This window comes from Callospermophilus lateralis, unplaced genomic scaffold (genome assembly GCF_048772815.1).
Source record: "Callospermophilus lateralis isolate mCalLat2 unplaced genomic scaffold, mCalLat2.hap1 Scaffold_83, whole genome shotgun sequence".
Lineage (NCBI taxonomy): Eukaryota > Metazoa > Chordata > Mammalia > Rodentia > Sciuridae > Callospermophilus > Callospermophilus lateralis.
In genome coordinates, this window is record NW_027516368.1 from 1080712 (window position 1) to 1224890 (window position 144179).

Sequence of the window (144179 nt, forward strand, 5' to 3'; positions counted from 1 at the left end):
TGTGACCACTTCTTTTTTTATGGGCTCTTGTTCTGTTTCCTGGAAATGTTGACCTTACCTGTAAACTCCACTTGTCAACTTTCCTTGCTCTTGGTTTTGAGCTTGACTTAAATGGATTATCCTTCAAACAGTCATGGTTATAAACTGATTATTAAACTTTAATCTCAAAGTACAGTATAACACAGTTCCCTCTTTCAACAATTTCTTGATTGAGATTTGAAAAATAGATAATTTTCCCAAGAAATATTGGAATTCCCACACTACGAGTTCTCTTTTTAACCTAGTTACAAGTTTTACAACTAGTGTGATGGCTATATTGTTGATTTAATTAAGCTTTTGTTTAAAGGCCTTCTCCTTTTACTGGTTAGGGATAAGAATTTATTGCTTCTTCTAACTCTGTAAGTATCTGAATTTCTAAACCTTTTGATCCTCTTTTGTTCCCACTTACAATCCTACCATTTCCCATCTGTCTCTTTACCTTAAATTATCTTACCAAAAGCTGTTAATATAGTAATCAAAATACACTATTAATGTTGTTATCAAAAGTGTCCTAACAGAAAGATTACCTCTAGATAGGGAATAGGGGTGGAAGGGAAAGGGAGGGAAAAGAGGAATAGCATGGATGGTGAAAGGACACCCTCATCATTATACAAAATAAATGTATGAAGATGTGAATTTGGTGTCAACATATCTTATATACAATCAGAGATATGATAAATTATGGTATAAAGGTGTATTAAGAATTGTAATGCAAAAATAAAAATAAATACCTCTAACTATAAAAAAAGAAAGTATCCCAACAGAAATAGATGTTCATGAAGTACATTGTCTTTCAAATATTAGAGGCAACAGTATATCAAATCTTCCTTCACCACAGAATGTGGATTTCCTCATGTAGTCTCACCATCTGTCACCAAAGCCTCAGTAATAGTTTAGATTTAATTTAGGCCAGTACTCCACTTTCTGGATTAAGTCCTATATTGGTCAAAATAGGCTAGGTTATACTTCAAGAACAAAAATTCCTTAACTCTAGTAGATCATAACAAAATGTTTTTCTCTTTCACCTTCCCTTCTGAATACACAGAAAGGCTCTGTTCAGAGTAGTTCCTCAGAAATTCAGCCTGATGGAGCAATCACTGTCTTGAATATGACTGGTCACACTGCCATGGGGAAAAGTGAGTTCTAAAACCTCTAATATCAATAATTAAATGCTCTAAACCAGAAGTCTGGATCACTCACAACTCATCTAGCCAGGAATTAGTCACATGGTCACACAAAAGAATTACTTGTTGAAATAGCAGGGATGACTGTATGCATAAGAGCTGAAATTCTGACTGGAGTGAGATGAAATCTTAAGAGTAGTTTTGATTTGCATTTCTCTAATTGCTAGAGATGATGAACATTTTTCATATATGTGTTGATTGATTGTATATCCTCTTCTGAGAAGTACCTGTTCAGGTCCTTGGCCCATTTGTTGATTGGGTTATTTGTTTTTTTGGTGCTTAGCTTTTTGAGTTCTTTATATACCCTAGTGACTAGTGCTCCCAAGATGTAGGCTCTCTATTCACCTCACAGATTGTTTCTTTTGCTGAGAAGAAACTTTTTAGTTTGATTCCATCCCATTTATTGATTTTTTATTTTAATTCCTGTGTCAAAGGAGTCTTATTAAGGAAGTTGGGACCTAATCCCACATGATAGAGACTAGGACCTACTTTTTCTTCTATTAGATGCAGGGTCTCTGGTTGTATTCCTAAGTCCTTGATCCATTTTAAGTTAAGTTTTGGGCTGGGGTTGTGGCTCAGCGGTAGAGCGCTCGCCTCGCACGTGCGAGACCCTGGGTTCGATCCTCAGCACCACATACAAAAATAAACAAATGAAATAAAGGTGTTGTGTCCAACTACAACTAAAAAATAAATATTAAAAAAGGGGGGCCAAGTTGAGTTTTGTGCATGGTGAGAGCTAAGGGATTAAAACAACAATAAGTGTTGGAGAGGATGTGGGGAAAAAGGTACATTCATACACTGCTGGTGGGACTGCAAACTGGTGCAGCCAATGGAAAGCAGTATGGAGATATCTTGGAAAATTGGGAATGGAACCACCATTTGACCCAGCTATCCCTCTCCTCAGTCTATATCCAAAGGATTTAATAACAGCATACTACAGGTACACAGCCACATCAATGTTTATAGCAGCACAATTCACAATAGCTAAACTGTGGAACCAGCCTAGATGCCCTCCAAAAGATGAATGGATAAAAAAAGTGGCATTTATACACAATGGAATATTATTGAGCAATAAAAAGAATAAAATCAAGGCATTTGCAGGTAAATGGATGGAGTTAGAGAAGATAACGTTAAGTGAAGTTAGCCAATCCCAAAAAAACAAATGCCAAATATTTTCTTTGATATAAGGAGGCTGATTCATAGTGGGATAGGGAGAGGGAGTATGGGAGGAATAGACAAACTCTAAATAGGGCAGAGGGGTGAAGAGGGGAAGGAGGGGGCAGGGGTAATTAATGATAGTGGAACGTGATGATCATTATTATCCAAAGTACATGTACGAAGATACAAATTGGTGTGAGTATACTATCTATACACCCAGAGATATGAAAAATTGTGCTCTATATATGTAATAAGAATTGTAATGCATTTGGCTGTTATGCACAAATAAAAATAAATAAATAAATAAAGAAATAGCAGGGATAAAAAAATCACATTAGGTTTAAAAAAGAAAAAGGAAATTGACTTAGAAGAATGGAAAAAAAATTCTAAATGAATAAATTCTCAGCTCTTAAGAGTCTATGCTGAGACACGAAGCTTTCCAGAAGTATTGTGGTAGGAGAATTTTCACTTTTCATCTTACAGACTTATGTAGTGCTTTCATATTTTCGTCTAAAGATTATTTTAATTTAACAAAACAAGTCTGGATGATTTCTAATTTAAAAGTAAAATATTCGTCAATCTAATAAACTACACACTTAGAAATCTAGTACAGTAAATAAAAAATGTAGACCAAAATTTATGAACTAAGAGTTTCACAATATTATTTATAATAGTGAAAATAAAAGACTGGTTATAAAAGTATAATCTGCCTATACAAAAATATATAGCAGAGATTGGCAAACTTTTGTTAAAAGAACCAGATTGTGACCCTGTAGGCTTGTGGGCTATATGGTCTCTGTCACATATAACTGCACTGTATATAGTCGGACATATAAGACGCTATGTAAGCTAAATACCAAAGAAAATATATAAACAAAATGGCATGGCAGTTCCAATAAAATTTTGTTTATAAAAATAAGAGGCCATGAGCTGGGGTTGTGGCTCAGTGGTAGAGCGTTTGCATACCACATGTGAGGCACTGGGTTCGATCCTCAGCACCACATAAAAATAAATAAACAAACAAACAAATAAAGGTCACCTGTTGGCCATAGTACAGTAATTAAAACATCTGTAAGGCAGTGGTGAAAACCAAGATATTTTAAAACTACACTATAATGTATAGTTCTCAAATTCTCCATAAATGGTATGCTTTACTTTAAAAATATTTAGGGAGGAAAAAATCATTTTAAAAAGTGGTTGGAGTGGACAAATAATACAGGCAATATTTCTGTTCTGCTTTTTGAAAAGCCAAATGATTCCAGAATTACCGGGGATATTTTCCAGAAATCAATATCTGAGGGAATGTGTATTATCAGCCATCATTTAGGCCATTAATATCTGCAGCTAGATCTTCATTTATAGCTTTCTCCATTAATCTTCATTATAATGACAGTATATCATCAATAAAGTTTAACTATGCTTAGTATATATATTTAAAAATAAAAATAATTTTATAGTATTTTTAACAAGCAATTAAAAATCAGCTTTCATTAACTATAAAAGTAATTTGACTCAGGATATCTCCTTCATTAATCATATCATGGGTTTTGTTACAGATGTGTTTAAGTTCACACAAAATGATGTGTTAAAAGTATCTTTTAGTCTAAGGCTTTTGGGTTGAAAATGAATATTTTCACAACTTTCAAAAATCTATGTCTGTATTGATCTGCAGATGCTGCTGAATAAAAAAAATACTAAAAAAATAACTGCTTCTTTTTAACAATCAGAAACATGTAAATTATTTAATTTCATAGCTGAATAAAGGTCTTAGTGCTGTAATAATCCAGTAAAAATTAAGCATTTATAATGGTCTTTTAGTTCCTGTATACATAAGAAGTCCTATTTCATTAAAGTCAATATAAATGAAAAGTCATGGAGTAATTTTGTTGAAACAAAAATAATGTCAATCATAAAGTCAAATAATGACATAACAAAAGCCTAAAAAAATGTAATAATGTTGGGGCTGTGGCTGTGGCTCAATGGTAGTGTACTTGCCTAGTGTGAGTGAGGCACTGGGTTCAATTCTCAGCACTGCATATAAATAATTAAAGGTCTATCAACAATTAAAAATATATAAAAATGTGATGATGTTAAAATTTCAATAATTATTATATAAAGTACATGCTTTTCTTTGCTAATAAGAGATTTATTAATCCTGTTGAGGTTTAAGTCTTTGATTTCTATTAATAAAAGGGATGATTAGACCTTTTTATTTAAGATAAGTCTTTTATTTCATATGCAAATAGTCACCTATAGGAATAATATGTGAAAGTACATTAGTCATCAATGAGTTGTTTGCAAAAAATGTTTTTTGTTTCTTTTTTAATAGTGAGGATTAGGCAAGTGCTCTATCACTAAGCTCATCCTCAGCCCCCAAAATGAATTATTTTAAAAGAGAATATTCAAGATAAATGCTAGGAATTATAGGTGTGGTGGGAAAACAATAATTTCAGAATCAGATCAAATTGGGCAAATCTTGGCTTTGTAACCTTAGCCAAATAATTTCCCAGATATTTGGTTTCCTTATCTGTTTACTTAGAGCCCAAACAAAGCAACTCTTTCTTTGTCAGGTCCTCTTAACAAATGTCTATAATAGCTCTTTACAAATTCATGGGGTAAAAGACAAAACAAACAAACCAAAAAAACTTATAATTTCTTCCCTAAAACATTTGAGAGGCAAAGGAGAAGAAATAACACAAATAAAAAAGGTACTCAGATTTTCAATATTAATTAAATATTTAGTTCCATAAAATGAATATTACGTGTCTTAATATCATGAAACTGCACTTATGTTCAATCATAATTCTATTATTAGGTAACAGAGAACTATGAGCCATCTTGGATAATCTTAGGCAAACTCACTAGTGTGCCTAATCTCACTGGCCTTCATATCCACATTGAAGGTGTCTAAGTACTTTATGCAAAACATGGTCCATGGGTCAAATCCAGCAACATCCTGTTTTACAAATAAAGTTTTACTGGAATATAAACAGGCTTTTTATTTACATATTATTCATAGGCTGATTTCAGGCCACATGGCAGAGTTGTACAACTATCACCACATGACCCACAATTATTTATTATCTGGTCTTGAGGAGAAAAAGTTTGCCAACCACTACTCACTGATCACTACTCAAAGATTTAGTTTGTTTATTTTATGTGTTAGTTTCTGATTGGGGATTAGACAAAGAGATTGTGTAAGAATGTAAACCAATTATGCTACCAAGTTCAATGCTTATTTCAACTTTATTTTTTATTGCCAGACTTTCTCAATAAAAGACAGTCAGATACAGATTCCTTTTCTCAGTTGTAGGTAAAAATCATTTCATTGACCAGCTACTTTGAATATCACTACTCTAAAGGTATATGGTGGAAGGGGATAGAAATTACCCAAATCTCAAAAGGGATTTTGGTGTTACTTACAGACATAATTTGGCACAAATTTCTATAGAGTTTTGTGGCATAAGGTGATAGGCTTGGCAACAAATTAAATAAAACTGAGAAAGTGGTTCTTACAAAGACATTTTTCTACTCCCTGCTCCTCTATCGTTTATATTATTCCCCAAATTTTCCCTGCTACAGATTTCTGTTTCAACAAGGTAAAAGATGACAGTTAATGGGTTTCCCTGTCTTTTCTTGTGAGCAGGAAAGATGAAATATTAGTTCTTCATCAAATATTCAAGAAAAGAATACAATCATATATTTTTCCTATTTAGTCTGAGCATATTTAAAAATGTACAATATTAAATTGTATTTCTGTTTAAGTAAAATGATTTATAAAGCAATTATTCTCTGTAAATATTGGCAATATTATCCCTTGTATTTTAATTTCTGATTTAAAATAAATCATGCCAGGTGAAGACTACAGAATGGAATTCTAATAACAAATTTCTTTGAATGAGTATACAATTTCTAACAGCACCAAAAGTAATCTGAATCAAGCATTGATCTGAAAAGTAAAATGATTTAGGGACAGATTTTTATTGCAAATATTTACTCAAAATCTACTATACAACAGAATTTTAATAGCCACTTAAAACATTTAACATTCAGTGAAAGAAAATTTAAGAATTCAAAGCACATTTTAAGAAGTAAAAATGTAGCATTTAAATAAAGTTTATTAGTACTTAAAGCAAACTATTATTCTTCATATTATTCTATATCTATTATGTTCTAGATGATAAAAAACTGAAAAATCAATTTAGCAGTCAACTTATGGGTAAATTAGGCTACTTTCCCCAAACCAGTCTTCTATATCACTCTTTTAGGTCCCGTTTGAAGTTTCTATTTTACAATTAAGAAAAAGTCACTTAAACATGACTGAATACATGTTAGCACATGTTTTCAGTTTACTGCTTTACATTATCTACATTATACCATACTTTGGTTTGGCTTCCAGATCATTTTTATGGGTCTATTTCTAAGGAAGATATTAAAACAATATTAAAAGGATAGTAGCTACAGGAGTTTCAACAATGAATTTCTACTTTATACAACTAATACATCAAGGGATTTTTGCGCAGCTTACATACTGACCAAAAGCACAAATATAAATTTATGTTTTATAATTCCACTTTCACTTAAAATTTAATTAAAGGTAAGCTTACAGCCTGGCCGGCTAACACTTGTTATGGAGGTACACAGATTCAAAAATTCTGTTTACATGCTTCTGACAGACTGGAATGTTATACTGAATTCAAAATTAAGTTTGTGTTCATCCAAATTCTCATTAGATCAATTTAGCACTCTAAGCATGCTCCACTTGCCAGCATTATACTTAAAGCCTTTATTAACAATGCCAATCAGCCATTATTTAAAATCTATTACTCTGAAAAGTACATGATTTCCAAATCTCTCTCTTTAAAAGTAACTTAAAAGGTTATACAGATAATAAGGATTTTAAGCTTAGGACTGAAAGTTTGAAAAATTTTAATAATATAACTAATCTCATAAATCCATTCATATCTACAACCAAGTCCTATTTCTCCAAAAACATAGTCTTTGATCTCACACTTAGCTTTCATTAAAATCCTGTTCGTGTTTTTAAAAACTTGGAAATCCATACCATGCATGCTGTAGTTGGTGAACTGATTTAATAACTTAGATTGAACATACATGTGAAGCGTATGAATTACCTCCCTCACATTTTCTTATTTCTGAACTCTACCACAGCACTACTGAGCTCACCTGATTGCACTGTTCCAAATGCTCTTTCTGTTGGTGTGCTACAACTTAGAATGACTAAATTATTTCAACTTTGTTCTTTTTCATCTGCCAAGTCTACTGTTGTCTCTCCTGTGCTTGGACTATCTTCTCCAGGAATGTCATTTGTTTGATCAGATACTACTTCATCAGTGTTGGCAGAAGAATCACCATTTTTCTGAAGAATCTCTGTACTTTCATACTCAAGTACCTCTGATGGTGTCAAAGGTTCCAAATGAATACTGCCTTGCTCGATAACATCAGAACTAACAGATTCTGATTCATCTCTTTTTCTCAAAAACTGATCAATGCTAACATCACCTGATGGTAACCACAAATCCTTAATATTCTTCGAAGAAAACCTAGCTTCACTGGACTTGTGATCTTTAATCTGATCACTTGAAATTATGTTTTCTGAACTTTGGCGCATTTTCAACTCCATTTCCTGACAAATGTGCTGTCTTTGTTTTTCTTTCTCCATTTTATCTGCCTCAATATTTGAATCATAACTGAAGATTTTCTTTGAGCCAGTTTCCTTGCCTGCAAGACAGTTATTATTTTCTTTATCTGAAACTGTTGTGATTTCTTCACTTTTTGTTGCTAATGAATCTTCAAATAAATTTGTATCACATCCATTTTTTTCTTCTGGCGAAGAAGCTTTATGTTGCTTACTGAAAAAGAGAAAGTCATTTATTATCTTTTTCTTCATAAAACAATATATTTGAGCACCATCAAAATAAAGACATTTGCTAAGAGAAAAAAAATCAAGGCATCTTTGCTAACTGAAAAGGAAAACATATGCAGATTCCCTATCTTTGATGGGAGGTTACAATTTAGGAGGAGGCCACTTTTTTTAAGCAAGACTGAGAGAAACTTTGGAGACATGTTAAAAAGACACTCAGGTAGTCTATCAGCTGATTTTAGTCTCAGCTGTCATTATTTCATCTGTTTAAGACCCTGGCCTGTTTTTAGTTAAAATTTAAGTGTTGTTATTAATTTGTCAGAGCACCTAACATGAGGAATATATTTGAAAAAAAATATCTTTTTCTATACTGGTTTTTGTATTCTCTTATGCTTAAAATGTCTTTTCCTATGCAAAATCAGATATGCATTGACAAACACGTCCCTAATTTTTCACTAGCTCGATTATAAAAAACTGCCTGAAAAAACATATACATATATACAACATAGGCCTATCTTTGTGTGTACAGATTAAAACTACCTGCAACTCAGACTTTTTCCCAATGAATTGTTGCCAATATCCTAGCAACAATTTCAAATAGTCATTTATGATTTATTGAATTAATATATCCATAAAGCTATTTTTCTAAAATTTATGCCATTCCATTGATCTGTTTTTAGATTATTTTGGGGCCAATACCACACAGTCTTAACAAAAGATTAACAATGTACATTATTAGGTAGAGCAAATCACCTATATTCTGTTACTATTCATAAATTTTATAATTTAAAAACATAAAGGACATTTATTTGCACAAAAATGATCATTAAAATTGTGCTTAAAATAGTAAACACAGAAATTAGTATCTAACATGGAGAAATAATAAAATACATTATGGTATTAATAAATGGAAATATATAAATCCTATTTTAGTTTTCCAGTTTCCAAACCAAGTCTCACTGAAATATTCAACTTAATACTGATTAAATCTACAAATTAATTTGGCAAATCATCCATCATGCAAGTTATCTCAGTAAACTTTTTCTTTGTTTTATACACATTTCTCATTTTTGTTACTATTGTGAATGAGCTTTTTGTTCAGTATGTTTTATAATCACTGATCTATCAGAAAGATTTTGTTTTTTTAATTTTTTTACATTAAACCACCTTATTAATTTCAATCATTATTAGTTAATTTTCTTAGATTTTTACTGGTCAGTTATATCACATGCTCCACCTACCTACTCCAGAACTCAAGGAAATTTGATAGATGAAGATAAGGCTAGATAACTTTACTACTAAAGTCCAATATATACTTTCATAAGGCCTTATTTAGTGATTTACTTTTTGGGGGACAAGAAATTAATTAATCTCAACAGACTAACAATTAATCCATTGTATAACACAGAATAAATAAAGAAAAGGGTAAAATACTTAATCTAGAACCCTGAATAAAGTTCTAATTAGAATGCTTAAAAGGACTATGAAACATGTTGTGTTTCATAGAGATCTACCTAAGCACTGAAATTTTAAAAACCTCAACCTCTGAATTTTCAAATTTTTAGCTTTATAGCTTTTTGAAAACATTTTAAGATTTCTTATTTGCAATAATTGTCCAGTGTTATAACCTGTAGGATCTTATAAATGTTTTCATTTAATAGGGATAGCTAAAATTTATCAACATTTAGTTACTTAGTAATATAAGTATTATTAAGTACTTTTAAAAAATATTTTACAACTTATTTAATGTACTGTACATGTTAATAAGATTTAAAAACCAAGAATCTGGAATATTTTTGTTGAAATAAAAATTTCAACAAAATAATTATTGAAACCAATAATATATACAAAAGGCTATAGAGCCCTTTGTCAGTTAACTATGAAATAATGTGGTTTACATGTTATTTTATATGCTTAAATTAAAAGAGATTCAGTTTTTCCTTATATTTACCTTTCAGAATTTAATGATTCTGTTTTTTTTCAGTCACATTAGATCTTGCAATTTTCTGACATGATTCACAATACTTTACTTTTACATTCATGGCTATTTTTATAAGACTAAACATTCTGGATAGAAGGAACTTAAGTATCCAACAAAGAAATTCTGAATACAACAAAGAAATAGGAAAACAATTTTTTAATCTCAACTAGATTAATTCTCACATTAGAAATTAGAATACTTATTATTATTAGAAAAAGTATTAGAATAATTCTCATAATAAAACTAGAATTTGTAAAAATATCAACCCATAAGGATTTCAGTGAATCAAAAATTTCTGGATCAAATTCAAGAAGTAGTTATCTAGTGATATCAATACCTCTTTTCCTTATATCTCTTTCAAATATCAGCTATAATTATAGTGGAACAAAAAAACTAGTAAAATAAAATGGAATTTTAATAACAAGATGCATCCACAGGGGGTGGGAGGAGGAAAAGAAATAACTGACAGTATTTGCTACTAACAAAAGTAAAAAATTAATACTTTGGAAAAATTCACACCCACCACTGATGGTTAATTATTTCACTAATAATGGTTATTTAATATCACTAATATTAATGAATGTGATTTCTTGATATTCTATAACATAACATGTCACATTTGGGATATCCAAATAATTCAATGAACCAATATTTTTCAAATGACCAATGCATAATGTTACAAAATTACACATGGTAAAAAAAAATCCATTCAAAGTTTAAAACAGACCAATAGATTTTGATGTACAAAGTATAAAGAAATTCAATGATGCAGAGTCAGATTGTACACTGCAACAAACAAAAAGATTTCACTTGTCTAGTGCTGGTGTAGTATCAGAGGAAAATAATCACAATTATCTGAAAAGATTTAAAATACTGGGTGAAGCTGGATATTTTTCAGATATTTCTACCAAAACAACATATCACATTATACCAAATTCAGAAATATAAGAATCTAGTTTTCTTCTACTAAGACAGACATTAAAAAGATATTCATGAATGAGTATAAAACAATACCATTCTTCTAAATTTCTTTTGTTTGGGAGAAATAGTTATTTTTCAGAAATAAAAAATGTTATTTGTTAACATACACTGGGTTTATTGCTATTATATTAAATCAATCAATAGCCATTTTAAAAATTTCTAACATGGTAAATACAGATTATTTTTTATAGTTCAAATGGGTATATGTAAAAAGTACCTTCGGAAGTTCTGCAGTACACACCTATATGGCTATGCAAGTCATCCCTGTCTCCATCTAAACGCAACATTTTCAATGGACTTTTGAGCCTCACTCTTTAATCATATGTGGACAGTAATCAATACACTACAAGACATCTGCTAACATGAGAAAGACCAAAATAAACAAAAAAGGAACAAAGAAAGAGGTCTGAATACATGAGAGATGTTGCTGGGGACAAAAGAAAAAAAATGTACCTATATACTTACTATTATCAGAGAGGTATGTTATTGTACCTATTAAACAATAAGAAAACCTCCAAAAACAGAACAAACTGAGAATAAATGACTAAAGAGCTCTTCAAAATTATAAATATTGCAATAAAAAGAGATAAGCAAGCAAAAAAGAAAATACCATACACTGAAAGGAGTTAATGCAGGTGATCCAATGCAGTAAAACTGACACAGAGCTCATGAGTGAGCAAGCACATGACAGTAACAAAGAAATAACAAAAGGAAACTTTCTAAAAACAGAAGTCTTCAAATGCAGGTTTGTCAAATATACCTACCATAATGAATGAAAAAAGGACAATGAGCAAACATCACGAAATTTCCAAACACTGGTATAAATATAATCATTACGGTTTCTAGAAAGAGCAAAGTAACCTAAACACCAAGAAAAAGAACAAAAATTGCTATAAGACTTATCAAAAATACTGGGTGAAAGACAGTGGAATACCACTTTAAAACTGCATAGAAAAATAGTTATCTATCCACATTAGCCGAAATACCATTTAAGTAAATATATTTTTAGAAGTGCAAAGACTGTAAAAGAAGATGCTCTGCTTCTGGGAAAGCTGGTAGAACACACAATCCAACAAACAACAAGGAAACCAAGAAAAGAAGAATTTATGCTTTAGGAAACAGAATATCCAACGCCACAGAGTGACAAAGGAAAATGCATCAGGCTTAAAGAGCAACTAGTTTAAACTGGAGCAAGGATTGGAGAACTCCAGACCTCTTCAAAATTTCTCGGTGTGTAAAAACTTTGAAAAAAATATTTTCAAATATTAGAAAAATTGTACTTTTAAAAAAGCATTATATAAACGAAAATTTTTTAAATGAGCAAAAAAAAAGTTTTTTTTTTTTAAATTAGCTTTTAAATAGTTGGACACAATACTTTTATTTATTTTTATGTGGTGCTAAGGATGGAACACAGCACCTTGCATGTGCTAGGCAAGCGCTCTACTGCTGAGCCACAACCCCAGTTCTGCAAAAACGGATATTTTTTAAAAATTCATTTATTTATTCTAATTAAGTATATATGATAGCAGAATGCACTTTAATTCACTGTGCACAAATGGAGCACTTTTCATTTCTCTGGTTGTACACGATGTAGCATTGTACCCTATGTGCAGCCACACATCTACCTAAGGTAATGATGTCCGCCTCATTCCACCATCTTTCCTGCCACCATGTTCCCTCTCACCCCTCCCCACCTTTGTCCAATCACATTTCCTCCATTTACCCATGCCCTCCTGCCCATTATGGATCAGCATCCACTCATCAGAGAGAACATTCAGCCTGTGTTTTGGGGGGATTGGCTTACTACGCTTAGCATGATGTTCTCCAACTCCACCCATTTACCTGCAAATGCCATGATTTTATTCTCTTTGAATGTTAAGTAATACTCCATTGTGTATATATACCACAATTTCTTTACCCATTCATTTACTGAAGGGCATCTAGGTTGGTTCCACAGTTTAGATATTGTGAGTTAAACTGCTATAAACATTGATGTAGCTGCATCACTATAGTATGCTGATTCTAACACCTTTGGGTATAGACCAGAAGTTGGACAGCTGGGTCAAATGGTGGTTCCATTCCAAGGTTTCTGAGGAATCCTATACTGCTTTCCATAGTGGTTGTACCAATTTGCAGTCCCACCAGCAATGTATGAGTATACCTTTTTCCCTACATCCTAGCCAACACTTATACTGCTTGTATTCTTGATAATTGCCACTCTGACTGGAAGTGAGATTAAATTTGAGAGTGGTTTTGATTTGTATTTCTCTAATTAAAATATATGTTGAACATTTTTCATATATTTGTTAATCTTTTCAGAAGAGTCTGTTCCGTTCCTTAGCCCATTTATTATTATTATTATTATTATTATTATTATTATTATTAGTGTTTTTTGAGTTCTCTATGTGTCTTGGAAATTAGTGCTCTAACTGATGTGCATGTAGTAAACATGTTCTCCCACTCTGTGGGATCTCTTCACATTATTATTTCCTTTGCTGAAAAGAAGCTTCTTAGTTTGAATCTATCCCATTTATTAATTCTTGATTTCATTTCTTGTGCTTTAGGAGTCAAGTTAAGAAAGTCAGGACCTAATTGGACATGATGAATATTTGGGCCTAGGTTTCCTTCTATTAGGCACAGTGTCTCTAGTCTAATTCCTAGGTCCTCAATTCACTTTTGACTTTTGTAGATGATGAAAGAGAGTGGTTTAATTTCATTTAACTGCGTATGGATTTCCAGTTTCCCCAGCACCATTTGTTGAAGAGGCTATCTTTTTGCCAATGTGTTTTCAGCACCTTTGTCTAGTATGAGATAACTGTATTTATGTAGTTTGTCTCTGTGTCTCTTATTCTGTACCATTGGTCTATATATCTACTTTGATGCCAATACCATGCTGTTTTTGTTACAATATCTCTGTAGTATAGTTTAAGGTCTGGTATTAGAATGCTTCCTATTTCACTCTTCTTACTAAGGCTAGCTTTGGTATTCTGGGTCTCTTATTTTTCCAAATAAATTTTATGATTGCATTTTCCATTTCCATGAGGAATGTTCCTGGGATTTCAATTGGAAATGCATTAAATCTGTACAATGCTTTTGGTAATATGGTCATTTTGACAATATTAATTCTTCCTGTCCAAGAACATGGGAGATCCTTCCATCATCTAAGGTCTTCTTCAATTTCTTTCTTTAGTGTTCTGATGTTTTCATTGTATAGATCTTTCACCTCTTCTGTAAAATTGACTCTCAAGGTTTTTTTTTTTTTTGAGGCTATTGTGAATGGGGTAGTTTTCCTAATTTCTCTCTCAGCGGGTTTATCACTTATATATAAAAATGCATTTGATTTATTGGTATTGCTTTGTATTCTTCTATTTTAATGAATTCATTTATTAATTCTAGAAGTTTTCTGGTGGAGTTTTTTGAATCCTCTATGTATAGAATCATGATGTCAACAAATAGTTATAAGTTTGAGTTCTTCTTTTCCTATTTGTATTCCTTTAATTTCTTCTGTCTAACTGTTCTGGCTTGAGTTTCAAGAACTATGTTGATTAGAAGTGGTGAAAGAGGGAATCCCTCTCTTGTTCCAGTTCTTAGAGGGAATGTTTCCAATTTTTCTGTTTAGAATGATGCTGACATTGGGCTCATCATAAGTAGCTTTTACAATATTGAGGTATGTTCCTAATACCCCTAGTTGTTCTAGTGTTTTAAACATGAAAGGATGTTGTATTTTGTCAAATGCATTTTCTGCATCTGTTGAAATGATCATATGATTTTTATCTTTAAGTCTATTGATGTGATAAATCATGTTTATTGAGTTCCATATGTTGAACCCAGCTTGCATACCTGGGATGAATCCCACTTGATTATGGTTCACTATCTTTTTAATATATTTTTGAATGTGATTTGCCAGAATTTTATTAATTTTTATATCTATGTTCCAGGGACATTGGTCTGAAGTTTTCTTTCCTTGATGGGTCTTTGTTTGCCTTAGGTATCAGGGTGATACTAGCCTCATAGAATGAGTTTGGAAGGAGTTTTCTATTTCATGGAATAATTTGAGGTGGATTGGTATTAATTCTTCTTTGTAGGTCTTGTAAAACTCGGATGAGAATCATCTGGTTCTGGGCTTTTCTTTGTTGGTAGATTTTGATGGCATCTACTATTTAATTTTCAAAATTGATCTATTTGTGTATGTCCTCATAATTTAGTTTGGAAATATCATATGTCTCTATATATTTGTTGATGTCTTCAAGATTTTCTATTTTCTTGAAGTATAAATTTTCAAAATAGTTTTCAATTACCTTCTGTATTTCAAAAGCATCTTGTGATATTTTCCACTTTATCAAGAATTTTAGTAATTTTGAGTGTTCTCCTTTTTTGTTACGGTGGCTAAGGTTTATCAATTTTAGTTTTTCAAAGAACCAGTTTTTTGTTGTCATTTTTGTCAATTTCATTGATTTCAGCTCTGACTTTATTTCCTGTCTTCTACTTTTGCTGTTGATTTGTTCTTCTTTTTCTAGAGCTTTGCATATTAACTTCTTATTGATTTTATGAATGAGCTCAATGCAATGAACTTTCCTCTTTGTAGTGTCCCAGAAATTTTGGCATATTGTATCAGAGTTCTCATTTACCTCTAAATTTTTTTTGAGGATGTCTTCTGCTATCCATGCATCATTCAGTAGTGTATTATTTAGTCTCCAGGTATTGAAGTAGTTTCTATATTTCACTTTATCATTGATTTCTAATTTCATTTCATTATGGTCTGGTAGAATGCAGGGTAGTATTTCTTTTTCTTTCTTTCTTTCTTTCTTTCTTTTTTTTTGTATTTGCTAAGAGTTGCTTTGTAGCATACCATATGGTCTATTTTAGAGAAGGATTCATGTGCTGCTAAGAAAAAACTATGTTCACTCATTGATTGATGAAATACTCTATATATGTCTGTTAAATCTAAATTATTGATTATATTATTGAGTTCTATAGTTTCATTTAGTTCTATAGTTTCTTTGTTTAGTTTTGTTTGGAAGATCTATCTAGTGATGAGAAAGGTGTGTTAAAAGTCACTCAGTAATATTGTGCTGGGTTCTATTTGATTCTTGTAATTTAGAAGGGTTTGTTTGATATATGTAGATGCTCCATTGTTTGGGGCATAAATATGATTGTTATGTCTTGTTGATATATGATTCCTTTAAGCAGTATGAAATTTCCTTCTTTATCCCTTCTGACTAACTTTGGTTTAAAGGCCACTTTATCTGATATGAGGATATATACCCCTGCCTGTTTCCACAGTTCATATGAGGAGTATGTTTTTTTCCATCCTTTCACATTTGATCTGTGGATATCTTTTTGAAATAAAATGAGTCTGTTAAAGGCAGCATATTGTTGGGTCTTATTTTTTTCCAATCTACTAGTCTATGTGTTTTAGTTGATGAGTTTTTGCTACTAACATTCAAAGTCATTATTGAAATATGGTTTGTATTCCCAGTCATTATGGTTTGTTTTTGGTTTTGTATTTGACTTGGTTTCTCCTTTGATTGTTTTTTCCTTCAGTGTAGTTACTTCCTTTGCTGATTTTCATTTCCTTATTATGGAATATTTTGCTGAGAATATCCTGTAGTGCAGGTTTTCTCATTGTAAATTCTTTTAACTTTTGTTTATCACGGAAGGTTTTTATTTCATCATCAAATCTAGAGCTGAATTTTGCTGGATATAACATTCTTGATTGGCACCCATTTTCTTTCAGAGGTTGGTATATGTTGTTCCAGGATCTCCTAGCTTTGTGGGTCTAGGTTGAGAAACCTGCTGAGACACAAATTGGTTTTCTCCTTTACATAATCTGGAACTTTTCTCTTGTGGCTTTCAAAATTCTATCTTTATTCTGTATGCTAGGCATTTTCATTATAATATGTCTTTGTGTGGATCTGTTGCAATGTTGTAGATTTGGTATCCTATAAGCCTTTTGTATTTGATTTCCCAATTCATTCTTCATCTTTGGAAAATTTTCTGATACGATTTCATTGAGAGCATACATTCCTTTGGTTTGTATCTCTGTACCTTCTTCTAATCCAATAAATCTTATATTTGGTCTTTTGATGCTATCCCATAATTCCTGGAGGTTCTGTTTATGGTTTCTTACCATCTTCACTGTGTGGTCAACTTTATTTTCAAGATTATATATTTTGTCTTCATTGTCTGAGGTTCTGTCTTTTAAGTGATATAGTCTACTGGTGATGTTTTCTATTGAATTTTATTTGGTTTATTTTTTCCTTCATTCCAAGGTCCCCCGCCTCCTGCAAATATATCTTTTGCTACTTGTATTTGCTCTTTGATGGAGTGATGGATTGTCACCTGTATTTGCTCTTATTTCATTGTTTGATATGTAGATCATTTTAATTATATACATTCTGACATATTTCTAACATTTCATCTACTCTACTGAAAACGGATTCTATTATTGTGTCATCTTGGCTTGTTTGGGGCACCCTTTTCCTTTGTCTTTTCATTTTTTCATGTGTCTTCTCCTCTAGTAGTGCAAATCTGAGGTGTTATAGTTTCTATCCTATAATCTTACAGTGTCCCTGCAAGTTTCTGGTGTCTTGCCTTTAATGGGGAGATGGATATTAACAGCACCCAATGCAAATGATATACAGCTTTAAACCAAATAGTTTCTGTTTAGATGATTACAGTTTTATCACAATAAAATAAATGATGTGTTCAATTAATATCTGCAATATAGACAGGTTTGCAAAATAATCTACAGTTTCTATTGGTGGACAGAGACAGAAATGGGGGTGGGGGGTGTAGGGTGTGTAAGGTAAGAGGTGAGAATATAAAAGTATTAGATCATAGGAGTGAACATGAATCAAAAGAAGTTGGCTTTTAATAGGAGAAAAGAAAGAGGCAACCCTGCTCAAGGCTCTCTCCTGTCTGCAACAAGATGGTAGCTATTAGCACACCTAACAGGGATACTTCTGGCATAACCAAGCTTGATGAACTTGATGATAAGTCTTCCAGGTCCTGACTGTTGTCCCTAGATGGCAGTCACCACATTGTAGTTGGCAGCAGTGATAGCATCAAACCTGTAAGTACCTTGGTGTTGAGCTTTCAGTCAATGGTTGGTGTCCCAAGACAGATACTACTACAACTAAAGATAGTATCAGTAGTAACAGAGGTAACTCAGAATGGCAGTGGGGGTGTCCCAAGATGGAGGCAACCACTTTCAGAGGTGGGCTGAAAGGGTGGGACTTACAATGACTTCGGGCTGCCTGGTAAGAGATACAGTGCTGTGGCATGCAGTGCTGTGATGGGAAGCTGCTGCCAGTCCCTTTCTGTTGTTCCAAGGTGGAGGCTAGTATGTGAGGAGAGCTTTGGTGATAGCTGCAGTGTCCCAAGATTGAGGTGGGCCTAGGGAGCTATTCATTGGATAAATGGGGCGCAACAGCCTGGTTGTCTGCTCCATGCAGGGGTGGTCCTGGGCCTGAGCCCCTGTGCAGGTCATTGGGTCAGGGAGTGTGGTCCTGGGCCTGGGTCCCTGCGTGGTTCACTGGGGAAAGTCCTGGGCCTGGACTCTTGCATGGGTCTGAGGGGCAGTCCTAGGCCTGGACTTGGACTTTTCCACAGGTCACTGGGGGCCAGCCTGGACTAATGGGGGCCAGGATACATATTTTTAACACCAGAAAAATAATAAATATAGGGAAGGAAAGGATCATAGTACACTTACTGATCCAGCATATGTAACAGTATTAAAAACTGTGATGTAACTGCGCTGGGATCAGTGCTGTGTCAAGCCACACATGGGTCTGAGGAGGAAGAAAAAAATGCATATCTCTATATACAAGTTTTTGTGTATTTAATATTATTTCTCAGAACATTAGTCTACGAATACTGAAAAACTGAAAAGTTCCTGAATTGAAACCCAAAACTGCCGCAGTCTCTGGCTGGGCACAAATCACGAGTCACCACACAGCTTGTAGATTCAAACAGCAATTCTTTATTCCTGAACTCACACCGGCCGTCTACAAACACGTTCTGGGGGAATCCACGTTCCCTGCCCAAATCCACCACTCTCTGCCCAAATCCACTCTCTGCCCAAATCCACTACTCCTGGGCTTCTGTCTCCCAAAATATACTGTCTGACCCTAAGAACTCAAGAGGAACTCAGCAGCAGGATACGCCCTATTCTAAAGGGGGAACACCCTAATCTCCTATTATGCTAAACCGCCCTATTCTAAAGGGGGAACACCCTAATCTCCTATTATGCTAAACCGCCCTATTCTAAAGGGGGAACACCCTAATATCCTATTATGCTAAACCAGGAACACCCTAAACATGGATCCGCCCTGGTCCTTGAGCAAGGTCACCTTACATGCAATGTCCTGCAAAATGTCCTATTTCCATGAGTCCTTCCACTAAAGAAACATGGGGGTACGCTGGCAAGGAAATTGTCATACCTACTTGGCTGATGGCTCCCAGCACAAAACATTAGCTTAAGTTAAATATTCTAATCAAATCAGGATTTATTATCATTTAACTTTCTTGGCCTCATCGAAAGTAAACATATCAATAAATATTTTCAAAATCTAAGTTTTCTCTTGTTGCAAATGAGCAAACTTCCATGTTTGACAATTTCTCTTGACCAATGGACAATTTTGAAAATTTTTAACATTGTTAATTTACTGACATTTCTTTTGCAAGATGCAACTATGGATACAACTGTTAAAATCTCAGAATACCATTTGAAAATCTGTATTAGACTGCACTAAGCCCAATGTTGTTTTAAAACATTATGTCAGTTGTATATTACAAATCATTGATATGGTATATTGCTTTAAACTATTTCAGATCAAACCTCAACAGAGATTAAATTATCAAAAAATTTAAGTGCCAAATCAGTGGTTCTTTTATGTAAATTGTATATAGTTACAGCAAACAACTATTCTCTAATTTAAAAATTTGAAAGCGGGGCTGGGGATGTGGCTCAAGTAGTAGTGCACTCATCTGGCATGTGTGAGGCACTAGGTTCAATCCTCAGCATCACATAAAAATAAAATAAAGACATTGTGTCTACCTAAAAGCTAAAAAGCAAATATTAAAAAAAATAAAAATTTGAAATCTAAAGAACACTTCATTTTTCATGTCTATTTCAAATATAAAATCAGGCATGTGACTATATAGTTGTCTTCTTCCTCCCTTACCACTCCACGAGTGTCCTACCAGAAGCTGCGGGTTTGGTCAAGGGTATACACATAGCAGTGCTAAAATCTTTCAAACAAGTTCTCAAAACATTGGTAATCATAATTTCTATTTAATAAATACTTTCCTCATAACTACTGATATTCTCATGCAGTGATTCATGTATTTCAACTTCTTAACTTTTTCATTTATTTTCAAAGTTGTAAAGAATGTTCATCTGTGGCTAATGTTTTGCATTTATTGACTATACTTTCAAAATTGCTTTCTGTCATTTGTTGTAAGCAGAGAGAGACAACCTTTCATGAAATGTGCAGTTTTATGTACACTCATTGTATTTTCACTAGAGAGCTTCAAATTATTCCATTTGATTCAAATTTCATACTGTAAAGATAGTTTGCATGGTATTTTATAATCAAGATGCTTTTGGGCTGGGGCTTGGGCTCAGTAGTTGAACTCAGGAGCACTCAACCACTGAGCCACACCCCCAGCCCTATTTTATATTTTATTTAGAGACAGGGAATCTCTGAATTGCCCTAGCCTTGTTAAGTTGCTGAGGCTGGCTTTGAACTTGGGATCCTCCTGCCTCAGCCTCCCAAGCCACTGGGATTATAGGTGTGAGGCACCATGCCAGGCAAACATCATCTCGTTCTAATTAATTAATAATTTCATAAACCAGATAATATCTAGATTTTTTTAAGTTTTATTGGGATAAAATTTTCTAATTATTTCTTTTGTGTCAATCAAATCAACAAAACTTTATTTTTTGTCATGACATTATTCTTAATGTAAACATAGCTAATAATCAGATGCATTTATTTATGATTGATTACATAAATAAAGTATTTTCCTTTTATTCTCAATAGTATTTCAGATTTAACATAATTTTCTAATAGCATTGTAAATGTTTTGAATTTTCTTAGACAAATAAAACATATTCCTTTGTATGATTATGCATATCATTACAATATGTCTTATAAAAGTTCAAAGAAATTAGAAATAATCTTACATCAGACTTTCAATAATTTCTTGTGTACTCTTAAGAGGCAAACTGTTTTTGCATAAAATATATATCTAGAACCACTCACAAATATTTTATCATATTCTATAAGGCATCATCTATTATCAGTTTAAATATATTTTTTAAAAATCTTCAATTTAGTGACTTGGGAGGCTTACGCAAGAGGATTGTGAGTTCAAAGCCAGCCTCATCAACTTAGCAAGGCTCTATGCAACTCAAGGAGACCCTGTCTCTAATAAAATACAAAAAGGGGCTAGGCATGTGGCTCAGTATTAAGTGCTCCTGGGTTGAATTCCTGGGACCAATGGAGGGGGGAAAAAAAGTATGAATGAAAACGCAATAAAGCAAGAAGTTTTAAGTATACATGAGGAGATCATGATAATGAATTCACTAATGGAACACTTTAAAAGATTAATCTTCTGCAAATCTTTGCCCATTTTAAACAGATTTTCAAAATCTAAATCATGAGCTTAGCTAGATCCACACTCTTTTAAAATCACTTTTATTTTGGTCACAATGAAGGATTAAAATTTACTTCAAAATTATCTTTTTTTTTTTTTGGTACTGGGAATTGAACCCTCAGGTGTTTCCACTGAGCTACATCCCCATCCCTTTTTATTTTTTAGTTTTAGAAAGAGTCTGACTACTTTGCTTGAGAGTCCAGTTAAGGTTGTTGAGACTGTCCTTAAATTTGTAATCCTCCTGCTTCAACCTCCTGAGTTGCTGCTATTACAGGTGTGTACCACAACATTCAGTCAGTGTTTTCTTTTCCTTGTGCAACTAGTATGTTCTCAAGCTTTTGAAATTTCTAACATATCATTTTCTTTCTTTTTTATAATTCAAAGAAAATTCTTAATTGTAACTCTGAATTTCATAGTAATTTTGTCTAAGGGTTTTAATGTTAAGAACTTCATCATTTTTAGTAGATAAACACTGTTTTTCTAGACAGACCTGTTACTGTCCTTGTAGTTTTGATCAATTTCTTCACACATTTTCTTCTGAACATTGTACCACTTGGCTTTTTAGATACAATATTTGTTTGAGGAAAAAAAATTAATGTGCATTGAAAATGTTTATTTTTAACTAACTCATTTAGCTAAGTATATTTAATTTATATAATGAGAGTCAGTTTATGAGTGAGACAAATCATAAAAGAGAACATTACCCTACTCCCTACCACCTTATATTGGCTAGCAAACACTAAGTAACAAGCACCAGCAGTACTGTTGGAAGAAATGCAAGAGTGTAGATAACGACACTCCTTGGAGGCTCAGTCTCAAGCGAAAGTCAAAAGCTGAGTATGGAGCAAGAACACTGAGAAAAAAATCCCCATCCTCAACATAAGGAATTACTACAGGAATTGAACCTGTAGTTGTCTTGAGGTAATCATAGCAATGAGAAAACCAAAATTCAGGTGAACGCCTTCCTAGACAGCCGCAAACTCTACACTAAAGGCCTAACATAAGAAAAGGTATGCACATTTCCACATACACATACTCTTTACCCCAGTCTCACACATAGTGTCTGGCTTTCCACCAAACATGATACAACATACAGAAAAGCAAGGTGAAAAAAACCTCTAAGAACACAAAGGTAGACATGATCCAGATTCTAGAATTATCAGACATAAAATTTTAAATTACTACAGTTAATATGTTAAATGCTTTAGTAGAAGAAGGGTCAATATGCATAATCAGGATAGGATTTTCAATAAAGGGTCAGAAATTCTAAGAATCAAATCAAGTCCTAGAAATAATAACAAACAAATTTGTCATTATAGAGGTTAAAAATGCCTTTGATGGACTCATCTGTATACCTGGCACAAATAAAAAAATGAATCAGTAAATCTGAAGATTAAAAAAAAAGAGTCAGTTGGGGAGTGGAAATTAAAACCAGGCACTTAAGAACAGTGCTAACATTAAATGGTTTAACATTTGTGAAATTGAAACTCCAGAAGTAGTAGATAAGAGTTGGTTCAGAAAATACCAATTAGGATAAATGCCAAAAACAGTTAAAGACACAAATAGATAAACATATAAAAAAGCAAACAAACAAAACAGACTTAAGACATGTCATGTTCATACTGGTTGATAAAACTTAATCTTGAGAGTATGCAAAGAAAAATCACATATTACAAAAAGATACAGACAATAATTATAGAAAGACATCACATCAGAAAATATGCAAGCTAGAAGACAATAACATTATTTAAACCAACTGTTTGAAAGAAAAAACAAAGACAAAATTGGAAATTCTGTACCTACCATAAAATATCTTTCCAAATGAAAAAAGATTTGATTAAACAAAAAGCCTTGGAAGAATTAACTGCCAGCAGGCCCGCAACATAAGATATAGCAAGTAAAGGGAATATGACAGAAATGGAGAGCAACATCAAGAAATGAAAAGATCTGGAAATGTCCCAGAATATAAAATCATTTGAAACTACTAATTTTCCAGTGTGCCAAGTGATTGACGTTTTAATTATTTCAGGATTTTTACTTCATAAATTTATATCTATTACACAATAGTAAACTAACATTATGCAAGTGAAATACATGTTTGTCAAAATGAAAAAACCTTAACATTTTACTTAAAATTAGGTATTTTTATGAGATGAAAATTTTTAAATCTATTTTTCCTATTACATGCCAATATTGTTGCTAACATATGCATTTTGAAATTTAATTTTTTTAAAAAATCACACCAACAATATTTTCAAAAGTCTAAACCATTAAGGAAAAAAAACGAAACAAACTTTACCTTAGACACAGATTCTTGTTCCTTAATGGGCACTTCATTTTTTAATCTTGAAAACAAAATAAATACTCATTATTTTATACTTAAAATGATGAAATATGAAAGATTTTGCATGATTATAATAATTAAAATGTAAATCTAAACCAATGTATATTTTATGACATAATAGTAAATTGGACCTCATATCAAGGTAAAAGTAAAATGCAGGCTATTAAACAAAAGATTTATTAAATGGTTAAAAATCAATAAAGACATGTATTTCTCTATCAAAAAGCAAGAGCATTTAAGGAATATACTCTTTGCTAAATACAATTTAAAAGACATAAAGAATTACTCCTTAAAAAGAAAAAGCAGGATATATATACATATATGTATACATATACACACACATATAAAATATACATTAATATTTTTATAATAGGACTTAGAAGTGAAAAGAAACTTTTTCTATAATGAAATTCCATAATAATGTCACTTCAACATGTATTACAATTAAGTTACTCTAGAAGCAGTAAAATCTCAGAAATAATCTAGAATTTTGAAGACTATATTCTTAAAAACCTCCATAAACACTACTCAACAATTAACTATACTTTATAAACCTCCTGACTCCTAAACAATGCTTATTATAACTTATTAACAATATTAACAAAGGTATATACCATCTAGAAAAATCTTGTAAAATAATCAACAATGTAACAGATAGCTTTTCTAAATGACCTTTGTTTCAGAAACTGATGACTAAAAATATTATTTGGAGAATTTAGGCATCAAAAAATATTGATATTATATACTAAATTCAATTTTAATGCACATAAGTATGTCAGCCAACCTGACCTGAAATGTCATTAATCAAGAGTTAATTGATGAAGGCTCAGTAACTATAAGAGATAGTATATTTAATACAAGCAATAACTACACTGACTTTTAAATTTCATGGACAAAAATGAAGATATCTAATAGGACAAAAATGTCATCTCTTAAAATGTTCTCTCATGGCTAGTCAATGACAAAGAGTATTCCTCTTTATGAAGTGCCTATGCATTTTTAAAATTAGGAATATAGGGGCCGGGTTGTATCTCAGTTGTAGAGCACTTGCTTAGCAAGCATGAGGCACTGGGTTCGATCCTCAGCACCACATAAAAGTAGAAATGAAATCAAGGTATCTTGTCCATCTATAACTAAAATTTTTTTTTAAAAAAAGTTAGGGCTATAAAAGGAAAGAATGTATAGTTCAGTGGTAGAGAATGTGCTCAGTATGCACAAAGCACTGGGTTCAATATGTAGCACCACTAAAATAACAATGATGGTGCTGATGACAAAGTGGCTATGGCCTTTTTTTGCATACTATTATAATTGGTAGTACATTACAATAAGTTAAAATTAATTTGTTAAACAAGTTGAACTGAATAAAACTTGAACAAAAGATTGATCAGATACGTTTGAGGTTAAAGACTGTGTGATTATCTCTATTATCTAAACAATATAAATAAAGATGAGTCTGTATAAAGTATATATATATCTTCATTGTTTTAATGGAGCATATGGATAAATAATTGTTTTAAGAATAACATGTTTAATGAAAAAACATTGTTAGTCTAAACATAGATATTATATTAATGAAGCACTGAAATAAATTTATCCATTACAACTGATTTTTATTTCTAAGCATTTGATCATTTTAAATTCAATTTGAAAACACTAAAACAAATGGGCCAGAAAACACCTAAAAATATAAAATATTTTGGGGGCTGGGTAGAGTGCTTGCCTAGCATGTATGAGGCCCTCAGTTTGATCCCCAGCAAAACACACAGTTATTTTCTTTTCAGCTTACCATTGAAATGTTATCAAAGATCTTATACTCTTAAAAAATTACCATGCTAATAATTTTTGATATGGGTATTATAATAAGTTAGTTTTATGTAGCAATTAAAAATAAAAGCCATTAAGCATGTTTAACTGGTATTGCTTGCATTTCCACTGGGGAAACTGAGTCCTCTGAGTATTACTGCAATGGAGGTTAGTGATGTAAATTGTTATAATTCTCCATTTTACTAAGAAACTGGTAGATGAGATCATGTTAAGTTATTGGAATAATTAATATTAAGATGTCTATGATGGGCTGGGGTTGAGGCTCAGAGGTAGAGTGCTTGCCTAGCATGCGTGAGGCACTGGGTTTGATCCTCAGCACTACATAAAAATAAAATAAAGGTGTCCACCTACAACTATAAATAAATAAATAAATAAATAAATAAATAAATAAATAAATATTTTAAAAAAGATGTCTATGACCCCAAATATTGTTTTGTGCCTTTTACTATAAAATAATTCTCTTCTTAAGGGACAGGCTTATAACAACCAGTAAAAGCATTTAGAAAAATAACTCTAATATCAATTAGAAATGTACTTTATAAATTTCATCATAAATTTATAACTAAAATTTTATAACTAGAGATGCATACTCGAAGGTTAATAAGTTCTAACATAACTACTGATATATTATTAACATTTCAGGAAAGAAAAATATGTTCATACCTGTAATTCTTATTCATTGAAGATACTTGCTGAAATAATCATCATTTGAGATTCAACTGCTTTAGAGAAGACAGTCAAATTTGCTAAGCTCAAAGTTCTGAGCTAATGACCTGCCTTTAAGTAATTACACTTTTCACCTGTAAATGTAGTTTTTTAATAGAAAAATGTAGTGTAGTATTTAGGACATCTGAGTTCAATGCAAAGAGAACAGAAAGACTGGTGATCAATTTCAACATCATTAGCAAATAAAATTGAAAGTATGTAAGTTTTCTTCTCTATAGAAACCTGTTTAAATATATTTGTTTTTAAATAATAATCCCTTTTCTGTAAAGTCCTAAATGAAGTAAATGGTTTCCTGTATTTTTCTGCAGGTCACACGAACAACATAAGGCTACATATAAAAGGAATATTCGGAATCAATGACACTAGTTTTGTTCTTTTGAGGCTTCATTCACACTATAAACATACCACAGGATGGGGAGATGAGCTGTAAGGAGGGAAATATTCATTCATTCATAAACTCAGGCCAATAATAGCATTTATCTCAGAAATTGGCGTGAATTAAATGAGTAAATGAACATCAAATACTTGGAAGACTATAGGGCACATTGTATGTGATCAATAAATGTTACCTATTATTATTTCCAATCTTCCTGCTCAAGACTTGCTTGAGAGTGCACAACACAGGCCACTTTTACCCCCTAAATTATCTCCACTGTTTTGATTCTTCTACCAAGCTTCCACACTACTCTTAAACACAATATATTCGATACTTCTTTTGATTTTTTGTCTGGGATCAGACTTATTTGTCTATGTGGCCCTGTGAAGATATGAACTTCATGTCTACACAACTTGTATCTCTAGGATTCTCCTATTGTATAATTACCATAGTGAATGACATCAATCATGTCTTTTATTCATGTGTTCATTTCCAACAACTGACACAGAGTCTTGCACATTGAAGGCAGGACATCAATGTCCAGTGTAATGACTTGTGAAAAGATTTATCTATATTATACTATGAAAAGAGCAATGTGCTAAGGATGAAACCCAATATTTCTCTTGCAATTCTTTAGCTTTAAGGAAAGTCAGAATTCTGTTTCTATTTCTTCTTAGTACATTTAAATTAGAGGGAATTTAACAAAGTGTATACATAGATTTAATCTTTAAAGCACACTGTGCATCTCTTAAATCTTTAAAGATTACTATCAACTTCATTTCACAGATGAAGTGAGGGCAACTTGACCACAAAGTTGGTCAGAAAGTGCTAGGGCTGATATTTTACCTTTAGTCAATACACTGCATTTTGCTTAGACAAACCTGGAAGTCACTTGAAGAACTAAATTAATTTTTAAAACCACTTCCAAGTGTGCTTTTTAGGATATCTGATTCAGTCAATAAGAAAGATAACTCATTAAGTAGCCTAATTTTCCAAATTTCAGTTATTGTGCATTTACCACAGGCTCTTACACTCTAAAAATGTTCTAGAGGGGAATTACCCTTTTATTCTCACTTTTTGTCAAGAAAAAGTATCTTACAAAACTTTACTTCTATTCTGTGTTACAACTGATCTACACAGGTAGGTACACTGGAAAAGAGGAAAAATAGAGATTCGGGAAACAGAAAAGAGCAATTTCATGACTAAGTTCAATAATATCTCTAACATTTAAGAGAGGCATTGTTGAAAAATCATTTCAAAGTTCTGCAAAAGAAATAGCTATGTGACTACTGCTAACTAGAAGAACTATACACTCTTACAAAATTAACAGCCAAGATTTATGGACATAAATACTTGGTAATAATAAAATTTTCTTCAAAAAAATGATTCTGTAAGTTAAAAAAGCATGATTTTCTTCTAAACAGGATTCTGTACCAGTTTTCAAAAAGGCAGTGTTTTTTCCCAGTCTTTAGACAGAAAAAGCCAGAGTTACTCTCAATTCTACATTAGAAAATTTGTACACAAGATTTGATTAAAGCACTGTGATGAGATGTCATCCACCAAGCAGTCTGGAGGAAAGTACTGCTTGAGTCAAAATTACAGATAACCACAATGCCAATGTACTGCCACTGAAACTCAGTGATGATAAGATTCTATCGATTCTAGGATTTCCTGCCATCAGGAAGTGGCAGTACTCACAATAGTAACAGGATTAAGAGCAGGAAAGCTGGAGTAGGAGCAGTGACAACAGTGAGTGTGGGCTTTCTTCCAGGTCAGTACCAAGTAATTTAGAATCAATAGTTAACTGAATTACTTAAACTGGTAATTTAACTATTTAATTTCCATGCATTATTTCTTAAAGCCAACCTAAAAAGAATTATTGCTTATCTTTCAGTGATGAGGAATCTGACTTGAAGGTTAATAATTTACTCAAAGTTATAGAGCTAGTTAGATGTAAAACTAGGATTTAAACCTCAGTCTATCTTATTTCAAGGCTACATTCCTTTCACAATACCAGACTTCACAGTGAGTTGTATGGACAGTTTCAGTGTGGACAATTAAAAACATTAAGATCCCTTATTTTAATAAAAAATACAGAAAAGAGATGCACAGGAGACCCTCTAATGAGGTAGATAATAGTAAACTTTTGTATGTGGTCAAATACAAGCTGAAAAGAGTGAGACTGCAGAAACATCTCAAAATCAGAAGTGAATTATGTCATAAGTACAAGATGTCCATACTATAGTCAAGTTAAGGTATTACAACTTAGGGGAAAATACTGATTCGATTTATAAAAGACACTTATGACTAAAATAAACCCAGAAGTGTTCATAGAGATTCCTTAAAAATATAAGTTTAATGAGCTTTAGAGACCAAAAATCAAATGGTATGATTTATACATGATGCAGCAATTACCTCTAAAGAAATTTAACAGAAATAATTTGTGTAAATGGTTTGGGAGGCCTAGAAAGAAAAATTGAAGGCTGAAGATCAGGGCAATTCCACCTGAATAAAATGTAGGCAGAAATAAAATCATGGAGTATAGAAATATAAAAACAATAGAATCATTGATAACTTCTATAGTGTTTCCTATGTGCTAATCTTTTACTTTTCTTTTTTTTTGGGGGGGGGGGAGTACTGGGAATTGAACCCAAGGTTGCTTAACCACTGAGCTTTTTACTTTTTACTTTTTTAATTTTATATAAGGTTTCCCTAAGTTGCTCAGGGCCTTGATAAATTGCTGAGGCTGACTTTGAACTTGCAATCCTGCTGCCTCAGCCACCAGAACTAGCTAATCACTTTTGAAGTACTTTATCTGAAAACTAACTCCTTTAATTCCCTCAAGACTTTCAGAGTAGGTACTTTTGTAATCTTTGTTTTATAAATAAGAAACTGAGGTACAGAGATTAGATAGCCTTTGCATAAGTCACTTACATCTAGAAAACAACAGGGTAGAAGCACCTAATTGGGCAATCAATTACAGAGCCTAGACTTGTACCACATCACTCTGTCACTTTAAAGTTCTGAGAGGGCTGAACGTATCAAATCTGGGTATCAAATGTTCAAATCTTATCATCAAGAAAGACCTCTTGATCTCATTAAGAAAGGCAATTAAATTTAACAAAATGAGAAAAAAATTCAAGAATCTTAATAGATATTACAAATGCTGGTAAAATTAACAGTCTCTATTAAAGCTAGGTACAAGAAGTTACAGAGAGAAACTAGACATAATTATGAGAAACTCTTAAGCTTCTCAGTGAAGCCATGTTAGGCAACCATACTCTTCATCAGAAATATCCCTTGCTGCTATAATCAGAAGAGGCTCTGCACTGTTATATATTTCTTAGACGTTATAAATGTAATAATGAGGAAACCATTTTTTCCAGAAAAAATTTCTGAAAATGTGAAAATGTACTTGCTTGCATCTAATTATGCACTCTACCTTATAAATGATTAAGAAACATGAATGAAATTTTTAGAAGTCCTTCTTATTCAACACCACATTTATATTTTCCAATAGAAAAATCAGAATGATAAATCTAATCATTATTCTATAGCCCATTCTATGGAGATTGTCATGAAATTAGTAATGATAGAAGGGAAAAAATTCAAAGGCTGAATAAATATTTTTTGTATAGTCACAGGCCAAATATAACATGGTAAATCCCACATTAAATTTAATTTAAAGAATTTTAATTTTAACCTGAATTTTGACCACAGAAACAGTTTTCCCAAAACTATGTATAAATTATGGGCATTAATTTTACAGTACAGAACAGGAGAAATAATGACAAAATTACCTTCTTTTATAAAAATGCAAGAGGGTTATTTTTATAAGAGTACACATACAGAGTTGAATGTGCCTAAGAGTAAGATGGATATTAAATTTTCTCAAGATCAAGAATTCCTGTTTCTGTTACTGGTGTAGATATGTGAATTCATAAGAATAAACCATGAAACTTAGTCATAACCAGTATTGAAAAACAGATCCCTAGACCTCTAAAACTTAGTAACTGCATTTACAAATAGGGCATCACCATACTCATGATTGTCTTCCCACATCTCTGTCCATACCTCCTTTAATTTCCTTTGTAAATTCCTTCTCATCTCTCTAACCTTTTATTGTCAGAGTCCTCAGAGCTCACATGTGGACCTTGCCCTTTCTCTATTTCCACTGTTATCCCTTGATGAGCTCATATACTTCCAAGAATTTTTTAAAATTGAACTTTTTCATGCTGGAACAACTGTAGATTCACACATGGTCGTAAGGTTATAAGAAACAATACAGAGAAATCTCAAGTACATTTTGCTCAGTTTCCCTCAATGATAGCTTCTTGTAAACTATAGTTCAATATCACAACCAGGATATTGACAATGATTAACAACACACTGATCTTTTTAGAATCCCCCAGTCTCACATACATCCATTCTTATGACATTTAAAAATATTAAATGATACTTATAGCCCAAAACTTACCCTTAAATTCATAAAGGATAATGACATCTCCACTTAGCTATCAAATAAGTATCTCAAAACTAAAACATGTCTCAAACTAAAATCCTCTTCTTCACTCCCAAACCTATTCCTCTTGAGTCTTCTGCATCTCAGTTGACAACAATGCTATCTTTTCAGCTGATCAGAATATTAACTATGAATCATCCTTACATGTTAGCTCACACTTCATCTATAAATTACCAAAAAATTCAAAACACATCCAAAAAGGAGTCACTTATCACCTACCCAAGTGACCACCAGCTCCAACTTGTTTTATTAAAATAACCCCTTAACTAATCTCCCTGATTTTGCCCTTGGTATCTTAGGACTATTCTCAAGAAAGCACACAATGGGATACAGTATTCTTACATTTAGATATTTATTTATTTGGAGTTTTACTGAGGTATCCTCTATTCAAAATTCACTAATGCCTTCTCATTTGAAAGTAAAACCCAAAGTTTTTACGATGGTCTTTAAGTTCATATACCACATGGTCCACATTATCTCACAGGCCTATCTCCTACTAGTCTCCTTCTTCTTCCCCCCACTGCAGCCAAACTGGTCTCCTAACAGTTCCTTAACTCAGAATTATCCCATGTTGGAAGTTTTTTCCTCCAAGAAATGCTCTTTTGATATCCAAGTAATATCCATATAACCTCCTTCACACCTCTACTCAAAATGTCATGTGTCCGAGAAGTTTTCCCTGATACCAGATTTAAAATGGTGGTCTCCTAATTTCTACCCCATATTCCTGTATTTCTCTTCCCTACTTCATTCTTCTTCAAAGTATTGACCATCATCTAAAATATAGGCAAGATGTTTTGCCAAAATGTGACAATAAGGCAAGAATCCAAGTTTCTATAGCTTAAGAGTCATTTTCTAAGAATGACAATAGACTCAAACTAAAAATTAGACCTATTCAACAGTAACCAAAAAGCATAAACATGTGACATGGCAATAGCTGATGAGGCAAATCAACTATTTAGAATAAATTACTTGATGGTAAAGAAAGATCAGGCTTAAGCTAAAATCTATTAGTATCACATAAATTCAACTAATTACCTATAATAATTAGCAAGCTTTGTCCTGCTTTAGTCAAACCAATTTTTAAAAAATGAAGTTACAGGTGATAATATAGTTTATACTTCAAGGAAATGAACTTGATACTACAAAAAATTAAGTCTCAGAAAAATTATAAAATAGTACTCATATATTGGTATATCATATTTTTAATTACAATCAAGAAAAAGCAGATTTTCTATTCTATAACATATAAAGAACTAATGTTAAAAATGGAAATAAATTGTTGTTTCTGGGCAAAATTTTTAAAAATTGGGTAGAAAGAAGGAAGATAAACTTCAGGGAGCCAGATAAGGAAATAAAGAATAATATATTACTAAGTCCAATACTAAGAAACAAGTAACCTTTGGACATTTTGAAATATCCTTCATTTACATTATAAATTTGTCCAGATAATTAAAGCTAACAGGATTTAATTTTTTGATTAATACTCATAAGATAAACATTACAAAATAAGCACTCATCTAAACTGGCTTTATCTCTGATTTTAGAATAAAAGAAACCACACCTGAGTTATTATTTCAGAGTCTGATGATCCTTATGGCTATTAAGACATAAAAGGCACTTTGCTAGTCTTTAAAATTCAAGAAATTAGTATAGTATAATGAAATTTAATTATGCTAGAGGAAAAAATGCAAGATGCACTAGCTCTTAGGTTTGCATGCCACATAACAACACTTCCATATAACAATTAAAGCAATAGGATAAAATAGTTTTTATAGAAAATTGTTTACTAGCAAAGAATGAGACCTTTAAACAAAAAAATTTTTATTAAATTACAGAATAGATATACAAATATGTTACTTTAAAACTTGTTTTTAAGATCTGCAAGCTTTACCAATTTTAACACCTTCAAAGCCAAAATTATTGAGGTAATATAAATAATAATCCTGAAACAAGACAGAAGATATCATAACTGTCTGAGAACAGTCATACTATAAAGATATCAACAGGTAGATAAGTGAAATCTGAAGAGAATTCTTAAGAAATCTCCTGGTGTTCTTAAAAACATAAACACTGAATAAGTTTTAAAGAACAGAATAGAAAAATACACATCATAAAGTAGATATCACTAAATTTAGAGAACATAAAATCAAGCTATTAAAATTAAACTAAATTTTTTAAAAATAAAAAAATCTGAGAATAGGTATTGTTGAGAAAATTTTAGAGTTAATACTGGGTTATAATCTTAAATAACAGTAAAAATAACTATGATTTTGAATCATAATTATAGAGACCTATTGTTCCAAGGACATGAAAAATAGTCATGATTTCCCAACGACTAGATTTTTTTATATTTCTTGGATTTCATTCAGGATAGAGGAAGATTTATGGGTAGCAGCCAAAATGAATAAACTTTAATTTGTATGCTGAACCATTGATTTGATAGGTTTTTCTTATTTATAATTGGCCCATGAGCTTATTAAGATGGAGAGCCAAAGCTGCCAGTGGGAAGTATGCTCAATTTGGTGGGCCCCGAGGCCATCTCTGGCCAAATCAACATCAGCCTTACAAGAGGCCAGTCATGCAGGAAGGGAGTTTCCCCAAGATATGATTTCTTGAGGCCAAAACCTAGAGCAGGTCCCACAGTCAAATTATTCACATTCCTTGGAAAGAGAGAACAGTCATCAGTTGTGTCCATCGAAGGGGGACACTGTCCAGGTGTACCCTGGATATTTTTTGAAATCTCTGGGCTGCTTCTGCACCTGAAAAAAAAAAGATAGCACAATGACAGACAACAAATTAGAAAAAGGACAATCATCTGGTCCAAAAACTTAAGACATGAAATTAAGAAGCAGACAAAACAGAAGACAAACAACCATATCACTTGGAATGTATTACTCTGAAGGCAAGTGCAGTAGAGAGAAACACAAATCATTTTAAGCAAAGTAAGAAAAGACCATAGCAATAAGTTATTTTTAGAGAAAACCAACTGGAGAAAAAAAAATGTATGTTAAGATATGTCAACTTGACACAAAGATAAAGTAGAACAGGAATCTGAACCCATTTACAAGCTGGACAGAGGTGAATAATAAAAGCTAGTGTCATAAACTTGGTTGCTTGACTGGCTTTGTGTCAGAAAATATCTCAGAACTTTGAACTTAGGAAATTCCAACTTGTCTTGCACCAGGTCACGAGCTCCACAGAGCAGGAACCTATTTCAACAAGAAGGTTTAAAAAACATTTATAAAAATATTTTTCATTGCTATTAATGGTACACTTAAAAATGCAGTAAGTGCTAAAATCCATCAAAGTAAAATGCACTGAAAAAAATTAAACTTACTCAGAAAGATGTTCAGAAGTTGGGATACAGACAGAAACTGAAATTAGAAGAAAAGTTTTATATTAATTAGAAGAAAAGTTTTATATTTACAACAGCATATGAACTATGATGAGAGTAACGATTTAGTAAAGACTTCATATTGTGGTTGACCAAAAATAATGGAACAAATATCAAAATCCACAAGAGCACAGTTATATATACGTACCTTTCTCTACTACAACTTGGCAAGTATGGGTTTCATGTTGACTTAAGTGTGCAGCCATATTATCTAAGCCAGAATAATCAGTTAGGAAATCACAATTAAGGCACACTAGAGTAATGCCCCTATTAAAAAAATAGCATAAAAGAAAAGTTTTATCTGTTGTTTAATCTATATACAAGTTCAATGATTATTTTTCCACAAATTATCTTTTTGTGTAATAAATGTAACTTGTTATTTGTTATATAAATTTGATGTAACTGAAATGATTCTCTATAAAATGGTACAGCTATGTCCAAATTTTGCTACTACTTATTTACATAGAGTATTTATGTTTTATAAATATTTATCTTTTGTACCAGACAAAAGACCTACAACCAGTCTAGGTTCCATTAACAATTTGCAATAATATAAGCAAGTCACATTCTATTTGTTCCTATGCCCATCTGCAAAGTGAGAATAGCATTCATTCACTCAATATATATTTACTGAGGTTGTCTATACAACTTTATCACTGTTATTATGAACAACAACAACAAAAAAAAAGCCAGTCAGTACTTGAATGAAATTTATAATCTAGCGTTTTATTTAGTTGAGGACAAAATTAGAAGAAAATTATAAAGTATTTAGAAGTATAGTATGATACCTGCCACTACATGCCAAAGTTTTAGCATGATCTTCCAAGGGTGGTTATTATTTAACATGGAATTAACTGACGTAGTTAATAAAAATGTTGGAGTCCACAAATTTGGAATCCTCATCATCCCAGCACTGTGAATGCTATTGCCTACCTGATGGGGCCTATACTACTCATTCTCTTTAACAAAACTTGTGAGTGCTGTACAGAGAAAGGAGAAAGAAACTCAAGTCCAGAGAAAATAAAGACAGCATCATGCTGCCTTAGCAGGTCAAAGCAGGGAGAACTCCAGTATGTTCTTGATTCTTAAATAACACATGAAATGATTAAGGACTTTCAAAGGAAGTTAGGAAACAAGTCCCAAAATCATGAAAAACTTTTGCTGAGTCTAGAATAGTTCTTATACTCACTGAATTAAACTGAATAACATTTGCTATCTGAAATATTTAAACATAATTGGCATATTAAAGTTATGTGACAATGGCCTTAAGATTCATATTTAAAATGTGTTTGATCTCGTGACTTTTAGTTGAAAAGTATCTTAAATATTATTAAGACTGTAAAAGTATTGAGATGGTTCAGAGAACTTAGAAAGCCACTATATAATTGAACTTATTAGATTTATTAAAATGTTAAGCAATTGGGAGCTAGTTGGGTCAAGCATTTGAAGTGCCGTTTAAAAGAAAATCAAGTATATTTAATGGATAAATGACACTAAATTGTTTAAAGTAATTTGAACTTAAATGTCACTGTTGAAAAAAATTCAGTCTGTTCAATTTAAATGAACTTCATTTTACATTAAATTAAAGTTCCTCTAGAAAGTGATTACTAAAAAGTACTCAAATTCTAAATGGAGTATTTCTAAAATTCTAAATGGTGTATGGAGGCTTAAAAGCTTAAAGAAAGTTAAAATGTAAAATACTTAGCTTAAATAACTAACTACAATTTTTTCTATGAACAAACTGCCCTCATAGATACTAAAAAGAGTTTCACTGGTAAAGAACAGGCTATTGCCTATTCCACTGGATATAGATAATTTAAAAAGGGATGGCATGACTAACTCAATATATTTTTAAACAGGGATTTGTAATTGGAATTTTTAATCAAATTTCTTGATTTGGGAAAATATGTGAGTCTGGGAATATTATAGTTGGGTCATTAGTAGAGAAAAGATGGTCTGTACAGAGAAAGCAGAAAGAAACCCAAGTCCAGAGAAAAGAAGACAGCATGGTGCTGCCTTAGCAGGTCAAAGCAGAGAGAACTAAAGTAAGTTCTTGATGACTTTTTGTTTTCCTTATTTGCTCTGGCTGTTGCTCCTCTACTTAGGGGTCTATAAGAGTCTTTGAAATCTCTCTAATAAATCAAAGTTTCACCTAAATTTTGTTTAGGTGAAAAAAATTGATCATTTAACTGATCACTTTTATTATCAGTTTAATACAAAGTATATACATTCAACGTTCATATATTTGATGTTCATTACAAAATATATATGTTTTACCAGTATATGAATACAAACAAACAGGATACTTCAGACTGATTTCTCCTCCTTAAGTTCTATTCTAATAGCATGCTATATATGTGCACTGAAAGAATTCACTGGTACATCAAATCTAAAGTCATCTGCTTTCTCCCCAAATCATCTCCTCCTGACTTTCTTATGGTCCCATTTCACTTGACACTAAAGCTCAAACCATAGTTACCTATGACTTTCTCCTTTCTTAAAACATTTAATATGTCAAACATTTTATAATATAAACAACTTATTGAGTACTTATCTGTGCCAGGCTGCTTTTAAACATATCATGTCATCTAAATCTTACAACAACCTGAAGAGTTAAGTGTTATAATTATTACCCTTTTATACAGTACAGAGTTAGCTTAGTAGGCTACCAAGGACATAGAGCTGGTAAAGGTCAAAATCAGGTGTAAAATTATGCACTTTGATTCCAGAGCCCATATTACATCATAAACACAATGTAATACCACCTCACCACCTTAATTCAGATCCCTAATCTAAATGATTTATGCACCTACAACTCACCTTGTATGTCCCTGAATTCAACTTTCCTTCAGTATCACTTGAATCTACACAAAACACTAATGGTTCTCCAGTGCCCTCTGAATTAAGTCCAAATTTCCTAAGTTTAATTTTCAATGCATTCCAATATGATTGTAAGCTCAAAATTGTTGCTACAGACTTTAATCCATTACTATCACACAAACATCATGTTCCATCCATTTATTACTAGCCATACTTTCCGTATGCCTTCTCTTTTTCATTTCTGCACTTTTGTGCTATTTTCTCCAACTAGAAGATCCCTCTGCTTCTTCTGCCAGTAAAAAAAAAACTCATCCTTAAAAACAAAGTAAACCTAATTCCTATCCAGATTATTTCAAGTAATCTCTCACTTCTCTGAAATAACTTATTGCACATATTAAAATCCATAGTTACTTCTGTTCATACTTTATTTGCCACCTAATAAACAATATTCCCTGAAGGCTAGTTCCAAGATTGCTTTATCCCTATCATCTACACAGAACCTGCTACAATACATACATGATAAATGCATAATACACATAATACACACAATAAAAAATATTCCATTTCAATAAGTAATTACAAAGATTGGGGGATATGGAATTTTATAAATATGCTAAGTTCCACTCACAGAAATTGACCAATTTCAATGTGAGACATAATGGGAGTTGAGAGAAAAACACTCCAGACCTTTAAAAAATCAGATAATTCATTTAAAAAACTAACACACAACTGAGCTAGACAACAATGAGGTAAAAATCAAATAAAAATCTGATTTTTAAAATGCAATAAATTCTATTCATTCTTTTAAAAGTCTTTATTAAGGCAGTACCTCAAGTAACAATCAATTTCTCTGAATACAATAAACACTCTAATGAGACTAAAAGTTTTAATATTGAACCATTATTTTTTATCTTCCTGTGAACTACTGGATCAGCATCATAAATGGGACCTTTTGTCCAAATACATAATTTTTTCCATATACATTAATTTATTCAAAAATATTTACTGACTGCCTACTATATGCTAGGCTTAAGAAAACAAAAACAAATGAACAACAAAAACAACAAAAACCCCACAAGCCACATAGAATGTAGTAAGACTACACAGACCACAGACAAACAAAAAGTAAAATATACAGTATTGTAAATGCACTATGAAAAAAATTAAAAGGAGGTAAAAGTGCTAGAGTGAAGAATGGGGGAGTGGATACAATTTCAAATGCAGTAATTAAGGAAAGGATCACTGTAAGAGTGGAGATAAAGGAATGACCATATAATATCTGGGAAAGAGTAAACTACGCATAGGAGATAATAAACACAAAGATCCTAAGACATAATGCCATTCCCTCTTCCTCCTTTTCCATGAACCCAAAGCATCAAACAAGTCTTTGGCTAAACTTATCAATAAATTAGTTTGGTGGAACAAAGATATTGTTATTTCAAGGAGAATAGCAACATAAGCAGAAAATAAAGAAAAAGAAACTAAGGAAATCAGAATTTTAAAAAATGGTGCTCAATGGATTTTGAATTCAGTGTGTGGTATAACCAATGCTAATTATTAACATTCATCCACAGTTTCTTTACAGAAGCTAAGATGTATACTTCTATTTGAAAAAGAAACAAACAAAAAAGAATTATGAAGACTACTGATTTCAAGAATTTCAGTGGTTTCACATATGTGCTTCAAAAATTAACAGCATCACTTTAATAGGTATCTTAAGTAACTTTTTGATATTCAAATATTGTTGGTGGGCCTGATTTTTTCTTTCATTTTACAATGCAAATGCATGAGAATTTCATCTTGACACCATTTGTCACCAAAGAAATAAATTTACCAAGAGATCAATGGCGTATCTCAGGTCTTATAAGGAATAATATAATATCCTTAGGAACCACTCAGATTTCCCAACTGGCACTCCCAGACAGTTTAATTTAAAAGTGCAAACCACAATGATACAGCACTTCCTAGCAACTAGGATGACTATGACAAAAAAGATATAATACCGAATGTTACAAAAGATTGTAAAGAAACTAGAACCCTCATACACTGCTGGTGGAAATGTAAATAATGAGGCTACTTTGAAAAGCAATTTAGCAGTTCCTCAAAAGGATCAATGTACTATAAAATCCAGCAAATTCAATGTTAAGTATATACTAAAGAAAAATAAAAAGACATGTCCTAATAAAAACTAATATGTAAATGTTCACAGTATCATTATAACAACCTAAAGTGAAAATGAACTGAATGAATGGCTAAACTATGGCATATTCATAATATGGAATATCATTCAGCACTTTGAAAAATAAAGCATTCATACATGCATGCTACAATATACATAAACCTTTATAGGCAGTTGGAAAAGACTACATACACAGTCTATTATTCCATTTGTAGAAAATATCTAGAATGAACTAATCTACATAGGCACAAAGTAGATTCATGATTGCTTAGTAATGGGGAGAGTTGAAAAGAAATGGGGATAAACACTAATGAATGGGGAAAGGGTTTCTGTTTGGAATGACCAATATGTACTAAAATTAACTGTGGTCATTGCTGTACAGCAGCAGTACAGTATAATACTATAACCTATTATAGGTTTGGATGCTATACTATACTGTATAGTATAATATAGCACAATACCATAACCTATTAATTTTATTGTTAAATGCATATTGTAAAGCATGTGAATTATATTTCAATAAATTTGTTATGCAAGAAAGAATGTAAATTATAACCATTGTTTAGTAGAAAGAATTAAAATAAAATCAACTAGTTACCTGAGATCTTCAGAATGCTCCTTAAATATACAAAACCTTTTACTTGGACGACTACTGTGAATGCTGGAGAGACAGAAGACATTTTAATAATTTTAGTAAAGAATTCTATTATTTTATAATAATAATTATATTAATTTATAAACATATTTCAAGTCTGTACTTAAGTTTCTAGTTTTTAAAAGACTACAGAATAAATACTGAACCATTAACTCTGTTTAATTTAACATTTGATCTGATATTCCATTTTGCTTTTAATTCCTAATGACACATACTTTTTTCCCTAAGCATATACTTAGATGATCAATACCTCACCATTATGTAAAAAGGAAATGCTCAAAGAGTTAAAAAACAAACTAAATTTTTTATTTATTATACATTTAAAACAATTCTAAATTTTTATTAACAAACTAATTTTGCTTCAATCTGAATTATCATTAAAAATCAACTTTTTGAAAATAACTTTTTAATAATCTTAGCATGCTGGTATAGAGGGAGGGGAACAGAATTCAATTGATCTAGAAAGTACACACTATTTCAGCTAAATATTACTGTTTACCATCTGTAAATTCAAACATCTAGACAGTTCTTTGTAATTGTTAGTAGAGGTTTAAGAAAAAAAGCAGAACTCATAACTTAATGCTTCCTCTAATCACAGAACAAAAAAACCACTAACCAAACATTGTAGCCAATAAGGAAAGCTTTCTGTACTAGAAAACCAGAAGTAGTTTAGCACACTATATCTGAAAGTCACAGACAACCGTATCACCATCACCTGAGAGTTTATTTAGAAATGCAAAATCTTAGGCTCTTCACAAACCTACTGAATTAATCTCTGGCAGTGGGATCCAGGAAACTGCCTTAACAAGTTTTTCAGTGGTTCTTACATAAGTTAAAGTTTGAAAAGCAGTAGCCAACAAACTAGGTAAATGGCTACTCACATCAGTGAAGCCTGTATGTAAAGGAACAGAAATATTCTGGCTAAATATAATCCCTAGAAAACAGCCTCAGAAGATTTCAAATATCATTTCTTCAAGCTAGGGTAACTATTATTTGGAGATTTATGAATTTAAGATATTATCACAAAAATACAGTTTTTAGAGAGATCAGGGGGTTGGGAAGACCTGAAATTGTGTGCAAAAAATTATATAAATAATTGTTTCCTTAGAGGAATGAGTCCAAGACCGGGAAGCAGGTTTACTGGGGATTGAACCCAGGTGTGCTCTACCAGTGAAATATACCTCCAGCCCTTTTTATTTTTAGACTAGGTCTCTCATAAATTGATGACTTGGCCTCCAACTTGGAATCCTCTAGCCTCAACCTCCCAAGTCACTGGGATTACAAGTATGTACCACCAGGTTCAGTTCAAAATAAGTTATTTTTTAATGACATTTTAAAGTTTTTTCTCTTCAAGTAAGTATACTGTTTTTATTTATTCTTTGATAAAGAGAGAGAAAAATTATATATTAGGGTCTTTTTGATGGCTTCCACATCTATCTATAACTTGAACCAAATATCTACAAGTGTTCCTAATTAAATTTTTAGTTGTCTGAATCCAGTTATGATTTAGAGTTCCCTATCTTTGGAAAAAGAAGCATTTATACTGCCTCTTCGACTCATCTGTATTTACTACATAACTTCTACAACTGCAATTTTGTGTAATGTAAGAATGGAAAAGTGAATCACACTCACAAATAAAAAGGAGGAAAAAGCTACCTTTCTTCCCTATTTCCACAAAGTTGATAGAAATACAGAAACACACCTAAGAAAACAGAAAAGGCTAAGACTTTTATTCAATACAGTAAAAATACAGTGTTAAGACATAGGTCTAAAAAACCTGCTACCCAACTGCATGACTATAGTTACCAAAAGCTCATTGAATTGTTCTTCACAAATAGGTAAATTTTATTAGGTATAAATTATACCTCAAGGAAATTGAGGACAAAATCCCTCTTTGACCATATTTTTCTTAATAATCTTGATTCCATGTAAGAAACAACTTAACTTTCTGAGAAACACAAAAGGAATGACTTCCTTAACATCCAACAATATTGATGGTATACCTACTATTTAAGACACTAAACTGTAGAATGATGATATAATAACTGGAGTGGTAAGTTGCCTGCCCTATAATTCATGGTTGAGTGAAAGAGAAGAAGATGGTTTGACACAGAATAAATGCTAATAAATAAATGTGCAATGAATATATATTCTTAAATTAATGCAAGAAAAAAACAACAGTGACACAGAACTCTGTGTACAGGAACAAATCATTACAACAGCTTTCTTTTTACTTGGAAATGTTTAACATCTTTCTTCAAAGCCTAAGAGAAATGTCATTTATAGAAAGTCTTCTCTACTTCTTATTTAAAGAATTTATTCTTACCTTCTCTGTGCTCTCATAGTCATCTGCTTATCACATTAACCTAGGTAAACATATTTCTCCTACTAATTAGCAAAATTAACAGCAAGGACTTGACCCCCAATACTACCTGCCTATCACACTTTCTAGAAAACTGTATGGTTTCATATGCCTCCCAAAGTTCATGTGTGAGCAATGCAAGAAAGTTTAGAGATGACCCAATTAGGTTATGAGAGCTTTGACATAATCAGTGTATTGATCCCAGATAGGGATTAACTGGGTGGTAACTGTAGGCAGGTAGGGTGTGACTGGAGGCTCGTCTTTGGATATATATTTTGTGATCATGAGAGTGCTCTGCCTCTCCTTCCTGATGCCATGTTCCCAGTTGCTTTCCTTCACCATTTGCTTCCACCATGATATTCTGCCTCATCTCAGGCCCAGGCCCATGGAGTCAACCATCTACAGATGGAGACCTCTAAAACTATGAGCTCCAAAATAAACTTTTCCTTCTCTAATTGTTCTTGTCAGGTCTTTTGACTAAAACACAAACTGTACCTTCCTAGTATGTAATAATCAGTATTTGTGAAAATGAATCTGGGTGATATAAATACTATTAAAAATAGACATTAGTAATGTCCATTAACTTAATTCTCTTACATGTAGAAGAAAAAGTTGTCTCATATATCTTTTTGTGGAATAACAGTAATATTATATAGTAGTTAATTGTCACTTTCTCAGGTGATTTCGATTACCACTTACAAGCTATTAGCAAAGTACAATAATTTAAATAACTGACCCCAATAATACTATCTTTAAAAAATAATTTATAATTATGAAGTTAATGATCTGTTTCCTTCAAAGAGTCTGACTTTAAAGATGTTTCAACAGCTTCAAGATTTTTTAATCTATTCTTTGAGATTACGTTTGGGGTCTCTTCTAATTATAAATAATGATTATCATTTATAGTTTATAAAGTAGTAAGTGATATGATAAATACAAAGACCACTTCTCAAGGAGATTCTACATACACAAACAAAATGAAAGGCAGATCAGATGAATGGTACACAATTCAAAAGAATTGACCAGACATTTGAAAGATGAACTGGGAGGGAAGGACAGGGTGTCATGAGGACTAATAAAGAATAAGAAAAAACTACTATATAAAATAAGTATGGGAAGAAAAATACTTTAGAAAAGATTAGCCAACTTATGAGGATCAGTGTCTCTTTATAGAAGACTGGGCAGGTATGACACCAGAAGAAAAAGACTACTTGAAAGGCTACAGAGTTGGTATGGTATAGGGTAAGAACTGAATGTACACATCTTTTGGAGAAATGAAGCTTCCCTTCATAAAAACTTCAAACCTAGGTCAAGTATCTGCAGTAAGTAGAAATAAGGGTGTGCTACTCAGTGAGAAGGCAAAGTAAACAACAGTATCAATGAAGGAAAAACAAAACAAAAAAAAGGAGAAAGGAGCTAACAATGAATAAGGAGTATATGTGATGACAATAAAATGCAGGTTTGGGTGGTTTGGAAAAGGGTAAGAAGAATGTCTTGAGCCAACTGCAAATGGTTGGAGATATAATGGATTTGGAAGTTCTTCAGGACAGGAAGGAAACCTATGATAAATGGGAAAAGGAAGGCCAGATGAACCTTAGTTTAAGAAACACAAAATACTTTCCAATTTGATCCTTTAGAAATTAAGGGCAAAATAAAAGACATCCTTAGGTAGCTTTGTGTTTTGAACAGAATAAGAGATTAGCATTCTACCCAGAAGTATACTAGGGGAAAATATAATGGGGCCTGGTTTAGAGCAATAGGAGTATCAGATACTGCAGTGGTTGGGAGGCAGTCTCAGGAAGCCATGATGCACAGGGAATCCAAAGAACTTCTTGAGTTTCAGAAACTTGGAACAGTAAATTATTTCTAGCTGGAGCTAAACATTCACACAAAATGGTGCCCTGAAAGAGATGGAACTTAAAAAGTTGGGATGGTAGTAATGTGAATCTGAGACAGATAATAATATTTGGCTTTTGTTGTTGTTGTTGTTGTTGTTGTTGTTCTATTGAGATGTCAGTGGGTCTAGGGTAAAAGCATCTACAAAATAATTAGAAACACAGATTTGGATCTTAGAAAAACAAAAGATTGAAATTCTAAGATTTCAAGTTGAAAGCTGAAAGTGCAAGTGCTAAAATTACTAAGAAAGGTACTATAAACAGTTGGAGACAGGCAATGAAAGAGAGGTGTTACCTAAAAAGAAGAAAAATGGTATTAACCTCTTAATAGAGACTAAAGAGAAACGTTTCAAAAGTGAGTGGCAACAACGTTAAAAATAAAGTAAAGGAGTAAAGAATGAAAAAAGAGGAAAAGTGTGGTGATAAGTACATGATACAATAATCTTTAAAGGGTCAGTGTTAGTTGATAGGTAGGGATGATACTCAAAATGGTAAAGAAATGAGTCACAATTAAGCTGGCAACAAACATTTTGAAAAATGTTGATGGAAAAAGGCAGACAAGAAATAAAGAAAATATGCAGGAAGGACACAGCTCCCTCATCCTAAAATTAAAGAAACAAAACCTTGAAAGTGTTTATAAGCAGAAGACCAATAGTGAGATAGGGATGAAGATACAAGTTAACTGAATTAGTTTATGATGAATTGAAGGAGATAAAAGATAGAACTGGCTATGGAGAAATGGGACAAGCTTAATTTCTGAGATTAATATCTGGATGAAGAAAAATATTTGGAGTTGAAAAGAGCTAGCTTTTAGGAAAAATGAAAAAGATGACCTTCAATTGAGCAATTAATAAGTTGGGTTAACAACTGAAAGATGAAAATAAAATCTTTAGGGTACTGAAAAAGGATTAAACAAACACTGTAGGTAAAAATAAGGAGGTCTTTAAAAAGAAAAATAAAGAGATAGGTCTTAATCAAAGTTAAAGATTATAAAGTCAGAATGAATAAATAAACTCTTGTATTCTAGAATTGAGCATACATAAAGATAGAAAGGGGAAGAGGCTGAAATCTTTAACTGGCTTTTATGCTAGGTGAGCATGAATAAAAATGTAGAAGACAAAGAAAAGAACAGGATTCGAAACAGAGGGCCACGATGACTATAAAGTTAGATGAATGCTGCTAGACTGGCAAAAAGAGTCAAAACTCTGAACATCATGGAGTAATAAGAATTCAGAAGGAATGAAGAGTATATAGGATGAGACTAAAAATGAAGAGGACCCAAAACTTAAAAGCTGATGTGAAGTGCTGGCACTAAAGAAGCCAAAACACCAGGAGGTAGGCCAATCATCAAGGCAGAAAAACTGAGAGAGAAGGGCTAAAGTTGCCATGAAAGGTAGGAGAATTCTTGAAAAGCAGTATCTCATAATGATAAGAAAGTAAAACAGAGGTTATGTCATGATCTCCAAGAAACTCAGTTATACATTAATTCTAATGTTTATTTAAATGGAACAAACTCACTATGAATAAGCAGTATATCACATTTATAATGGAATAACTATTTTTAAAGATAAAAATCCACCCTGATAGAATAAAATATTCTCCTATTAAAGAAATACAAATGAAAATAATGTGGGTTCTGAAGGGGTTTCTTAGCATAGTGTAATGATAGGTACTTAAACAACATAAATTAAATGAATTAATGAAAAAGAATTCCAACGGTGGCATCATAACCAGAATAGTCTCTCCTTTTCACTGAACAAATGTATGTATAGATGGCCTGACAGATGAAGGACCATAGAAAGAAAACCAGATTCAATGAAGTTCCTAACATCACTGAAAATCCTCCAATAATGTTAGCTATTAATTAAAAAGCTACAGCTACTAGTTGAATAAAAGGTTAATAGTTTCAACTATCAATAAATTTAGGTACAGCTATTCCTCTATGAGCAGAAGCAGTAATCACTGGATTTCATCACAAAACGACAGCTTCTCTCAAAGTGACTAATTTGAAGAGGATATTCCTAATGAGGACATCTATTTGTATGCTAAATAAGCTTAAAACACTTAAAGTTTTATTTGAAAATCACCATTTTTAAATACCTATAGGGAAAAATAAAAAACAGAATAATTATTTTTCCAACAAACCTATCCTAATTTTATTAGTTTAATTAACCGTTCTTACAATTTAAGACCAGTAATTACTTGAGTTACTATGTTGGAAAATAACATCAGATAGTATCTTAGAAGTTCCTTACTGCTAGGTCCTTTTGGCTCTTTGAGGAGAAAAACTAGTTTCTAATAGGGATAACTTTGCTTCAAAACAAAACTTCCTGTACTATAATTTTAGTTGTCAATTTACAGGTTTAACTCTTCTTACCTCATCATATGATTTACATAGGCTTTACTACAGCTAGTATTGTATCTGCAAAAGCTACAGTGGACATATGTAGGAAAATGGTTTGCAAAATCTTTTATTTCAGAACAGCACTCAATGCACTTGTGAATGCCCCGACAACACCTTGTGGAGACATAAAGAAAATGGTATAAATATATTTTAAAACAAAAGTAATCAGTAAGAGCCATATTACTATTCTAATTAACTAAAGTATGATGCTTTTATACTTAAATTTAAATTGGTATTGTATATTAGGAATAAAACATCACCTTAAGTTCCTCAATGCAGTATTAACTTTGATTTTTTTATTGCTATTAGCCAATGTACTTTGTTTCTTTTGCATATTAGAGATTTTTGATTTGTATTTAGATTTACTTCCATTAGGCTTATTTCCATTAGGTTTATTTGCATTGGATTTGGTTGTATTAGGTTTACTTGTATTCGATTTTGTGGGATTTTTAGCAGTTATATTTTTAGTCCTTGGATGTGAGAGCTGAAGGGTAGAGTGCTTGCATTAATGGAAGGTGTAGGTGAAGATCCTGACTGAAGAGGTTCAACTGAAGCTCGAATAGTAACCTACAAGAATGCAGAATATATTTACTTCAAAAAAATCACTATATTACTATTAAAATATCACTGTACAAAAACCATTTAAACATCAAGTATTTTGAAAGAGTACACATAAACTGCAATTGTATTTAGTCTTATTTACTCCAAATGTTCAAAACAAATAAATAAAGTTAAATTTGATATTTATTCACTTAATGTAAAATCAGTTATGTGTAAACACAGTTATTAATGAGTAATTAGGAGTTAATAAAATTGTATGACTATCAAAAGAGCACATTCCATAGCTATTTTTATGCTGTGACATAATTTTTAAAAAATTCATATATATGTCTAAGTTTCACAAAGCTTGAAAAATAACTCTATAAAGGCCGACTGATATCACCCTTTCATAACTACAAAACAAATAGATCTATAGTAAATGTGACCTCTCCTTTATGGGCTCATTATCCTGGATTTATACTTATAAAATGTTATAAGAAAGAGTTAAGTCAACTTTTTGCACTGTGTGAAGAATTTAATATTGAGACTTCTCTTAAAGGGAACTAACACAAAATTTATCATTTAGTGTTCAAAATAGAAAATATTCAATTATATCTCTTAGTTGACAATAGAAAGGTCAATTGCCTACCAACATTCTCATTGATCACTTGACTATACTCTCCTCATGCATGTGAGGAACAGACTATGATGAAGTCCTATGAAACATGTGCTTAGGTATTATACAAAAGCACTAGGTCAGGAATCAAAAGAACTGAGGTTGAATCTCACATTATGCCTTCCAAGCCATGTAATCTTGAGTAAATAAGATATCCTCTTTAAACTTCTTCATACCTAAAATACAGGGCACTATTTGCCTTTTCTACTCACTGAATGATTGTATGGATTAAATAATACAATGTATGAAAAGTACACTGAAAGCCTCATTCTAAGATGTCGTAACAACATTTAGTATCATTATCATTAATATTATTATTATTATTAAGGGGAAAAATGAGAGAGGACTGCACTGCTTACATTAGTGTTCTGCATGTCTAGTTCCAGCATGAAATGAATGGTTTGCAGGGAAGAATGCTGGATAGCTTCTCTTGCTCTAAGTCTTCAGAGCATGGCTTTATATTATTTTATTTAATTCAAGTACCAGACATACCCACATTCAAAGGTAAGTACCCAAAGCCAAATATAAATATTTTGGGGGTTATTTCACTTTGGATTATCCATGCCTCTGTTTCCCTCCACTGGAGCAAATATTTAAGAGCTGACTGTACATAAAGAAGTTAGAGAAAACAGATGTATATAAGGCAAAAAGGGAAAAGCAAATTACAATCATCAGTATGCAGTCAGACATGTGTTTGCTCACTTAAAATACAATGCTGTCCAGCAGCAGTACTTGCTTCTCTGAGAGTAGACTAAATGATAACAATTTCAACAAACATCTGAGAACCTTTGGCATTCAAGGCACTATGCCACACACTGGGAATACAAAGATAAATAAAATAAGATTCCTGATATCAAGTCTCTTAGAGTTTAGCTGCTAAAACTGACATAGTTCAAAAATAGCCTATATCATATTGAAACAACCCCCTGACCCAAGGAACAGTTAAACTACGCACACTTTTAATGAAGAAATGCCATTTCAACATAGTACCCGCCACTGAAGTCAATGGTTAAAGCTTTCCTTTCTAAGCATAAAAACAATGAAAACTAAAATTAGTCAATAAAAATCTGAAGTCATTTTTAAAAAGTCATATTTAAAAGATAAAACCAGGTTAGAGCGAATTTTTATTATACAAAATGTTAAAATATAACATATTTGAACTCACTTTTGTTCCAGGAGGCAATCTTTCTAGTTGTTTAGGTTTTATAAATGTTCAATGATGCTGTATCTTATGATCCATTTTCTCCTTGCATGTCAAAAATTGCAGTCTACATTTTGTACAATGATGTATTCCTTTTTTCCATTGAGAAACAGAAAAAAGGAAAAATAACTTTTATAACCACAAAATTCTGTGTCCTGGAACTACTCTAACTTAATTTTAATGAAAGTTTATAATTTGTATCATAGATAGTATTTTTTAAAACTTATATTACTATCAAATGTATTTGTTACTATATAGAGTCAAACATAAAAGTTCTATTAACAGGTTCAAATAAAAGTTATACCAAATGTATGAAAGGTTTTAATTATAAACTTAAATTATTTAAAAACATGATACTATAAAAATGAGCTAAACATGTTTTAATTTTAGAAAATGTCAAAATCATTTTAAAATTTTGCTATTTTCAATCATTTGACAAGTTGGTAAAGTAAATTACACCCTCTAAACTCAAGTAAATCTAACTAGATATTTCAAAGGTTAAGTTACAAAAATGGTTAGACAAAGCAGTGTTGTCCAATAAAATTTCCTGCAATAACGAAATGCTCTAGAGCTTTGCTGTTCAACATGGTAATTACTAGCCATATAATGGTTACTGAGCACTTGAAACGTGGCAAATGAAAGTGAGGAGCTAAATATTTTAAATTTTATTTAATTAATTTACACAGGTAATTGTGACCAGTGGCTACTACACTGGACAACATAGATACGGAGGCATAAAATATAACTGATCATAACCTATGTTTCAGTTGAAAACCCCCTGAGTTCCTCCTAATATCCTGGTCCTATCACATTCTACAGATGGGAAATAGAACCCAAGAGAAATCTAAGTCCCTCTCCCATAGCTAGATAATAACAATGCTAGACTCCCTGATCCAGTGTTCTTCCTACTGTATAATATCAACTGAAACCTTTACACATTTATTCTCAATAATATAAAAAATATATTTCATATACATATGCTTATAGTATATAGAAATTTAGAATAACACATGCAAAATATCTTCTTCAAAGCTGTATCTCTGCCAGATACACCACTATTTCCCCTTAAATACAACCAACTCTTCATAAAATTTAAGGTAATACTTCTCTGAGGTAATATACAGAGAAGTATCTAGCAAAGTTACTAGCACACAGCAAATATTTCATTAAAAAAAAAGCCAGACATAGAAATACAATATCACATATTCAGCTGGGTGTAATGCTCATTCCTGTATTCCCAGAATTTGGAAGGCTAAGGCAAGAGGATTTCAAGTTTGAGACCAGCTTCAGCTACTTAGCAAGACCCTGTCTCAAAAAATGAAAAGGGCTGGGGATATAGCTCAGTGGTGAAGTATACTTGGGTTCAATTCCCAGTACCCTCCCCCCACAAAAATCATATGTTCTCACTCATACATTCAAGATAAAAAAGTTGATCTCATGGGAAGTATATAAAGTGGTCACTAGAGGCTAGGAAGGGTGCAGGGATAGGGATGAGGGAGATCAGACACTGGAAAACAAAACACTTTGATAGGAAGAATAAGTTCTAGTGTCCAACAGCATGCCAGGGTGACTATGTTTATAATAATTTATATATTATTATAAAGAGCTAGAATAGAGTTATGTGAATTTTCCCAACACAAATGATAAAAATGTTTGAGGGAAATGCTAATTACCTTAATTTGAACTTATACATTGTAAACATGTATTGAATTATAACTCTATTTCCAATAAATATGTACAATTGTTATATGTCAATTAAAATTTAAAAAAATAGAAAATAGTTCTTCACAATGTCCAAAGCAATATGTAAGAACAACATGTTAGAATAATTTTAGCTGTATCTTAAGACTAGCAGTGTAGTGCACTATCTTATATCATAGATATAAGCAACTTAACACAAATTCACTTATAAAGTATTCAAAGAGAGGAGAAAAAAAGAGAGAAAAACTTGGCCAAGAAACAGATACCAGAACAACAGGACAGAACAAAAGTTCACTAGAATTCATTTCCCAGAACTCTTTACTAGAATCACTTACTAGGTTACCTCATCCAGCTTCATGATTTGAAATACCACCTACCCAAATGCTTATTTGGCAATATTACTTGACATCTTATATGCTTCTCAAGTCAACATGGATAAAACTAAACTCTACGTTTCCTATATCTCTCTCCTACCATCCTAAATCTGTTTCTTGCTCAGTTTTCTCCATAGCTTAGAATATTAAAACTCCATTCTTATAAATGCTTAAGACAAAAAACTCAGTGTCCCCTCCTGGCCCCCCTCTCTTTAACACATTAATAAAACTGCCAACTTAACTTTCAAGACTACTGATAACATTCATATTTGTCATTACCTCCAACCACTGCTACCATACTGGGGCAAGTTACCCAGACTATGGTTTCAAAAAAAAAAAAAAAAAAAAAATTCTATCTTTCTTTCATGTCTTTTTCTGCCCTGTGATCTATTCTCTCCATGGTTGTTGGTAATTCTTGAAATATGCTAGGTCTCTCACTTAAAACCTTCCAGGAGCTTTCCAAAGTCCTGACTCTGGGTCCACACAAATTGGCCTGCATTCTATTGCTACAACCTTATCTCCTACAATTCATCCTTCTATTAGTTAACTCTGCTCCAGCTTCAATGGCCTCCTTGCCAATCTTATTAGTAACTCCGGTTTATACTCACTTCATTGCCTACATAATGTTACCTCTCCCACATGGCTTACTCCTTAATTTCCTTTGAAGAGGCCCTTTAATGCCCATGCTGTATATAAAAGAGCAAACCCTCCTCCCCAGTGCTTGGCACTCCTTATTTTCCACATTTATTTCCTACCCACAATACTTATCACCAGCATATACAAACACACATTCACACAAATTTATTGTCTTTCTGCATTACAGTACCAATTCCTAAATCACAGTGCTATATAATACCTAAAACAGTTCCTGACATACAGTAAGGCATCCTAAATAAATATATGTTGGATGACTAAATAGTGAAGCAGAAAGCAAGAGACTAATGCAGAAAAATACATGAGCGGCAGGTACAATTTAACTAGTTCAAATGACTGCTACTTCATTAAATGCACATTTATCCAAAATCCTGAGACAGGAAACATCAATCTATAATTCCCTGAGGTGGACTCAAGTCTTATACATCTCTGATGTTATGTACATATGCATTTTAATGTGCTAAGGGTGATGAAGATACAGTATCACAGTTTTTAATAACAACAATGTTCAATCAAAGATATAATGATCTATTCAGAGTACAGAAAAATAACTGTACTGAATTTTTTGAGAGTCTTGAGGGATTTAAGGGTAATTCTTACTATATGTAATTTCTACCTTTAGATCTAATGCCAATGTAAAATCAACTCTGTGACAGCAGTAAAAACTAGTGCTCTAAAGTCATGTTCTGTCTTTGCCTTTTATGAGACCATGCAACATTAGGCAAGTTACTTTCACTAAAACCCTGTTTCCTCATTTATAAAACATATATAGGTTGTGAGGATTAAGTACCCTGATACCATATGGTGATTACTATATGTTAACTGCTTATTGTTTTATCTAATAAGCTTTTTTAATATATCAGAAATTCTTAAATTATTTTATAAAAGTCATATAAACTGGGTTGTTTGCTCTAAAATTACTCAAGACATAACAATATAATCTTTTAAAGAAACAATTGCAAGTGAGGTCTTCAACATAATAAAATGAGACACAGAATCAACAATTTTTATTACCTGATATTGTACTGTCATCTGTTAAAAGTTTATAATTCTACTCAGTGAAGGTTTCCCAGTCTTTCATAAATAAGTATACATATTATAAATACATTGGAGGATGCCTGATGATCCTTCTTTCTTACTAATAGATTGCCCTATCTTTACTGCTGGCTATCTACTTCCCAGGCACACCCAAACAAAAAAAAATTAAAAGTTAGGAACCCATGGCAAGTCAAGATGGCTCCAGGCATGAAGGTTTGATTTTAAATAACATAGCCTAGGCTGGTGACACAACTTAGTAGCACATGCTCAGCATGTGCAAAGTCCTGCATTCAATGCCCTACACCACAAAAAATAAATAGAATACATTGTACACTCCACACACTGGATCCACACATCTTATCATTATTTTCATGTCTATAACTCAATGTAGAGCTTAGTAAACCATCTGGGGAAAGTTACATTAAAAAGCCTCAAAATAAAATAGTTTATACCTTATTCTCCCTTTTAAAATTAAAGGCCAAAGATGAAATACAGAATATGAAGGACAATGTTTCTCAAACTCTTTATCAAGAAATGTTAATAGGTACGTTCAAATAAAGTGTTCAGTGGTCAAATAAGTTTGGGAAATGATACATACTATATCTTTTGCTTGGAGATTTACAATGTCCATTAGCATATTAAAAGCTCTGAGAAGTCCTGTTTTAATAAACAGACAAACAAAACTGTTTAATTTTTTAAATCCAGGCATTTACCAAATTGATTTACCAGTGACAATACTGGGAGAACCCCTATTAACACCTGTTGGAATACTGTTGGGGGACCATCAAATAAAAGATCTTTCCAGAACTTCTCAAGGATGAGTGGTATCCCAGTCACAACACCAGCGATCCCAAATTCATTTGGAAACGCTACTTTTATCATCTTTCCCAATTAAAAATTACTACCTGATTTCATGATTATCTAACAACTGCATCTCATAGCAAGGTGAGTACCAATGGTGAATAAATTGGTGTGCCAGTTTAATTCATAATACGGAAATGCTTAATGAGTTGGAAAAACCTGATTATATGATCAGGTGCAATAAATCCATTAGGTTCTGATTTTGACAAAAACACTGGTGTATCAACATTTTTAGCATAAACAGGGATAATTTAAGTGCTTCAGGAAAAAAAAAAAACAACACAATAAGCATAACATCAGAATTCCAAGCACTAATGCTGAGTTCCAAAAATTACACAGCAGAACTGGCAGAAGTAATCCAGGAAAGAAGTTAGGATCTAAACACAGTTCTCTGGCAGAATTCATACATCAATCCATCAACAGCTTCCTTTGCCTTGTAGCTGTGAAGGATGAACCTAGGTCAATGAAAACACATTTTCTCATAATAACAGAGCTTTAGAAAGTGGAAATAAAGTTTGAAAAGGAATAGGAAAACAAGGTTATGTATCCATAATCTTTTTTTTTTCCTCAGTTCAAAGTAATATTCCCCCCATCCTGCTTCTTGAAAACTCCTTCAAAATCATTCCCAGATCTACTCTTAGGACCTTACTATCTGCCACTTGCTTATTTCACTCACCTTCTCTCTTGTTTTTTTCCCCCTCAATCCTTGGTTGCCTATTTCTAATCATTTTTCACAATTTTATTTATGGTCTTTATTTATGGTCTACACCATCACTGGAAAGGAGGTAAGGAAAGAACTGGAAGTTTCACAAATAATTCAACATAAATTATAAATTTAATTGGGTTATTTGGAACAACTCTGCTTCATTTGCAGAATAAAACTAATCAGTGTTTCAAGACTTAACCTGTTTTTTCACTAAGATAATGTGAACAAACAGGAATTAGAAAATCTCACCTGATGTTTCATATAATGATGCATATAGGGTGTTGCGATTTTAATAAGTTTGAGGCAGAAAGGACACAGCAAGTTCTTAGTGTTTTCATGGGATGTTCTAAAGTGAGTTTCCACATCAGAAAATGATGATGATCTATAATTGCAAACCTAGAAATAGAAAGAAGGTTTTGTTTGATTCAAAAATTTATAACTGGTGTGCAATTACAAAGCAAATTATGGATCATTTGTTTAGAAGAACACTGTGTACTACTACTCTTGCTGATGCCTATACACCCAAAAATTCCACTAACAGAAGCACCAAAAAAAAAAACAACCCAGAAATTATCTTTCAAAATTAAAGAATTCTTCTCAAAACATAACTAGGTTGTGTGCTTTTTAGCAGATCGTTCATCTATCACTGCCTTGACTGAAATTTTCAAATTTTGGCACCTCCTGTCCTATAAAGTGCTTTTTCTGCTACAAAAACAGCACTCTTCTTTAGATTGTAAATGGACCCCACACTATGGTGGTGGCAATCAATCTTGTATTTTTTTGTCTTCCTATTCCTTCAAATTCTGGAAAAATACTGGTCACAAAACATTAGCCAGGGTTCTTTATAACTAACAGCATTTCAAATTTCCCTTGTATACACCTACATTCTTCCCTATATGGTAAGACATGTCCATCTGTATGTCTAGCTGGGCTCTTCTTTGACTACCACAGATGTAAGCAAGCAACAGTCTGTGGGCCAAATGCAGCTCACTGCCTACCCCTCATATAATGAATGAGTTATGCCTTCCACTAATAAATTATTTATAAGAGGGACTATAATTTTGGTAACCAATTTACCTAAATGATTAAAGAATAAAACACTGATATATTTTATGACACATGAAAGTTCTATGGAATCAAATTTCAATGTCTATATATAAAATTTTACTGGAACATGCCCTTGTACTACTATGGCAGAGTTGCTTATTTCCAACAATGACAGTAAACCTCAAAACCTGAAATATTTCCTGAAAAAAATGTATTGACCTCTGGGTTAATGGGCTTAAATCTTGTAGTTAAAACACAAACACACCACTTAAAAGAACACAATAAAAATGTGTATGTACCTGGCAGATATATGGCATTTCACCGGGTTTATGATTATCCTTCATATGTTGTAAAAGAACATGTTCTGTTTCAAATGATAATTCACAGATTTTACAAATGGCTAAAAGTGAGAGGGGGGAAATGGTATTACATTTTAAGATATAAAAAATTATTTTACAAATTTATATAATTAGTGGTAGTAACAGCAGCAGCAGCAGAAGTGATCAATCATATCGTTTGTTAACTGGTTGCCAAGCACATTCCTAAACACTTCACCTAAATTAACTCACTTGATTCCTATAACAGCATATGAGGAAGGCATTTCTATTATCCTCATTTTTCAAGAGTTCATGTCTCAATTCTTATAGCTATAACAAAAGGAGGATCTGGTATTTAAACTCAAGCTACTTAGCTTCAAAATCTGATATTAACTACAACAGTAGTTACTTAAAGTTTAAATGAAGAACACTGATTTTGCATTTGATATATATGATTTGAGGCTTCTGAATCCCCAATATGTAATGCCCAGATTATGCCAAGGCAATTACTATAATGAATTACTTGCCAGAGTGACTTTAATTTTAGTAAAGAATTTTATTTCAAAATTTCTAAAAGTTAAAAGTTAATTTTTCCATTTTGCCCCCAAATTCCAGAGTCTATTTCTTATTTTTCTTACAGAGTTACTCAGGTTTTCTCAGAGTTTCTATCTTCAAATTCAATAATATTCAACATTTAAATGAAACTGCAACTTACTAGAAAATTCATGGGGCGTATGTGTACTTTCAATGTGACACTGCAGCTGAAATGGTGTGGGAAACTGACGGTAGTAGTGCTGGCAGGTGGTGTGGTTTTCCCAGCTTTCACTGCTCTGCTTCTCAAGTTCCAAATGATGTTTCATGTGGTTCATAAACCTATAAATGATTGTCAACAGGTGCAAAAATTCAGATTTAAAAACAAAATCTCACCAATAAGTCTCTGAGTCTTAATCTCAAAAATACCAAGTATTACTCAAAATCCAAAATGTCTTAAAAGTCCTCTAGAAAAGAGTATATTTTAAATATTGCCTTTTCAGTGAATTTTTTCAAATTTATTTCAAAATAATCAAAATATCACTCATTTTCTAACTCAATCATTACTTCAGATTATTTTTAAAAATTTAAGGTAAAAGAGCAGGCTTGTTTTTTATACCTTAAATACTATTTTTAGTTTAAAATAAAACACTGAAAGAAAGGAAACCCTAGCACCAAAAGCAGCTAGAGTCATGAGAGAAATCTTTTAAGACTGTGAAGACATATAATAAATTCCAGCTGCTTAAAAGACAAATTACTGGTATTTTTACTTGTGTCTTGGTTTCTAAATGCATGTAATAGCAATTTTAATGCTTACAATTACAAGAACTTTTTTTTTAATGATACTGGCTTACTGTTAGCACATACTGTTTATTTTAACTTGCAGACTGTGCCCTTTATAAAAAAGGTCCATTTTTCAGTTTTACATTCTGCTATTTCAGCTTCCCTAAAAGGCTCCTTATGAAAAGAAACTATGACCTTCAACAGCAGAGAGTGTAGTATAAATGAGAATACTTATTTAGAAGAGCTTACTGAAGCTTTTTGCTGAATTTGAAAATAAAAGTTATTCAATCAAAACAACAATTTTTGGACTGGTCAGCTATTTACAATTACTCATTTTGAAGCCCTATAAGAAATAATCTTGCAACTATTAACATTGATGATAATGTCATCAATCTGGATAACTATCATCAAGAAGGTTATAACATATATCTCTTTTTTTACACCTCTACCACACTACTCTTTACAGCAAGTTATAATACACCTTAAAATATCTTTCTTCTTTGGTTTTAACACAAGCTCTACAACACCTACCAGAAAAGTCCTAGTCTTGGTTAAGTATTTACATATGCAAAGCCAATATCTTTTAGCTCAAAATCATAAGCACTTAAGTATATTTATATAAAGGATCCTTTAATCAGCTAGTTATTTTTCTCAATTATTAAATAAGCCCAATCTGGAGTTCATATTTTTCAAATGAACAGATGGAAATGGGAGAAACTAAAAGGGCAAATTTTTTGGAATCATGTTCACAGAATGAAATATACCTATTTTCATTGATAAGTAAGGGGTAAAATACTAATATCACAGTATGATAATAACAGAACAGAGTAGAAATCTTGAGCTGTTTGTTTCTTACCATCCTTGAAAAATAATTTGCCTTCCCAGCTTTACTGGAAAAATTAAAAGCAATGTTATATAATACACTTAATTTTGGTTATGAGGTACTTTACTTTAAGGTTACATTTATCAGATAACCAATATATTTTAAATGCTTAATCACTGGATGTTATCAAACGGAGCATGCTGAAAATTTCTAAATATTCTGATAACATAGACCTATGTCTCCTGAAATAATTCCTGAAAAAAGGAATTTCCCATTTTCATGTTTGATATGAAATGGAAATGGCTAATCTTAAAAGCAAAAAAAAAAACTTGTTGCTCAAATAATTTGTAATATGATATGTGTCATATTTAATTTGAACAAGGAGCTTAAATCAGTTAATCACACTTCCATGCTTATCATTGCATCTATTTTTTAAATATATATATTTTTAGTTGTAGTTGGACACAATACATTTTATTTATTTATTTATTTTTATGTGGTGCTGAGGACGGAACCCAGGGCCTCACAGGTGCTAGGCAAGCGCTCTACCACTGAGCCACAACCCCAGCCCTCATTGCATCTATTAACATAATTTCTGACATATTTTACTATTAAAATGGTAAAAATATGTAAATAGGTGGTAGAGTTCTATTATAGTACTGTTTCAGTGTTATATGTCAAAGCACAACTTCCCCTTTGTTAAAGAATGGGGACGTGTAAGTACATGCTTAAAAATACTACAGGTGAGAGTTATAAAGAGTAAATGGAATATACACATATATATGTATGTTTGTATACACAAACACACACATATCTTGTCTAAGTACACTGATATCTGCAACTCACTTTGAAATTAATTTAAAAGTCAGATAGTCCAAAGGAAGAAAAATATGATAAAGCAAGTACAGTAAAATATTAAGAATAAAATAAAAGTTGTAAGTGTAGAAGTGTCCAATAAGACTTAAATTTTTGATGAGTATTTGAAAATTTTTATAATGAAATTGTAGAAAGTAACCTTATATACTATAAATGTCATGCCATATAATCAATGAAAAATACCATTCAATATATCTTGTTATTTTGTTCTTGTTACTCACTTACATAAGATATCTTTATAGTATATCATGTAATGCAAAAATTCCAAAGTAAGTTTCTAAAATTTAAAACATTTGTGTACATCTCTTCAAAATTTCATTGTGAATGAAATCTCTAATTGTTAAAGGTGTCAAATTATAAAATCAAAGCAGACACATCTCCTAGAAATGGTATATCTTTAAAACACATTGCTTTTGGCTGGGCTTGGTGGCACATGCCTATCATCCCAGAGGCTTGGGAGGCTGAAGCAGGAGGATCTCGAGTTCAGAGCCAGGCTCAGCAAAAGCGAGGTGTTAAGCAACTCAGTGAGACACTATCTCTAAATAAAATACAAAATAGGGCTGGGGATGTGGCTCAGTGGTTGAGTGTCCCTGAATTCAATCCCTAGTAACCCCATCCCCCAAAATAGATCACTTTTCCCACTAGGTAAATGTTCTTAATATGAATTGAAAGCTTTGAGCATTAAGATTAGCATAAAGAAGTTCAAAACTGGACACTTTTGAAGTGCTTTCTCCTATAACTGAAGAAAAATAAAATGTAAACTACCTAAAAGATTCACTGCTAAAACAAAATGAACTTATTTTTTTTTCTTTTAAGTTAAAATAAACTTTGTACATCTTAAGAAATGTGAAAGAAATACAAATAAGTAGATCCTGGTGTCAAATTCTAAAATACAAGAAATGACAAAAGCTTTTCAACAACGAACAAACAAACAAAAAGTCTGCCTTTGTCTATAGTAGAAAGTATTAGAATTGTTTATCTAGAATAGCATAGGAAAATGTAACCTAAAATACAACATTTATATTTGTAGCATTTCAATTTTCAAATAGAAATAAAAATAAATATTTACATACCTAATATTATTTTTTAGAATTTTCAAGCAACTGAAGCGTTTAAAGGTTGTGTGAGTCTTCTGTTCTTCCTGGGCATCTTCTTCATGTTTTCCATAATAAAAGTCATTAACTAACATGATCAATTTTCCTTTCTCTGAATCAATAGTCTTATTTGTATTTGCTGTATTTGAAAATTCTGTTTTAGCTAGTCCCAAAAAGTTATTTATCATTTCTGGACAACAATACTGAGAAAGAAAAAAATTAGAAGCCTTGTTTAAAAAAAAAAAAAAGCAAAAATTATTCTGTGGTTACAAGTAAGGTCAGGCTATGTAAAACTCTGCTTGGTAATACATCTGGAAAAATAGTCACCAAAAATTTGTGGTGCATATACATATTCTAAAAATCTCAAATGACAAACACTTATTTTCTTAATAAACAAAAAATTTTTTTTCAAAAAGAAATGAAAACCCTTAAACAGGACTTGGCTATAGATATAATAACCATTCCTTTGCAATTTATCTATTCAGGTGTAACTATTTAATAATAATTTGTTGCTTGGTCCAAAATTATTCATTTCACATCTATTTCGAGAGTACATAAAGAAATATTTCATATGCCTTGATGTATATTTTTAATTATCAAGTAACACAAAAAAATTTTGTAAGACCTTAATGGAACTAGACTTTGACCCTACTAACCTGCTATTTCTTAGACTCAAGGTACTAGAAAAGGTATTGAATGCAAAGATATATAAGACTAATCTTCCTTCTTAAAAAAAAAAAAAGAAAGAAAGAAAGAAAGAAAAGAAAAAAATCCACTTTTTTACATTAGGTATAAAAGAAAAGGGTTTTTACATCTTAAAACCTAGAATGCTATATATCTGAAGAGGAAACTTACCTCTTTGGGAGTAAAATCACAATGTCACATAAAATGATTTTAATATGGAATTTGTTCATATGTGAGCTTTTCCTTTTCTTTTTCAACAAGATAGAACTAATTCTATCTTTTATTTATTTATTGCACATAACATTCAGTTGTATAGTTTTTACTTAAAGGGCAAGCTCAGGAAGATGTGCATTATAATATTTGTTAAAATGCTAATTCCTGGGCCTCACTTCAGAACAACTAAGCTACAATGTCCAGAGATAGGGCCTAGAAGTTAATATATTATCTATTTTTTTGATAGTTGTAGATGGACAGCATGCCTTTATTTTATGTTTATTTTTACGTGGTGCTAAGGATCGAACCAAGTGCCTCATACATGCTACGCAAGAGATCTGCCACTGAGTTAGAGCCCCAGACCTAGAAGTCATATTTTTTAACAAGCGGTAATTCTTTTACAACTTAAGTGTTTTCTATATGTGTTATTTGTTAAACTGGCATCAACAAAAGAAAATTTTAATCTCTTAATAAACCTATTTCATTTCTAAGATAACAACATCCACTTCTACCACATGTGAAATGTTAGACAACTGGTGGACAACTCTGTATTACAAGGGACAGTGGGCCTTTCTGGTCCAAGACAGACTTATAACATTTCTTTCAAGGTTGCATTTTACTTATTTTGTTTTACTTATCAATTTATAAATCTGAAAAGAAAACACACACACACACACACACACATAAAATCTAAAATAGATACAAAGAAAAAAAATACTAAGTAAAATGGGCCACAAATAAGTGGTATAACTAACCTATGTTAAGGAGTTGAGGTTTCACCCACATGCAAAATTAGGACAAATAGATTAGTTCTCTAATACAACATGAATCTCTGTAGTCTTCCATTCAGAATAAATTATAATTGAAATAGAAATACAACATAAAAATGGAGGTAAGAAAGGTTTTGCTATTTATGTTCCTATATTCTTCTTGCAATATCACATAATATCTGAGAGCTCAAACTTAGGAAATTCAGACTATTTCTAAGGAGTTTTACAAGACTAAGTTCCTTCTTTTAAAAAAATGCTACTTTCTACTTTAAGGATAAATGAAGAAAAACATGGTAGGGAATAAAACAACTAGCATTATTAGAAAAATTACTCAAAATGTGTATCTTCTTACTACTACTAATATGTATCACTGGCACCATTTTGACAAACAAAACTCTTCACTTATTTGAAGGATTCCTTGGAGGAAGATCTCAAACAATGAGAAGTTATAATGCACAAAAATAAATAATAGAGAAAAGTCTTCCTATTAAGAAATGCAGATTATTTTGTGTCCCAAACACAAAATCTGGCATTTACTAGAAGTTATTCTGAGTCATATTTAGCACCTGATTATTTTCTGAAATCTACAAAATAGTTTATGAGAGAGTATGTTGCAAGGCTTATATTCTCCAGAAATGTCTAATTTGAAATTAAAGTTGACCTAGAGTAATAAATTACTATATATATATATATATATATATATATATATATATATATATATATATATATATATATATATCATATAATCAATTACTTGCTGTTCTTTTTTTTCTTTTACACAAAAGACAGGATCAGATTTTTAAAAATTAACATACAAATCTTGTTCACAGCAACTTTAAAAATTTGTTTTTAAATTGTAGTTGAAAACTATACCTTTTTTTAAATTTATTTTTATGTGGTGCTGAGGATCGAACCCAGTGCTTCATACGTGATATATGAGTGCTCTACAGTGAGGCACAACCCCAGCCCTCACAGTGACTTTTTTTTAAGCAATATTTAAGATCCCTATGAAAAACAGCTGAATAATAAACTGCTGACAACCAAACGTGGACAATGGCTATAGTGAATGAGGGAGAAGGGAAGGAGCAAAATAGCCTACAGGAGGAAAAAAAAAGACAGGCAAGAAAGAAACTTAAGAAATGAGCACTAAGGACAGTGAACTATGGTCCAAAATCAACTGGTTATCTTTTGTTCAGCTCCCGAACCCTTTTAGTTCTCACCCTTTACTACAACCCTTCACACAGCCTTTATTTTCCTGGGCTGGCTAGTCTACAAATATTAAATGCCTTTAATGCTATTCTCATCTTTACATTTCCCAATACATAGGTCATCTTCCATAGCTTTGTTAGTGCCCTAAAATTTTAGGTAGAATTTTCAGAGCAAAGGATATGGAATGCAATTTTTAAATAGTAAAATAGGACTTCTCATACAAACATCCTACATAAGTCAACATTTTCCCACTTATAGGAATTCATCCAAAAGCCACCAACAACCAAATTCCACAAACCTGATTTTCACTGAAACTTAGATCCAGAGAAAATCCAGAGACCACAATATACAAAAGCACTACCCAAAGCATCCAAGAAATAAAGCATGTAGTCAGAAGGAGATCAAAGACAAAAGAATCCAAAAGATCTTAGAAAGTGTCAGTAAAGGGAGCTGGGAATATAGCTCAGTGGTACTGCACTTGCCTAGCATATGCAAAGCCCTAAGTTTGATCCACAGCACCATAAAAGAAAACAAACAAACAAACAAAAAAAAAACACCACCACCAGCAACAACAACAACAGAAAAACAGAAATATGACAATTTAAATATATATATCCTGAAAGAGGTGACATGATAGGCATATCCTGAAGTGCAAGGATAGATAGATAGATAGATAGATAGATAGATAAATGGATAGATAGATGATAGATAGATAGATAGATAGATAGATAGATAGATAGATAGATAGGCAGGCAAACACAGATATAGAAGCTGGTCAAGAGCATGGCAGAAGAAGTAACCCAGACCTACTTTGGAAAAGGAAAGCTGAAAAGGCAGTGCACTGCATTTGCAGGAAGTCTTCTGCCAAGCAAAGAATTATATAACCCAACTAGCAGGCTGTGAGACTATACTAGAAATCTAGGCTCTCATCTAAACAAAAATACTTTCAGATAAAAGGAGGCTAATAACAGAAATATATACAATTCTAGCAAAACATCAGGAAAATGTTATCCTGGAGCAGATGTAAGAAGAGACAGCAAAGCTGAGGAGATGTGTCCCCATGTGGGTTGCTTTTAAATCTCTCTAGAGCCTATACTCTAGTCCCAGGCCCATGGAGCCCACAAGAAACTATCCACTGTTTGAGGGTACCTTCTTCTCCATCCTACCCCCTGAGGCCATTGATGTAAGTGACCTCTGAACAGTCTCACACAACCAAGAAGTTTTCTGCCATTCAGTGACCAACCAAAGCCTGTTGGCGCAACGTTTGGAGCTCCAGGCCCAGGTGTGCGGTAAAGCAGCCACACAATTAACGAAGAATATAACACTGCAAAAGGTCTTTCTGTGGCTGCCCCAGCACAAGACTAGTCTCTTGCTCAACTTCATTCAGGACCCCTCACCAACAACAGGTCATCTCTTAGACCTGGAAATCTGTCATCTCTACCATGAAGCCTGGATGACTTTAAACAATTGTTGACCAGTCTGACACTTCATGATCCTAACATCTCTGGTCCCAGTAAGAATGCTAAAGCACTGCATGATGTTGCTGAAAACTTAGAGACTGGGTTCTGAGAAGGGGAAAAAAAGAGGCTGAATACCTAGTTTTCCTCTTCCTCTTCCCTGTGCACAAACACAAAACATGCCCTTTCTACAGAAATAAACTTGCTTTAGAATCCCACCTTATCCCAGAGAGAGATTAAGAAGTAGGACATCAAGGGAAAAGGAGAAGGGAAAAGGAGAGGGAAAAATGAATAACAGAGAGGTAAAATAAATTAGAGACAAGGATAGTAGTAAACAGATACTGCAAAATAAAAGAAGGGAAAGAGAGGCCAGTAATGAGAATAGCAAGGTTTAAAAAAAGAGAGATTAGGATTAGAGAGAAAATGACAGATATAGCATGGAAAGGAAAATTCATTTTGGACATACAACTTTATGGAATAAATATTTTAAAATATAATTCAGGAAAACTGTGCTAAAACAAAGGAAGACACAAATATAAAGGCAAAAGAATACACTGTACACTAGAGAAGACTGACTCAAACTTTCTATAGTAAGTTATGTCACTATAAAATTATTAATGTTAAAAATATTAGTCTAATATAGATAGATAGATAGATAGATAGATAGATAGATAGATAGATAGATAGACAGACTGGGATGTAGCTCAGAGGTAAAGTGCCCCTAAATCCCCAGTATCAAAAAAAAAAAGAAAAAGAAAAAGAAACTTATTACTTTCTAGATGAGACCCTCTGCAATTTAGTGAGACCTTGTTGCAAAAAAAAAAAAAAAAAAAAAAAAAAGAACTGGAATGTAGTTCAGTGGTAAAGAGTCCCTGAGATCAATTCCCAGTACCAAAACACAAAGTAACAAAAAATAAACAACAACAAACACTGAACACTAGAATCAAAAACAAAACACTTTTTGAACATTTTAAAATGTTAAGGATACATTCATGATACAGTTATGAAAGCTAGATTCTTCTGTATCACAAATATCAGCTAAGTAATGAAAGATATGGATTGAGATGTGATTATATATCTAGGACAGAATAAGTGAAGATAAGGATATGTAAAAAGTTTTATCAGTGGATACTAAACTACAGTTAGATAGGAATACAAGTTCTGGTATGCTATTATTACATAGTAGGGTGTCTATAGATAACAATAATGCACTGTACACTTTAAAAAGCCAGAAAAAGGGAGTGGGGGTTATGGATCAGTGGTAGAGTGCTCACCTGGTGCGGGTGATGCACTGGGTTCAATCCTCAGCACCACATAAAAATAAATAAATAAAAATAAAGACATTGTGTCCACCTACAGCTGAATTTTTTTTTAAAAAGCCAGAAAATTTAAAGTTTTCACCATAAAGAATTGATAAGTGTTTGCAGAGTAAAACATTAAACAATGGACACATATCAAAACATCATACCCCATTAATACGTAAAATTGTATGCTTTATGTACCAGTCAAAATTAATGTAAATAAAGACTAAAATTATAATGAATACTCTGGAAAAGTTTATATGACAAGCAAATAATTTACTTATTATTTTTAGTGTACCTCACTATCTATAGTATATCTTACTATATCATACACGTATTTTCAAATTTCTACCTAATAGTAAAGAAAACAACCTACAGACATTTTTGCTAAAAAAAAAAAAGTATTCATCAGCACTTGGGCTTTACTATAAGAGGTATGGTTAGAATACCAATTAACTAATAATACAATGAGAAAAATGTCTAACTTTAAGAAATTCCTAAAGAATAAATGAAATAATGTATTTATTCAAAGCTTAGTTTTATGTTTGACACATGGAATCAAATAAATTATTATAGGATATTTTAACATTTTTCCATTGGAAAAAAAAACATTAACTGTGATATAATGAACTTTGATTTATCAAAAACTTCTATTTAAGTTTTTTTAAATTATTGATCTAAAAATTACATTATTTTATGGAAATTATATTAAATTTTAACTAAAATATAAAAATATAAAAGCTAAAAAGTAAAAAAAAGTCCCCAGTTTTCTATTTTTTAATTTTTATGATCAACACATTATATTTATACATTTTTGAAACAATGTGATTTTTACATTTTTATGATGCAATTGTGTGAACACAATCAAAATCCTCTTCTAATATGAGATATAGAATGCATTACTGTTAATTATACTCACCCTATTATGCCATAGAACATAAGAATTTGCTGTGCCTATCAAACTATAACACTGTACCTGGTGACCAACCAATTTCTATTCCCTTCCCCCTCTACTTGTCCCCATCTCTGATGACCTCTAGTCTATTTGATTTCTATGAGATCAACTTTTTAAAACTGCCCACTGACTGAGATCATGTAGTATTTGTCTTTCTGTGACTGAAACTCTCCAGTTTTAAACATTTCCTTCCTAGATTTGTGACTATTCTTTGAGACTTCATTATTATAAACACATACATTATTCAATTGCATTCAATTTAGTTAAATAGTATTTCTTACACATTGTCCCATTTTATCTATCATAGAGATACCCTCCTTTCATAAAATGTTACAGTGTTCCATTACATAAATCTTTTAATATTTTGGTTATTTCCAGTACAAGTAATCACAAATAATGCTATAACATGTAAAAGTCACACATGGAATAAGGTTGCCAATCTCTCCAGGCCCAGAAATGTGTACGTTTTGCATGTTTAACTGATTCTATTTTGTATACAGACTGTATGCAAAATAGAGGGGAAATAAGAACATTCATGCCTACTTCTATATGTGGAAAGAAAATCAGGAAGGATATAAAACTGGCAACCAGGTCATAAGAGTCTGAGGTAAAGATTCTTCCCATACACACCTTCCTATTTTTAATTTTTAATAATGTGACTTTGCTACCTAGTAAAAATAAATAAATAAATAAATAAATAAATAAATAAATAAATAAATAAATAAATATGACTAAGAGAACATAGTAGCAAGAGATCTTCCAAAAATGGTAGATTAGAGGCATTATACACTTGCCTGCATCTCCTTGAAACCAAGTTAAAATAACTGTAACATAGTTGCTCACTGAAATGAATGACTATGAGAAAATACCAGGTTTAAACTGTGGATAGAGACTTGGAGAAGCCCAAATAAAATCGACTGTGGAAGACAGAATGAAACAAAATGCACCAGTGCCAATCCCAGGGAAGTATGCCCCAGAGGTAGAGAAGAAACAGAGTCCCAACAAACATGACTGGCACAGGATCCAGCCTCCTGCAGAAATATAGGCTAAGCAAACAACAGTACAGTTTGCATGTTGAGTTGGCTCTGTAGAAGACACCTGTACTTCTTTGCATATTCTCAGTTTTATAATTTGGAGCCATCTTAGAAAAGGTCCTATTGTCTGAGGTTACTTACTGCTTTAGCAATCAGCATATGCAGTAACAGATGGTGCTTCTCATTAAACCTGGCAGTTTGCCAGACGCAGCTCTCAGAGTCTGGGGAATGAGCAGTCACATGTAGCCAGGACTGGAAACACCAGAAAAATGGACTGTGGATTATGCAGAACTCACCACCATCCCTTCCACCACAGATCTTTGAGACTCTATATCCTCTCTCCATCCTTGGGGGGGCATACAGGGACACTCCACAGAGCTAGTATTAGCTCTACCCTCCAAGTACTAAGCTCTGAAGAGAAGATTTGGGGAGTTCCACATTCTGACATGCCATGATGTCAGCATCAGCTCTGCTCTAGAAGTGCATAACAAAAATAGCTCCAGAGAGAATTTGTTTCTAGGGAACTCTGCATTCCACACTAGCTCATTCTGGTGTACAAAGCAGCTGAGAGGTATTCCAACTGAATCAAGCCACAAATTGCTACCATCAGTCAACTGACTAGTACCACAAAAGAAAGGAGTAAGCCCCAGTCTTTTCTCTGTCCAAGCAGCACACAGACTAAAGACAAAGAAATTCTCTGATCAGCACAGTCAAAGAGTTTCTATCCTTCCTGCTCATTTGGGCACTCGAGGGAAAAGAAAATTTTCATTTTTTTTATTCATAGTTTTACTTTTTTTTTTAACTCAGGGGTACTTTCAAAACTGCACTACATCCCCAGCCCTTTTCATTTTTTCAGACAGGTTCTCTTCAATACTGGCTTTGAAAATGTGATCCTCCTGCCTCAACTTCCTGAATAACTGGGATTACAGGCATATACCACCACACCTGGCTTAACTTTTTGTTGTTGTTCTTATTTTTATGTGCTGTTTTGTGCTTATTTCCCTTTTTTCCTCTTATTTTTTTGATATTGGGGACTGAACTCGGGGACACTCGACCCCTTGGCCACATTCCCAGCCCTTGTTTGTGTTTTATTTAGAGACAAGGTCTTACTGAGTTACTTAGTGCCTTGCTAAATTGCTGAAGCTTGCTTTGAACTCTTGGTCCTCCTACCTCTGCCTCCCAAGTCACTGGTATTACAGGCATGTGCCACCATGCCTGTATTTTTCTCCTCTTTTCAATATGAAATATTTTTCTTCTCTTCCCTTCTCCCTTTTCTATTTTACTTTTCTCCAACTATATTTTATCCCTTTGATTAATTCTATTTTTATTATTTAACTGTTTGTTATTTAATATTATTTTTCTTCTTTCTTTTCATTTGTTGTGGTATTACTGTTTTTAGTTTTTGGATTTTACTTTATTTATCTATCTCATTTTTTCCTTTCTTCTTTGTTCCTCTTCTTTTTTTTTCAGTGATTGAGATTAAGTCTGATTGTGTTGAACACATCAGCTGGGTGCTCTGCCACTGAGCTACACTCCCAACCCAGCTGAGGGGAATTATGCCTTGCTTGGGCCACACTTAAACCTTGGCAGATACTTCAACTTAGAGAATAGGAGGAATAAAAGCCCACAGACTATAACCTGTTCACAAGCAAGCATGGCAAGGTGGGTGAATCTGAAGTCCCTCTTGGGAAACCTCACTACTATAACAAGAACAGAAGAAACAGCATAACTGTTATAGGCACCATACTTATGGTGCCTATATATGGGGCCTCAATATCTGTCATTCCCATACCCTATCAGACAACATATTGCTGATAGGGTTGGAGGTGAGTGTGACAGTGGAGGGAGCTGTAACTGGCCATTGTTTCTCCCCATGAAACAACTAGAGATGCCCTGAATGTCTAAACAAAAGATAAAGGCTCCAGGACATCACCACAATTGGAACAGCCAGTAGCAGAACTGCTTCCAAGTTAACAACCAAGATCAACAAAGCCCAGGGGAAACCCCCAACACATACCTGATAGGGGCTTCGATTCCCACTATAGGAGTAATCACAGAGGGTACACTCTATATCTATTGCTGTCTATAGCAAAATTGCCTGAAATACCAGACAGACTACCCTCTTGCAAGTCCTATAAAGAAAATAAATCACTTAGGCTCTGACATATTATATATTGTGTAAAAATCTTTAACCACAGCCAAAGAAGCCACAGGAAAGTACACAAGGAAGTACAAATTGAATTAAATTCAATACTAAATAAAAACCCAGTAACCCAGGGCTCACCAAGAAATAGTGGAAAAGAGTGAAAGATATCCATCCCAGTGGATGAGCAAATCTCAACATACAAACACAAGAAATATGAAAGCACAAGGCAGTAGAATAGCTCCTGAGGTTTATAAATCTCTAATAAATCTCTAATCCAAAGATATAAAAGTAGATGAACTACTTGACAGAGAAATTAAAAGAATAATTTTTTTAAAAACAGTTCAATGAATTCCAAGAGGATATAAGAGCTGAATGAATTAAGGAAACCAATGCAGGATATGAATGAGAAATTTGATAGACAGGGATTTTGAAACAGAACCAACCAGAATTCTTGGAAATGAAAAGCTCAATAAGTCAGATTTTTAAAAACTCACTTGATAGCCCCACCAAAACATTAGATAGACCAAAAGAAAGAATAACAAGACTTAAAGAAAAAGTTGAGGAGTTATCAGATTCAGAAACTAATTTTAAAAAATCAGTAAAAATGAACATAATATACAAGATCTCTAGGATACCATTAAAGAACCAAACACAGGTATGATCAGAAAGGATGAGGGAGAAGAGCTACAGATTGAAGGCATAGAAAGTCTATTCAGCGAAATGTCAGAAGATAGCTTCCCAAATCCTGGAAAAGACATGGATATCCAGGTCAAAGAGACATAAAGAGCCGCAACTAGCCAAGCGCCATGGTGCTTGCCTGTAATCCCAGCAACTTGGGAGGCTGAGATAGGAGGATCATGAGTTCAAAGCCAGAATCAGCAACTGCCAAGGCACTAAGCAACTCAGTGAGACCCTATCTCTAATAAAATACAAAATTGGGCTGGGGGTGTGGCTCAGTGGTTGAGTGACTCTGAGTTCAATCCCCTGTATCAAAACAAAACAAAATAAAACAAAAAACCCAAGTAGACATAACAAAAAGAAAAAAGAAAAGAAAAAAAAGCTTACCCACAACATATTATATTTAAACTCCCAAAAGTACCTAACAAAAAATATTTATAAAGCTGCAAAAAAGAAGGGTCAAGTCATATTTTAAGACAAAGACATTAGAGTAATAGTGGATTTCTCAGAAGAAACTCAAAAAGGCCAGAAGGGCAAGGAATGATGTATTTCAAGGCCTAAAAAAAAAAAAATGTCAAACTCAATTACCATACCCAGCAAAGTTTCCCAAATCAAAGGAAAAATAAAGAACTTTCATGATAAGCATACATTAAAGGAATTCCTGACCACTAAATCAGCATTATAGAATATACATAAGGGAATTCTACACAGAAGTGAGGAAGAAAGACTAACACAAAAATAATGACACAGGAAAAAATAAATTTCAGTAGACGAGATTAGAACAGCCAATAAGAAAAAAAAAGGAGAGAACCAAACAGTATTAATAAAATCATCAAATTTCTAAGATCAATTAAAGAGCAAGACACAACATAGAACATTCAAAACAACTAGGAAAAAACTTCAGCCTCGCCTGGGGATGTGGCTCAAGCTGTAGCACACTCGCCTAGCATGTGTGCGGCCCGGGTTCCATCCTCAGCACCACATACAAAGATGGTGTGTCCTCCAAAAACTAAAAAATAAATATAAAAAATTCTCTCTCTCTCTCTCTCTCTCTCTCTCTCTCTCTCTCTCTCTTTCTCTCCTCTCTCTCTCTCTCTAAAAAAAAAAGAAAAAAAAAACTTTAGCCATGTATGGTGGCACATGCCTGTAATCCCAGCACCTGGGCAGCCTGAGGCAGGAGGGTTGTGTGTTCAAAGTCAGGTTTAGCAACTTACCAAGACCCTAAGCAAATCAGTGAGACTCTGTCTCTAATAAAATACAAACAGGGCTTGGGATATGACTCAGTGGTTGAATGCCCCTGAGTTCAATCTTTGGCACAAATAAAATAATTTTAAAAATTACAGAATAACAAGAAAAAAGTGGACACACACATTTTAATAAGAATTCTCAACATAAATGGTCTTAATTCTTCAATTAAAAGGTGCAGATTAGCTCATTAGATTAAAAAAGAAGACCAAGTAATATACATTCTAAAAAACTCACTGGCAACAACATACACAAACTGAAAGTGAACGGATGGAAAATGATACTGTAAGCAAACCAAATCCAAAAGCAAGCAGCAATAGCTATACTCATAGATGACAAAACAGAAAAAACAAAGGAGGTCATTACATATTGATAAAGGAAATTATTCATCAAGACACATTAACAATTACAAACATATGCACCAAACATAAGAGCACCAATTTTATAAAACAGCACAGGACACAAAGGGAGAGATGGCCCTAATAATGAGTAACTGCAGTTCCCACTTTCACCATGCAGACCAAATAAAATCAACCAAAAAAACATCAGGGGTGAATTATACCATAGTTCAAATAACTTAACAGACATATACATCTAAGGGCTGCAAAATGTGTATTCTTTTCATCAGTGCATGAAACTTTTTACACAATAGATCATATTTCTGACCATAAAGCAAGAGTTAACTAATTCAGAAAAACTGAAATGATTACTTGTATCATATTGTATCATGATGGAATGAAACCAGAAATTTGTAACAAGAAAAACTGCAGTAATTATATCAAAACATTGAGGCTAAAAATACACTGGTGAACAAACAGTAGGTTATGGAAAAAATCAGGAAGGAAATTTAAAAATTCCAAGAATCAAATAAAAATGAAAACATAATATAGTAGAACCTGTGGGATACAGTGAAAACAGTACTTTGGGGGAAGTTTATAGATATGAATGGCTATATTGAGGGAGGTAGGGGGAGGAGATCCCAAATAATAACCTAAGATAAATCTCAAGGTCTTTGAAAAACAAGAATAAACTAAGGGGCCAGGTGCAGAGGCTCACACCTATAACCCCAGTGGCGTGGGAGGCTGAGGCAGGAGCATCACAAGTTCAAAGCCAGCCTCAGCAACAGTGAGACCCTGTCTCTAAAGAAAATACAAAACAGGGCTAGGGATGCGGCTCAGTGATTGAGTGCCCATGAGTTCAATCCCTGGTACCAAAAAAAAGAAAAGAAAAAATAAATGAAACAAAGAGCTGTTTCTTTGAAAAGAAAAATAAAATTGAAAAACTTTTACCAAATTTAACCAAAAGAAAGAGAAGACCCAAATTAACAAAAATAGAGATGAAAAAGGTATACTACAAAAGACAACAATCATAAGATGCTTCGGGAAAATCTGGGAAAACTACATACCCCAAAAAATGGAATATCTAGAAGAAATGGAGGAGATTCTGAACACATATTTTAAAAATCCAATTAGATCAGTAATGAGCAATGTGACTGAAGCAGGAGAAAAGTCTCCAAACAAGGAAAAGCCCACGCCTAGACAGATTCAATGCTGAAATTTACCAGACTTTTAAAGAACAGCAATGCTTCTTAAGCTATTTAGAAAAAAAGGAAGAAAATGTTTCCAAACTCAGCTTACCAAGCTAGAATTACCCTGCAACCAAGACCTGATAATGACACAACAAAAAGGAGAAAACTATATACTAATATCCTTGATAAACATAAATGCAAATAAATGCAAAATCCTCAATAAAATACAAATCAAATTCAATGGCACATTAAAAAGCTTGTCCACAAGTTGGCTTCATGAAAGGGATGCAAGGATGGTTTAACACACACAATTCAATAAATGTAATATAGCACATTAATACAAAAATTAATAGAGGATAAAAAAACTTGATCTCATAGATAAGAGAAAAAACCTTTGATAAAATTCAGTAAAGCTTCATGATAAAATGCTCTGAATAAACTATATATAACACAATCATACTTTAACATAATAAAGGATATATATAACACACCCATAGCCAACATCATACTGAATACAGAAAAATTGAAAGTGTCCCTTCTAAACTCAGCAACAAGGACCTGGAGTTGTGGCTCAGCAGTAGAACGCTCGCGTAGTGCATGCGGGGCACTGGGTTTGATCCTCAGCACCACGTAAAAATGAATAAATAAAATAGAGGTATTGTGTTCAGCTACAACTAAAAAATAAACACTAAAATAAATAAATAAATAAACTCAGCAATAAGACAAGTATACCTATTCTCACCAATCTTTTTTTAATTGAATATGACAGTGGAATGCATTACAATTATAATTTTTTATAAATACGACAGTGGAATGCATTACAATTTTTTTATAAATGACAGTGGAATGCCTTACAATTCATATTACACATATAGAGTACACTTTTTCATACCTCTGGTTATATATAAAGTGTATTGACACCAATTTGTGCCTTCATACATGTTCCACCACTCTTATTCAATATAGTAGTACTTAAAACCTTAGCCAGGCCAATCAGGCAACAAAAAGAAATAAAAGGGATAAAGATAGGATAGGAGGAAATTAATGTATCCCTTGATTACAGACACAATTCTATATTCAGAAAATCCTAGACTCCACCAAAATACTCTTAGAACTGACAAATTCAGCAGAGTTGTAAGATTTTACAAAATGCACACACAAAAATCAGTAGCTTTTCTAGACACCAATATCAAACTCACTGAGAAAGAAATCAAAAAGCAATCCTATTCACAGTAGCCTCAGAAAACAAAAACTAAAATACCTAGGAATAAATAAAACCAGAACTGTGAAAGACTTCTATAATAAAAATGACCCCAAAGAGGTATAAACATAAAGAACTTGAGGAAAAAAAGAAAAAATGGAACATAGGAAGGCTTCCCATGTTCATATTAGGAGAATATAATTTAAATGGCTATAACACCAAAAGTGATCTACATGTACCATGCAATCCTTATGAAAATTTACTTTACAAGTAAAGTAATCTAAATTTTAGAATGGGCAAATTATCTACACATTATTCATAGAACTTGAAAAAAATTCTAAAATTTGTATGGAATCATAAAAGACCTAGAATAGTCAAAGCAATCCTCAGCAGAATGCACAATGTAGGAGCCATCACAATACCTGACTTAAAAATACACTACACAGCTATAGTAACAAAGATATGTACTGACGTAAAAACAAGCATGAAGGCTATGAATAGAATAGAAAAACAAGAATAAAGCCACAAATCTAGAGCCAACAGATTCTTGACAAAGGTGTCAAAAACATATCAGAAAAAAGAAACCTTTTCAAACTGGATAGAAAACTGGATATTCACTTATAAAAGACTGAAAATACCAGACCCTATCTTACATCCTGAACAAAAATAAAGTCAAGATGGATGGATCAAAGACATTAATGTAAGACCTGAAACTCTGAAACTACTAGAAGAAAACATAGGGGAAAAATTTCAAGATACTGATACAAGCAATCGTTGATTGCCTGAATAGGACTTCAATAACTCAGGGCACAAAAGCAAGAAGTGACAAATGGGATGATATTAAACTAAAATGCTTTTGCAGTGCAAGGGAACAACAGAATGAAAAGACAGCCTATAGAATGGGAGAAAACTTTGCCAACTACTCATCTAACAAATTATTAATATCCAGGACATATAAACAACTCAAAAAACTTAACAACAAAAGAACAAGTAAAGTAATCTAAATTTTAGAATGGGCAAATTATCTACACAGACACTTCTCTAAAGAAATACAAATGGCCATAAATACATGAAAAAATATTCAATATCTTCATCCATCAGGGAACTACAAATCAAAACTACATTGAGATTCTATCTTACCTTAGAATGCTATTATAAAAAAAAAATCCAAAAATGCTTGCAAAGAAATGGAAGAAAAAAAAAACTCTTATACTCTTGTGGGAATATAACAGTACATATAGACACTATAAAAATGGGTATGAAGGTTCCCCAAAATATTTTTTTAAAAATTAAAAATGGAACTATCATATGATTCAAGTTTATCAATTCTGGGTATATTATTTTTATCCAAAGAAAATTAAGTCAGCATACAAGAGATACCTACATATCCATTTTTACTACAGTACTATTCACAATAGCCAAGCTATGGAATTAGACTAGTTGCTGATCGACATATGAGTGGGATAAAGAAAAACGGTATATATTTTTCAGCCATAAAAATGAATGAAATCACGTCATGTGCAGAAAAAAAAGATGAAATTGGAGGACACCATATTAAGCAAAATAATTAAGAGACAGAACAAGCATTATATTTTTTTCTCATATGTGAAAACTTAAAAAATTGCTAAGATGTAGCACAGTGGTAGAGCCTAGCATGCACAAAGCCCTGGGTCCAGTCAAGTCTCCAGTACTGCCCAAAATACATAAAGATAACCTGGAAATAGGAAAGACATTCTTAAGGAAGAGAAAAGGGACAAAATGTAGTGGTCAGAAAGGAAGGACAAGAGAGGGTAGGAGAGTGGATGGATATGATCAAAGCACAATATATATATATACATGCATTGAAACATCACAATGAAACTTCTTAATTTGTACAATAAGGACATACTAATAATTATAAATTTAAAAATTAAAAAATTTCAAAAGAATAACTACAAGATTAAAGTCTGATCAGTTGCCGGGAGGACTGAATGTAGTCTTTTTTTTTGTCCTCTCCACCTATAATGCAAAACATAAAAAACATCAGGTGTCTCACCAAAACATTATAAAGAAGAGGAAATTGAAAATACTCACAGGGGAATAGTTTCATATAGAACCTAAGCACTAAATTGAAGTGATTAGAGGCTACACTACACTACTACTAGAGCTGGAAGTGGTATAGATCAAATAAAGTCTGTACATTAATAAAGAGCCTGTATTTAAACATTTAAAAGGATCCCTTGCTTTTTTCTTTCTTTCTTTTTTTGTAAAATGCGACAAAAAAGTTGTGTACCGTTGAAATAGTGAGCAAGAACTTTTCCTTACTTCTTTGCCACAGAACCCTTCTTTTTCTTATATAATCTAAAAAATTCCTTAAAATCTGAATTTCAGAGCCTCCTAAAATAATAAAATGTTTTCAAACTAGTTCAAGAGAATTATATAAACTATGCTCTGAACTGTGTGTTAAAACAATTATTTCATATGAAACACTTCACCATTTGAAGTTTATGTCTGACATTTAAAAATTAAAATGTAAAAACTCAGATTTTCATATGTAATGTGGCATGTACATGTTGACGATTATGAAAATAAGGTAACAAAATTTCTAAGTTACTAAAAAATTAAACAAATGTTTTCTAAATTTGAAAAACAATGTGACCAATAAAATATTGATTTTTTAAAATAAAATAAGAATAAGCATCCATTATAAATATATGAACTTAATTTCTTAAATCTGATGATTAAGGAATGCCAGTCTTACATAATTACTATGAAAGCAGATTTTTATCTAAGCTAAATAGAAATTCCATTATGAGAAGATTTCTTATCTAAATATTGAGATAGACCATAGTGACTGTAAATCTCAAAAAATTCCTTTTTGAGAGGGGGAGTCTCACTATGTTGCCCGACTGGCCTTGAACTTGTAATCCTCTATCCTCATCTTCCCAAGTTGTTGCAAATATAATCATGTGCCATCATGCCTGGCTTCAACCTTTATAAAAATTAAATTCTGAAAGTTTTACCTTCATGTGATTTTTCAAAGGATCCAAAAGATTGAAATGAATATTGCACTTTGGACAAGCTCTTGGAAAAGGTGTTCCATTTTTAGATTGATTTGATGAGGTGTTTGCACCTAAAACAAATTCAGAACATTTATGATTCAAAACTCATCACTTTTGAACATTAAATAATCACTAATAGTTTCAAAATTTATAATAATTTCTAAAATTTATGTATAAATACTATAGTAATTTTTATAGTATAGAATGTCAGATTTCATATTTACCTTTTGATGGCATAGCCTGGGAAGATGTCAGTGAAGGAGGTTAAACTGAAGGGAATTCAGCTGGAGAGTTTGTTCCAGAAACAACCTCACAGGGCTTAGGCTTTTTTGGATTAGCACTGTTTACTTCAGAAGCAGAAGGATGTTTTGATAAAAATGAACTTTCATTCACACCTACAATGATTTAAACAGTGGGAAAAATATTTTAGAACACCTAGAATACTACTCATAACTAAGTACAAATACTTTGGAGTTAATTTACAGATAATATAATTACTTACCATATCACACAAATAACAACAAAAATTAAGTGATCCAAACTCAGGGCATATACAGAAATAGTATAAACATTTATTATAAACTCCAAGAATTAAGATAATTTGTAAAATAACCTTTCTATGCAAGAAATTCTAAATGTGGCTTCAAACAGAAATACATAAACTGCTATTATAAAACAAGCCAGACCAAAAATTTTAAAGCAGAAAACACTGAACCAAGTTCCCAGAAGTAAATTACTTTTGGATACTTAATTGTGTTAGAATTTGTTAAAAAAAAAAGAAAGAAAATCTGACAATAACTTTTTTTTGTTCCAAAAATTGATACCCTCATATGCTTTTTTATTTAGCAACTTAAAATGTCTACTGCAATGTTAGCTCTTTTCTCACCTAAGAAACTGAAGAGTGGTCTACTGACAGCTTTAGGTGATTTTAACCACTTATTGCCATGTACAAAGTGGAAACAACTAAGTTTGAATAATATTTTACTCATTCATATGAAAGGGCACATAACGCAGGGAGTTAGTATAAGGATTTTCATACTATGTTCCCCAGAATTTAATGGGGTCATTTTAGGAAATATATTGGGCATGTCTGACAAAAAAAACACTTTTCCATTTTATTTATTTGATATTCACATAAAATTTTGTTTGTACAGGGATTTCATTAAAAAAAAAAAAACTCTTCCATTTAAAAACCATTGCCTTAAGGATAAAGAATTTAGACCTATTTAGAGCATTACTAAGAAAAATGGGGATATTTAGACTATAACCAAGCCAGGCAAAGTCCTTTTAGAAAATAATACACAATGGGCTTTGTAAAAATGGATTCTAAAACTGTACATCATATTTTAATAATGCCAACTATACACTAAAAGTAGAAGCAGTGAATAAACTACAAATATTCTTGGCTTTTAAGTCAGACAAGATAAGTTCAAATCCAGACTACTACGTCAGTCTCTAGTTATGCACTCTTAAGCTTATTTAATTAATTTTTTCTGAGTTTAAGCTTCCTTTTTTGTAAAATAAGTTATAATGCCTTATTTTACAGAGCTATTTAAGGAAAAGATAATATACTTAAAATATCCCAAGAAAATATTTGGTACATAAAAAGCACTCAGTAGAATGTGAAAGCTACTATCATTACTAACTAAATATTTTCCATCTTTATTTTAGGGGGAAAAATTATTCCAACAGATATAATAGTAAGAGCAAATATGCCATAAAAATAAAAAGTATTATAGTAGTTAGCTTCTCTCTTACATCCTTTGAGATAACATAAAAATGATCTCCCACTAATGAAGCACTCTATTACAAACTGCAGGTCCATAAGACAGATTCCATGAGATCCCTTTAGCATTCTTGTGAGAGGTTTAGGTTACCTGAAAAACCACTAAATGCTAGCATTTCAAATGAATCAGTTGATTTTACAACAGGCTAAATAGTAGAAATAGATTGCTTTAATGGAGGAATTTAACAGAAGAAATCTCAATGTTAAAAAAAGTCACTTGCATTTGATTGAACTTCTGATTCTTTAACTTATCTCCGTTCTATTAGGCTGTGCTATTCCCTACTTTTAAGAAATTCTATCTCTGCCAGTATAAATCCTATACTCACTCAAGATCAAACTCAAATTCAGTCTTCTCTGAACCCTCATAATTTCTACCGTGTGTTACTGAACATCATAGTACATATAATTATTAATATTTATCATACATAACTGCTGTCATGTCATTTAAACCTTATAAATGCATTTTTAAATTTACTTATCTTATTTGGCCATCAGAAAAGCCCTGAATAGAATGGCAATCATCAAGAATATGGCAACAATAAATGTTGACGAGGATGTGGGGAAAAAGGTATACTCAAATATTGTTGGTGGGACTGAAAATTGGTACAACCATGATGGAAAGCAGTATGGAGATTCTTCAGAAAACTTGGAAGTGAACCACCATTTGACCCAGTTATCCCACTCCTCAGTTTATACCCAAAGGACTTAAAATCTGCATATTAGAGTAATGCAGCCATGTCAATGTTTATAGAAGCTCAATTCACAATAGCTAAAGTATGGAACTAATCTAGGTGTTCTTCAATAGATGAATGGGTAAAGAAAATGTGATATATAATGGATTATTACTCAGCTTTAAAGAAGAATGAAATTATGGCATTTGCCAGTAAATGGATGGAGTTGGAGAATATCATGCTAAGAGAAATAAGCCAACCCCGAAAAATCAAAGGCCAAATGCTTTTTCCAATACCTGGATGCTAATTCACAATAAGATGGGAGGCACTAGAGAAGAATAGCATTACCTTATATTAGGTAGAGGAAAGTTAAGGAAGGGGAGAGGAGGGAAGGTGATGTGGGGATAGGAAGAATCATAGAATGAAACAGACATTATTACTTTATGTATTTGTGATTGCATGAGATATATGTTTCTACAACATGTACACTAAGAAAAATGAGAAATTATATCCCACTATGTATATCAAAGTGCATAAATGCATTCTTCTGTCATGTATAGCTAATTAAAACAAATTTTAAAATTAAAAAAAGCCTGGAATAAACTATATTAAAAATTAAAATAAAGGGCTGGGGTTGTGGCTCAGTGGTAGACTGCTCACCTAGCATGCGTGAGGCATTGGGTTCAATCCTCAGCACTACATAAAAATGAAATAGATACTGTGTGTCCACCTACAACTAAAAAAATATTTTTTAAAAAAGAATTTAAGTGAAATCTCCAAATGGCTGATTCAGGTATGGTGAATGAATACATAATATAAGAAAAATAAGTACCTCTACTTTGAATAATATCAGAAAACAAAAGTGGAAAGAGGTAAACTGATTAAAAATTCTCCAGATTAGAGGTTCAAACTTACTTCTTTCAAATTACCTTATTTACTGCTCAGACTAAAGTTTCATTCTTTATATTAGAAAACCTGGCTAGAGAATAGGTGTCATAATCCTTACTTTTAAGAAGTTTCAAGAATTCATATCTTCTATGAATAAAAGTCCATGCATTTTGTAAAACCAGATTTAGCACAAATACATCCCCATTTCTCTTTGGGTCTTACCTACTTTATTAACTAGAAGTTTACTAGGTATGTAGTGACACCAAGAGAAGTGAGTATCAAATATTGCGGAAAAGAAAAACAGTGGTGTACATCTAAAATCACAATGACTCATGAGGCTGAGGTAAGAGGATTGAAAGTTTGAGAGCAACTCAACAACAGCTAGTCTCAAGTAAAAATATTTTTTATAAAGTTCTAGATTAGTGGTAGAATGCTTGCTTAGCACATGTAATGCCCTAGATTCAAATCCTCTATACCACACACACAAAAAAGAAAAAACATTAAGCATTATTACTATGGAAAAAGAATGGACAGAAGTTGAGTTTGGTAGATTTTTCACACTGATCTGTTTAGTAAACAACCTAAAAACTCCAAAAAAATCATATACATCTCTACTTCATCAAATATTTGAAACACATATAAATTGCCAGTATATAAAGATTAAGTACTTTGATTACAGAAAATTTTCAATAAGACAAAATTTATACTATACAAATGTATTTTGATTAATGAAGAATTTTGTTATACCCTCAATGAACTTAAAATCTTATTCAATAGGTAAATTTTATTACTTTTTCAAATAGCATTTATTGAGTACTTACTATGTACAAATCATTTCTTTAATGTGGTTACTTTACACTAACACTTTAAAATCATGTTTTACTATCATATTGAGACCATTTATTGGACTAGAGTGACACTAACCTAATGAAGAAATCAATAATAACAAACACTTTTTCCCCTAACTGGTCATAGAAACTAATTTTTAAAATAGAATATTTAGGGCATATGAGGACCTCTATAATTCATATAAATTACTTTAAGGTGTTAAGTTTGGCTCCAAGTGAGAATGAGTTCAAAGAAGTTTAGCCAAGATTTTATATAAAGTTACCCAAAAAGGCATTCAAAAACTATTAGCACAACTCCATGTTACAATATATGAAAGACTTCACAAGAGGATTTGAGCTTCAAAATAGAAAGTTAATTCCATAAGCAAATTCATCAAGTTTTTCTTTTATAACTTTTTGGAAAAAGTACTAATACCAACCTGCTATAGAAAGTGTTGGTCCCCCTTGGTAATGTGATAATCCTGTCTCCTGGGTCAAGTCAAATAGTAATTCTGAAGAATTATTAGATACAACTTGTGATGAGCTCATTATGTAATCCTGTTAAAATATTTCAGAGAAAGAATATTACATTTATTTATTATAGTTATAATTATTTTTCATAAAATTTATAAATGCAAATTAATTATATGCCAATATTCTAAGAATAACCTTTGATGCCTCAATTATTAATAAGCTTAAAAACACAAAGATGATTTCTAATTTGCCAAAATTATAATTTACTAAAACTTTGAAAGCAAGCTAAGAGAGCTGGTTTATTCCTGACTAGCCAATTAATTTGAAGGAAAAATTATGGTCCAACATTTTCAAGATAAAAGAAAAGTAAATCCATTTTACATTAATAACAGTGATACACTCTGAGAGGGATTCTAAAAATGCTGTATCACCATCAAAAAGCAAATAATAGAACTGGGCAAAATCTTGGGCTAAACAAGAAGACAAGTATAAAACATATTAACATGGTTATAAAAGTTAAAAGTTCTTGTGCCTCTAAAAAATTCTGCATCCTGGTGTCTGGGGTGTGGCTCAGTGGTAAAGCACTTGCCTCCCACATGTGAGGCACTGGGTTTGAGCCTCAGCACCACATCAAAGTAAGTAAACAAAATAAAGATACTGCATCCATGTACAACTAAAAAATATTTTTTTTAAATCCTGCTTTCAAAATATCAATACAAACAAACAGAAACATTAAGGACGAATATATCAGACAATATGAATTTTGGAACCATGTTTCTTGGAGAATGTTATAAATCAGAAAAGACTGGTCCCCTCACTCTTCCTATCATCCCACAGAAAGCTGTAGTAGGCCAACCTCTCCTTTAATAAGGCAAATATAAAAGCAACCTGCCCAGTAGGCTGAATAAGTAAGAATGCCAAGCAGACAGGGAATAGAATAGAAGTTATTTACAGAAGTGATCTGGGTCAGCAGCCCTGCTCCTAGAGACCAGAGCCTCAAAGGAAATTTCAGCCCTTCCATGAGGAGAAAGGGTGGTTCAAACTAGCAGGAAGATCTCAAGAAAAGAGAAGTAAAAAGTATGAGATGAACTATGCTGTGGTCAAATATACAGTAATAAATACATTTATATGAAAATATACACATATATTTATTATAAATAATTATGAGAATTGTGGTCAATAAATTTAGGAATATTCAAATAGCATTGTATATTAAAAATACTGACACATACACAAAACACACACCACAATATTATGCTCCAATGCCATTTTCATAAAAGACAATCATTGTTGAGAGTAAGCCAGACCACTCTACATGTTGTAATATATAGCAAGCAAGTTTTAAGATTAACAATGCTTAAAAATCAAACTGGAAAAAAATACAGCTACTTTTAGAAAAAAAAATGGGCAAAGGACATAAACTGAGATAATGCAAACTAAAATGCAATGGCCAATATATTCAAAATACCTTTTTTTCCAACATACTAGTCAAAGAAATGCAAATAATAGTGTTTACTGTATTGGCATTCTTCAATACTGCAAAATATATAATTAGCAGCTACTCTTAAGAGTATCAAGATCAAAAAAAGAATTAATAACTGCAGAAAACATAAGACTAAGAATAAACTACAAGGTGAGTTCATGAATAGGATCCTGGAAAGAAAAGAAACATTAATGAAAAAACTGGTGAAATTCTAATAAGTTCTGAGGTTTAGTTCATATTAATTGCCTGTGATAAAAAGTTAACATTGGGGGAAAATGGGTAAGAGAAATATAGGAACTGTTTGAATTATTTTTTTCTTGTAAGACTAATGATAGAACTGTTATGTCTTATTGATATATGGTTTCCTTAAGCAGTGGGAGGGAGGGGAAGAAAGGGAGCAAGGGAGTAGGAATGATGTGGAATGAGTTAGACATCATTACCCTAAGTATATGTATGAAGACATGAATGGTGTGAAAATACTTTGTGCACAATCAGTGACTTGAAATATTGTGCTCTATGTGTGTAATATGAAATCAACTGCATTCTGCCATTGTGTATAACTAATTAGAATAAATAAATAATTTAATTAAAAAGACTAATGATAGTTTAAATTAAGTTAAAGTTTGAAAATGATGACTGGGAATGTGGCTCAAGTAGTAGCGCGCTCGCCTGGCATGCATGGGGCACTAGGTTCCATCCCGAACACCACATAAAAATAAAAAATAAAAATATTATATCCACCTAAAAACTAAAAAAATAAATAAATTTTTAAAAAAATAATGAAACATTCACTACTGGCAAAGTAGAGATTATATTTTGGTATTATCTGCATAAAAATGTTAGCAGTAGTTACCAAAGCCTTTAAAATAAGGTTCACATGATTAAATTATTCTACATTCAAGGATTCATCATGATAAGGAAATGAAAGTGTAATGGAAAATTATTTATAATAGCAGAAACATTAAAACCTATATATCTAATAATAGAGGAGTGGTAAAATAAATTGATAGATAATCATGCAGTCATTAACATCAAGATTTTGAGAAATAATCAATGATATGATCCAAGTAGAATGTTCAGTAAGAAGTGAAATACATATTGACATATACAACATGATCCGGATATATTCTTCTCTCTTTTCTAAACTTTCCTCACAAAATACATATTATTTTATAACAAAATTTGAAGTATTTTGTTTATAAATTGAGGGCTGATCAAGTTTAAGAATTTTGCTTTGTTACTAACTTTCCAATTGACACAGGACTGTTAAGAAGTTATAGAAATAAGTTATTACTGTAACACAAATAACATCTAGAATTTAGTACCAAAAAGACAGATATGGATATTTGAGCCTTAAAATGTAGTTTAAAAAAAATCAATAATGCCATACTGAACTATAACTAAGCAAAATTTTACTTCAATTTAAATATTTTTTCTAAATATATGCACTTTAAGAATTGAAAATTTCATTTTCTAAAATAGTTCTTTTAACATAAGTATAATAAAGTTAATGCTGTTAAACACTTTTCTAGAAGAAAACTCTGGTTAATTATCACAATTTCAGAGAGCAGGCAATCCACTAATCAACAATAACTAATTAAAATAATTCTCCAATTGAGAATTATTTTATCTCCAATTGAGTCATTTTCCTTGAGATGGCAGGTACACTGTGTTCAATTTTGAGGAAGTGATTGCCAACTACCCAAAATAAAAGAACAGTGCCTGGCAGATATATACTAAAGTGGCCACCACATCCCACCTCCTGTTAATCATATCCTGTGTGATTCCCTCTCCTTGTATTGGACCTCTGACTTGCTTCGAACCAGTAGAATACAGCAAAAGTAATAGGATAAACATGATTTTCTATTAGTAATTACATTACTTCAGACTCTAATGACATTTTGCTAAGGATTCTCCCTTAATACCTTTGAGAAAGCAAGTAGCCAACCTGGGAAGACCCATCTGACAAAGAATGAACCAAAAAACAGTCAGATACTGAGACTCAGTTTGACAACCTGTAAGGAAATGAATGCTACAAACAACCATGTGAACTTGAAGCAGATACTTCCCCCACAAAGCTTCAGATAAGACTGCAACTTCAGGAACCACATACTGAAAGTGGCCTTGTGAGACCCTAAAGCAGAGGAGCCAGCTAAACCATCATCCGACCCACAGTAATATTACATAAGACTGTGAGATAATGCATGTGTTGTTTTAAATACATACATGTGTGATAATGTTGATACAAAAAAACAAATAAATAATACACCATGGTTTGTCAGTCATTGTTTCAAGTAAAAATGGTGTTCTAATTTTTGTTGTAATTAATCTTGGAATTTTATTCCTTTACAATTGCCAAAAAATAAAGATAAACAATAAAAACAGCACAATAAGGAAGTCTCGAGTCATCCAATGTACACAAATGGGCATATATTTTTCAAATTAAATCCATTACTATATTTCTTATAAAGAATTATTTATTAGTTCTTAGGGATTACCTGAAAAATGTAGTCCTGGTCAAAAGGAAAGAAAAGATCAGATGCGGAGAATTTCTGAAGTGTGAAAGACACAATATACTTAGTTGTATAAGTACAAGATTACAGTCCCTGAACAAAGGACTGCAATCTCGTGCAAAGGACCTATAGTTTCCTCTACCAAAAGTTATCCTTTACCAGTAAAACCATCAACAGCTGCTTGAGGATAGGGTAGAAACAACTCAAACTTGATTAGGCACATTGTAGGAAAAATTTGAGCCCAGGTTTGTATATCTATACACAGAATGGGTCTGATTATCTATGTTTGGTGTAATGATTCCCTTTCTGCATTTTTGGAATACTATTCCTAAGTATAGGATGGTCTATCTCCAAATCACTTGAAATGGAGAACTTGTGTAAAGATATGGTAAGGGACCAGCAAGAACAACAGAAACATAGGAGCACAATACCATCTATTATGTGTAAAACTGGATACCCAGGGAATAGAGTGAAATGTCAAAGAAATTTCCTGGTACACAGGGAAGACAACCAAAAACCAAAAAAACAGCCTTCTTCTATCCATGTGTTATCCAGTAAAACTCTATGCCTGTAGCCATTAAATTACCAGGTAAGGGTTTCATATACCATTCCATAAATAAGGAAAGAAAATTTAGACTAAAAAGAATATAAGACAATAAGAAAAAGATAACTCTTTTGATTCTGGGCTTAAGGAATGAGAATTTCCTAAGATATAAGTAAAACAAACTTAAACTTTCAAATTTCCATACCCCAATTCCATTTATAGTCTAGGTAAGGCATGACCAATATTGCAAGGTAATTAAAATGAAGCAGAAAAATAACTGTTTGTTTCAAAATCCAAAAGGTCATCACCTGGAAACTCACCTGGATCCCTACCCCTTAGACCATCTGGTGCCATCTACCGATTTCATGAAACTTTCAATGAAGGGCTCTGAAAAGGACTTGGCACACTGCTTGAACTGTTAGGCTTAGAAAAGAGCTAATTCTTCTGTAAGAATCTACAGTCTTTTAACAAAAAGATTATATATAATTTGGGATTAGTAATATCTAGGGAAAAAACATTCCAGTATGATGGATTAAACAGATGTCTTACACATAGTCTCCACCTTATGGGAGAAAACAGGGGAGGCTCATAATGGTCACCTTTTTCAGGTTTAATGAGACGAGAAAAAAACCTATATGCCCTACATAGGGATCACTTACATTATAAAGCTATAATTAAATATTTAGTTCAAGAATAAATTTGGGAAATGTCTATTTAGATAAAATGTTCTATTTTTAAAGAACAGATAGTGTAGCTCATAATTCAATCACACAAGCACCAAACTTCAGACACAGAAGTACTTTATGTATACTATTTCATCATGCAAAATATTTTAAAAGACAAATATTAATGGGTAGAGTTTAAAAATTAATAACATTAATGTTTTATACTTAAACTGGTGTTAATAGATCTTAGTAGTTTCATCAAGGAAATGAATATAACTGGAATCTACAACCCATCGAGGACTTAAGCCAGAGACTCTGAATCATTCACTGCCTACATACAGTTTTAGCCATGTATAAATGACAATGCAATGAGGCCTAGATGTGAGAACTTCCATCTGATACTAATATACACTTAGTATATTCCAAAATTTTAATCTAAGCATTCCAAATCTTTCCTTATGTAACTGCTAAATTAGAAAAGACAGAAATAAACAGATAAAGAGTTCACTCGGATAAACAGTTTCACTAGAAAATTTTTCCAAACTCAGAAGACCTCCAATGCAACAAGCCAATCTAAGCCTACTTCTTTCTCACACATCTGATATTTAACCTTTGGCTTCCTTCTAGTCTCCAATCACATCCCCATTTTGATTCTCAAGTTCTTACTGGCCTCCCCCTCATCTCTCATCCCTAACTCCTTACAGTAGAATAAGTAAACTGAGTCCCATAAGACATTCACAAGTTTTTCTTTAAAAATAATATCTTATAAAATTTGGCTTTAGTAAAAGTAAATGCTTACTGGAAATTGCTGGTTTTGAACTCGATATCTCTCCAACAAAGATGGGCTCATCATCATCATCATCCTCAACTTCTTTTACTTTCTTCTGCCATGGTTCCAGTTCTTCTTCACATTCCATAAAGAGTTCTGCCATTTTTAAATTATCTAATTTTCAAAAGGAGAGAAGTAACCTTATTTTCAAAAAGAAAAATAAAAAAATTTTGCAGGGTGAGTACCAGGGATTGAACTAGTGGGCACTAGACCACTGAGCCATATCCCAACCCTATTTTATATTTTATTTAGAGACAGGGTCTCACTGAGTTGCTTAACACCTCGATTTTGCTGAGATTGGCTTTAAACTTGTGATCCTCCTGTCTCGGCCTCCCAAGCTGCTGAGATTGCTGGGATTACAGGCTTGCACCACCATGCCTGGCAGTAAAAACATTTTTGTAATACCTGATATTGAAGATCTACTTTAAAAATTCTAATAGCAATTTCTGAATTGATATTCATAGTCAGTACCCTGTAATAACAGTAAGAAATTCAGATCTCACTAGGATAAAAACTAGTACAATTAAGATAGATTAAAAGGTAGATAGGAAGACAGAAAATGAAAGATATTAGTTATTTACCATAGATAGAAAACTTAGAGATAATAAAATCCAAAATGAGCTGCAGTAGTACACCTAGATAAACATATTCTATCTAATCATTATCTTTCTAAAGAGATATTAACCACAGGTAGACTAAGACTAAGAAATAACAGGTAGGAAACAAACTAGAATTACTACCAAATTCAGGAACATTAGGCACAGAGCAAAGAAGAGATAGGTGCTAAATTAAAATACAGGAAATGAGGGAGGCTTATACCAGCCAGGTTATATTACATTTTCTCACCTGAAGAAACCGATCAAAACAATACATACAGTAAATACTACTTCTCAGAAATTATGACCAGGTATACTGAGCTCCTAAGAAGCACTTAGATATAGGTAGAACACCAGTAGCACCAGGATTTTAGAAAAACCTCCTATCCACAAAAGAAATAAAAATTTCCAGGGTTCTGGCATTATCTTTAATACATCATTTTTAAAAGGTAATTTTTTATTATACTAAAATAATATCATTTCTACTTTTAACTCAAAATTCAAGCAATATTCTACCATAAAACTGAAAGATACCAACTGAAATTATGCTCTGGAGACGGCATGCAAAGCAAATATTTTAACAAATTAGATGCCATTTTTTTTTATAAATATATAGAAAAGTACGTCACAAACCATTCCCTGGTCTAATATTTAAATGTTTAGTAATCTACCTATCAAAGGCCTTCCTATTTTTTCAAATGTCATCGACATCACAAACTGACCCCTTTTTTTTATAATTGTACTATTTTAATAGTTAGATAAGAGTTCTTTAAGTTTTTCAACTCAGATCATTAAAAATAGTAAAATCTATATCACTTCTGCACAGAGTACCTTACCTTAATAGTCTATATCATTCCAGTCTACAACATAAAAAGGACATGGACTTGAAATCAAATTGAATGGTTTAAATCTTCACTGCCTTGTAATTGTATGACTGAAGAAATTACTTGAAGCTATTTATGATATCTACCTAAGTTTTATATACATTCAAGAAAATGGAAAACACCATGTAAAACATCCATTTTCAACTAGAAACTCAAACAATTAATTGCCTGCTTGCACTAATCCTTGGTTCAATTATAAATTCCTCAATAAACCATTACATTTTTATTTTCCTTTGAATTTTGAACTACATTGACAGTCAATATCATTCAATTCAAATGTTAAAACACATGATCTCAAACTACTCTCTTTCTTCATGTCTTAATTTTACATAGCCACAGTCAAATTTAATTCACTGAGAATACATTTCCCCCAGAACATTAGATAATCAACATACCCACAGCATGAGGTAACGTATAGATAAGGTGAAGTAAGATAGTACCTAATTTTGAAAAATTAGGAAAGATCCACTGTGAATTGATAATAAAAGTACTATTTATTTCCAGCTGATATATGTAATGGGTTAAATTGTGTTATCTCAAAAGCCATATGCTAAATTCCTAACCCTCACTACCTCAGACTTTGGCTATATTTATAGATAGACCTTTAGAAATAATTATGTTAAAATAAGGTCACTAGGGGCTGGGTGATAGCTCAGTGGTAGAGCACATGCCTTGCATGTATGAGGCACTAGGTTTGAGCCTGAGCACCACATATAAATAAGTAAATAAATAAATGAATAAATAATATTTTTTAAAAAGGTCACATGGGTGGCAATAAAATCCATATAACTGGTGTCTTTTAACAGAAGTGAAAATTGGGATGCAGGCATATGCACACAGAGAGGACCATGTGAAAACCTAATGAGAACATGGCTATCTACAAGCCCAAGAGAGAAGCCTGGCCCTCCCCTTGTGGCCCTCTGAAGAAACCAACCCTACCAACAAGTTAATCTTGGCTTTTTAGCCTCAAAAATTATGAGAAAACAAACTTCCATCCTATAAACCACCTAGTCTGTGGTACTTTGTTGTGGCAGCCCTAGAGAACTGATAAGAGTATGCAAAGATCTTTCTTGTTCTTTCTCACAGGACTCTGCCATTGTTAAAATATCCAGAATACACTGCAGAGAGAAACGTTAAGGTCACATAGCACTTTTTTAATGTTTTCTAGAAATATTTTTTGTCTGTGCATAGAAGAAACACATGAATATACTAAATTGATATTTATCTCTTTTAACAAAAAGAATAAAGTTCACTTCTACTTTACTTTTTTATATGAACATTTGCTACTCCAACAATTTTAAGTTTTTAAGAAAAAATCCTCCACCTTCTCTTGAAGCAGTTAAACAAAAACCATACACACTGTCATCTGTTGTGGCCACAACACTTACCTTTTGGTTGAAAAGGGTTTTCGCCCATCAAGTTGCAGAGCTAATTTTCTGTAAATTGTGACCTAAGTACTGATACATGAGATCAGTCAATTTTGTGAATCACTTTAAGGAAGACTAAATATTAAAACATGGGACTTGGAATTAAGAAATTATTGGGGAGAATTTTGATCTTAAAACTCACCATGTGCCTCCAAACAAGACAGCAAATTATATCTGTTTTCCCTCCTGTAAAATAAAGATATATTATCATTAGGATGGGGTAATTAAACTGCAATAAACTCTTTTTTCCTATAAAAAGCTCAATTTTTAAGTTGGATATGTTTGATATATACATAACTCATATAACTGATTCATCCCTAAATAAACCCAATTAAATAAATAAAATGGTGGTTGAAGTAAGCACTTAATAATTGAATACAATGAATTACTAAATAAAAACAATTTTTAACCAATATTCTTTCATAAAAACTAGTAATCAATCACCTCATGATGTATTGTTTAGTAAATCTGACTTTTCAAATGCCAATTGGCATTCATCTTTATTACCTACTTTTCACGTTTCAGAAATGTAATAATTTCTGTAAGAAAACAAAAGTTAAAATAAATTCTAGTTTATTATTCTATTTTTTTAGCAGCTGAAAAGGAACAAAAACTTGGTTGGATACATTTCATCATAGACTGATACATTCAAACTATAACTACTGAGATCCACCCAGACTGGCCTCTGCCGCACAGGGCCCAGGCGCGCAGGGCCCAGGTGCACAGCCCTTTCCCAGCGGGGCAGACACTCGCCATAGCCTAGCCTCTGGTGCAGGACCACCCCTTCTGACCATTCGACTACTGAGGAGCCCAGATCCAGCCCAGACTGCCACTCCAGCACCCTGGGTTTATGCTCTGAGTAGGTCGGGTTCATCCCTCCCCCAGCGGGGCAGACACCTCCAGAGCCTAGCCTTTGGCAAAAGACCACCTCTTCCTACCAGCAGACTACCACAGGAGGTCAAGCCCAGTGGCCCAGATCCACCCATACCAGCTTCTGCAGGGCCCAGATCCAGAATGCAGTAGCATCCATTGAGGGTCTGAAAGCCCAACATCAAGGTGAGGTACAGACAATCTGCACAGATACCACAAGAATATAGGGAAGAAACTGTAATGTCTCAGATCCACACTGCAAGAAAGACACATAGACAACATGAAAAAACAAGAGAGGAAAGTGCCCCAAACAAGACAGGACACTATAATAACAGAACGTATGAACACCGAAGTTGATGAAATGTCAGAGAAGGAGTTCAGAAGATTCATAATCAAAATGATTTGTGAATTAAAGAATGACCTAAATGAGCAAATACAAGCACAAATTGATCACTCCAACAAAGAAATAGGAGAGCAAATACAGGTAGCAAAAGATTACTTCAAAATAGAGATAGAGACTCTGAAAAAAAAAACACAGTCAGAAATCCTTTAAATGAAGGATAGCTTAAATCAAATAAAAAACTCAATAGAAAGCAAAACCAACAGACTAGATCACTTGGAAGAAAAAATGTCAGATAATGAAGACAAAGTATACAATCTGGAAAATAAAGTTGACCACACAGTGAAGAAAGTTAGAAACCATGAACAGAACATCCAAGAATTATGGGACAGCATCAAAAGAACAAATCTAAGAGTTATTGAGACAGATAAAGGCATAGAGTTTCAAGTGAAAGGAATGCACAATCTCTTGAATGAGATAATATGAGAAAATTTCCCAAGCATGAAGAACAAATTGGAAAACCAAATACAAAAGGCTTACAGGACACCAAATGTACAAAATTACAACAGATGTACACCAAGGCACATTATAATGAAAATGCCTAACATACAAAAAGAATAAGGATAGAATCTTAAAAGCCACAAGAGAGAGGAATCAGATCACATATAGGGAGAGACCAATTCATTATCTCAGCAGATTATTCAACCCAGACCTTCCAAGCCAGGAGATTGTGGAACAACAAATACCAAGCTTTGAAAGAAAATGAATGCCAACCAAGAATCTTATATCAGCAAAACTAAGCTTTAGATTTAATGATGAAATAAAAACCTTCCATGATAAAAAAAAAGTTAAAAGAATTTACAACTAGAAAGCCTACATTACAGAGCATCTTCAGCAAAATAGTCAAAGAAGGGAAAATAAAAAATAATGATGAAAATCAGCAGAGGGAGGGATTACACTATTGGAAAATCTCTTCAAAGATAAACCAAGTCATGTTAAATATCAGAAATAAAAAAAATGGCTGGGAATACAAATCATGTCTCAATAACAATGTTAATGGCCTAAACTCACCAATCAAAAGAAATAGACTAGCAGATTGGACCAAAAAAAAAAAGACCCAACCATATGCTGCCTCCAAGAGACTCATAGAAAAAGACATTCACAGACTGAGGTTTTGGGTTAGGAAAAAGCATACTACTCACATGGACTGCAGAAGCAAGCAGGGGTTTCTATCGTCATTTCAAATAAAGTACACTTCAAACTAAAGTCAATCAAAAAGGATAAAGAAGGACACTACATTCTGCTCAAGGGAACCATACACCAACAAGACTTAACAATTATAAATATATATGCCCCGAACAATGGAGCGGCTATGTTCATCAAACAAACTTTTCTCAAGTTCAAGAGTCAAATAGACCACAACACAATAATTTTGGGTGACCTTAACACACCTCTTTAATCACTGGATAGATCTTCAAACAAAAGCCGAACAAAGAAACTATAGAACTCAATAATATAATAAAAAACTTAGACTTAACTGAGTTAAGAATATTCCAACCTTCAATGAGAGAATATAATTCCTTCTCAGCAGCACATGGATTCTTCTCTAAAATAGATCATATACTATGCCACAAAGCAACTCTTATCAAATATAAAAAAGTAGAGATACTACCCTGCATTCTATCAGATCATAATGGAATAAAATTAGAAATCAATGATAAAATAAGAAATAAAATACACTCTAACACCTGGAGACTAAATAATATGCTACTGAATGATCAATTGGTTACAGAACATCAAGGAGGAGATTAAAAAGTTTTTAGTGGTACCCAGATAGAATATATCAAAATTTCTGGGACACTATGAAAGCAGTTCTAAGAGGAAAGTTCACTTCATGGAGTTCATTCCTTAAAAGAAGAAAAAGTCAACAAATAAATTACTTACCACTACATCTCAAAACCCTAGAAAAAGAACAAAAAATCAACACCAAAAGCAGCAGACAACAGGAAATAATTAGAATCAGAGCTGAAATCAATGACATTGAAACAAAAGAAACAATTGAAAAAACTGACAGAACAAAAAGGTTGTTCTTTGAAAAAATAAATAAAATGGACAGACTCTTAGCCATGCTAATAAAGAGAAGGAGAGAGAAAACTCAAATCACTAACATACATGATGAAAAAGGAAATATCACAATAGACACTACGGAAATACAGAAGATAATTAGAAATTATTTTGAAAACGTATACTCCAATAAAATAGAAAATATTGAAGGCATCGACAAATTTTTAGAGTCATATAATTTGCCCAAATTTAAGTAGGATGATATACACAATTTAAACAGATCAATTTCAAGTGACAAAATAGCAGACGCCATCAAAATCTACCAACCGAGAAAAGCCCAGGACTGGATGGATTCACAGCCGAGTTCTACAAGACCTTTAAAGAAGAACTAATACCAATAGTCTCCAATTTATTTCAGGAAATAGAAATTGCTGATGATATGATTCTATACCTGGAACACTCTAACTAGTTTTCTAGTTTTCCACCAGAAAACTCCTAGAACTAGTAAATGAATTCAGCAAAATAGCAAGGTATAAAATCAACACCCATAAATCAAAGGCATTTCTGTATATCAGTGAGAAATCCTCAGAAAGGGAAATGAGGACAACTACCCCCTTCTCGATAGCCTCAAAACTAAATGAATAAATACATAAATAAAATACTTGGGAATCAACTTAATGAAAATAATGAAAGAACTATATAATGAAAATTACAGAACTCTAAAGGAAGAATTCAAAGAAGATCTTAGAAGATGGAAAGATCTACCTTGCTCTTGGATAGGCAGAATTAATATTATCAAAATGACCATACTTCCAAAAGCACTAAACAGATTTAATGCAATTCTGATCAAAATCTCAATGGCATTCCTCATAGAAATAGAAAAAGCAATCATGAAATTCATCTGGAAAAATAAGAGACCCAGAATAGCTAAAGCAATCCTTAGCAGGAAGAGAGAAGCAGGTGGCATCACTGTACCAGACCTTAAATTATACTACAGAGTAATAGTAACAAAAACAGCATAGTATTGCCAACAAAACAGACTGGTATTACAATGGTACAGAAGAGAAGACACAAAGACTAACCTCCAAAACTACAATTACCTTATATTAGACAAAGGTGCTAAGAACATCATTGGAGAAAAGATAGTCTTTTCAACAAATGGTGCTGGCAAAACTGGAAATCCATATGCAACAAAATGAAATTAAACCCCTATCTCTCACCATGCACAAAACTCAACTCAAAATGGATCAAGGATTTAGGAATACAACCAGAGACCCTATATCTAACAGAAGAAAAAGTAGACTCTAATCTCCATCATGTGGGATTAGGCCTCAACTTCCTTAATAAGTCTCCTATGACATAAGAATTAAAATCAAGAATCAATAAATGGGATGGAATCAAACTAAAAAGTTTCTTCTCAGCAAAAGAAACAATCTGTGAGGTGAATGGAGAGCCTACATCTTAGAAGCAAATCTTTAACCTTTACACATAAGATAGAGCACTAATCTCTATTATATAAAGAACTCAAAAAACTAAACACCAAAAATACAAATAAACCAATCAATAAATGGGCCAAGGTCCTGAAGGGACACTTCTCAGAAGATGATGTACGGTCAATCAACAAATACATGAAAAAATGTTCATCATCACTAGCAATTAGAGAAATGCAAATCAAAACCACTCTAAGATTTCATCTCACTCCAGTCAGAATGGCACTTATTATGCATAAAAACAACAATAAGTGTTGGCAAGGATGCAGGGGGAAAAGGTACACTCATACATTGCTGGTGGGACTGCAAATTGGTGCAGCCAATATGGAAAGCAGTATGGAGATTTCTTGGAAAATTGGGAATGGAACCACCATTTGACCCAGCTATCCCTCTCCTTGGTCTATATCCAAACAACTTAAAAATAGCATACTACAGGGACACAGCCACATCAATGTTTATTCACAATAGCTGAACTGTGGAACCAACCTAGATGCCCTTCAATAGATGAATGAATTAAAAAAATGTGGCACATATACACAACGGAATATTACTCAGCAATAAAAGAGAATAAAATCATGGCATTTGTAGGTAAATGCATGAAGTTAGAGAAGACAATGCTAAGTGAAGTTAGCCAATCCCAAAAAGCCAAATGCCTAATATTTTCTTTGATATAAGGAGGCTGATTCATAGTGGGATAGGGAGAGGGAGTATGGGAGGAATAGATGAACTCTAGATAGGGCAGAAGGGTTGGAGGGGAAGGGAGGGGGCATGGGGCAATTAACTATGGTTGAATGTGATGAATATTATTATCCAAAGTACAGGTATAAAGACACGAATTGGTGTGAATTACTATATATACAACCAGAGATATAAAAAATTGTGTTCTATATATGTAATAAGAATTGTAATGCATTCTGCTGTCATATATAAATTAAACACACACACACACGCATGCACACACACACACACACACACACACACACACACACTCATGGCCTTCTGTAAACAAGGTGTTATGCTAAATTCTAAAGGGAAACACATGAATAAGTCTCAGCCACAGTCTTCAGAAATTTATGACTGAATGTCTGTCATTCATTGGACTTAAAAAATTCTGTTACAAAAAAAAAAACACATTATCATAAAAATCACAATTAAACTGCTTTATTTGAACCAAGAATTTATTATCTGTGGGGGGCTGAAGATAGAGTTCAGTGGCAGTGTTTGCCAAACAAGTACAATGTTCTGGGTTAAATATCCTAACACACACAAAAAAGAATTTGTTATCTGTATTTTTATGTATACAGAACAACATAAATTTTATAGAAATTCATTTCCCCTTACATTCCTATAAATATCCCAGTTGCCCAATACCCGTATTCATCCAGCAGGATGACTTTTAACCCAAATTGAACATGATATGACCCTTAACCATACTGTGTTCCCTCAATCTATTTTCACATAACAGCAGATCCTGAGTTGATCTTGCTATACAGGTATGTAGGGAATCCTCCAGCTGCTGAGAAGCTCAAAGGTAGATGCAGAAATGATCCCTGGAGCAAATGTAGGTAGCTAGGTAGAACCTGTGAGGTCTAAAGTCATCTTCCATGGCCAATAACCCAGTCAGGATGAAGGGATGAGGCTGAATCAGCCTCTTTCTTCTCAATACAGGGAAGATGGACACAATCAGGTCTGTGTGGATTGCTTATTCCGGGCTCCTAGGGTGTATAGACCTTTATGTCTTGTGAAAATGTCACAGGAAGGTGGGGCAGCCTCCATCTCATGGGACCCTTGGAAACAACTGTTAGGACAAAGTGGTTGCCAAGGCAGTGACCTCATTCACTTTCCTGAAGGAAGTGACCTCACCTCACTTCCTTGGTGATGGAACTCTCTGAACTTGGGATCCAGGAGGCGAGGCATCCAGAGGCAGTTCCACTTCCAGTGGGCTCACTTGATTGTCTGTACCAAGGCCAGAGTCATTCTTTGTTGGTACCTAGTGATGTGTGGATAGCCAAATGCCTTGAATGGTCTCAACAGGGGCTTTTTCTGAGACAGAAGTGTTGGCTCATTGCTGGCTCCTGACAACTACACAGAGATGGCCAAGGAGACCAGAGCTGAGACAGGACAGGCCACTGCTGAGTAACATATTTTCACCCACCAGTCAGAGGACAGAGTGGATAGATGCAGACCAAATACAGGGGTGGTTTGTGTGTCTCAGTGGGTATGTGTTTCAATTTGTCATTTTGTCTCATGTTCTGAGAACACGAAGGAAAAACTTGTTCTTTTTGTTGTTGTTGGTGGTGGTGGTTTGAAATGGACTGTTAACTAGTGAGCCTTTTTATGTCAGTGGATCCCACTGGGTTTGTGGTTAAAGAGAGTAGAGAGAAGAATTCAGCCATGAATGTGTCCTGTCTAGTGGAAATCTTTGCAGGACTCCTCATGGCTAATTTATGAATGGACTGCTAGATGGGCAACACCTACCAAGATCCTAAGTTTCTGTATTCTTCCTGATTTTTGGCCACTCTCTGAAGGGGTTCGAGGTTTTGTGTCCAAGATGTGTACCACATTCAAGCTCTGTGACATGGCCATGGACTGGATTGCTGAAGGGCATGCCAAGCATCTCAGAAAACACAAAAATTAGCATGACTGGTAAGGCTCTCTCTGGAGAATCCCTGCTTGCATAGATAGTAACCCAAGTTGCATGATCAGGAGCTGTCATTGCCACAGTGTTCAATTAAAGACAAGTTTTTCTCCAGGCTTCTTTCTTCCCTATTGTTCTGTTCCCCTGAATTTCAGGGAGGTGTTTGCCTTAGGGCACTCCTTTGGGACTCCTCAAGAAAACAGTTTCAAATCAAAATGAAGAGGCCTAATCTGTGCCTTTTAAGTAAAGTGCTTTGTAAAAGCTGTGTCTGAATCAGACTCTTGGCCCTGTGTGTGGCTGTGAATTACATTCTCAGCACCCCAGGAAACTCAAGAAAAATCCCATGTGTCCATTCCAATCTAAAAGGATGAAAATGAAGTGTACTATTGGATGAAGTCTCTTGCCATCCTCTGGTCAGGCTCCTGACCCCTATGAAGTCAGAACAGGGATCCTCTGGGTCAAATGAGTTGTTGCAAGCCCTCCAGTAACTAGCACACAGGTGTTTGGGTTTTTTCATGAGTCCAGTACATATAAAGAATCTACCCCTGGCAGGCAGGAAGCCTCTAATTTGACAAGCAGAGCAGTATTAACTACAGGCCCATTTTATCTATCCTGTTTCTCAGGAAGGGTGTCCAGGCCACCATGACATTTGGCATATGATGGGCATGAGAGCTTTCTTTGCACACCTTCTAAGACTGTTCACCCTATAGAAACCCCCAGCCAGAATGTTATGATGAGTGTCTGTATGGAAGAAGATGAGGGCCATGTGGGAGTGTTTTTGTTAGAATAGTGGTCTTTTGTGTGGTGGTTGGAAATGATGACTGGGTCCACCTCAGGTTGAACTCTGGTGTGATGCAATTAGAGACTGAGTACTGAAACTTATCTCAGAGAACTATTGCCATGAATTGTGTTGGGATTTTAGAAGGCCAGGCATTAGAGGAGCCTTTGGAAACTGGGATCTAGAACGAGGGTGTCTTTATCCACAGTACTGGGAATCTCAGCCAGGATTTTACATGATTTTGCTGTTAAAGCCTTCTCAGCTATAGTTGAGATCCAAAACTCACAGGAACCTCATATTTTAGACCCCAATGGGCCTGGATTCCTGTGACCTTTCGCCACTCCTTGGGAACCTTGCCTGCATGCGATCTCCAGAGGTTTTACTGAAAGGAGATTCCTCAACACTTAATGGCTCCTGAATGAATCAAAACCCACAGTGTCAACTTCTTCATTCTTGAAATATGGCTAGGCCAATACCATGAAGTTTTTGAGAATCCCATGACCACAAATCCCTGAAGAACATTTAGATCTCCTGTTGCTCATCATGACTGAACTAGCGAGTGCCATTTTAGACTGAGTGGAATTCATGACCATGGTGAAGAACAGAGATGCCAGTGAGTAGGAGCCAGCAGGGAACTGGGCCTGGAGCAATGGAGTGCAGGTGTGTGATCCAACATCTGTGGTGGGCCCCTGTGGTTCTGTCATTGGCTTCCAAATGACATGTGACTGACAAGATGCAGCCAGGAGACCCGAAAATGTAAAGGCATGTGGTTGTGGGGAGAGGATTTGGTGCGATGCTCAGAAACAAGTTGCTATGCTCAAGTGGGAAAGATATATGGGGTAGCAGCCCAGTTTGTGTTTTTGCCTTCAGACCCTTACTCACCCCATGTGGCAGATCTCCCTCCAGCACTGTGTTCTGGTTGACCTCTTTTATTTCAAAAACAAACACCAATTTTCCATGGAAGATGTAAAAATTGCCATTAAAACTGGGCGGTGAGCCAAAGGCTTCACAATGCACCCATGGAGACATTCATACCCCAATGGCCACAGTTACCTGCATAGATAGGATTCAGCTCTGCTGCCTCCTGTTCTTATGGGAAAATATGAACCCATGTCCTCCTGTTCACATAGACTCAGACCAAGCTTTCATGATCTCACTACAAAGGAAGATAAAACACAAAGCTATATTTCTAGTGCATGAATGTCAGAGGCAGATAGTCAAGAAGTCATTAGGCCAACAAAGTTCCATGTTTGTGGAATGTTTACCCTGTCCTCTACTTTTGGGATCTCTTCTGCCACACCCAAGTTTGTGAGCGCCTCAGAATTTCCAATTCCAGATATGTATTCACAGATTTTTTTCCTCTTCTCCTCTCATTGTGTCTTCTTTGGGGTGATAGTAATGTCCAGGCATTGTGGTGGAAGACAGTGGAAGCTTTTTATGTGCCACATGTTCCCATATGTATTAGAGTCATTTTCCATTTTGCCATTTGAAATATTGAATCTCTGACACTAACCCATAACCTTCTAGACTCTGACTACTTATCCTAACATCGATAAAAATAATCCTAAAGGAATAGAAGTAGAGGCATTTGATAGGAGGCAGAGTGTATACTTGGACTTGCCTTTTGCTTCATCAGAGATACATATTATAAAACCTGTGACACATTTTTCTCATTTTACTTCTCCAAGAATTTTCAAAATCAACAAATATGTAACTTCCTGACTCCCTGTCTCTGTCGCCTAGGTCACAATATATATTTTTATATACATATATATAATCCTACTGCCATCACAGGTATATTTTTGAGAGTACTCTCACTTTGGTAAATATGAATTTCATGAAGAGATCACTGCTCCCCAATACACTGAGGTAACTGAAAATTCAAGCTGTGGTGAGCTTTATACTTCAACAAGTTTAGACATGAAACAATGTAGAGGAAAATGAATATTTTGGGCACATATGTGAAGGATATATATATCTTCTTATGAATTTTGATCAGCATATATACTATTACATTTTAGTGTAATATATATATATATATATATATATATATATATATATATATATATATATAGTATGAATTTGCAAACATGAACTATATGTGTCATATACTTATACTACCTTGATTCTTTCATGTCCATCTGTGTGAATTTATAATCAACTTTTCAGGAGATATTTTTCAGAAATATTCATTTTCTTGGCATACATATTCATTTTGGAATACTCAAAATGAACTTCAGTGAATATTGAGTACTAACCCTAATATTTCTACAGTAAGTTACCCAGGTTAAGATCAATGAAAGTATATTCATATGGGACATGATGTGTATTTTGAATTAAATTTTTATTCAAAATTGTTATATTCCTATTTCTTCAGTATATATACATCATAGGATGTATCATTTCATCCACAATTCACAAATTTATATGCATATGATTCACTTTCATTCACTCCCTGTATCAGATCCCATGTATTTCTCCAAGTTGCTTTACTTGCTTTTTCATGTGATTTCTTTTATATCACATAACTTGAATTCCATCATCATTTTCAAAGCAAAACTCAAACACAGTTTGTTATAATTAATAACCCTAATATTACCACTACATGTATAACTACTTGGATTGAATGTTTGTATGTGAATACCAGACTTTATGTGTTTAAAATATCAATTCAATCCATTATTTAAAATAGTAACCTGTTATATTTTTTATTCCCCATATGGTCTATTCATGCATCATCTTTATATACATAAACCCAGGGTACACCTATTTTTATCCCCAAACTCTAAATGATAGGGTTTCAAAACATGCTCCCAGAAATGATGGAAGAAATACACATGTCACCTGCTCCATATATTCCTTTCATCACATCATGTTCTGGACACAAAATGCAAAACTCACACTTATCTAATTCTTCTCCCAAAGCCTCATTTTAAAGAGAGCATGGATTACTAAGATCATCTGTCTGCATTGCCTATTGTTTTCAAATTTCACTTCTATGGTGAGTATACACTTTATTCTTTCAAGGATAGTGTGTTCAACTACCCCCCTGTTGAAATTATCCCTGATCTTATCACTCATTTTGTACTTTGCCTGATCTCCTAAGATCCTTATAGATATCTATTTCCCCAAGTGCCTTGTTGTGACTGACTCTTCATGTGTGCTGACATTCCCATTTACACTTCTTCTCTGCATGGTCAGACAGATTTGCAGGGAATTGTTGGGCGGTGTGCTAGGTAGGACTTTTGGGTGCAGGTGGACGTGGGGCAGCTATTTTCCTGCGGACAGTGGCTGCTTCATCCACAAAAGAAGCCTGTTGTCCCCCAGCGGGGCTGTCCAGAGTAATGACCTTTTAATTTTATTATCAGGACCATGAGGCTTCTAGCTGGAATCACACCTCCCTAAGAGGTTGTAAGGAAACTCTGTGAATTGAAAACCACATAGTGGTGGAAAGATCTCAGACCAGCCATCCCTTGGGAGGTGGTAGTTAAAGGTTAGTTTCACTCAGTTGGCAGAAAAGTTTTGAGGAAAAAGTTCATTTTCATAACGTTTCTTTTGGCTGGAGATAGGATAAATGGGGCAAAAATGGATGTGCTTTTGTACATTGGGCTAATTGGGTTAGATTGATGAACGTGGTTACATATCCAGGGCACAATATGAGCTAGTTTTGTATGTACAGATTCTTTTACTTCCCACTATAATCTCAGAGGGTAGACATCATCACTCCCCTGTTCTTACAGATGGGGAACTGAGATGTGGATACATTGAGGAGCCGCCCAGATCACCCAGATGGTAAATGGCAGAGCTAAGATTTGAACTGCAGTCTTGTGACACAGTCTCTGGTTGTGGCCAGTATTCTGCATTACCTGGACATGCAGGGAGGGTCTAGATAGTATGGCTGGATATGTTCCTGAGCTCTATGGCATTCTGTGAAGCAGTGTCCCATTGGGTGTAAATAAGCTGTGTGTAATGTATATATACTCCTCCTGTGCTACAATAAACGGCTCCCACTCCTGCTGTATCAATGTACACAAGTTGTTCATCACCCCCTGGTTATTTTGCTGCAGCTGGACTGTGGCAAAACAATCCATCACATCAACAGACTTAAAGATATAAATCACAAAATTATATCAATGGATGAAGAAAAAGCATTTGACAAAATAATCCACCCATTAATTTTCAAAGCACTAGAAAACCTATGGATAACAGGAACATACCTCAACATTTTAAAAGCTATCTATGCTAGGCCCCAGGCCATCATTATTCTAAATGGGGGAAACTTCAAAGCATTCTCTGTAAAAACTGGAACAAGAAAAGCATGCTCTCTTTCACTACTTCTATTTAGCATAGTTCTTGAAAATCTAGTCATGGCAATTAGACAGCAAAATAAACAAAAAGGATATAGATACATAAAAGAAGAACTTAAATTATCACTATTTGCTGACAATAAGATTGTATACCTAGAAGTCCCAAAAAATTTCACCAGAAAACTATTAGAAGTAATAAATGGATTTAGACAAGTAGCAGGATATAAAATCAACACCTATAAATCAAATGCATTTCTGTATATCAGTGACAAATCATCTGAAACAGAAGATAGGAAAACTACCCAATTTACAATAGATTAAAAAAGAAAAAACTGTGAATCAACTTAACAAAAGAGGTGGAAGACCTATACAATGAAAATTACAGAATGCTAAAAGAAGACCTTAGAAGATAGAATGATCCCCCTTGTTCTTAGATAAGAATTAATATTGTTAAAATGACCATGCTATCAAAAGGTCAATACATATTTAATGCAATTCCAATCAAAATCCCAATGACATTCCTCATAGAAATAGAATAAGCAGTCATGAAATTCATCTGGGAAAATGAAAAACCCAAAGCAACAGCCAAAGTAATCCTTAGCAAGAAGAGTGACACCACTATTCCAGAACATAAGCTATACTACAGAGTATTAGTAACAAAAACAGCATATTATTGGCACCAAGATAGACTTGTAGACCAATGGTACAGAATAGAGCACACAAAGACAAATGCACATAATTATAGTTATCTCATATTCAACAAATGTGCCAGAAATATACATTGAAGAAAGCATAACCTCTTCAACAAATGTTTCTCGGAAAATTGGAAACCCACATGTAGCAAAATAAAATTAAACTACTATCTCTCACCATGCACAAAACTCAATTCAAAGAGGATCAAGGATCTAGGAATTAAACCAAAGAAGAAAGAAGAAGAAAACGGAGGTATACCTAAAGAAGAAAAAGTAGGGTCAAATCTTCATCTTGTTGGATTAGGCCCTGACTTCGTTCAATAAATGGGATGTATTCAAACTGATAAGGTTTTTCTCAGCAAAAGAAACAATCAGTGAATTGAATAGGGAGCTATCAAAATGGGAACAAATTTTTATCACACACATATCAGAGCATTAATCTCTAATCTCTAGGATATATAAAGAACTCAAGAAGCTAAGCACTAAAAAAAAAATCAATAAATGGGCCAAGGACCAGAACTTCTCAGAAGACGATATACAATCAATATAATCAATCAATAAATATATGAAAAAATGTTCATCATCACTAGCAATTGGAGAAATGCAAATCCAAACTACTCTAAGATTTCATCTATCTCCTATCAAAATGTCAACTAATATGAAAACAAACAAAAATAAGTGTTGGCGAGGATGTGGGGGAAAAGGTACACTCATACATTGATGGTGGGACTGCAAATTGGCACAGCCAATATGGAAAGCAGTATGGAAATTCCTTGGAAAACTGGGAATGGAACCACCATTTGACCCAGCTATTCCTCTCCTAGGTCTATATCCAAAGAACTTAAAAACAGCATACTATAGAGACACAACCACATCAATGTTTATAGCAGCACAATTCACAATAGCTAAATTGTGGGACGAACTTAGATGCCTTTCAATAGATAAATGGATAAAAATAAATGTGTCATATATATACAATGGAATATTATTCAGCAATGAAAGAGTATAAAATCATGACATTTGCAGGTAAATGGATGGCATAGAGAAGATAATGCTAAGTAAAGTTTTTCAATCCCCCCAAAACATATTCCAGATGTTTTCTGTTATAAAGATGCTAATTCATAAGGGTGTTGGAGGGGGGAAGAAAAGGAGATGGAGGCAAAAGGAAAAGTATGGGTGTAGGAAAGATGGTGGAATGGGATGAACATCATTACTCTTAAGTATATGTATGAAGATGCAAATAGTGTGACTCTTGTGTACAACAAGAGATATAAAAAATTGTGGTCTGTGTGTATAATATGAACTGTAATGCATTCTGCTATCATATACAACATATTAGAATAAAATAATAAGCACACACATACACACACGCACGCACACAAAAAAAGAATGGAGGGGCCAAGATTGGAATATATCGTAGTTGGTAGTGGGAAGGGAGGGGAGGGAACATGAGGGTAGGAAAGACATTAAAATGAGATGGACATCATTACCCTAAGCACATGTATAAAGGCAGGAATGGTGTGACTCTGTGTACAGAGACATAAAAATTGTGCACTATATGTGTAATATGAATTGAAATGCATTCTACTGTCATATATAATGAATTAGAATAAATAAGAAAATAATAATTATGCTATTCACATTACATATTAGCTCTTTGATTTTGAAATGGCATCTGTTTTTTAAAGGGAAGAGCATATGTCTATACATATATTGTATCATTATGTTAAGAACATTTTCTATTTATTTATTTATACTGGGGATTGATCCCACAGTCACTGAACCACTGAGCCATATTCCCAGCACACTTTTTATGTTTTACTAGAAACAGGGTCCTGCTGAGGCTGGCTTTGAACCTAAGATCCTGTTGCCTCAGCTTCCAGAGTAACTGTGATTACAGGTTTGTTTACCATGCCCAGCCATTTTCCATTTTATTGAAATTTTTTGAAAGCTTGCTGCTTAATAACTATAAACGTATTTGATTATGTGTAAATACATTAATTTAAACAGTTGTTTGCTGACTTCATATTAAGTTTCTAATATTTCCTATTTCAAAACATTTTGTAGAAACATTCTTATGTATTCCTTTAAATTGTTTTATTTCTTTAAAATAAATGTTAAAAAGTTTATAAATACAGTAAGCTATGGCACAGCTTAATGCTTTAAGAAGCAGCATGTCTGAGAGGATTTTAAGAACAAGTTTAGAGACAACCAGGTATTATGTTCTACTTTATTAAATTAATAGAAATTATAGTGCTTTACTTATGAAGTACTCTTATGGAAAAATCAATATGTAATCTAATCAAAATCCTAGTTTTCAATCACCAACTAAGAAGAATAACAAAAATCAAAGAAACAAGCTGGGTGTGGTGGTGTAAGATTGTAATCCTAGCTACTCAGGAGACTGAGAAGTATCATAAGTTCAAGTTCAAAGCCTGCTGAGGCATTGTAGTAAAACCTTGTTTCATAATTTTATATATATATATATATATATATATATATATATATATATATATATATATATATATATAATAGGGATATAATAGGTATATAGCTCAGTGTAGAATGCTTCTGCAATCAATCTCAAATGCCACACACACACACACACACACACACACAGCCCAAAAAGTAAATAAAGAACTTTAACGAAATACAATAAAAATAAAATATATAGGAATACAATCATAAACATGTCTAGAATTTGCGAATTTTTCAATAAACATGATCTTCCATATAGGAATAATATTATGGAAAAAAATGAGAAAGGGAAAATTCTATAGATTAGAGGACAATAGAATCATTTACCAAGCTGGCAATATCTTGTGCTCTACTGGGGATCCTAATTTCAACAAAATAACTGAAATAAATTAGGAGAAATCATGGAAATAAACATAGATGAATAAATATTAAATGACTGTATTAGTTAATTCAGTCTACTATAACAAAAATATCATAGTTTGGTGGCTTATAAACCCCCAATATATATATTTCTCTCAGTTCTGGTGGCTGAGAAATCCAATATTGAGCATTGGTAGATTTAGCTTCTCATTAAGATTCATCTTGTTTTTGGTTTGTAGTTGATTGCCTTCTGCCTATTTCCTCATATGGTAGAGAGTGAAAGCCCCTGGTGTAAGGTCACTAATCCTGTTTATGACGGCTCCACTCTCAAAGGTAAACTTCCTTTTAATATCACTTTGGGCGTTAGGATTACCATATTTGAATTTGAAGGAGACATAGAGCTTGAGCCCACTACACAATCTAATTTTTTATAAAATTAAACACATATTTTTCAATTTGTAGGTGAAAGCTGGAAAATGGTTTGTTTTATGTTCTTTTATATTTTCATTCCCAATGTCAATTTTTCTTTCCAGGAAATATATGATGTATAGAATTTTTATTCATAGTTCGTTGCAGATAAAAGAAACCCATGGGAAGAAATCAAACATGATTGGCTCTGTGTTGATATTTGCTAATGTTGATGATGATCTTCTCTTGGTTTTTCTTTTTGTGAATGTCCATTGAAAAATATTACCTACCAAGTCCTGAAAAGCAGAAATAAAAAGAAATTTAATATTTAGGTGGGGAACAAATACATAGAGCCTTATGCAGTGTGTGTGTGTGTGTGTGTGTGTGTGTGTGTGTGTGTGTGTATGAGTGTGTGTAGACAGGATTTATCTTGCAGATATTTGAGGAAGAAAAGTGAATCAACAGCTTTACAAATTAGAAAATACTGTTACCAACAATGTACATGTGTATTGGTTTAGTTTCAAACAGACCATCATAACCTTCTTTCATTCTGTCATTCCATCATTGTACACATTCCTGTGCTGAATTTCCCTACATAATGTTAATAGGATGAGAAAGAAAATAATAAGCAACTAAAAATGAAGTATAAAAAAGCCAAAGGGACTGCTTGGTTTAGTGGCCAAAAAAACCCTCAAGTCTTGCATTGGCAGTGAAGAGAAAGTCAAGCACAAAGCTTGCTCTTTATTAGCCTATGTGATTAACTTTAAAAAGAAGATTAAGCCCTCAAGGAAAGTATGTTTATAACATCCAAAGAAAGAGTTTCACCAGAAAACCTGTGACCTTAACACAGGTATAAAAAATGTGGTAGCTGCTCCTCAGGATTTTCATTGCTATAACTCCTTTGAGACATCTAAATCTACCAAAATGTCCTGTTCCTTTCTATTAAGAATAATTGACTCAATAATTCTGAAAGGTAAAATACCATTTGAGATCTGTCTATATTTCTCTTCTGGCTGCTTGGACTATATCTAGGCTTAAATGAGAACATCAACCATCTCAGGAGCCACAGGGCTTGATAAAGAAAGAAATGAACTACAATTTAAAGAAGCTATGAACCTAAATGACATATGGTAGCAGTAGCTTGTGGTGTATGTGTGGCAATGGATTAGAAGATTCTTCATCAAAGAGACTAGAACATAAAATTGGAAAGCAGAGGCTTTATTTATCTGATAATATCATCTGAAGAGGAAGGATTTAATACATAAGGAGATCTTGCAAACTCATAAGATGGCTTCCAGCACCATGATATGCAGAATGTCTAAGCTGAGTAAAAGAGAAATGCCTCAATTATATCAGATGATAGAGTAAAAAGTTCAGGGAAGTGGGCATGCTAGAGTAGATAAAAAACAAGCAAGGTAAATTTTTTTTCTGATGGTCCAGAAAACACACAATTTATTAAAGCCACAAGAATGCACTGATGTGAAAGGCAGCAACATCACCAAAAATTCAATGTAGAATGCTTCTGGGATCAATCTCCAATAATTGCCCCCCACCCCCCACCCCACACATACTCATACAAACACATATCCCAGTAAGATAAATGAAGAACTTTAAAGAAATACACTAAAAATAAAACTCATATGAGTGAAAGCAGGAACATGTCCAGAATTTGTTAATTTTTCAAGATACATGATCGCCCATATGGGAAAAATATTATGTAAAAAAATGAGAAAGGAAAAATCCTATAGATTAGAGTACAATAGATCATTTACCAAGCTAGCATTATCTTTTAGTTTCAAGGCTGGAGGTAGAAAGACTCATAAAACTTGACTAATTGAAAACAGTAGGCATGAATTAATTTTGAAATATGACAATCCAGATGGTGACATTTAAATGACAACAACTAGAAAGCATTTAACCACAGCACTGTTGGAGTTGCAACCCCATGGACCCAATTCATAAAGACTCACAATGGTGGTCAATAGATCTCCCTAGGAACAAATAGATTGGTGCAAGACAAATGCACTATTTGGCTTAAACTAGAAGGATAAATCAAAGTTTGGTCACAGCAAATCTGAGGGAGATTATCTTAATAAAAATATTCCAAGCCCTTGCATAGTTTCCAGAATTGACCCATATTAAGATCCAGAAGTTTTCAAGCAGAACAAACCTTCAGTACAATAACATACATATACATTAATGATTTCTTCATTCTTTATCTAAAGGGAATCATAGGTTCAGTTAGGTAGCAAATTGGGGAATGAGGTTTATTCACATATTTTTAGCACTATTGATACAGGTTATATGTGATATTAAAATACAGACACATTGAGGCTGGGGTTATGGCTCAGTGGTAATGCACCTGACTCGCATGTATGAAGCACTGGATTCAATTCTCAGGACCACATATGAATATAATACAAGATTTAAAAAAAATATGGATATATTGGGAAATAGTATCATAGCCCTCTTACTTGTTGAGGGTATGAGGAAGTCAGGTAATAAATGGCTTATATGAACCACCTTGGTGGTCACTAACAATGAACCTGAATATTTAATAGGCATTAACATACTTGGAAATTGACACACATTCAAATTGGATTCCTGATTGTGATTAATAACTGCCATGATGGAGAAAGCCAAGCAGAAAACTCTAAAACTGCTCCTTCATAACCTAAAATTTCCTAAAAAGTAATTATGCAAAATTTGTGTCTAGTGAGCATGTCAAAGATGCGGAGATTCATTCTAGCTTGACACATCTAAGAAATCCATGGATGGTGTTCCTTTTCCAATCTCTACTTGCCTTGCTTGCCAAGGAATTTTATTAGTTCATAAACTTGGGTTCAAGTGTTTGCCAACCAGAGGTAGAGATTTATGGCGAAAGCTGATAGTTCTAATTGGGCTGCTTTTACTCTCAGCTTTGGTTTTGTTTATCTTGAAGAAACTTTCTCACAATGAATCGTTCTGATGTTTAAACCTATATAATAAACGTGCTGATCTTCCTCTTGGTCAGTCTTCTCCTACCAGAGGCAAGTTGAACTACCAAGCCCTGGCCTTTTGTGTCTACTTTTCTGTCTGATTTTCCTTTTCCTTAATCCCTCAGCAGGGTGCTTGCATCCCTCAATAAATGGTCTTGCAGGATGTGACAACTTGGAAAGCTGAGGCATGAGGATTGTGAGTTCAGCTGAGCAAGGCTCTAAGAAACTTGCAAGACCCTGTCTCAATAAATAAAATTAAAAAATAATTAGATTTGGAGTTCAGTGGTTAAGTACTGCCCCTTTGTTCAATTTCTGGTCCCCCAAAAAAACTGAGGATTTAACTCAGAGGCACTCAAGCACTGAGCTACATCCCACCCTATTTGGTATTTTATTTTATTTTTTAAAGAGAGAGAGAGACAATTTTAATATTTATTTTTTAGTTTTCAGCGGACTCAACATCTTTGTTTGTATGTGGTGCTGAGGATCAAACCTAGGCCACACACATGCCAGGAGAACATGCTACCACTTAAGCCACATCCCCAGCCCTATTTTGTATTTTATTTAGAGATAGGATCTCACTGAATTGCTTAGTGCCTCTCCTCTGCTTAGGCTGGCTTTGAACTCACAATCCTCCTGTCTCAGCCTCTTGAGTTGTCTAGATTACAAGAGTGCAGCACTGTGGCTGGCCTCTTTGTATTTCAAAGAAATCATATCCCTTTTCAAAGGAGTGAGGGTTAAATTTACATGTCAACTTGACTGAGGCATGTGACCAAACTTTGTGCTGAGCCTACCTATGAAGATATTTGATAGCATAATAGATTAACATTTGAACAAGTAACTGAGCAATGAAGATTGCTGCCCATAATTGTGGGTCTCATTGAATTAATTGAAGACCTGATTAGAACAAAGTTAGAGTAACAGGGGTCCCCTGCTGCATGGCTACTGATAGTACAAATCTTTCCCACTATCAAAAAAACCTAAACCATCTACTGTTCTTAAGCCTGCTGATTTTGGGTGTGCAAATTATACCATTGGTTCTCTTGAGAGTTTGTACCTTGCCTTCTGCAAGTCTTGGGACTTGTCATAATCATTTGAGCCAATTCTTGTGACTTGTCATAATCATATGAGCCAATCACAAATGTTTATTCTCCTACTATTTTTTTTTCTCTTCAGAAACCTAAAACAGTAGGATATTATCTGATGAGGAGATTCTTTTATAAAGAGCTGCTGTTGGTTTTTTCTTAGGAATGATGTTCCCTTCTCTTCAATATGCAAAATATGGTCTCTTTACATACTCCTCACCTTAAGACATCTGATTCAGGAAAGCAATACATAGACAATTGATTGACTGATTGACAGATTTATTGATTCAGGAAACCTTTGTGTTTCTAACTGTATATCACACATACAATAGACCTCACCTACAAAAGCAATTATTCACTTTAAATGCTGTATAATATTGTATTTTGATATCTGCACTCCCTAGGATCTAAGCAATATTTCTCCAGGATTCACACTGTTTTTATTTTATCAGTCTCAGCCTGGGCTATGTTCCAACAGTTTTCCTTCAGGGTAGGTCTTTGTCGTTCTGAAAAAGCACATTTGTTTTACTTTCCCTGAAACCTAGGGATGTATGCTGTCATATTTTGATCTTCACTTTGATCACTGTGTTCTCTGGTACTTTTTTAGAAACATCTGAAGCCTGCACATTTATTATGGCATTTCAGATTGCTCTAGATCTTTTGGAGGGCAAGTTTTTGTCTGTCATTCCTGAGTCTTCTTATCTCTTAGACTTTCTGTTTATTGTTTCTCTTCTTATCTGCTGCTGTGTAGCAGGCAGCCCAAATCTAAAGTCATGGAATGCGTTAGCCAAACCAGCTACTCTCAGAAGCTCTTTCGAGATTTAAGAACCTCTCATGTAGCTTCAGTGTAAGGATTCTGACTGTGGAAATATACAGGGGAGCATTCCTCTGGTGAGCAAACTCTTGGGGGGTAACTGGCACTCTGTTTCCCACCCTTAGAATGCCCTGCATTTTCTCTTAAGAACGTGTAAGATAACTAATACATGTGCTGTGTCTAACTGCTGTGGCAATGCCACTAGAGTCTTATCCGCCTCAAACTTGATTTTAGGCACAAAGCTCCTGGGAATAAAGGAACTCTCTTGTTAGACACCACAATGTTCCACTAAGCCTAAACCTGTCCACATAACAGAACTTAATACAATGGAATTTCTTGAGAGCTACACAAATCTCCTAACATCTCACATTGCAACTTAGTAATGTAACTGAGGGATCAGCTGCATAATGTTGCTGAGACTGATCCTGCCTAGTAATACAGTGAACAATATGTACTAATGATGCCAATGACCTAAATAGTGATTCATATAAATAAAGCTTGGCAGCTTGGCTTCTCTGCCATCTTTCCTGCCTCTGCAACTTGTCTCAGTGTCTCCTTTTTATTTTCCTTAGGCTTCGGGGAATGTGTCACCCATTAATTACCTTTTTGTGCTAACTTATTTTGTCTTTTTGGTACTTATTATAGGATCTAGAGAAATTTTAAAAATTGCTATACTCATGACTTTTGTAGCTTAGATTTAATTTTAATCTTAATTTGTAATATTAAAATTGTATATCTCTTTATCTCTTCTAAAAATCTAGTTTTTTAAATGTGTGTTTGTAAAAGGAAAAATTCATATTAATGAATTACATCATATAATAGTTGTACATTCTGCATTATATAATGCATAATATGCATCATTCATTCTATATTTAACATACTACTAGATTAAATAGTCTTCAATAATTTCCAACAGAAAATGTATAAAATTTATTTTTACTTTAATGACGTTTTTTAAATTTTCTTATTAGTTATAGATGGAATTTTTTTTTAATGTGGTGCTGAGAATCGAACCTGATGCCTCACACATGGGAGGCAAGCGCCCTATTACTGAGCCACAACCCCAGCCCCTAATGCATATTTAATTAGTTCAATATTCTCCCTAATTAGACCATAAGGCAATTAATTTGAAGTAATATTTTATTTATTTTTATAATACAAGTGACTAAAAATAATAACATATAAATCAGTAAACAAAAGCAGCTAAGGGTCTTGGCTTTCAAGAAATATTTATTTTCATGGACTCCATTTTAAATGTAAAGACAGAGCCAATCAATTGCACATAGGCTTACTGAGTAGCAGAATTAGAAGAGGTTTTCATGTGTAAAACATGAGATTACATTTCACACTAATGTGTCTCTATTTAACCTCTGCCTGAGTACAGCTAAACAGAAAATAGTTGCTACTTAAAGACAATCATTCAAAGTTTGCCCATATTCAGCTATAAAATCTTCCTTAATGCCAAGATTGAGATTTTCTTCTTAAAATTTTTACTCAAGTTTATCTTTTGTTTTGGAACCACTTAAAACAATTATTTAACTTTTTTTCACTGCAGAGAGAGTTAAAGAACATAAACAGTTTTATCACAACAAAATCATTCTCATTATCTTAAGTGTTTTGTAAAAATTTTATCATGCAACAGTCACAAAAGTTTATTCAGATAGATCTTTTCATTCTACAATTTTGAGGGGAAAAAAAAGAAGGGCACATATTCTACTATTAAAATCCAACCACCATGAATCTATTCTTTATGAAAAATAGCATTGAGTTTGTTCAAAATTAGATAATTAAAATTCTTTCTTAAGACCTTGTTTATTCTTTTTAGAGATACAGGATAGTAGAGTGTAAAGTGTATTGTGACATATTATACATACATGGAGTATAACTTATTTTTGTTTGATCCCATTCAAGTGGTTGTACATGATTTGGAATTTCTCTGGTTGTGGACTCATATTTGAACAAGGGAAAAGTTACCAAGGTTCTCTTTAACAGATGAATGGTAAAGAAAATATGGTATACACGCACAAGGGAATATTATTCTTCCTTAATGTCTTGATACACATGCATTGGCAATGTTGTCTACCTTTATTTTCTTCTAAATTTGTTTTTAAAAATAATTTCTAGTGGAAGAAGTTGGGGGGAAGGGAAGGGAGAGAAGAGAGAGAGAGAGAGAGAGAGAGAGAGAGAGAGAGAGAGAGAGAGAGAGAGAAAGAGAGAGAGAGAGAAAGGAAGGGGAGGAAGAAAAAGGAAGACTTGCTGTAAAAAATGGTTTCCTTCATTACTGTTTGTAACTGTCTACACAATACAATGTGCAACTTTGAGTTTCCAAGTTCAAAATAAAATATTTTTGATGCACTTATGGTTCCTGTTTCTAAGAGTGTAACAATATTCAATATCATTCTAAGCACAGTAGGTGAATTGTAAATACCTACATTTACAATCTTAATCTTGTCATCTGTAAAACTGACTATCATAGAGTTGGAAAAAAAAGATAACTTTAACTTTTACAATCATTACTCTTGAGTCATTTTTTCATGAGTTAAAATAAAATTCTAATTTTTTATCTAATTAAATTGTACGTTACACTATCTAATAATAATTTGTATCTCATTAACGTATTTTGACCACAGATAATATACATTGCTTATATTACTAAAGGTTGATTCTCAAATTTACATGGCCCTTGCTCTTTTTATTTTGGATTTTTTTTATACTTAGAGAACAGCAGTATTTATTACCATGCAGCAAATGTTGTCTGGCACAAGTATTCACACTTTACCTATGATTAATTCGTGTAACTCCCATAAAAACCTAATGCAAATACACATTGCAATTTCTCCTCTACTGACAGTGCTGCGGTCATAGGGAGGTTAAGTGACATAATCAAAATGAAGAAGTTGGTGGATGGCAGTGCCTGGGTTTGAATCCAGGCAATTTGGCTCTAGACTCCATGCTCAATGATCAGTTCTCATGTAAGAATTCATTATTTTAAATATACACAGTCCCTAAAAAGGCAGCTTACATTAAGTACCATTTGTTTAAGAACTCATGGCACATGACACCATCTATCATGACTATTGATTATACTAGCACTCACCTCGTGAACATATACAGTGTCTTCAGTGGCACATATTTATACACACATAAAAAAATCACTGTTTGTGCCCTGTCTAAATTTCAATTTATTAACTTTAAGGAGAAAGTGGCTTGACAGTCTGTAGTAAGACAATTCTGAGAGCTTATTTATGTATGTTTGTATAATATATGTGGGTGTGTGCATGTGTATGTGTATTAACATTATATATATATATATATATATATATATATATATATATATATACACATTTTTAAATCACCTAAAATCATCATGTTACATACCCTTGCTTAGAATTCTTGAAAATAACATTTTAAAAATTTTTTATTCAGGATTTGTATTAAAATTATTTTAAGGGATAAAAACATAAAAATTGGACATATTTGTAGAATACTTTGTTATATTGTTATATATGTATGTACTACATAACGTTTAAATCAGATTAATCACAGCTATCTTTTCAAACATGTGTCATTTCTTTATTGTGAAAATTTTCCAAGCTCTTTCTTCTAGCTTTTCAGAGCACACAGTGCATTATAATTATCTGTAGTCACCACTACTGTGCAGTAGCGCACTTTAGCTTCTTACTCCTATTCTGCCTTTGCCCTCCAAGGATAATCTGAACCTCAGCATCAGCAACATTGCATGCAACTTCTAAAAAATACAGACTTTGAAATCTCATCCCAGATCTATGAAATCCTTATTTTACCAAGATCCCAGACAATTCATATGTACTTTAAAATTTTAACAACTGCTTTAAAAGTGTTGAATGGATTCTAATATCTAGTAGCCTACATTCTTCTGTGTTGTACAATGTGATAGCCTCTAGTCATAGTGGTGTTTACAGTTAAGTGTGAATTATTGAAAATGGAGCAACACTGAACATTCAGTTCTTCATTAATACCAGCATATTTGTGTTCATTAGTTCCTCATGTTGAACTAATGTGTTCATTAATCATTCACATGGAAATGGGTATAATCTAGATATCAATCATACAGAATATCCCCATCACTGCTGAAAAATGAATTAAAGGCACTACTCTGGATCAAAGATGAACACTTTATTTTGTGAAAATCAAGAAATAAACATTATAGTTTTGTGGTCTATGTATAATCTCTGTTGATGCTCCTTCTCCCCCTTCTTCTATTTCTTCCTCTTTCTCTTTTTTCTCATTTTTTGAATAATCCTTTAATAAATGTGAAAGTACTTGCTAGATCGTGAATAACACCTGGGCCATAAGATGAACCTGGTCTACAAGTCATAGTTTATAGGTACCAAATATTTGTGATACCTTAGCAGATAAAATATGTGCTTGGGTAAGAATATGGAAAAAAGTACAAAATATCATGTATGTCTCAAAAATATAGAAAATCGAATGATAAACTAAACTTGTAATTTGTTTCTTACTTGTGAGATTTTTAATTTAAAATTTTATATAAATAATTCTAATAAACTAGGGGTGATAAAAATATATTTTGAGTTCTACCCAATCCCAGAATAATCCTATAATCAAGCATAGCTGCACCAAGAAGGGAGTAGAGAGGATCACTCTAAATTGACAGCCACTAGACACCTGTCCATGGAGATACAGTATAGCTATATCAAGGTACAATAATGATTTTATAAATTTGAAACAACCGTTCACTTTATTCCTTATCCTTCCTTACAATGACTTCAGAATCTTATAAAATGTCATATATCCAATACTTGAAATATTTTTTTAAGAAAAGGTATGCTATTCTCCTGTGAGCATGTACATTCTGCCTCTTTATATCATAGCTCCAGAGTCCTAAAAAATCCATTTCATGGTTAATTCTTCTTGAGGTTACACTAAAGTATAGTGTTCACTAGGCAATGAACTAGATGTTTTAACATCACCTGTTTGCTTAAGTTTTGAAGATATACATAGCAGTTCCACCCTATTGAACCTCATAATTATATGTGTGTGCCTATCCATGCACTGGACTGTAGTGAGGATTCTTTGCATTCAAAATGTAGAGTCTCTTACTGAAACTAGCTTTCAGGGGTTAATCTAATCTCCTCTTTGAAATATTTTCTTTAAGAACATCTTCTGCTCTACTAGAAGAGGTTTCTGCTGAAACTAAATACTCTGCTTTCCAATGTTCCTATACTTTTTTTGATTCTTAAAATGAAAATAGCCCAGAATGAGTTGACATCTTGCAACATTAACATTAAGCAAACAATTGAAATTATTTAAAAAATTGTTTCCAAATTCTTGAAAACTTACACATTTAAAACAAAAGCACTTTTATGAGATGTGCATTATTTTAAAAATAAATATAATATTATTTAATGGTGAATACAAAATACATAAAGTTCAAATAGTGAAACAACAAAGCTTTTTATTTTATCATCTTGTTGACAATCTTTCAGAATAGTGGGGAATGGATAATGCTTTAATACTAAAAATACACTTTTCTATCTTCTTTGGATTCATCATCTCATTCAGGTATATTGTGTTCAAACTAATCCCTGCTATTAAAAACTGGCCATAATGTCTAAATAGGAATAGAATTTTACTGCATGTAGGAAAAACTCTTCTATCTCAGCCTCATTAAATTATTTGTCTCATTACATAAATTGTAAATGTTTTAATAGTAGAGTTACTTGAAATACATAATGCTACGGACAACTAATTATATTGTAAATTGTATTATAGCATGTTTGCTGTTTCAATTTTACTCCTTAGCCAGGAGGTATAAAATTTGTGGCTAAGTAGTCAAAGTGTAATCACTTTAATAAATGTGCCATACCTTGCATACATTTTCAAGCTTCTAGTCATTCTAAGAATTGTAACTATATTCCAAAAAATAATTTGACTTTTAAATATCAAAAGTTAATTGAATTTTAAGATTATAATATTTAAATAGAAAGGTAGTAACAGTTTGGAAGCATATGGGAGAACACACAAATGCAAGTTAACTAAACTATTTTTTTAAAGAGAGAGAGAGAGAGAGAGAGAATTTTCACATTTATTTTTTAGTTATGGGTGGACACAACATCTTTGTTTTTGTATGTGGTGCTGAGGATCAAACCCAGGCCACAGGCATGCCAGGCGAGCGCGCTACCGCTTGAGCCACATCCCCAGCCCAACTAAATTATTTTCATGTTATACTTGTTTGCTTTAAAACATTCATTATCACCAAAGCACACTAAATATGGAAAATAATATTGTATGGATATATTATATATAAATATAAGTATATATAATATTAGTATGTATATTTACATGTATAGAGAGGAGAGCTCTTTGGTCAGAGAACATGAACAAAAATGAGATCGTACATGAAAATAACTACAAATACCTCTCAGAATAGATAGAGACACAGGGCAAAATCTATTGCACACCCTCATTGCTTGCTTGCTAACAAAGACATTATGCTTTGGCAATAAAGGAGTTCTACTTCCTGTAAGAGCAGCTCATTATTTGACAGAATAGTTATACTGTATAATTACAAAGATGGAAGCAAGGTGTTCAAAACAGCAATATTGCTGATAGAGATATATCCCAGAATGTAAATAAAGAAATTATTGTGTTTATCACACTAAGAATTGCCTATTTTTTTGTCTTCTCTACATTTCATTATTCCCACGAGTGTGAACTGATAGCTGCATGTTTCAGAAGAAGCACACAACTGGGAAACAAATCCGGTTACAATTTTATCACAAAACCTATGATCTCAATGTGTCCAGGTAATCCCCATGAACTTCAGTGTTCTCATGTGAAGAAAAGAATTAACTTTGCAAGTCTGAGACTGCATTCTTAGGAAGGCTAGCTGCTCAAGCTGGCCCTTGGCTAATTTTGCCTGGGGATTTCATGGGCAAACGGTTTGTTATAGGACTATAAAACTTTCCTCAATGATAAGAATGGTTTACTGGGCTAAACGTATGGTTTATGCTGATCATTTATTTTCACTCTAGGAGTCTGGAATTGTGGTATGTGTTAGTCAGGATGTTGGATGTATTCTGACTCTGTATGTCTGTATTTGCCAGGACAGTTTTTAAGCATTTTCTTCCCCCTTCTCCTTCTGCACCACATTTGGGAAAAGACAATAAGAAAGCATGGATTTTCCTTTCACTTTTAGCATGCCAAAGGTTTGAATAATGCAACCCTTACCCCAGACTCATCCCAAACCATCATAAGAACCCCAAGACTTTTCTCCTTTCTAGGAACTGCTAGGGTGCCACCCTCCTGTCCTCCCCAGAAAAACTCTTATGTCAGTATAAATCTCTTTCTATACACCCACCCCCTGTGTGTGTGTGTGTGTGTGTGTGTGTGTGTGTGTGTGTGTGTGTGTGTTTGGCATCATCATTTTCTATATCCAATCCAATTTTAGGGCAATAGTCCATTCTGCTCTTTAGGTTGACCACATGATAGTGAGTACCTACAACACTAGCCCAGCACTCACTTTAGAAGTGATTCTTTAATGAACTTTTCTTATGGACATTTTACACCTGTCATGTGTTCTTGCTGAAGAACTGTCTGTCATCCATAAATTCACTGGGAGACAGCTTTTAGAAGCTTGACCTTGTTCTTATATACTTTGCCCATAATATTTCCCTCTGTGAACATCAATATCTGCAATTTTACTAAAATAATCCCATAACTTCAATTAAAACACGTTTTGAGTGCTGTGAAACCTGAGGGTGTATAACAAGACCTAGGGTTGTCTTAGCGATATCTTTATAGCACATGGATATGATTTCAGTGGAATGAATTAGACTCAGAATTGTACATAGTCCTTCTCTTGCATGTCAAATGCACACTCTGGAGCCCATTGCTGAAACTGATTGTGACATCACATCTGTCAACCAAGGGATATTTCACAAGGAGGATCTATTGGTGTTTTTCCTTAGACTTTCCCAACAAGATGCATTTTGTTTATAAAAACACATTACAATTGTGAGAAACACCAACATATATTTGTCATCTCACTGTAAATAGTGTTCTAAAATATTTTTCTAATAAAAATAAATGTTAGAGAAAAAGTTAACAAGGATTTAGAGAAGTATTTCTGTATTCTTCTGAAAAAAACATTGAAATAAAAGCCCAAACACACCTTCAGAAGGCCTTTAAAAACACACATTTTTTGCATTTGTGAAGATAATTATGAATGTGCTTTAGAAAAGTAAATTCATATGAGACTGATATTGAAAAATGCACAGCCTCCTGTTTCCATTTGCAACATTGTTTTCATTATGAAAGCAATATATGTTCATCTTATCCATGTAAATTTTAGGGAAAAAATCTTTTAAAAACAAAATGACAGGTTTATAGTCAATATTCTGGGATAACTTGGTCAGAATTTGAGTACATTCTGCATGTGTAAGCCTTCCTTTATTTTCTTCTTCCTCTCTATATGCATATTAACTCATTAGTAATGATTGTTAAATACTAATCACTTAAAAAGTATGTTTTGAACATTTCAAAGTTTTGTTTTCAAAACATGATTTTTTAATGATGTAATGTCATAGTTAATGCTGATAGTCTCTTTTATTATTCTGGAAAAAGTAGGTACAAACATTCAAAAGGTAAAGGCTATCAGAAATAATTTTATGCCAATGCATTTGACAGCTTTTGTGAAACTGATAATTTTTGAAAAATACAATGTAAAAAACAAAAAAGCAACAAACAATCTATAAATCTGATGTCTGTTAAAAAATAAAGTAAACTATAAAATATTCTACAGAAATAATCCCTAAATTTAAGCCCAAATGGTTTCCTTAGATTTTTTCCAAATATTTATGAAAGGAATGAACTAATTGTGTGCAAAATTATACAGATAATGAAAAAAGAGCGTCCATAGATCAATTATTTTATTGGGCCACATAACCTTGATCACAGTAACAAATAAGTATATTTTTTAAAAAGAAAAAAATACATAAATATTGCTCTCTTGAACATAGACTTAATAGCCATTCACAAAATATTAGCAAAAGAAGTTGGAGTATAAAGACATGGATAAAGTCATTTAAGAAAGTGTCTTAATTAACAGAGTTGAAAAAAATATTTAGAATTCATAAAATACTCACTTTAATTTACATCATTATTTCCCCCCAAAAAATGTCAAGGGTCCTATGATTTCAATAGATACAGAAAGATCATTTTATAAATAATGAATGCATTTGTGATATTAACAGTTAGTAAACTAGAGAGGGTGACCTTTGGTCCAAATAAAGATTAATAGCATGTGACACCTATGATATATAATAATGAAATATGAACAGTTAACTGAAGTCTGATGAGAAAAGGAGGCCTGGAAATGTAAATGCTATAAAACATTTTACAGAAGCGGGTCACACCAAGCCTAAGGGCCAAAAAAATCCTACCAATGCACCAGACAGCAAGATCCAATGCAGGCCAATACAATTGACTGCAAGACAATACCAAGTACAAAACAATCTGTAAAAAATAAAAAGCATTTTCTTTGGAAAGGAAGAAGTAATTGTTATTTTTTAAAAATGTCAACAGGTACCCACCAGAATGGAATATATCAAAGAAAGGCAGAAGAAAATATAAGGGAGGACCTGAACTGCTTGATATAATCAGCTATTGAAAGAGAAAATTGGTAAACTTTGTCAAAAATGACCTTATGTATACCTTATAACTAAGCCTTGCCTTTCCAGTTAAACGCTTAACAGAAATGTGTTGACACTTTTACAAGATGATGAACACATGAAGGTGCTATTTATTTCTACTCCAAACTAGAGATTCTGTATGTGCTCATTAACTTTAGAATGGAGATTTTTTTTATAACAAATATTAATTCGTTATTAGGGAGAACAAATTTTAAATGCAATAACAGTACATAAGAATCACAGAAACATAATTCATATTAAAAATGCAAAAAAAAATCCAAAAATATTTTCTGTAGGAAAAAAAATCATACCAAAGAAAACTCAACTTTGACATTGGAAATCATAGTGGTAGTTGGGTTTATGGCAAGAAAGAAACAAACACAAAGAGGACTTTAGGATGCTATTAAAATTTTGATTCTTGAATTAAGATCCTGGTAATTTCTTCCTGATTGAGATTTTTAGTGAAATTATTTTCTGTACATTTTTATCAAAGCAATGAGACTATGTATGCTAGTCCTTATTGTGGCCTCTTCTCTCCAAAATTCTTGATGAACATTGATTTCCCAATGTATTGATGTTGAGAGCTGATGATTGAGTCATTAAGAGTGATTGATGCTGCTAAATAAAAATTACAAGAAATCATGGCTTTGAACTAAATTTCTACACTGAGTCCCAAGAGGCCAGATGAAAAATCAGAAAGGCAGAATCATGCTGAAGTTCCATGTTGTCAAATCAAGACTCAGTTATATCTGACCTTCCAAGAAATGAGGATATTAAAATGTAACCAATTTCTCAAAGAGGCCAATAAAAAATGACAATGGTGTCCCACTATTTTAATCTTTACAGACTTTTACTTCCTTAATCCTTACACAATTTAACTGAAATAACATGACATTAAGCAATCATTTATTGTTGTGTTGACCCATCTTTTTATCTTCACTTTATAAGGAAAGTAACCTTAAAATGATCCATCTGCTTTTCATTCTTTGTTTGTGAACATTTTAACTCTTCTCTGTGACAAATACAACCTCTTCTACTCAGCTCATTGGAACACTTATTTTATTTTTCAACAAATAGTTTGGGACTGGGACTGTGGCTCAGTGGTAGTGCACTTGCCTAGCATGTGTGAGGCACTGGGTTTGGTTCTCAGCACCGCATATAAATAAATAAAATAGAGGTCCACCAAATAATTTAAAAATATATATTAAAAAAAAACAATAGTTCACTGATTCATGAATTGAAAATAAACTATATTGTAGTTTTGTTGTTGTTGCTTTCCTCCCATTGACAGTGCTTTTCTGGTGGCAGTGAGTTCTGGCTCTCATGGGTCAGGAGCCCTCACTGTGAGAGGGGGTTCTCATAAAAAAATGACCAGCTTCCCTAGCTTATGCTCTTGCTTCCTCTTTATCCATATTCTCTCTTTTGCAAGTGCCTGCTGCCCTCTGCCATGAGGATTTTAGCAGAAGCTGAACAGATGCCAGAATTATTATTTATTTGGAACTACACAACAATGAGCTAAATAAGCCTCTTTACTGTATAATTTATCCAGCTTTAAGTATTTTGTTATCATCAGAAAATGGACTTAGAAAGGTCTTTATTTAAAATTTTGATGAATATTTATTAAAAATAAAATTTTGTTGTGTACAAATCTCCTAATTTGATAGAAGAGACTTATTTTAAATTGATTATTATTGATCCAGATAAACACTAATATCTCCTGGAGTGAAACAGAGTTCAATTGTTTTAATTTTCATACATAAATAACTTGAGAAAATTTTTCTACCAAAAAAAGAAAGAAAGAAAGAAAGAAAGATAAATGGAAGAGGCAATGTTTTCTTTTCACAGTGGTGTCTGTCAAACCCTGGCTATTTCTTCTGATTTTTGACATCATCAATAAATATTTTTCATAATCTTTTCAGGTGGAAATGATTTTTATTTCTCATTCAATGTATTGAGAACAAAGAAATTGAACTGATTTTTTTTATATTTTCCAATTGTTATCAGTTAAGTAGTATATTTTGAAATGTTCATTTGTTTGTTATGATGAATCCTCTCCCAGGACTTTAATACTTTTAATTTTAAATATGTGAGAGAAAAAAGAGAGTGGAAAATTATGAAAATGTAGGTGAGAAAATATTGGCAGAGGAATTCCTATAGTGATCAGCTTTAAGAGAGAGTGTCAAGGATGAGATTAAGAAAATTAATTATTTTAAGACACTTTGTAGTCTCATGAACTTTGGAAAGGTTCATAATTCCTGACATAATCATACATCATTTTAAAGACTGCTGTACTGTTCTGACTTTCAAGTTGATGACTATCCATAAATCCAATGGTTAAACATTCTGTAGCAGTAAAGATTGTTCCATGAAAGAGGAGATTCACACCATAGGGGGCCGAAGAAGAGATAAAAGGGACAAGCAGTGGACTTTGTAGAGGAATGGAGAGTCAAGTGGGATAGAGTGTGAATATAGTGCTTGACTGTTCTGCAGTGACAAGAGAGGGTTGGGCAAAGGAAGGGAAAAACACATTAAAACAATATAACTAACTACATTGAAAATATATTCAGTGACTGTCCATGGGACTTATTTTAAATAAAATTATTATTTCATTTTACCAAATCAAGAGGATAGTTTATATAAAAGTTGAAGAAAACAATTAAAATGGCAAATATGCTCATCTCAAGATTGCTTTCCATTATCACAAATCATTTGCATTCTTAATGTAGACATAATTTTAATTTTAGGTAATTACTTTAATTACTGCTTCTATAATGCATTTAGTAATTTCTAAAATGCATTTAGTATTTCTATAATGCATTTATCTATTATATATATCTGTGTATATATATATATATATATGTATAACAAATTGTTTATTATTCTATATATGGTTTAATATGAACAAATTCATTAATCTTTTCTTCCATTGTGATATACATCCTTCTTACATAAAGTCATATTGCTTTCAAGTGTAAAAATAATACTTTATCTGCCATGATTAATTATTTTTTTCATGTTTTCTTTAACTAGACACTTAGCTTTATTTGGATAACATTTTAAAAGAATGTTTTAGAACTATTTTCTAAAACCAAAGAAGTTGTTTAAAAAGTTTATCCATGTTGCCATTCTTATTTTATAATTCTTCTCAAGGATTTTGAATATCATCATGGATATATAATACTTGATAACACTTTGTTGTGTAGACTAAATGTTTGTGTCTTCCCAACATTTAGATATTGAAATTCTGACCTCATTATGATAGTGTTAGGAGGTAAGGCCTTTGGAAACATGTATGGAACCCCCAGGAAAGGGATTAGTATCCTTAAAAGATCCCCATCCTGCCTTCTTCTTCTTCTTCATGTTAGGAAACAGGAAGAAAATCACCATCACAATTCAGGAAAAGATACTGTCTGCTGAAGCCTTAACCTTAAACTTCCCATCATCCAGAACTATGCCATGTAAATGTTATTTAAACCACCCCATCTACTGTATTGTGCACCTGGATTCATTGAGAGATTTATTTTTTTTTTGATATACACAAGCCCTTAAATAGTGTAAATAATGATACCATTGTTGCTTAGCTCAATCTCTCTTTGCATGGAGGCCATGCATATACAGGTTACTGAATAAATCCCCAACAATATGGCTCCTACTGTAAACTCCTACAAATTCCTACATAGGAAATTCAGATATGGGGAGAGGTTTCTCTTTCACATTGGTTCTTGCTATTTTTTAGTGTGTTTTCCTCTATATTCTCTAAATTATTCTATCTTTCTATTCTGGTAAACTAAGGTTACTTAAGGAAAATTTTACCTTTACTTTGCCTTGCTATAATGTCTATTCCCTGTAATCTGAGAGAGATAAAATAGAGAAAAAAATAAGAACAAAACACACAAACAAAACATAAAGAGGGATATCCTTAGCTTTGGATATCAGCTTGCAGAGACACAATTTGAAGTGTTCCATTATGTAAAGGAATAGAAAAGAGATGATATTGTACTGTTTAACTATGAATAGTTTTCCCTAATTTGGAAATAATTGTCTTCTATCCAAACAGCAACATTTAGATCATTTTCTTGAGGAACTCTATTTATTTTCTTTTTCTTTCTTATTTACAGTCATGTTTCAGCCTTGACAGAGAAGAAACTTGTAGCAAAAGTCGAACAGTGATTTATTAAACAATTCACTAATAAAGGAAAATCTTCATTCCTTTATTAATGTTATTATTTGCTAAACAACAGGTATCAAATATTGTAGCTGAATTTGTTTGGCTGCCCAAATCAACCCTTTAAAAGTTAACTTTATACTTTGTGCTAACTTGCAAAATGAGATTCTAATGAAGCTATGCTTATTGTCTAAAATTGGTTTGCTAAATAATTGGCCACAGTAGGTTCAAGTTCAAACATAGGTCACTATGCGTTTAGCATTTTTCCATGATTACATACTTAAATATGAATATTAAGTTAATATTGAAAACCTAGCCAACAAAAACAATACTAAATAACAAATAAATATGTAACCATTAGAAATAACAGTATAATGAAAAACAATAAGTAATTAAAGCTATTACCACTTACAAAACTTATACGTACTTAATTTTCAATACTATCTCTATGTTTATGTAAGTAAAAACTATAAGGCATGGAATTGGCCATCATAGAAGAAGATCAGGATTGTGTCTCAGTAGTAGAGTGCTTGCTAACAGCTCACAAAAAATGGTGCAAATTAATGTTGAATTTTCTGAAAGTCTTCACTTTGATCTCACACTGTTTAGCTCTTAACTTACCAAAGCCCAGTAACTGTTTTAAGAGACAGATTTGTTCACTCATTCATGTGTCTTTATTTGTTTTTGTAAGTGTATAAACCCTAAGGTGTGGGGCACTAGTCTTGATCCTCAGCACCATATAAAAATAAAGATATTGTGTCTATGTACAACTAAAAAATAACAATAGGGATAATCTGGATGTAGTGGCACACACCTGTAATCCTGTGACAATGGCTTGGGAGGCTGAGGTAGGAGGATCATGACTTCAAAGATAGCCTCAGCAATTTGGAGATGCCCTAAGCAATTTAGTGAGACCAAGTCTCAAAATAAAATAAAAACGTCTGGGGATGTGTTTCAGTGGTTAAGTGCCCTTGGGTTCAATCCTTAAAAAAAAAAAAAGAATAGACATGCATTATCGCATTATCTTTTGGTTTGAACAGAAACAGAATTATTAATCATTTATTACTTTGTAATACATTTCTGAATATGCATTATTATTATTAGCTGCATATAATTTCTGCTTTAATCATAAATTGAAATGGTTTTACATTTATCATAAAAAATACCACCCCCTGCCCAATTATTTCTCTTTGTTAATTATCAGTTGTATACGTTCAAAATTTGAAACTAAGGCTAAAGTGTGCACAGTAATAATTTCAATACCACATCACACATTATTTTAGAATCTCACCTTGCAATTATTTAATGAACTAGGGGAATGTGCCTGTGTTGGTATTAAGTATTTAATCTGAGCCCAGACTATGTGAAGTATGTGGTAACATTATGATTTTTGTCCTATAGAAAAGATAGTCCCAGAGTATCTGGCTTAATTACCTGTAATAATTCACTACTTTACTGCCAACTTGGCCACATTACTTTAATATCCTTTATTAATATTTCTTTCACAACGACCATCAATGTATAGTTTTCCTAATTGCTCTTTGAATTGTCATGGTCATTTTACTGGTTCTATTATTAATGTGTAAATAAATGCTTGACACATTTTTCATGTCATACTTGTACAAGAGTCATGTTTTTTTATTTTATTTTAGAGAGAGGGGGATAGAGAGAGAGAATTTTTTTGATATTTATATTTCAGTTTTCGGTGGACACAACATCTTTATTTATTTTTATGTGGTGCTGAGAATCGAACCCAGCACCCTGCGCATGCCAGGTGAGCGCCTTACCGCTTGCTCCACATCCCCAGCCCCATGTTTTTGATTTTTAAAGATTATATTTTACTAGTATAAGACCTGGTGATTTCTGCCTAATATTTCCTACATTGTATTACTGAGTTAATTTTTATATTCTGCATCCATAATTGGGGTTGATAAATCAAAGTGTCCATTGCAGGTTTTCAAAATGTGTAGCTTTTTGTGGTTGACCAAAAAAAGAAAATAAAGAATTTTTTTTAAGATCAGCTTTTATTCCCATATGATTTTACAGCTCACAAAAATAGTGCAAATTAATGTTGAATTTTCTGAAACTCTTCACTTTGATCTCACACTGTTTAGCTCTTAACTTACCAAAGCTCAATAACTGTTTTAAGAGACAGATTTGTTCACTCATTCATGTGTCTTTATTTCTTTTTTATAAGTGTACAAACCCTAAACCCATTTTTATCCTGTCCCTCTGGCTTAGTTCTTTATTCTCTCTAATTGGAAGTTCTTTCTTCCTCTCCTCTGTCCTAGCTTAGTTTGCAAAAGAATTCTGCATCAAACTGCATCTTCTTATACTTAAAATTCAACTTAGCTCATAAGAATTCAACCGTGAGTTTCTCTTATCTGTTAGAAACCAAGCTACTTGTCCTCAATGATATCTATTGAGACCCTATACACATATTTAAGTAAAAGACAACAATAAATGAAAATTTTAAATTGAAGTAGTTCATCTCATTTATAAAGCACAATAAACAGAGCATATTTCCTAAAGCTTTTTCTATTGAAAGAAGTGTAAACATGAGGGGAAAAAATATGCAGGTTTTACTTGGATTAAGGAGCCAGTGTCAGGAAATGATGTCATTTGCACTGTGAAATATTCATTACAGTTGATATAATAGTATGCTCTCTCCTTTATTGAGAAGATCACATTTCTATTGCATGAAGGCAGTTTTTTGACATTTCACAATAGAAAAAGAGTAATGTTCTGAAACTACCTTAATTGATGTGAGCACATGTTCTTTTTTTTTCATATATGCACTGGAAGTTCTGAGGTTTGACAACTGGCAGCAGGTGAATTGTTACACTTGGAAATCATTTGTCCATCACAACAAATATGTCTTGCAGACACTCCATGAATATAAACCAGAAGATCTTATTTCTTATCACTAAAATAATACAAGAACATTGTGGGCTAACAGGAGCCTTTTTTTCTTCTGCAAATTACTATGTGGAAGTGTTTGCACATTTAAGAACTAGTACAAAATTTGTGAAGACTTCTTCATGTTTTCACTTGCAAAGTAGATTGTACTTTCTGAAAATTCTTATAAGGTTAATTATTGAGAATATTATTTCTAATATATATTATCCTTTTCTATACTCTATCATATAAATTCTATCCTTTTCTTTATGTATATATGTGTGTGTATATATCATATTTTATATGTATATATGTATATATACATATATAAATTTAATAATATAAAATCAAACATATATACACATTATTCTTATCTCTTACATAAAGTGAGGAAAATAGTTATTTTAGATATTTCTACTATATTTGCTCACATCATGTGATTTCAGAGAGTTTATTCTGATAAATAGAATTTAATTATTTAATTAAATAATTTAATTAAATAGAATTAATTATTTTTAAATATTACATTCTTTGTATTCCAAAACAGTTACATTGCTATTTTATTTCAAGAAAATATATCATGTGGTGTTTGGTCAAGGGAGCAGAACCACTGAGGGAGATAAAAGGGATTTATTATGGTGATATGATATCATAATTTTGAGACTGAGTTAAGCAGACTGTAAATATGTTATCCAAGCATCTGGTGCATTTCCTGAAGTCAGCTGGGCTTGCTGTGAGACAACAAAGAGGAGCATGGAAAGGGGGTTTCCAGGCAAAATGTAATAGTGAGTTGGAACCCAGGGAAATGAACTGGAACTTGTGTTTTTCCCTAACAACTTCTATTCTCCAGCTCCAGCAATGCCAGCAACTTGCAGATTTGGTAGACTTTACCACAGAACTGCATATGAAGCATGCATAGCAGCTGAAGTTGAAAAACAAAAGGAACTGATGGAATAAAATTCAGCTGCTACACTAAGGAGATCAGCAGAATTTAGAGGAAATGGGACCTTTGAAGCCACAGTCCCCAAGAGAGTGAACCAGCTGAATTGTGACAATGTGCTCCAGCTGCAGCAGCACCTGAACTTCCTGTGCTTCACTCTTGCCTATAAAGAGTGTGCAAATTTCTCTTATAGCCTAACTAAGAAGCATGCCACCATGGCTTGCTGGTATCTATTTTTTCCCATTTTTTATTACCTTTATTCATCTATCATTTGGCCAGAATATGGCTGGATAATAATTTTCAGAAAATTAATACATATGCATCATTTCTCTTTAAATATTTGGACCCTTGAGCAGGTTGCTGTGATTGTTGTTGATGGCATCATTGTTTATGCTGCGGTTGTAATGTCATATTGTCATTGTTTTTGTTGTTGATTTTAGGAAAATCTAACTTCAGACTGGGCCTTATGATATCACTTTTTTTCCCTTATAAAGATAGTTGTGGGCATTAAGTTGATATTTGATTCAAAATTTTCATTTGATATAGTTTGATGTTGTCTCTTTCCATTTTTACTGAAGTGAATTAGCTATTTTCAGAAGATTCATCTGTATTTCACATCATAATATTTTTATTACCCTCAATAAATGAGAGTTTCCATATGTGCTAGAAGCTTATTCATTTTTAAAAAAAATATTAGAGTCAATATTCAGTCCTATGCAGCTGTTACTTTTTTATAATTTTGTTTACAATTTTTAAGAAATTTTTAAATTTGTCATTATCTATTAAGGAAATATTTGGCATTTCAAAGTGTCTTTTACCAATATCATTATTTATGTAGCTTTTCTGGATGAGTTTACACATTTCTGTTTTGGGCGATTGTTTAAATTTGTCTCTAAAATTTTTTAAAATCATTTGATATTTTCATTAATCTGATGACATGCTTACATAAATATTCATATAAATACTTTTACTCTGTCTTCCATTTTTTTCTCAATTCTTAAAAATGTTTTGTTTGGCACATAATATTTATACATATTTATGAGGTATGAGTGATATATTGATTCTGGTTACATTGGGAAATAACCGATTCAATTCACAGGGCCCAAACTTCTTTTATATATTTGTGTATTTGTGTATGTATGTATAGCTAAAGAACCCTTCATCTATTCTTAAAATTTTTCATTATACAAGAAATTATGATTAACTATAATTGTGCTGCTATAAACCTACAGAATTATTCCTCCTACAGAGCTGGATATCTGTATCCTTTGGCCTACATCTCCTCACTTCCTTCTCCTCTCCACTCCTGGTACTACTACTTTCTGTTTTTCCGTATATCACCTTTTAAAATCTTATATGTAAATATATAATACAGTATTTTCCTTTAAGTGCCTGACTTATTCACCATGTGTAATGTCCTTCAGGTTAATCCATGTTGTCACACATGACAGTGCTTCCTTCTGTTTAAAGGATGAAGAGCTTTCCATTGTTTCTATACCACACGTTTTTATCAATTAATCCATTTGCATCAGATAGTTTCTGAGGAACCCATACAATATTTTCCATAATGGTGAAACATTTCTTACTCCTATCAATAGTATACAAGTGTTCTTTTTATCCTCACTGCCAAAAACATTTCCTTTTTGATAATAGCTACACCAACAGGGGTAGGGTGATATCTCATTGTAATTTTGATGGACACTTCTCTGATAATTAGTGATGTTGGAGACCATTTCCTATAGCTGTTGGCCCCTTTCATGTATCCTTTGAAACAATGTCTTTTCGCTTCCTTTTCACAAGTTTTAATCAGGTTGTTTGTAATTGGATGATTTCCTTACCAGGTACTTGATTTATAGGAGTTTTCTCCCAGTTCAGACTGCTTTTTCATCTTGTTTATTGTTTCCTTGACTGTGCAAAGGTTTTACCTTTAACTAGTTCCACTTGTTTATTTTGCTTTGCTGTCTAAGCTTTGGATCATATATTTTTTTAAAGAAATCATTGCTAATGCCCAAAATTGAAATATTTCCCTCTGTTTTCTTTCAGGAGTTTTATGGTTTTACATCTCTATTTGAATCTTAGTAAATTATTCTGTATTGTTTGTTAAGGGTCAATTTTCATTGCTTTGTCTATGGATAGACATTTTCTCCAGCATTGTTTTTCAAAAAGACTATGTTTGTTTGTGTGTGTGTGTGTGTGTGTGTGTGTGTGTGTGTGTGTGTGTGTCTTATGGAGAATATGTTAAAAGCTACTTTACAATATATATGATTTTATTTATTGCATTTATCTCTAAGTTCTGTGTTCTACTTCATTGCTGTATGTGTCTTTTGATTCCACTACCACATTCTTTCAATTAACATAGCTTTGTAATACAGTTTGAAATCAGCAATGTGATAGCTTTGCCTTTCTATCTCAAGACTGTTTGACTATTAAAATTTATTATATTCCCTTTTAAATTTAGAATTTTTTTCTATTTTTTTTTTATTTCTGAGAAAAAATCCAAGAAAATTTTATTACTTAGATCATATTGGATGGCAGAAACATTTTAATGATACTAAATTTTACAATGCACAAATAATATCTTTCCATTCATTTTTGTCTTTTTAATTTCTTCTATTAGTGTTTTATGATTTCTAGTGTTAGGCTCTTTCACTTATTTGTTAAATTTATTGCTAAGTATATTATTATTATTGATGCTCTCATAAATGAATTTTTTTTAAATTTCTATTTGAAAAATCACTATTTGCATAAAGAAATGTAATTACTTTTTGCATTTTTATTTTTAATATGATATTTCACAGAATTCATGAGCATATAAACAAAATTCCATAACAAAACATTAATAAGTATTATCCAATACTATATAAAATTAATGGCATAGTAAAACCTAGTTTTACTTATTCTGAAAAAGCAAGTCTGGTTCAATAATTGAAAACCAATTAAATTTATACCATCACACCCTGAGTCTAGAGAAGAAAAAGCATGATTATATCAATCGTTGCAGAACAAGAATTTAAAACAAATATTATGTATTCATGAAATAAAATCTTAACAAGAAGTAGAAGGGAATATACTTGACTAGAAAGTAATCTACAAAAAGTTAATTGCTAACAGTGGCTAATGATGAATGGCTGCAGACAGAAAGAAGACAAGGGTGACTACTCTTAGCACCACTATGCAATATGGTACTGAAGTGCTACCAGGAAATGTACGGAGAGAGGAAAATAGAGAAAGGGAGGGAGAAGAAAGGCAAAAATATCCACTGTGAAGGAAAAAAATCTGTAAGAAGTAGCACAGAAGTTTGATAGGCAATTTAAACAAGGAAAGTAAAGCAAGGACACTTAATAGCTACTCAGAGAGGCATACATGGAATAAAATGCACACACACACACACACACACACACACACACACACACTGAACTGCTAGTGTAGTTGAGGGTTAGAGCAGTTGCCTAGGCCTATGTTCAATCTTCAGGACACTTATATACATATGTACATCTATATTCACATGCAGGCATACATATGTATATTCCCAATTTGTGTTTTTATGAAAATGACTGTTTTCTTGAAATTAAGAAATATATCACTAACCTTTGTTACATTGTCAATGATAAGAAAATACTGTATGCTTATTTTAATAGATACAGAAAATTAACTTTGTAGAAGCCAATACCTTTTACAGAAAATTAGTAGCAAAAATTAAAAATAGAAGCTAGCTTTCTTGAACAAATGAAAGTATTTACAAAAAAAAAAAAAAAAAACTAAGCTAATATATTTAAAGCTTTACTCCAGAGACTGGGAACAAAAATGGATTTTCTATACAATTACTTGACTGAACCTTTTTAACAGCAATTCTAGCTAACTTATTAATGTGTGAAAACATACGTTCTTCAAAAACAAGAGGAAAAAAAGGCTGTCTTATTTTTAGCTAATATGATTTCATAACAAGAAAAAAAGAATATTTTACATGGAATCATTAATAAGACAATTCAGAAAGTTATTGAAAACAAATTCAAGATAAAAACAATTGTGTAATAATTAGGAAGACCTAGCAATTCACTTCTGAATATATACCCAAAAGTTGAAAATAAGATCTTGAATACATTGTGTATAGCAATGGTCATAGCAGCATCATTTGCAATAGTGAAAAATAGAAGCAACATAGCTGTGTTTGAATGAAGAGGATGACTGGATAAACAAAAGGTGATATTTACATAAAATGAAATATTATTCATCATTTAGCAAGAACAAACTTTCATCACTTGATATACCATGAATGAACATCATGGGTGTCATACTAAGTAAAATAATCTAGTCACACAAAGACAAACATTTCATGATTGCATTTATATGAGTTTTGCAAGGCAGTCAAATTGAAAAAGGCAGGAAGTAGAATGGTGATTCTCAAGCACAAGAGAAATGGGGCATGCGGTGTGGAGTTGTTAATAGGTATAGATTCAGTTTCTCAAAATGAAGACAGTTCTGAATATTGCAATTGAAACAATATGAATGTAGTTAACACTATTAAACTGTTTGCTTAAAAGTGGCTATGAAGTAAAAAGTCATGCTCTTTTTATTTTAACAAATTTTAAAAATCAGGGGAATTTTTATAAACCAGGGGTGAACATACACCTTTTTAGGAAGATACGTTTTTTTTTAAGTCATAGTTCCTCAAATCTCCTAGGAATACCTTTCAGAAAGTCACTCAGTGTGGTATCTCCTAAATTTATACAAGTTGAGTCCTTAGGTAAAGCTTTTTATATATTTTGTTCAGAATTATCAATTTTCTATGAATAAATCTAACAAAAAACATGTAACACCATATATATGTATATAAACTATAAATTTCATCATATTAAGAAAAATCTAAATATGTGATGATTGAAGTCTTTTTCATATCATGTATTGAAAAACTAAATTTATGAATTTTCTCCAAATTGATGTACAGATAAGCACAATTCATAACTTTTCTGTGTATGTGTATATTAACTGATACTGCTTTTAAAAGTGTAAATAGAAATTTGAGTTAGAATGGTTAAGAAGAAAATAATATGACAAAGTCACCCTTTCAGATACTAAAACATATCATTTACCTATATCACTTAGAAAAAATTTAGTGCCTGTTCTGAGATATAAAAGAAAAGTCCTAAAGAAGAATAATGAACCATCAAAAGATCTGTACACAGAGGGACATCGCTATGTAGGAGAAACTATATATTGACCTAGAAAAGGCTGACTTCTGTAACTGAGTAATGTAAGGAATATATAAATATATTTCAATACTGGGCATTGACTTCAGGGGTGCTGTACCCCTGAGCTGCATCTTCAGCCCTTTTTGTTTTCTGTTTTGAGACAGGTCTTGCAAAATTATTGATATTGGCCTTGAATTTACTATCCTCCTGCCTCAGCCTCTCAAGTCTGTGAGACTAAATTCATACACCACAGTGCCTGGCTGAGTACAATTTTAATAATAGGATATTGCCCAATACAGTTATCTCAATGTAATAGAGTAGTAAAATGAGATCGGGGAATTGGGATAGGGAAGATTAAGGGAGGAACTTGGAAGTGAAATTGAGTAATATGGTTGTTCTTAAATGCCACAGTGAAAACCATTGTTCTGCAAAATTACTATTATCAATAAAAAGTTGCACTATTACTGTATAAAAATTGATTTTCCTTGATTTTTCAGAATTGATAATTTTTCTTTTTAGAGGACCAGAAAGAAATCAGATTATTTCACAGTCAATTAGGCTGGTCTTACGAAATTATCATAAATAGGACTTCATAGATGTAGGAATATGAATTGTTGGTAGAAAGAAAATAATGAAAACACTCTATAAGTTAAGAAAAAGAAAAAGAAGAAATGAAAAAAAATAATGAAAAAACAACTGCAATTACCACAAATCACAAATGTTAAGTTTTAATCTTTATAAACTTTTTTGCTTACTCCAAATTACCTTTGAAACTAACATAACCCTTAATGGAGCATATATATTTTAATCCCATTGTGTTAGTTCTCCTCTTCAGATTTTTCCCTTTCTTGAGTGCTTGCTTTCTTGATTCCTTACAAAACTAATGTACATGCTGTAAGCACAAAACTTGACATGCTAGGCACTCTATCACTGAGCTCCATTCCCTATTCCACAAAGCAACATTTTTTCCCCTAGTGTCATAAATAACAATTATATTAAATAATAGTTTTCATGTTGGAATATTCATATTTGTTGTATAATATAATTTCATTCCCTCATGTATTTCATCACCCCTCTTCCCACCCTTGACTCCCTAATAATTTTCCTTCTGCTTTCATGACATTCTTTTTCATTGATATTTTTCCCCTGTAGCTTCCTCTTATGAGAGAAAATTTTCAATAATTGTCTGTCTCATTACACTTAACATGGTACTAGCTGGGCCAACATTCTTCTAGAGATGATATAATTTTGTTCTTTATGACCCAACAAAACTCCATTATGCATATTTGTTATGTTTTCTTTATCTATACATTGATGGACAGCTGGGTTGATTCCATAACTTCACAACTGTGAATTGTGCTCCAATATACATGGGCATGCATGTATCATTAAAATATGCTGACTTTAGTCATTTTGTAAAAATACATAGGATAACATAGTTGAGACATATGGTTGCCCTATTTTTAAAACTTTTTTTGAAGATTCTCCTTGTTAATTTTCATCATAGCTTTTCTAATTTACATTCCTACCAACAGTGAATATTACGGTTTAGATATTAGATGGCTCCAAAAACTCCATGTGACACAATGAAAGAAAATTTAAATGTGAAATGATTGGGTTGTGAGAGTTTTAACCCGATCAGTGCATTAGTCCCCCGATAAGGATTAACTGGATGGCAACTGTAGACAGCTAGGATGTGGCTGGGGGAGGTCGGTTACTGGGCATGTACCTTTGAGATATATTTTTTATCCCTGGAATTTGGAGCTGTCTTCCTCTGCTACCTGGTTCTATTTTTGAGTTACTTTTCTCCCTCACATTTTTCTTCAATGTTATTCTGCTGATCCTTGGGCCCAAAGCAGTGGACTGAGACCTCTGAAACTGAGCACCAAGTAAACTTTTCATTGTCTAAAATCACTCTTGTCAGGTCTTTTGGTCACAGTGTTGAAAAAGCTGACTAAAAAAGTGCATAAGGGAAGATCATATCTCTCATTTATTACTACAAGTACAATTTAGAGAAAAACTAAAATGTTAACAAATTATAATTATGTCATCTGATCCAAGTTAAAAAAATTCCATTGTTACCTGTGATATCAATGTGCATATCTTAAAATTGCTTGTAAGGCACTAGTTTCCTCGGATATACATAACAAAATGTCACAGACGTGGTGACATGAACCAGAAAAAGAATTATCTCACAGATGTGGAGGCTGTAAATGCCAGTTAAAAGCACCAGCATTCTTCTAAAGTCCTTCTTCTTGACTCAGAGATGCATGTCTCCATGACCTCCTATGCCCTTACTTTTGTACCCTGGAAACCTACTAAATTAGGAAACCAACCTGATGAACTAATTTTAACCCAATTAGTTTTTCAAAGGCCCTGTCTGCACACGTACTCATATTCCGAGGCACTGGGTTAGAGATTCAGCATATGAATATTTTAGGGGAAAAAATTCTGTACACAAAATATGATTATTTTAAGTTCAAATTCACTTCAGTATTTTCAAAATTTTAAACCCCATATCTTATTATAGTCTTTCCTTTTCCATCAGCATACTTTGATATTTAAATTTAAAGATTATAAAATTTTGTATAATAAACAAAAATAATAATAATTTTTATATATAAACAAAAATAATAATTATTAAAATCTTTTGCTCATTGGTTTACTCAATATAATCTGGACTGCCAAGAAAAGTTTTAGTATCATAGCAAAATGGAAAATTTGATAAAGCTGTTTAACAATCTACATACTCTTTGTAGTACCATTTACCCCGTCTCCTTTTAATATCTGGTTTCTTCTCAACTATGCTATTTCCTAACAGTGAATTTTGGCCAGATGTTACACTTTTCTCTGATCTGTAAGAATCCCTAACAATTTGTCAATTTATTCCTGCATTTATCACTGGAATTCTAGTCACTTCTAGAGAAATAAGGAAACAGATATAAAAAAATGGCCAAGTTTCATGGCAAAAAATTAACTGGTAAATAAAACTTAGAAATAAATAGATACAATGTAGGGAATTTCGAATTTAAATAAATATTATTTAAAATAGTTCAGTAAACTTTAAAGATAGAGATTTTCTAGGAAAATTTTCAAATATGAATATAAATTGCTAGTAGAAACTTACTGTGTGCAGAAATGTAGAAATCTTTCAAGGGAGGTAGAATAAAAATAAATAAATAAATGCCAGGAAATAAAAACTTGTCCAGGTTTTTTCAAGGACTATATTAATAAGAGTAATGCAAGTGAAATATTTAATGATATGAGGAAATTTTGTCATAGTGATAGAAGAAAGCTTTTTAAATTTTGATAAGGACTTCAGATTTATTTTACTAACAGAAGAATTTTTTAAAAAATAATATAATACAACATGTTTTTGTGGTATTTTATATGGTCAACAATAGAAGGAATAGTGGAAGATGTGATTTATTTCTCTCACTATAGGGAATACAGACAACTGAAGAAGCCAAATCCATAAGTGGATGTAAAATAGAATCCAGCCTGAATGACATAAGTTAGATGAGAGCTGAGCTGTTGTGTTTTTTCTCCGTGGATAAATAGGGGATAGAAGCAAAAGATGGTTCACCAATTAAGCAATAAATATTAAACTTTATTAAGATCATTCTCCCTAAAGAGAAATGAAATTATGCCATTTGCTGGAAAATGGATTAAATGAAAGACTATTATGTTAAGTGAAATAAGACAAATTCAAAAGGTCATGTATCTTCTCTTATGTGCAGAATCTAGAGAGAATAAAAAGAAAAAGAAAGGTGGAGGTAGATCTCAGGAAATGAAAGGAAGATTTGTAGAGGAAAGAGATCAAAATTGGAAGATGAGGAGGGAGTGTGAAAAAAAGGATCACTCCCTCTCATGGGCCCATGAGGCACTCTTTCTTTCTCTCAGTATTCCTCCCCCTACAAAATTTTTCTTGGTGTCAGATTGTGTTGGAATGGCCACAGCCATTTGTGCCTCTGTATAAGGTATGGTTTGCCAAATGACATATGGAATTTGGCTTTAGTATGATAAGTCTATGTGGTTCACATCCTCTTCTGATTTCCAGCTATACTTCTCTGCACTGTACTGATCTAGATCCAGAAAGGATTTTTCTCAGTAAATGTGTTATAGAGTCATGGGTACCCTCTGTAACATTGAAAGGTATTCTAAACACGGTGTATGCTAGGAACACACATTGAGTTGCTTTGGAAAAAATAACAGAAATGTTGCGTGTTGAGCTATTGGAATGATAAAAACCTAAGTATATATATGAGAGAAATGACAGTGATATAGTTCACAAGAGTGATGTGGCATTGAATTTTTATTATCATTATTATTAATATAGAAATTCAAGTTTAATAAGAAATTGGTGTTATTCCCTTAGAGTGTAGAAGAAAGGAAATAGATGTTAGAGATCTATTGAAATATGTGAATATTTCAACATATGATTTAATTTAATAAATTATATATACCTTTATTATAGGCAGTCTCTATTGTGTCATTATCCTTTTGTAGATAAACCTATTAGAAAAATATAGTTATACCCAGTTCTTACCTTTGGAAAACCTGAAAAGAAAATCAGTGCTTGTGGATACTTAATTGATCCTTCTAGAAGTCCCTCCAAACTCATCAGAGTTATTTAATATAGCATGAAAACACATCATAAGAAGCAGAATGAGGTATCCCTTCTCTGATCTCAATAAATTATAATATTTTTGCTTCTTGAGTACTACTTGGGGCAATAAAAATGAAAAAAAAAATAAGTAGCCAGGCGCTATGGATCACTATATGTGCAATCACATGAAGCTTTTTGGTTCTTTCCCCTTACTGATGGATTACTCCTTGGAGCCCATAAATTAGGCAAACTGCCATCAATATATTTTATAAAAGGCAACATTAATGAAAATATTTTTTTTGTTTTGGACAGAGAAGTGGTTCTATACTTTGGTAATGCAGAGTGATGTAGGAAGAAATATGACCCAGACTTATAAACTTGCATATTTAGTTAGTAAGTATTTACGTCCTTTTGCCCAAGTAGTTAATCTTTGTAAGCCTCAGTTTACTAATCTGTGTAGTAACTTATCCAGATTTATATTAGCTAGATTTATTTATAGTTGAAAAGCTTATGATTCAATAAACATACTAGGACTTAATTATTAGGGTTTCTAAATGGGATTTCAATAAACTAAATGATTTTGTTTGTTTGTCTTATGTACCAAGAATTGAACCCAGGGGCATTCAATCACTGAGCCACATATTTAGACCCGTCCCTTTTTAATTTATTTATTTATTTTAAATTTTAAGATAGTCTCTTTCTAAGTTGCTTAGGGCCTTGCTAAGTTGCTGAGGCTGGCTTTGAACTTGCAATCCTCCTGCTTAGCTTCCTGAGCGACTGGGATTACATACTGTCATTAGGGACCTTACTCGTCCTCATTTGAGTACAATGGAATGTTCTGTACAATCGAACATAACCCTTCACCTAGAACTGAAGTAGAAAGTTGAAAGTGTCACATAGGAAGATGGAAACCACTTCCCAAGTGAGTTAAATAAGATTCCCAGTTCCATCTATTGCAGGACTCAGAGCAACAATCATTCACATAGGGATCCATCAATGAATAAATGTGAAAATCTGCTTTTATGTGATGTTTGAAAATCAACAAATGCCTTTCAATTAAGATATTTCAACATGTTTTGAAATCTCATGATAAATTAATCCCAGGAATAGTGTCATACCATTCATTGGAGACATACATTTCAGCAAAACAATATAACTAGTGAAAATTATAAGTACAATTTACAGACCTCTGGAAATTAAAAAGGAGTATAATAAATGCAGAAGTTTGTCTTTGAGTAAGTAAATGATCTTTTTTTTAATAAGTCTACAGTGTTTGAGCCATAACTACCTTCGTATACCATAAGCTCCACACAAAAAATCTTCATTTTTCAGATACAGCTAAGAACACAAGGCTTCCAATTCATTGCTGAACCAGCCAGTGACTAAAGTATCTTTCCAGAAAAAACAAACAGATAAACCCCTGTGACCAGCTGTTTTTATCCATACTACTTTAAATCTCAGTAGTTTTAATTCCGAAAAGAACAACTAAGAAGCTTGAGATTCTGTTTGTCCATCTAGCCCAACATGCAGGGTGGAAGCTCCATCTCAGGAATGGCAGACTACATGTATGGGATCCAAACAGACTTCATTGCACTTTGATAGTGGGGTTGCAGTTAGATGCTCACAAAGAAAAGTGCAGAAGACCATAGACTCCTCTATTTTGGGGTACCCCACACATACAGAAAAATTATCATTGCAAGAGAAGAAGCCTACTATAACTGTGCCCCCAATTTGGAGAAATGGCAGAGTATTTGTCCAGAGGGAAGCCTCTGAAACTATTCCCAACTTCACCCCCAAAATACTGTCTTTATTTAAAACAGAGATTGGGGAAGATTAATTCTGAAGCCCCTTTAGAAAATAAGAAAGTTAGAGCAGGATGGTTAACTTCAAGAAGTAACAAGCTAAATTTCATGTAACACGTGTATCAGAGAAAGTCAGGTGAAAGATTTCAATAAAAAATGTGTTAGATCAGAATAAATCTCAAAGATTAGGCAGAAACAATAGCCATAAAGAGGTGCCTAATTTAATTTGATCAGACTAGGGAACAATTCATACCTGAAGGAATTAACAAAATAATTGATGAATCCAGTAGAAATTAGTAGAGGATAATTCAATACACACAGAAAGCAAAGAGCATTAAAAAGGTAATTAGATTTTTTAAGGGATTTATCCACTAGAGAATCAAAACAAGATCCTTCTCTGTGCTTTGCACTAGAGACATACTTTAAATAAAAAATAGCAGTAGGGACTGGGGATGTGGCTCGATGGCAGATCACCTGCTATGTTAGTCAGCTTTTCATTACTGTGACCAAAATACCCAACAAGAACATCTAGAGGAGGAAAAGTTCATTTAGAGCTCATGGTTCCAGAGATCTCCCTCCATAGATGGCCAACTTCTTTGGTCTAGGCCCAAGGTAGGGCATCATGGTGGGGTCAGGATGCAGAGAGAGGGTGAGGAAGGGGCCACAGGGAAGTTGAACCCTTCCAGGGCTAAACTTCAGTGATCCACCTCCACCAGTCATGCCCCAGGTGCCTGCACTTATGACCCAGTCTGTTCAAACTAAGAAGGATGGACTAGGTTGACTAGGCTATAGCTCTCATGATCTAACCATTTTACTTCTGAATGTTCCTTCATTATTCAGAACTTTTGAGGGGGATACATCATATTCAAACCATAACACTTGTTTACCATTTATAATACCCTCAATTTCATGCATAGATTAAAAAAAGTTAAGTATAATAGAAAAAGATTTAATATGCAAAGAACATTATGGAAGGGCCAATAATATGATTCAGTTTTAGAATACTTGTCTAAACAGACCCTGGTTTCAATCTCTAGCACCATAATAAAATTAAAAAGGAAGATTGAGTGAAGATAACTATTTATTTAAAAAGTACTGAATTTAAGTTTAAAATTTTACTGGGGATGGACTATTATTGGCCATAAAATGAATTAAATACCAATTTATGCTACAATATAGATTAATCTTGAAAATAATATGCTAAGTATAAGAAATTAATCCCAGTTCTGCAGGCAGCTAGCTTAAATCACAGTCCAGGCAAGTTCTGCAGGCAGCTAGCCTAAGCTGTAACAGCAGAAACAGCAACAGCTTTGAAGTCTCCTCCGTTTCCCAGCCGAAGTTTCATCCAGTTCTCAACAACACTGTAAATTCTTCCACCTTTGTTTTCACCGGCACTGGGATGAAGGCAGGAACTCCGGAAGGCTAAAGAAAATCCTGTCGACCAATTTGGAAAGCAGTATGGAGATTCCTGGGAAAGCTGGGAATGGAACCACCATTTGACCCAGCTATTGCCTTTCTCAGACTATTCCCTGAAGACCTTAAAAGAGCATACTACAGGGATACTGCCACATCGATGTTCATAGCAGCACAATTCACAATAGCTAGACTGTGGAACCAACCCAGATGCCCTTCTATAGATGAATGGATAAAAACAATGTGGCATTTATACACCATGGAATATTATGTAGAACTAAAAAATGGAATTTGCAGGGAAATGGATGGCACTAGAGCAGATTATGCTTAGTGAAGCTAGCCAATCCCTAAAAAACAAATACCAAATGTCTTCTTTGATATAATGAGAGCAACTAAGAACAGAGCAGGGAGGAAGAGCAGGAAGAAAAGGTTAACATTAAACAGAAACATGAGGTGGGAGGGAAAGGGAGAGAAAAGGGAAATTGGATGGAAATGGAGGGAGACC

The 144179-nt window shown here is 32.9% G+C and overlaps 2 pseudogenes; one reads left to right on the plus strand and one right to left on the minus strand.

The window, feature by feature from the left end:
- Nucleotides 1-7521: 7521 nt before the first annotated feature.
- LOC143388056 (zinc finger protein 280D-like) lies at nucleotides 7522-91653 on the minus strand (annotated as a pseudogene).
- On the plus strand, nucleotides 64603-65060 carry LOC143388044 (ran guanine nucleotide release factor pseudogene; annotated as a pseudogene).
- Nucleotides 91654-144179: the final 52526 nt, after the last annotated feature.